At 45.0% G+C, this 123404-nt stretch overlaps 1 protein-coding gene and 2 pseudogenes across 3 annotated transcripts; all 3 read left to right on the top strand.

The window, feature by feature from the left end:
* Nucleotides 1–7880: 7880 nt before the first annotated feature.
* On the top strand, nucleotides 7881–72136 carry LOC111152410 (annotated as a pseudogene).
* A 10317-nt stretch (nucleotides 72137–82453) lies between these two features.
* LOC111152501 (saoe class I histocompatibility antigen, A alpha chain-like) lies at nucleotides 82454–89895 on the top strand. 3 transcript variants are annotated; one of them, XM_022510973.1, is made up of 7 exons: nucleotides 82457–82560; nucleotides 82833–83102; nucleotides 83346–83621; nucleotides 84257–84532; nucleotides 84649–84744; nucleotides 87745–88008; nucleotides 88261–88389. In XM_022510973.1, exons 1-7 carry the CDS (start codon nucleotides 82497–82499, stop codon nucleotides 88323–88325), a joined length of 1311 nt encoding a protein of 436 aa, XP_022366681.1. In that variant the 5' UTR covers nucleotides 82457–82496; the 3' UTR covers nucleotides 88326–88389. The 3 variants fall into 3 exon arrangements, with proteins under 3 accessions (XP_022366682.1, XP_022366683.1, XP_022366681.1); XM_022510974.1 differs by lacking the exons at nucleotides 87745–88008; nucleotides 88261–88389 and adding an exon at nucleotides 89592–89895 and having other exon boundaries at nucleotides 82454–82560; XM_022510975.1 differs by lacking the exons at nucleotides 87745–88008; nucleotides 88261–88389 and adding an exon at nucleotides 84970–85321 and having other exon boundaries at nucleotides 82456–82560.
* Nucleotides 89896–102796: 12901 nt separating this feature from the next.
* LOC111152513 lies at nucleotides 102797–105578 on the top strand (annotated as a pseudogene).
* Nucleotides 105579–123404: the final 17826 nt, after the last annotated feature.

Below are 123404 nucleotides of genomic sequence, written 5' to 3'. Positions count from 1 at the left end.
TTAACCCACTGAGCCACCCAGGCGCCCTGAAAACTCATCTTTCAATTCCACAGAGACCTCTGTGTATAGGGGTTCACTGGGCCTTGTGGGGACAATCCAAGCCAAAGGACCCCTGGGGTACATGAGACTCATACAGCAAAAGAAGAACTGGCCCAAGTCTCCAAAGAAAACAGAAAAAAAAAGAAGAAGAAAAAAAGACATGCAAAACATGGGTGCCAGCTCTGAGCCTCGGCTGTCCTGGTCACAGGAAGCTCTTGCTACACAAGGTCCTGGAGACAGGAGATATCCGAGTCCCTGTGACCCCAGGGCCTAGTGGAAGAAGGTTCCACTGAAGGGACAAGGACAAGGGAGGAGTGATGACAACCCAGCAGAGGTGTGACCATGTCAAAGCCCAGGATGCACTGAGCACAGGCTGGGCACAGTCCTCTCCACGCTGGCTCTTCAGTCTCTCCTGTCCCCACCCCCAGAGAAAGCTCAGCAAACATGAAGATCTGGGAAGGTTCTCTGTTGATTTCCATTTCCACTCTCACACGTTAGGGATCCCCCCCCCTTTTTTTAAAGATTTTATTTATTTATTTGACAGACAGAGATCACAAGTAGGCAGTGAGGCAGGCAGAGAGAGGGGGAAGCAGGCTCCCTGCTGAGCAGAGAGCCCGATGCGGGGCTCGATTCCAGGACCCTGAGATCAGGACCTGAGCCCAAGGCAGAGGCTTAACCCACTGAGCCACCCAGGCGCCCCCCCCCCTTTTTTTTTTAAGTAGCCCATCAAGCCCTCCTGGCAAAAGCTGAAGAAAACAAATTCACATCGAAAGCTTTAATTTCAATGATAGAGTAAGAGCAGCAGCTCCTTGGGACACGAAGCCCCCACAGGGATGGACAGGGCCCACGCCCCCTCTGCTGGTACTGGAGAGCAGATGAGGGAGGAGAATGCAAGAGGGGGGAGGGAAAGAGATGGGGGAGAGAGGAAGGGAGGTGGAGGGAGGGGAATGAGAGGGAAAGGGGAAGAGGGGGAGGGGAAGAAGAAGGGGGAGGGGAAGAGGAAGGGAGGGAAGGCAATGGTGACGACGGAGTGGGGCTCCCTACAGCCAGGCCAGGGCATGCAGATGGAGAAATACCTCAGGGTGTAAGACCCTGCCGGAGCGGAGGGGCTGAGACCTCCCCTGACCCGGGGCCGGGCCAGTGGCCCAGGTGGAGGCGGCCGGAAGGACAGGGCACCGAGTTGGGGAGAACAGGGCGCAGGCAGGGAGGGACGCGGGAGCACAGACGGGGGCGGGGGCGGGGCCGGGGGCAGCTGGGAGTCTGGGGCTAGGGCAGCGGAAAGGCGCCTTCCCCGGGGGTCCCGACTCCCCGCCCCGCGGTCCCGTCGCTCTGGCCCGGCAGAGGGGCCCTTTCCTCCCGCCCGGCACTCACCAGCCCAGGTCTACGTCACGGCCAAGGCCCCCAGATAGGCAACAGGGCCCCTGAATTCAGACCCTCAGCGTCTGAGATGTAGCTGAGTCCCTGTGGGTCTGCTAAAGACTTTAGAACCCTGAACCTCTGTGCTGCTGATTGGCTTCGTCAGAAACCAGACACCCAATGGGAGTGCGAAATGGGGCTGCGTCATGAGTATCCAGGCAGAAGGACCCGACACAGGCTGTGAGAGGGAGAAGTGAAACCAGAGGAGAATGGGGCTCCCCAGAACTAGAGCTTCGCTATACCACCCCTGCTCTCGCTCCTAGGACCCTGATGACCAGTCCCTTTGGGGGTCTGTGAGACTTTTCCCTGACCGCTCTCCTCCTGCAAGGTAATCAGGTGATAACTTTGCAATCCTGTCTTCCTGAGTCCTGGCGTAGGGGCTCTGAGGAAACCTGGCAGAGACCCTCCGGTTGGACTCAGCCCCTTTTCTCCGCTCTCCTCTGTCCTTTCCGGAATATTTACTGAACTGTACTTTTACCTCCCACCCCTTCCCTCTCTCCCCCTGGACTCTTCTAGAAGAAAACTCGCCCCAGGGCACCTCTGCTACCAGAGACTGAGCTGCCCTGGGAACAGAGATGGAGGGACAGGGCTTTCTCTTTACAGCTAGCGAAGCTGTGTCTGGTGCACCAGCTGGAGATTCCCACTGAACCCAGTTTCCTTTTTGTGGATCCACGGTAATAGTAGCACAGTCTTGCTAACCCCTGAACATCAGCAGTCTAGTCTGTGAAAGTGATTTTGGCCCCTTCCCACAGAAATGGGACCATACAGCACAGCAGTCAGATTCACAAATCTCTTCAGTTTCCCCAAACAATAGATCAGTGACTGCTGTGTTCTGAAATTATCTTTATTCCCTGGCCCCGAGATTGTCTGTGCGAGTCCTGGACATACCCTCAGTGCAGGGACACAGAATTGTTATTGTGTATTTCAGCTGGAAGACTGTCTAGGCTTGGATAACCTGGAAGTGGCAAGTGTTCAGTGCAGTAGAAATGCCCTTCCCCAGTGTCCATGCATTGCCTGTGTGCGAGTACAGACCTAAGGCAGGGGCATGGTTATTGGGGCTCTAGGTATTATCGGATTATCATAAGGAAGCAACTGGTTTTCAGGCAGCCTCACAGAGAGTAGTTAATACCAAATGCACAGAATATCTTGCTAAGCCCTTTAAAATAATAGGTATTGGGGCGCCTGGGTGGCTCAGTGGGTTAAGCCGCTGCCTTCGGCTCAGGTCATGATCTCAGGGTCCTGGGATCGAGTCCCGCGTCAGGCTCTCTGCTCAGCAGGGAGCCTGCTTCCCTCTCTCTCTCTTTCTCTCTGCCTGCCTCTCCATCTACTTGTGATCTCTCTCTGTCAAATAAATAAATAAAATCTTTAAAAAAAAATAAAATAAAATAATAGGTATTAAAAATCTATATAACAATGTATTTAAATCTGAGAATTCCACTGTTTTAGAATTTGTTCCCTCTGCTTCTCTCCCTCATCCTGTATCTCCAGCCCTTTCTGTGTCTCTCTCATCCTTCAGGCCCTCTCCTCCTCTTAGTGTCCACCATCTCTCACTCCTGAACTGGGGCCCTGGTGCCTCCCCATCACTTGCCACCCAGGGCCCTTGTCCTCACAGGGGTCAGCGATCCTACTGATGTGAGTCAGCTCAGGTCATGTCTTCACTGAAAATGCTCCAGTGGCTCCGTCTCATTCTTGGGAAGCCTCTAGAATATAAGACACACGAGCCCAAGACTTTGGGCTGTTTCGGTGAAATCTATATCCTCAACATAGAAAGACATTCCTGATCCGTAGTAGGCACTAAATTAATTGTTGTTGAATGAATGAATGAAATATGACTGTATTTGAACTTAATTCATCACATAAAAATCACAAAGGCTGAGTTCCCCATTTCTTTGCCAGCTGGAATGGTCCCCATGCCCCGTGCCCACAAAAATGGCATTTTTGCCAGTCTGTCCTCCATTTTCAAAGCCAACAATTCAAATTGAACCCCTATCACACTTTGAATCTTTTTCCTTAGGAAGAACCCAGTCCTTTTAAAAACTCACTTGAGAGAGGAAGGCAAGATGGCAGAGGAGCAGGGGACCCTATTTAAACTGGTTCCCTGAATTTAGCTGGATATCTATCAAGCCATTTTGAACACCATGAAATCAACCTGAGATGTAAGAATATATATCTGGATTTCTATAAGCAAAAAGCATCTGCATTTGGCAAGGTAGGAAGGGCAGAATCATGAATCTGTGGGGTGATATAGGAAGATAAACAGAAGTGGGAGGAGCCACCATAAGCTGGTGCCTGGAAAGTGATATAACACCTGAGGGCAAAATCAGAGTCCTTGGAAATCTGCTCTAGTAAGAGACACCCCTCCCTGAGGGAGGCTTTGGAAATGAAAAGGCAGAATTCCAGGTAGAGCATCGTGGTCTCAGGATACAGGGTCCACAGAGCAAAAGGGAATTCCTGAGATGGTGGAGGGCCTGAGCACTGGAGCCAAGAAGTGGCCAATGAGAGCAGGAAGGGACTTGCAACTAGGATCCCCAGAAACCCACGAAACTAGAACCTAACCAGGAGGGTCGATAGCCTCTCTTGCCTTAAATAGCATGAAAAATTCTGGAAACAGTGCCCACGAAAGAGCAAAAACTTGCAGAGCAGTAGGACAGAACCAGACCGGACTCTGCAGCCAACCGCCCCCCCCCGCAACCCTTTGTGAGCACAAGGCCAGAGTTGTTTGTGGTTTGAAAGCTCAAAAAGCATAGATACACCCGGGCCCTGAAAACACTTCTGAAAGAGTGGGTGTGGGTGCTCACTGTGGGAAGCTACGGTTTTCACTGGCACAAGCAAAAGTGGAGACTGTTTGCCCTTGAGAGTTTACTAAAGAGGGCCGACTGCAATTTTTCTGTTCTGTGCTAGAGGTTTGGCTGCAGCCATTTTTGCTCTGATCCCCTGAAGAAGTGCAGAAAGCCCCCAGGGAACAAAAGAGGCCCAGAAGACTGGTTTCCACTAAGCCAATCCCCAGACTGGGGTAGGGGGGCAACTCCGCCCAGGTTGGGTTACCTGAGAAACTGCACTGGCAGGCCCCTCCCCCCGAAGACAAGCTGGAAGAACAGGTGGATGACAATCCTATGGATACTATAAGACTGTAAAATCCCCCCCAATAAAAGGGAAAATTATACATTGAGCTCCAGGTGTGGCCTCACGAGCTCCAGGTGTGGCCTCACGATTTGTTTGCTTTTCAGATACAATTTTCCCTTTCTTTTCTTTCTTCCCGCCCCCACTTTCTCATGCCGTTTTCCCCTGCTGTATTTTTCCTTATAACTTCGCATTTCAACTAGGTGTCTATTAAACCAACTCATCTTTTCATAGATGCTTCTTAACTTGTATTTCTACACACCTATTTTTTTTATAGAAATATGCTTTATTTTAGCCCATTTTTCACTCTACTCAGTTTTATCTTTTTATATATACAAGTTTTACATTCCTAGTGATTTGGGGACATAGTGTCCTCTAACACACAGACCAATATACACCCAGGAACAACTGAAACTCCCGGTTTTGTCCACACTGAGAGATAATAACTCCCCTCCCCTACTTTTTCCTTTATTTACTAGTTTATATATGTATATATATATATATATATATATATATATATATGTATATTTTCAGTGGTGAAACCTGACCACCTTGGGTTTTGCTAGGATGCATCTGCCTTGGATCGTGGTTGGTATTTGGGGCTCTGTCCATTTATTCAACCATCCATCAACAGAATGACTAGGAGGAGGAACTCCCAATAAAGAAAAGAACCAGAGGCAAGGTCCTCTGCCACAGAACTAATAGATGTAGATATAAGCAAGATATCAGAGACAGACTTCAAGATAGGAATCTTGAAGTCAATAGTTAGGCTTCAAAAGCATTAGTGACAATATAGAATCTCTAAGGACAGAAATGAGATCTAATCACACTGAACTAAAAAATGTTATGAATGAATGCAGTCTAAACTAAATATTCTAACAGCCAGGGTAAATGAAACAGAAGAATGAATTCATGAGCTAGAAGATGAGCTGATAAAAAGGAAGGAAAGTGAAGAAGAAAGGGATAGGCAGCTAGTGGCACATGAAATTAGACTTAGATCAATGACGCCATGAAATGTCAGAATTATTGGGATCCCTGAAGAGGTGGAGGGAGAGAGAGGACTAGAAGGTATATTTGAGCAAATTGTAGCTGAGAACTTCCCTAATCTGGGAAGAGAAACAAGCATTCGAGTCCAAGAAGCAGAGAGGATCCCTCCCAAAATCAATAAAAATTGATCAACTCCCCAACATGTAATAGTGAAGCTTGCAAATCTTAGAGCCCAGAAAGCTATCCTTAGAGCACTCCTTATGTACAGACTCCTTATGTACAGTGAGAGGAACATCAGAATAAGATCAGACCTGTCCACAGAGACCTGGCAAACCAGAAAGGGCTGATAGGACATATTCAGGGTATTAAATGAAAAGAACATGCAGAAACTGAAAGAATAGTGACCACCAAGCCAGCCTACAAGAAATATTAAAGGGGATTTTGTAAACCAAGAGAAACCCCAAGAGTCACAAAGACCAGAAAGAAAAAGAAAACCTACAGAAACATATAGGCAATACAATGGCACTAAATTCATATCTTTCAATAGTTACTCCTAATGTGAGTGGACAAAATGCTCACATCAAGGGACACCAAATGTCAGGTTGGATAAAAAACCAGGACCCATCCATATGCTGTCTACAAGAGATTCATTTTGAACCTAAAGACACATCCATATTGAAAATAAGGGGATGGAGAACAATGTACCATGCCAATGGACCTCAAAACAAAACTGGGGTAGCAACTGTCATATCAGAAAAATTAGAGTTTAAACCAAAGACTGTAGTAAGAGGTGTAGAGGGACATTATATCATACTTAAAGAGTCTATCCAGCAAGAGCAGCTAACAATTGTAAATATCTATGCCCCCAACATGAGATCAGCCAATTATATAATCTAATTAATAAATAAAATAAAGATGTATAGATGGCAATACATTATTAGTAGGAGACCTCAACACTCCACTCACAGCAATGGACAGATCATCTAAGCAGAAGTTCAACAAAGAAAGGAGAGCTTTGAATGATGTATTGGACCAGATGGCCTTTGTAGATATACACATAACATTCCATCCTAAAACAAAATAATATTCATTCTTCTCGAATGCACATGGAAATTTCTTCAGAATAGACCACATACTGGGTCACAAATCAGGTCTCAATGGATACCAAAAGATTGATATTATCTCCTACATATTTTCACACCACAATGCTGTGAAACTGGAACTCAACCACAAGAAGAATTTTGGAAGGAACTCAAACACTTGGAAGTTAAGGAGCATCATGCTAAAGAATGATTAGGTCAAACAGGAAATTAAAGAAGAACTTAGACAATTCATGGAAACTAATGAAAATGAAAACACATCGGTCCAAAACCTATGAGATATTGCAAAGGCCGTCCTAAGAGGGAAATACATGGCCATCAAAGCCTCTCTCAAAAAATTAGAAAAATACCCAATGAACACCTAAAGGATCTGGGGAAAGAACAGCAAATAAAGGCTAAACCAAGCAGGAGAAGAGAAATAATGAATATTAGACAGGAATCTATGAAATAGAAACCAGAAAAACAGTAGAAACTAGAAGCTGGTTCTTTGAAAGAATTAATAAGATCAATAAACCACTGGCCCGACTTACTGAAAAGAAAAGGGAAAGGACCCAAATTAATAAAATCATGAATGAGAGGGTAGAGATCATGACTAACACCAAAGAAATGGAAGCAATTATTTTTTAATAGAAACAATTATTAGAAATTGTTACCAGCAACTATATGCCAACAAATTAAGCAACTTAGAAGAAATGGACACATTCCTGGAAACGTATAAACTACCAGGACTGAAACAGGAAGAAATAGAGAATCTGAACAGACCGATGACCAGCAAGGAAATTGAAGCAGTTATCAAAAAAGTCCTAATAAACAAGAGTCCAGGGCCAGATGGCTTCCCAGGGGAATTCTACCTAACACTTGAAGAAGAAGAAATAATACCTATTCTCCTGAAGTTGTTTCAAAAAGTAGAAATAAGAAAAGAAAAGAAAAAAAAACTTCCAAGCTCATTCCATGAGGCCAGCATTACCTTGATCCCTAAGACAAAGATGTCATCAAAAAGGAGAACTACAGGGGCACCTGGGTGGCTCAGTGGGTTAAAGCCTCTGCTCCTGAGAGGTCATGATCCCAGGGTCCTGGGATCAAGCCCTGCATCGGCTCTCTGCTCGGCAGGGAGACTGCTTCCCTCTCTCTCTGCCTGCCTCTCTGCCTACTTGTGATCTCTGTCTGTCAAATAAATAAAATCTTAAAAAAAAAGAGAACTACAGACCAATATCCCTGATGAACCTGGATGCCAAAATGCTCAACAAGATCCTAGCCAATAGGATCCAACAGTACCTTAGAAGGATTATACACTATGACCAGGTGAGATTTATTCCCGGGCTGCAAGTGTGGTTCAACATTCAGAAATCAATCAACCTGACAGATAACATTAATAAAAGAAAGATAAGAACCAATCGATGCAGAGAAAGCATTTGACAAAATATAGCATCCTTTCTGATTAAAATTCTTGAAAGTAGAGAAATAGAGGGACCATCTCTAATATCATAAAAGCCATCTATGAAACACCCACAGTGAATATCATTCTTAATGGGGAAAAACTGAGAGCTTTCCCCTTAAGGTCAGGAACATGTCAGGGTTGCACACTCTCACCATTATTGTTCAGCATAGTACTAGAAATCCTAGCCTCAGCAATTAGATGACAAATAGATATAAAAGGCATTCAAATTGGCAAAGAAGTCAAACTCTCTCTTCACAGATGACATGACACTTTATGTGGAAAACCCAAAAGACCCCATCCCCAAATTACTAGAATTCATACAGCAATTCAGCAATGTGGCAGGATACAAAATCAATGCACTGAAATCAGTTGTATTTCTGTACACTAACAATGTGACTAAAGAAAGAGAAATTAAGGAATGGATTCCATTTACAATAGCACCAAAAACCCTAAGATACCTAGGAATAAACCTAACCGAAGAGGTAAAGGATCTATACTCTAGAAACTACAGAACACTTACGAAAGAAACTGAGAAAGACACAAGGAAATGGAAAAACATTCCATGCTCATGAATTGGAAGAATAAACATTGTGAATATGTCTATGCTGCCCAGAGCAATCTACGCTTAAAGCCATCCTTATCAAAGTGCCATCAGCAGGGGCACCTTGGTGGCTCAGTGGGTTAAGGCTTCTGCCTTCAGCTCAGGTCATGATCCTAGGGTCCTGGGATTGAGCCCCGAATTGGGCTCTCTGCTCAGCGGGGAGCCTGCTTCCCTGCCTCTCTCTCTGCCTGCCTCTCTGCCTACTTGTGATCTCTGTCTGTCAAATAAATAAATAAAATCTAAAAGAAAAAAAATTTTTTTTAAATGCCATCGACATTCTTCATAGAGTTAGAACAAATAATTTTAAAATTTCTATGGAACCAGAAAAGACCGCAAATCACCAGGGGCATGTTGATAAAGAAAACCAAAGCTTGGGCCATCACAATACTTGAGTTCAAGCTATATTACAAAGCTATGATCATCAAGACAGCATTGTTCTGGCACAAAAGCAGACATATATATCAATGGAACAGAATATAGAGTCCAAAAATCAATCCTCTCAACTCTATGGCCAACTAACAATCTTCAACAAATCAGGAAAGAATATCCAAGGGGAAAAAGACAGTCTCTTCAACAAATGGTGCTGGGGAAATTGGACAGCCACATTCAGAAGAATGAAACTAAACCATTCTCTTACACCAAACACAAAAATAAACTGGTTGGAAGACCTAGATGTAGGACAGGAGTCCATCAAAATCCTAAAGGAGAACATAGGCAGTAATCTCTTCGACAGTGGCCACAGCAACTTCTTTCAAGACACATCTCTGAAAGCAAGGGAAACAAAAGCAAAAATGAACTTTTGGGACTTCATCAAGATAAATGGCTTTTGCACAACAAAGAAAACAGTCAACAAAACTAAGAGGCAATCCATGGAATAGAAGATATTTGCAAATAACATTTCAGATAAAGGGCTGATATCAAAGATCTATAAAGAACTTCTCAAACTCAACACCCAAAACAAAAACCAAATAATCCAGTCACGAAATGGGCAGAAAACATGAACAGACCCTTCTCCAAAGAAGACATTCAAATGGCTAACAGACACATGAAAAAATGTTCAACATCTCTAACTAACAGGGAAATACAGATCAAAATCATGAGACACTACCTTACACCAGCTAGAATGGACAAAATTAACAAGACAGGAAAAAGTGTTGGCAAGGTTGTGGAGAAAGGGCACCCTCTTACACTGTTGGTGGGAATGCAACCTGGTACAGCCACTCTGGAAAACAGTATCAATGTTCCTCAAAATGTTAAGAAATATAGCTACCCTATGATCCAGTGATTGCACTACTAGGTATTTACCCCAAATATACAGATGTAGTGAAAAGAAGGGCCACACGCACCCCAATGTTCATAACAGCAATGTCCACCATAGCCAAACTGCAGAAGGAACAAAGATGCCTTTCAACAGAGGAATGGATAAAAAAGATGTGATACATAAATAGAATGGAGTGTTAGTCATCAGAGACGATGAATACCCATCATTTGCTTCAACATGGATGGAACTGGAGGGGATTATTCTAAGTGAAATAAGCCAAGCAGAGAAAGATAATTATCATATGGTTTCCCTCATATGTGTAACATAAGGAATAGCGTGGAGGAAAGGAAGAGAAAACTGGGGAAGGGAGAGAAAACTGAATGGGAAGAGATCAGAGAGAGAGACAAACCATGAGAGATTCTGGACTCCAGGAAACAAACTGAGGGTTTCAGAAGGGAGGAGGGTGAGGGGATGGAATGACCAGGTGATGGGTATTAAGGAGGGCACATGCTGGAATGAGCACTAGGTGTTATATGCAACTAACAAATCATTGAACACTACAAAAAAAAAAGTATGATGTACCATATGCTGGCTAATGAACATAATTTTAAAAATTAAAGGCAAATAAATAAATAAATAAATAAATAAAGACACACCTGATCAGGAGAGTCTAAGACAGGGGAATCTCTCTGTCTTAAAGTCAGCTGATTTGAAGACTTATATCTGCAAGGTTCCTGCCCAGCTGCACCTACATCAGTGTTTGATTGAATAACTAGGGGAAGAGGTACTTATTGGAGGCCCTTCATCCAAACTGCCTGTCATGGAACTCCCACCATGCGGTGTCTGTCTCTTCATTGATATTAATGTTATTCCCATTGACATTAATAAGCCAACTCTAGGACATCTGTCCCTGCCATGATCTCTGCCCTGTAGAGGAAAATACCCTCAAATTTCTTAGTGATGTCCTGTTCCCTATTGCCAGCACCTTACTGATGACTTTCAGGAAAGATGAGTCTTCTGGATCCTCCTGTGGAACATAATCCTTTGGGGGTCTTCTGGCCTCACATAATACCTGCATTCTCCATGTCCACTTCCTCCAGCTTCTTTATTCCATGTTTTACTGTCTCTTTACTAGGGCAACTAAATCATGTCTACCTTGTGGAGAGTTGGAAACCACTTTCCCAGTCCATGTAGAGCTAACCCAATGGTGAGATTGCCCCATGTCCTAGGCTCCTGGATAAACCCACACCCTGAAAAGTGGCCCCAGTAAATGCATTTTTCCCTCTCCAGCCTAACATTCTGGTCCCCTGATCAAGCACCCTCAGAATCCAATCCCAGAGAGGCTGCTCATGCTCCTACACATGCATGCTGGGTAGCTCTTGCAAAGCTGCTGAGTGGATACCATTTGCAACTAGGGATGAAACTTCTGCACCATCTTCCAGCACAGGAAGTGTTAATAGAGAAGGGCAAGCCTCCTCAGTGTGTCTAGAGGATCCTGAAGGACATCTACTGGGAGAACCTTGATCTAGTTTGCATGCTTTTGGATTTTCCCCACAGGGGCACTGACTGTCACATCACAGGTATGCCATGGATGACTGTCCAAACCTCTCAAGAGTTCTTCCACTCTTCCAATTATATCTTCAGCTGCCATTCAACTCTGTGTGCCCTTCCTCTGCAGGACATGGCTACTTCCATGAGATGTTGCAGAGGCTTTCTCGTCTAGCCACTCATTGCTTGTTAACAGCCCTCAGATCTTTGTTAACAGCTTCATGATCCTTCTATGAGGCATCAGTACTCTCAGCAGTAAGCTGCCACCTCCACTGATTCTGAGGGCACCACCCTCCCCAATATTTTCCACAGGCTTCTGTCATCCCACCTGCCATAGCTTTCCCCCAGACCAGGACAGTTTTTCAGCTCACCTCCAGCAACACTTGCAGCAGTTCAGCCACACTTTGTGTCCCACCTTCCAGACTGGTTGATGGCCTCCTGGTTTGCCAGGCAGTGGGTGAGCTTGTCCCCAATCCCCATCTTTCTGTCTGCATTCTTGGGCCATTCCTGATGCCACTTGTGTTTCTGTGGCCTGTGAAGAGCAGACCCCAGTGCAGCCTGATAATGCCAGGAATTTGTTAGGAGAAAGCCTTCTGAGAAGACATGGAGAAGGTGCCAGAAAGGCTGGGAGAACATCAAATCTTGATGCAATTCTGAATCCAAGGGAAGTAGACAGAGAGGGAAGGTTGGCTGGAAGCATCCTAGACCCAGTGCAGAGTCAGGAAATTTCATCAAGGAGTCCTGGAGCCTCTGTCAGCCTGCTGAAGAGGAAGAGTTCTGCCTCAGTTTCCTTGCTGTTCTCAAGCACTGGCTGGAGGAATTCTACAGGAAGTGTCCTCTAAGAGCACACATGGCATCAGATTTGAGAGCACACTGCTGGAACTGAGGATCAGTTACATACCCTCAAGCCAAGTGTCAGGGATGTGTCTTCTCATGGCCACCCCCATAATGTAATTGAGAACAAATATTGATGAAGAAAAAGAGAACAGGGGTAGAATTGCTGGACAAGTACCTGTAAGCAGACAAGAAGGGATGAGGTCTAGGGCAGCAGCAGAGGGACGGCTCTGGCTGGCAGCAGCATGGATGGGTCACCTGTGCTAAAGGACTATCACGTGGGGACAGATGCTAGGACATGAGTAGATGGTGGGAGAAATCCGTATAATTGTCCTCTAATGTGTTCAGTGCACTCAGTGACATAGGAAACAAGATAATTAGCAGAAAGAAGAATGCGGAAGTAGGGTTGGGGGTCCTGAGGGCCCACCCACCCAGGGCAATCAGGTCCGTGGGAGAGGAGACACTCCATGGGAGAGGACTGCACAGGGAGCTGGGTCCTCAGGGGGACCTGATTTCTGTCAGAGCTGTGAGGTAAAGGGACTGTCCCGAGAGGACTCTGAACATTTGCTGATTATGGGCTGAACATTCCAGGAGGCACAGTGGAAGGCTCAGAAGGAAGGAGGGGCCGTGAAAGGAGGCAGGATTGGGGTGTGCAGAGCCTTGTAAGTGAGAGTGCAGGATATCTGGAGGACAAGGAATAACCAACACAAGCGAGGAAAAGGACATAATAACATTAGTCCTGGTGGACTCCGGGCACATGGTGGTGGGAAGTGTGTTAGAGATGATGGGGAGGAGCAGGGGTTTGGGGCTCTCACTTGGGCTCTTTTCACTGGGACAAGGAGGTTTAGGGTGGGTCTTAGTTCAAGTGTGTGGACCCTTTCTCAATCCCTGGATTATGGGGGGCAGTCATTGGGGTGAAGAGATATTAAACGAAGTTCATAGGTTCACTCTTTTTTTTTTAATTTAATTTTATTTTTTCAGTGTTCCAAGATTCATTGTTTATGCACCACACCCAGTGCTCCAAAATACGTGCCCTCCTTAACACTCACCACCAGGCCCTCCCAACCCCCCACATCCCCCTCCAAAACCCTCAGTTTGTTTGTCAAAATATACAGTCTCTCATGGTTCATCTCCCCCTCTGATTTCCCCCAACTCACTTCTCCTCTCCTTCACCCAGTGTGCTCTGTGTTAATCCTTACGCTCCACAAGTAAGTGAAACCATATGATAATCGACTCTCTCTGGTTGACTTAATTCACTCAGCATAATCTTCTCTAGTCCCGTCCATGTTGATATAAAAGTTGGGTATTCATCCTTTCTGATGGAGGCATAATACTCCATTGAATATATGGACCACATCTTCTTTATCCATTTGTCTGTTGAAGGGCATCTTGGCTCTTTCCACAGTTTGGTGACTGTAGCCATTGCCGCTGTGAACATTGGGGGTACAGATGGCCCTTCTTTTCACTACATCTGAATCTTTGGGGTAAATACCTAGTAGTACAGTTGCAGGGTCATAGGGAAGCTCTATTTTTAATTTCTTAAGGAATGTCCACACTGTTTTCCAAAAAGGCTGCACCAACTTGCATTCCACGGGTTCACTCCTAAGTTTTGTGGGATGGGAGTACACTCACACCAATGTCAGCTCTGTCTGACACCTCATTGGGAGAGAGACTTCTGGGGCATCAGGTGAAACCCCAGCACAGAGACCCCTCTTATGCCTTTCCCAGGAGACAGGAGGCCTAGGGGAGCTGGGACCTTAGTCTTATAACCCCAATGCTCATATCCACACCATGGAGTAAGATGTATTGAGATGCTGTTTCCAAATAAGAAATTTTTTGTTTAACTGCATTTTGAAAAATTGAGAAAGAAGGAGTCCAAAGAAGAGTTTCTACTTGTGGTTTTTCCCTCATACTACCGTCAAGGAGCTGGAGAGAGTAGCTGCAAAGGGATACAGAATCCTCTGAAAAGCACCAGGATTCCTGAGCTTTCCTTTCCTGAAACCCTTGAGCTTTCCTGTCCTGAGCCTGACCCTTGTGGAGTCCAGGTCTGTCCAGAAGTTTCTTCAACGTCCTGCTGATGCCTAGGCCTCTGCTCAGACATCTCTACCTGATATTCAGTGCAGACCCCATTCAGGCTTCTCCATCAGAACCCATCTGAGAGCACAACTGTGGTGGGGCCTCTCTTACCCTCCTCCCTGTGTGGGGCCTCAGGACCAAGGAGAGAACACCCAGCAGTCCTCTCTCCTCTTCAGCCAGGCCCCTCCACAGGGTCTTCCTCAACTCCCAGACAGCAGGGGATGTCCTCAACCCAGATGATGTTCAGAGTGTGACCTTTTTTTTCAAAAGTGACGCTGATATAACCTGTGCATATCTGGAGACACATGGACAAGGAGGATGTGGCAAATATACACACACACAAATATACACACAATAAAATATTATGCATCCATAAATAAGGATGAGATCTTGCCATTTGTGACAACGTGGATGGACCTACAGGGTAGTATGTATGCTAAGTGACTCTTGATCTCAGGGTCATGAGTTTGAGACCGATGTTGGGTGTAGAGATAACTTGAATAAATAAAACTTGAAAGAAGAAAAAAGAATTTGTTAAGCAGAACATGGAGGACATTTGCAATAGAGAAAAAAAATCCTATACTATCCTATATTAGCTTAAAACTAATAACTGCTGTTCATCAAAAGACATCATTAAGAAAGTGAAAAGACAGGGCATCTGGGTGGCTCAATGGGTTAAGCCTCTGCCTTCAGCTCAGGTCATGATTTCAGGGTCCTGGGATAGATCCCTGCATCAGGCTCTCTGCTCAGCAGGAAGCCTGCTTCCCACCCACGCCCTGCCTGCCTCTCTGCCAACTTGTGATCTCTGCCTGTCAAATAAATAAATAAAATCTTTTTTAAAAAAAGAAAGTGAAAAGACAAACCACATATTAGAAGAAATTCTTTATGACACATGTTAACAAGCAAAGACCAGTCCACAGGATATGTAAACACTGCTCAGGTCAGTAAGCATCAGACAGACTACCTATAGAATAAATGCCCTAAAGCTTCCCATTTGAAAACTCACGTGGCAGCCAGAAAACACAGGAGCATTTGGGGACACAAGAGTCCAGTCCATTTGTGGTTGATGGACGATGGTCTCCCAGGGAACAGAGCATGGTGAGCACTGGGAAGGGAGATAAATAAGAAAGGGACAAAAAAGAAATCTAAATAATAAACACGCACATGGAAATGTGCTTTCTCTCCTTCACTGAGGGAAATGCAAATTAACATCCCAATGACAGCATGAATGCACCTGACCAACGTGCTATGGGAAAGAGCTCGTCACAAAAGACCGTGTGTTGTACAATTCCAATTTTAACAAATGTTTATAGAAGGCAAATCTACAGAGACAGGAAGTAGATGAGTGGTTGCCTAGGGCTGGGGAGAGGTGATGGGAGAAGCGGGGAGTGACTGCCAATGAGCACAAAATTTCTTCTAGGGCTGATGAAAATGTTCTGAAATTGGTTGTAGTGATAGTTGCACAACTCTGTGAATATACTGAAAACAACTGAACTGTACCCTTAAATCAATGAATTGTAAGTGAATAAGATCTCAGTAAAGCTGTAGTAAAAAACCTGTAATGAAATAGTGTGCTGAATCCACTGGAATCTCTAAGTCACGCTGACTGACCAAGAACAGCTGTCAGGGCAGATGGAGGAGCAGGAAGCATCTGTGATCCGTCTCCTCCTGGATAGCAGGTGCACTGGATCTGTCTGATGGGACTGTCATGGAAACCTGAGTCTATCGAAAGCTTGCAGCTTTCAGGGGAATCTGCCATTCATTTCAGTTATTTTCAGCCTGGCCCCAGAGAGGAGGCTACCATCACCCAGCCCCCACCCTGTTGCAGACAGCCACTAGGAGTCCCTACAGCAGTTTGAACACAGCTTGTGGAATCTAAGGTGAGCAATTAGGATGCTGTCTTCTAAACATCAGGAATGAGTGTTCTGATTGCCGCTTGCGGCTTTTGGTCAAGAGGATGCAGCAAAGATGCAGGCAAACATATTTGCAAGCCGACTACCAATTGGATAAGCCTTTTCTCCTCTGGTTAAAGCAACTTCAAGAGTATTTAAAGCACCAGGGGGCTTCTCCCACCCTTCATTTCCCCCTTTTTTCCATTTTGGGAGGCAAACATATAAGCAGTGGAACGTGGAAAAGCAATTGCAGATATAGGGACATTTACAAGGTTACCCGTGCCCAGGGAAGGCTCATAAATGATCTGACAGGTTCTTAAGTTGACACCTTAGGTGGATTCCTGGGCCAGAGATACTCTACACAACAGAATGACCAAAAAACAAGAGCAAAAAATAGCAACCAACAAAGTTCTGCAAACTCTGGGAAAGGGAAGAGTCTGATTTCCAGAGTTACCACCTAAGGTTCAAATATCCAGTTTTCAAAAATTCACCAGCCTACAAAGAATCAGGAAAGCATGACCACTGAAAGGGAAAAAAATCAATCAATAGAAATGTCTGTGAGAACAAGCAGATGGAAAACCTGCTAGACAAGAATGTTAAGGCAACAATCTTACTGATGTCCCAGTTGAAGTCAGGTGATGGTTGACTAGGAGCTCCCAATGCTGGTCTCTCTAGAAAAACAACAAACCCAAAAAACTGAAAGATAAAAATTATCAATCAATCAATCAGGTACAACCCTTGCTTCTATAAAAGCATCAATAAAAACAATAAACAATACAAATTGATGACAATGGCTCTGGGAAAGCTCTGGACTACCCTGAGGAAACAGCAGAACCCTCTAGACACAAAAACCAAGGATGGCTGCACAGAAAAGCACGGGAAGCATTTTACCTATGTCATCCATCCTTCAGTCTGGAGCAGCTCAGCACAAGGAAGATGCCCTCAGAGGGATGATTTCACCTGCAGGGAAAAGAGAACAGGAGGACTCCAGCCATCCTGCTCACCTGTGCAATCTGCATGCTTTGCCACCAAGGACCCCTACAGACAGTCTCCACTAATACTGAACTCCCTGATGGAGCTGTCCAGAGTCCTGCAGCTTCATCTCCTTCCCACCGCTGGAGCTCTCACTTTGGTGAGACCTACCCCCAGGGGTCCAAGTCCCTGCTGTGCTCCACTCTCCAGGATTAGGATCCCACAGAACCTCATCATCTACAAGGGCTGGAGATGCAGCTGCACTGTGTTCCACCCTTTGTTCCACATTTGGAGGTTTGGCCAAACAATACCAGGGCCATGCAACTACTGTTCTACACCCCTTTCTTTGAGTCCTGATGGGGGCTTTGACCCACCATCATACAGGCAGTCCTGTCACTCTGTGCACTACCTCAGGCATCCTAAATTGAGGCTTTGACCCACCACCCCTGGGGCCATGTTTCTAAGTTTGTGTAGAGAACTTAATGGACTGTGGAATGAGGGGTTACTACGTAACTTCCTTATTTTTGTATATCTTTGAGAATCTATTGAAGTCTCTTGTATGTGCTTGAATGTTTTCAAAAAATAAACTACTTTAAAATAACAAATACCTGACAGATCATTCTCAGACCATGAATGATCAGGTTCTGATCTTCTCCTTTAGGACCAATCATCTTTTCACTGAACTATTTTGCCTTCAAATTTCCATTTCTGAAGCAGGCAGGCTGGACTGTATAGACAAGTTCTCCCACTGAAATAGCTTGAAATGTCGTATTACTTGGAAAAACCATCATTTACAAAGCATTAAAGCTCATAAGACAGTAATAAGTGAATTAATGAGCACACCCCAGAAAGAAGGGAAAGACGCTGCTTGGCCGCCCACAGAGCAGGGTCCTGAGACATGAAGCAAAGGCTCTGTGAGTCCCCTGCCCAGAGCACAGACAGGCAGGCCCAGCCCGTCCTGCTGTGACCCCTGAGCTGCTGACTTTCCTACCATCTCCTTCCCTTTTAAAGTGTAAATAAAGCCTTTACATTTTGGTTTTTATGTGTATGTATGATGTACAATATATATGATGTCATCTATATTCACTGAAGAAAAATTATAAAATGGGAAAGGTGATAAAAGACAAAATAAACAGGATGTGATTCTCACTTCTATCTCTTATCTATCCTCCTGCTGCTAGAAGCTTCTCTCTCTCTCTCTCTAAGGTGATGAGCACAGAGCTCAGGGGCTCCAGCCCTGCTATCTCCAGATGTCATTTCTCCAGTCAGCTCCCTGTCACCCTCCTGAGAGGGCTGCCTCTCACTTCCTCCTCCACTCCCTCCCTGCTCCCCTCTCTGAGGTGATGACCTCATTTGTTCCTCACTCAGAAAAGAAGGACTCAGGTGAGAACTGCACACTCCCTCCACCCCCCACCACACCTCTGTACCTGTGTCCTCACCTTCTAAGCAGTGATGGAGGGGGGGAATGGACCCCTTCTGGCTCAGGCTGCCCCTCCACAAGGGCACACATGGCCCCTCACTCACCTGCATCATGCACTTCCCCCTCTCTCCTGGCTTAGCCATTCCTCCTACAAACATGCGGGGATGACTCTCATTTGACAACATGAAACAAAACTAAATAAATCAAAACAAAATCATCCCATAAAAGCCCAACACTTGATACCATGATTCCTCCAACTCCTGCCCCATCTCTATGGCCTCCGTGCAGAACTCGTCCTGACGCATCATCTCACCCACCACGCTGTCTTTTTAGCAAATACATAGAGGCACAGAGTTTTAAAAAGTCAAATCCTTTTGCAATCCTTGATGTCAAGATCCTGGGATTGAGCCCCACATCGGGCTCCCTGCTCAGTGGGGAGCATGCTTCTCCCTCTCCCTCTCCCACTCCCAATGCTTATATTCCCTCTCTTGCTGTCTCTCTCTCTCTCTCTCTGTCAAATAAATAAATAAAATCTAAAAAAAAAAAAAAGATTAGAATGGTTTTGAGTTTTCTCTGAGATGTGGAATTTGAAGAATGAACAGATCAACATGACTGATGTTTCTTCAGCAGCATCTGTTTGCTGCTGTGCAGAATCGAGAGGCACAGGGTGAGGGACCAGTAGGGAAACTGTAGGAAACCAGTGCAGTGTCCAAGGAGGGGGATGTGGACTGTACGTCGGAGTGTGAGGAGGGAAGAAAATAGGAAGATTGGCGCTGGAGATATTCACAGATGGACTTTGCAGCATTTCCTAATGGATTCATTAGGGTGGTGAGAAGGAGGTGGTGAGAAGGAGGAATCAAGGAGGACATCCTGTGTTTTAGACTGCGATTTAAAAAGTGGGGTGCCTCTGCTGGGTATTTACCCTAAAGATACAAACGTAGTGATCTGAAGGGGCACGTGCACCTGAATGTTCATAGCAGCAATGTCTACAAGAGCCTAACTATGGAAAGAACCTAGATGTCCATCAACAGATGAATGGATAAAGAAGATGTGGTATATATACACAATGGAATACTATGCAGCCATCAAAAGAAATGAAATCTTGCCATTTGCAACGACGTGGATGGAACTAGAGGGTATCATGCTTAGTGAAATAAGTCAATTGGAGAAAGACAACTATCATATGATCTCCCTGATATGAGGGAGAGGAGATGCAACATGGGGGGTTAAGGGGGTAGGAGAAGAGTAAATGAAACAAGATGGGATTGGGAGGGAGACAAACCATAAGTGACTCTTAATCTCACAAAACAAACTGAGGGTTGATGGGGGGAGGGGGGTTTGGAGGGGGGGTGGGATTATGGACATTGGGGAGGGTATGTGCTATGGTGAGTGCTGTGAAGTGTGTAAACCTGGCGATTCACAGACCTGTGCCCCTGGGGATAAAAATACATTATATGTTTATAAAAAAATTTTAAAAATTAAAAAAAAATTTTTTTAAAGTGGGGTGCCTTCTGTGGAAATGGGGAAGACTCCATATTTGGGAAGGCAGCATCACAGACATCCACATTAAGAATGTGAAACCTTCGATATCTATTAGAAATGTAAGTGAAGTTGATGGAAGGGAGGAGACAAGATGGCAGAAGAGTAGGGGAACTCATTTCATCTGATCCCTTGAATTTAGCTGGATATCTATCAAACCATTCTGAACACCCACGAATTCAGCCTGAGACGTTAAAAAATATACCTGGAACTTGACAAGCAGAAAACATGACTGTTTTTTGCAAGGCAGGAAGTGCACAGTCATGAATCTGCAGGGAAATATTGGAAGATAAGCAGAGGGGGGAGGGAGCCTCCATAAGCTGGCCACTGGAAGGTGATATAACACCAGAGTGCAAAATCAGAACCCTTAGAAATCTGCTCCAGTGAGAGACATCCCTTTCTGAAAGGGGCTCAGGGGACGAAAAGGGCAGAATTCTAGGTGGTTCACTGTGGTCTCAGGTTCCCAGGAGTCACAGAAAGAATGCCTGAACAGGTTGAGTGCCCGAGCAGTAGAGTAGGGAAACTGGTTATGATCGGCAAGCCCAGGAGGGACTCTTAGCTCCAGTCACCATAAAATGTGAGCCAGGCCAGTAGGGAGACCCGCCCTTTGCCGGAGCACCCTGTAAAGGACTGGAACATGTGAGCCATTTACTATCCCCTGGGAGGGGGGAAAATGGCTGCACCCACAACTGGGCAACAGCTCTCAGGGCAGTGGTGGCCCTGGAAAGGACAGTAGGGGGTCACCCAGTCATGACCTGGGAGCAGCAGAGCAGCTTGTGTTCGAGACCCCACTACTGCTAGTAGTCCCAAAGACACAAAGGGCAGTGGCGCTGGCAGGCCCCTGGGACTCCCCCCGGGAGGATTGCGGTGGGCACCTATTATGGGATACTGTGGAGTCTGGCTCACACAGAAGTGGAGATTGTTTGTCCTGGAGGGGGTTATTGAGGACGGGGGATCATGATCATTTGGCTCTGGGCATCATGATCATTTGGCTCTGGGCATGGTCATTTTTGCTCTGACCCTCTGAAAAGGGGCAGAAAGTCCCGGGGGGGGGGGGGCGCCTGGGTGGCTCAGTGGGTTAAAGCCTCTGCCTTCGGCTCAGGTCATGATCCCAGGGTCCTGGGATCGAGCCCCGCATCGGGCTCTCTGCTCAGCAGAGAGTCTGCTTCCTCCTATCTCTCTCTGCCTGCTTCTCTGCCTACTTGTGATCTCTGTCAAATAAATAAATAAAATCTTTAAAGAAAGAAAGAAAGTCTCCAGGGAACAAAAGTCACACAGAGAACCAGCTTACATTGATCGCACTCCCCTGAAAAGGTGTGGAGCCCCTCTGTTTCCAGGCAAAGACACCTGAGAAGCAGCACATCAGGCCCCTTCCCCAGAAGACAGATTGGAAGAATAGGTGCAGTACAACTATATGGATCCCACAAGACTGTAAACTTCCAGAGCCAGAAAAAAAACAGTATATTGAGCTCCAGCTGTTTCATCATGACTTGTTTATCCTTCAGTCTAAAATTTTCCATTTTTTTAAAACCTTTTTCCCCTTTCAACTAGATTCTTATTTTACCAACTTAACTTTTTAGGTCACTTTTTTTTTTAAGATTTTATTTATTTATCTGACAGACAGAGATCACAAATAGGCAGAGAGGCAGGCAGAGAGGGAGAGAGGAGGAAACAGGTTCGCCACTGAGCAGAGAGCCCAATGCGGGGCTCAATCCCAGGACCCTGAGATCATGACCCAAGCCAAAGGCAGAGGCTTTAACCCACTGAGCCACCCAGGCACCCCTTTAGGTTGCTTTTAACTTTTATTTACTTATAAGTATATACTTCATTCTAGTCCTTTTTTCACTCTATTCAAATACATATATGTGTGTGTCTATTATTATTTTATTATATGTTTTGTTTTCTTTGCAATTTTGGGATGTATTGTCTTCTAACACACAGACCAAAATTCAGTCAGGAACAAGTGAATCACCATGCTTTGTCCACCCTGCAAGATTATAGTCTTTCTCCCCACCTTCTTATATTGTTTGTTTCATTTTCATTTTGCTTGCTTTTACTGTTGTGGCATCTGACTTCAGATTTGTCTAAGGTATATTTGGCTTGGGTCGTAGTTGATATTTTGGACTCTGCTCATTTGCTCACCCATCCTTCTCTGAGCAAAATGACTAGAAGGAGGAATTCACAACAAAAGAAAAAAACAGAGGCAATGGTCTCTGCCACTGAGCTAATCAATATGGATATAATTAAGATGTCAGGGGTGGAATCGAGAATAGCAATTATAAAGTGAGTAGCTAAGCTTGGAGAAAGCATGATTGACAGTATAGAATCTCTAAGGGCAGAAATGAGATCTAGTCAGGCCAAACTTAAAAATCTATCAATGAGATGCAGTCTAAATTGGATGCTCTAACAGTTAAGGTAAATGAGGCAGAAGAGACAATAAGTGATGTAGAGGACAAGCAATGGAAAGGAAGGAAGTTGAGGAAAAGAGGGAAAGACAACTAATAGGCCATGAAAAAAAGGCTTTGATAACTTAATGACGCTTTGAAATGAAACAATATCAGACTTATTGGGATGTCTGAGGGGGTAAAGAGAGACAGAGGGCTAGAATGTATATTCGAGCAAATCATAGTTGAGAAATTCCCTAATCTTGGGAAGGAAACAAGCATTTATGTCCAGGAGGCAGAGAGGACCACTCCCAAAATTAATAAAAATAGATCAGCACCCCAACATATACTAGTGAGGCTTACAAATCTTAGAGAAAAAGAAGCTATCCTGAGAACATCTAGGGAGAGCAGTTTCCTTATGTACAGAGGGAGGAACAGCAGAATAACATCAGACTTATTCCCAGAAAATTGGCAAGCCAGAAAAGGCTGGCAAGATATATTCAGGGTACTAAATGAGAAGAACATGGAACCAAGAATACTTTATCCAGCAAGGCTGTCATTTAGAATTGAAGGAGAACTAAAGAACTTCCAAGGCAGATAGAATATGTGACAACCAAGCCAGCCCTACAAGAAATACTAAGGGGGACTATAAGCAAAGAGAGACCCCCAGAGCAACATAGACCAGAAAGTACCAGAGACAATCTACAGAAACAGGGACTTTATAGGCAATACAGTGGCACTGAATTTGCATCTTTCAATATTTACCCTGAATGTGGGCACCTGGGGGGCTCAGTTGTTAAACATCTGCCTTTAGCTCAGGTCATGATCCCAAGGTCCTGGGATTGAGCCCCACATCAGGTTCCCTGCTCAGCAGGAAGTCTGCTTCTCCCTTGCCCACTCCCCCTGCTTGTGTTCCTCTCTCTCTGTCATATAAATAAGTAAAAATATTTTTAAAAATAAAACGTAAAAAAAAAATACTTACCCTGAATGTAAATGGTCTGAATATTCTAACCAAAAGACACAGGGTATCAGATTGAATAAATCAATAATAACCATCCTGTCTAAAAGAAATTCATTTTAAACCTAAGGACACTCCAGACTGAAAGTGAGGGGATGGAGAACAATTTATCAAACTAATGGAGTTCAAAAGAAAGCTGGGATAGCAATCCTCATATCATACAAATTAGATTTTAAACCAAATGCTGGCAGTAAGAGACATAGAGGGACACTGTATCATACTCAAAGGGTCTATCCAACTAGAAGATCTAAAAATTGTAGATATCTATGCCCCCAACAGGAGAGCAGCCAACTATATAAACGAATTAATAACCAAAGTAAAGAAACATATTGATAATAATACATTAATAATAGGGGACTTCAACATCCCACTCACAGCAATGGATAGATCATCTAAGCAGAAGATCAACAAAGAAACAAGGGCTGTGAATGACACACTGGATCAGATAGACTTCACAGATATATACGTTCCATCCTAAAGTAACAGAATACTCATTATTCTTGAATGCACATGGAACTTTCTCCAGAATTGATCACATACTAGGTCACAAATCAGGTATCACTGATACCAAAAGATTTAGATTATTCCCTGCATATTTTCAGACCACAATGTTTGAAACTGGAACTCAACCACAAGAGGAAACTCAGACATATGGAGGTTAAAGAGCATCCTGCTAAGGAATGAATGGGTCAACCAAAATTAAAGAAGAGCTTAAATAATTCAAGGAAAACAATGAGAGCATACACATCAGTCCAAAACCTATGGGATACAGCAAAGGCCATCCTAAGGGGGAAATACATAGTCATCCAAGCCTCTCTCAAATAAAGTAGAAAAATCCTGAATGCACAAGCTAGCTTTACACCTAAAAGAATGACAAATAAAACCTAAACTGAGCAGGAGAAAAGAAATAATAAAGATTAGAGCTGAAACCAATGAAATAGAAACCAGGAGAACAGTAGAGCAGATAAACAAAACTAGAAGCTGGTCCATTGAATTAATAAGATTGATAAACCTTTGACCAGACTTATCCAAAAGAAAAGAGAAATGATCCAAATTAATAAAATCATGAATGAGGGGCGCCTGGGTGGCTCAGTGGGTTAAGCCTCTGCCTTCGGCTCGGGTCATGATCTCAGGGTCCTGGGATCGAGTCCCGCATTGGGCTCTCTGCTCAGCGGGGAGCCTGCTTCCCTCTCTCTCTCTCTCTGCCTGCCTCTCTGTCTACTTGTGATCTCTCTCTGTCAAATAAATAAATAAATAAATAATCATGAATGAAAGGGGAGAGATCACAACCAACACTAAGGAAATACAAATAATTTTAAGAACATATTAGGAGCAACTACATGCCAAAAAACTAGGCAATCTGGAAGAAATAGATGCATTTCTGGAAACTTATAAACTACCAAGACTGAAGCAGGAACAGGTAGAAAATCTGAACAGACCCATAACCAGCAAAAAAATTGAAGCAGTAATGAAAAACCTCCCAAAAAAAAACAAAAAACAAAAAACAGTTCCAGGGCTAGATGGCTTCCCAGGGGAATTCTACTAAACATTTAAAAAAGAGATCATACCCATTCTACTGAAGCTGTTCTGAAAAATAGAGATGGAAGGAAACCTTCCAAACTCATTCTATGAGGCCAAAATTACCTCGATCCCAAAACCAAAGATTCCAATAAAAAGGAGAGTTACAGACCAATATCCCTGATGAACATAGACGCCAAAATATTCACCAGGATCCTAGCCAATAGGACCCAACAGTGCATTAAAAGGATTATCCACCACATTTTTGGTGGGATTTATTTCTGGAATGTGAGAATGGTTCAGCATTCATAAAACAATCAACTTGATAGAGGATTTTAACAAAGAAAGAGACAAGAACTGTATGATCTTCCCGATTGATGCAGAAAAAATATTTGACAAAATACAGCATCCTTTCTTGATTAAAACTCCTCAAAGTATCGCTTCTCAGCCTTTTGGCTAAGATCAAGTGTAAAACTCCTCAAAGCATAAGGATAGAAGGAACACACCATAGTATCATAAAAGCCATCTATGAAAGGCCCACATCAAATATCATTCTTAATGGGGAAGAACTAAGAGCTTTTCGCTTAAGGTCAGGAACACGACAGAGATGCCCCTCTTGCCACTATTGTTCAACATAGTACTAGAAGTCCTAGCCTCAGCAATCAGACAACAAAAAGAAATAAAAGACATTCAAATTGGCAAAGAATAAGTTAAACTCTCTCTCTCTTTGCTGATGACATGATACTTTATGTGAAAAACCCAAAAGACTCCATCTGCAAATTACTAGAACTCATACAGAAATTCATCAATGTGGCAGGATACAAAAATCAATGCACAGAAATCAGCTGCAAATCTATACACTAACAATGTGTCTGAAGAGAGAGAAATTAAGGAATCTATCACATTTACACTTGCACCCAAAACCATAAGATACCTAGGAATAAACCTAACCAAAGAGGTAAAGGATCTGTTCTCTAGAAACCTCTCTCAAATAAAGTAGAGAACATAAGTACAGAACACTTATAGAAGAATTGGAGGAAGACACAAAGAGATGGAAAAACATTCCGTGCTCATGAATTGGAAAAATAAACATTGTGAATATGTCTATGCTGCCCAGAGCAATCTACATTTTCAATGCAATTCCTATCAAAATGCTATCAGCATTTTTCACAGAGATGGAAAAACAATCCTAAAATTTGTATGGAATGAGAAAAGACCCTAAATTGCCAGAAGATTGTTGAAAAAGAAAACCAAAATTGGGGCATTGCAATGCCTGACTTCAAACTATATTACAAAGCTGTGATCAAGATAGCATGGTACTGGCACAAAGACAGACACATAGGTCAATGGAACAGAATAGAGAGCCCATATAAGTATGGTCAACTATTCTTTGTCAAAACAGGAAAGAATAGTCAATGAAAAAATACAGTCTCTTCAATAAATGGTGCTGGGAAACATGCAGAAGAAAGAGACTGGATCATTCTCTTACACCATATTCAAAGATAAAATCAAAATGGATGAAAGACCTCAGTGTGAGACAGGAATCCACCAAAATCCTAGAGAACACTGGCAGTAACCTCTTTGACCTCTGCCACAGCAACTTCTTGCAAGACATATGTCTGGATGCAAAGGAAACAAACCAAAAAAAAAAAAAAAAAAAAGACTTTATCAAGATAAAAGGCTTCTGCACAGCAAAGGAAACAGTCAACAAAACTCAAAAGCAACCTACAGAATGGGAGAAGATATTTGCAAATGACATGTCAGATAAAGGGCTAGAATCCAAAATCTGTAAAGAACTTATCAAACTCAACACCCAAAGAACAAATAACCCAATCAAGAAATGGACAGAAAACATGAACAGACATTTCTGCAAAGAAGACATTCAAATGACCAACAGATAAATGAAAAAGTGCTCCACATCCCTTGTCATCAGGGAAATACAAATGAAAACCACAATGAGATACAACCACACACCTGCCAGAATGGCTAAAATTAGTAAGTCAGGAAATGACAGGTGTTGACAAGGATGCAGAGAAAGGGGAACCCTCCTACACTCTTGGTGGGAATGCAAATTGGTGCAGCCACTCTGGAAAACAGTATGGAGATTCCTCAAAAAGTTGAAAATAGAGCTACCCTACCACCCAGCAAATGCACGACTGGGTATTTACCCCAAAGATACAAATATAGTGATCCAAAGGGGCTGAATGTTTATAGCAGCAATGTCCACAATAGCAAAACTATGGAAAGAGCATGGATGTCCATCAACAAGTGAATGGATAAAGATGTGGTATAGATATACAAAGGAATACTATGCAGCCATTAAAAATGAAATCTTGCCATTTGCAATGATATGAATGGAACTAGAGGGTATTATGCTTATCCTGAACAAAATAAGTCAATCAGATAAAGACAATTATCATAAGATCTCACTGATATGTGGAATTTGAGAAACAAGACAGAGGATTGTAGGGGAAGGGAGGGGAAAAATGAAACAAGATATAACCAGAGAGGGAGACAAACCATAAGAGACTCTTGATCTCAGGAAACAAACTGAGGGTTGCTGGAGTGGAGGGGAGAGATGGGGAGAGATGGGGGTGGCTGCATGATAGGCATTGGGGAGGGTATGTGTTATGGAGAGTGCTGTGAATTGTGTAAAACTGATGAATCACAGACCTGTACCCCTGAAACAAATAATATATTATATGTTAATTAAAGAAAAAAGGGGGCACCTGGGTGGCTCAGTGGGTTGGGCCTCTGCCTTCAGCTGGGGTCATGATCTCAGGGTCCTGGGATTGAGGCCCTCACTGGGCTCTCTGCTCAGCGGGGAGCCTGCTTCCCCCTCTCTCTCTGCCTGCCTCTCCACCTGCTTGTGATCTCTCTCTGTCAAATAAATAAATAGAATCTTAAAAAAAAAAGAAAGAAAGAAAGAAAAAAGGGCTGGTATCCAAGATCTATTAAGAATTTCTCATACTCGGGGCGCCTGGGTGGCTCAGTGGGTTGGGCCGCTGCCTTCGGCTCAGGTCATGATCTCAGGGTCCTGGGATTGAGTCCCGCATCGGGCTCTCTGCTCAGCAGGGAGCCTGCTTCCCTCCCTCTCTCTCTGCCTGCCTCTCTGTCTACTTGTGATCTCTCTCTGTCAAAGAAATAAAAATCTTTAAAAAAAAAAAAAAAAAGAATTTCTCATACTCAACACCCAAAAACCAAATAATCCAGTAAAGAAATGGGCAGAAGACATGAACAGACACTTCTCCAAAGAAGACATACAAATGGCCACAGGCACATGAAAAAATGCTCCACATCACTTGTCATCTGGTAAATACAATTCAAAACCACAATGAGATACACCTTAGTCCAGGTAGAATGGCTAAAATTAACAAGACAGAAACAACAAATGTTGGAGAATGTGGAGAAAGGGAAACCCTCCTCCACTGCTGGTGGGAATGGAAACTGGTACAGCCACTCTGAAAAACAGTATGGAGTTTCCTCAACACATTAAAAATGGAGCTACCCTACAACCCAGCAACTGCACTACTGGGTATTTACTCCAAAAATACAGATGTAGTGAAAAGAAGGGGCACATGCACCCCAATGTTCATAGCAGCAATGTCTACAATAGCTTAACTGTGGAAGGTACCAAGATGTCCTTCCATAGATGAATGGATAAAGAAGATGTGGTTCATATATACAATGGAGTATTACTCAGCCATCAGAAAGGATGAACACCTACCATTTGCATCAACATGGACAGAACTGGAAGATGTTATGATAAGTGAAATAAGTAAATCAGAAAAAGACAATTATCATATAGTTTTACTTATATGTAGAACATGGGGAATAACACAGAGGATCATAGGGGAAGGGAGAGAAAACTGAATGGTAAGAAATCAAGAGAGGGAGACAAACCTTAAGAGACACTTGATTCCGGGAATCAAACTGAGGGTTGTGGAAGGGAGCTAGGTGAGAGGATGGGGTAACTGGGTGATGGGCATTGCAGAGGGCATGTGATATGATGAGCACTGGGTATTGTATGCAACTAATGAACCACTGAACACTGTATCAAAAACTAATAATGTACTATATGTTGGCTTAATGGTATTTTTTTATTTTTTATTTATTTTTAAGATTTTATTTATTTATTTGACAGATGGAGATCACAAGTAGGCAGACAAGCAGGCAGAGAGAGTGAAGGAAGCAAGCTCCCTCCCCAGCAGAGATCCCGATGTGGGGCTCTATCCCAGGACCCTGAGACCATGACCTGAGCTGAAGGCAGAGGCTTTAACCCACTGAGCCACCCAGGCGTCCCAGTATTTTTTTTTTTTAAATAAACATAATGTCATTGGCAGCTGGATACAGAGTACAGGGTAGGAGAAATATCTTGTTTTGAGAAACAAATTTGAGAGGTGACACCATATAAATGATGTTTAGAGCCTTCAGCAGAAATGAGGTCACCAAGGGTTGAGGGCCATAGAAGAGAAAGGAACAGGGCCAAACCCTGGACTCCTTGGGACTAAGCAGGCTGATCAGAGCGCACACCCAGAATGCACTGCACAGTCTGGTTCTGCGTCTAGAAAGCACAAAGACCAGGGAGGCCCAGCCTTCAGTGTGCACAGGAATTTCCTGGATTATGAAGATCTAGACAGTCTGGGGTAGAGCATGAGATGCTGGGTTGGTAACAAGGTTGGTGCTGCTGCTGCCGGTCTTCAGATCACACACTGAGTAATGAGCACATGAAGCAGGATCCCCCATGGCCATGCATCAGCCCCTCCAGTAGGGCTTATCACATGGGTGATTCCTGGGCCCACGCCCAACATTCAGGTCTAGGGAGAGACCTGAGTATTTGGTAGCAGAGCCACAAGCAATCCTGGGGCTGCAGATAAGGAAGCACTGAAGTCCTTGATGAGAGCCTTCACTGTGGGAAGTGTCTCATATACACATTTAAATGGTTTTTGTAGGAAGAAAAATGCAAGATATGCTGAGAGATACATATTTTCTCTCCCATGGGGCAGAGCCAGGTGGCAAACTGAGGAAATTGCTATCAGGTCAACATAAAATCTCTGTGTTACTCAAAGTGTAGCTCTTAAATGTCCGCATCGCACAAAAGGAAATGGTAACTGTGTGATATGATGGAGGTGTTAGCTAATGCTATGATGAAATCCTTTGCAGTTGAAATGTGTCAAATCAACAGGTTGTACCCCTAAACTTACACAATGGTGAATGTCAATTATGTGTCAATAAAGCTGGAAAAAAAACTTCTGAAATCTTTCTCTCTGGAACTCTTCCGTATATGGATTCATGACTCTTCGTGACATGCATACGCAGTTACAGAGAGACTTGGAGAAGAGAGAGACTATATGGGACCTTGTTTTATTTCCAGAAAAACCACAATACAGGCTTGAGGCTACACAGCCAGGAGCAGAATCCACACTGGACCCTGGATGGAGGCCCACAGACAGCCAGCACGTGCTACTGGGTATCGATGCCACTGACTCCCCTGAGGGAGGCCACTGGACCCTGCAGCTGGGACTGCTATTGCTGCTGCCCCTGACAGCTGCATGACACGACTGTGACACTTCTCAGATCCCCTCTGCCCAATGCATGGATGCTGTCCCAGTGTGTCTGTCATGTGTTCTGAGTGTGACTGTTGAAGCTTCATGTAATGTCCACCTGCAGGACTGGCAAAGTGGGTTCTCCTCTCTGTGGATGGGGGCATCTCTGCCCCCAACAAGATTGTTGACATGAGGCATTCCGGTACATGGAAGAGAGGTACTTGTTCTGGGAATGGACATTGGGGTTCAGGAATGAAAAAGAATGACAAATTTCCACATTTGGAGCTGTGATCTGAAACTAGAACTTGATCTGGGCACTGTAGGCACTTGTCTGCTTGGATGAGGCATGACTCATAAATAAACTCATCTTTCAACTTACTCCCTTGATGGTTGTTATGGCCCAGGTTTGTCCACTCCAGTCCCTAATCACAGATAAGTGGAGTAGCATTGTTGGGTCATGAAGTGATTGCTCAACACGTCTTCTCCCAGCCTTTGTCTCTTCCTGGTATTAAAAACCCAGATCTGTGTCACTTCAGATGATCCTCAGATACACACTGACATTTTACGTTTCTTTCTATATGTACATATTTCTGGAGAGAGTACCCATAATTTCATCAGGTTTTATGTGGCCTCCACAAAAGTCTGAAAACCCATTCCAGTGTAGATACTGGCTATTTCATCTCTGGTCCATGAACAGCTAATGATCACAGTGTTTTAGCAGATCCAATGACATGATATTCATGCTCAGTTTTGCTTGGCAATGACCAGTCTCAGACAGGAGAAGGTAGCGCTTACTGGCTCACACTCACTTCCAGTTTCTGTATGTCTCTTTCTGTGGGCTGAGGAACAGTTCCCAGACCAGGGCTGGCTCACGGAAGACACAGATCAGCATTGGTTTAGGTGACTTACAATCTAACACCTACACTGGTGCCTAGTAAATAATAGAAATGAAAAATACTTACTGAGGATTCCATTTCCAGTAACTCAGTAGACTAAGGTTTAAGGCTGCCTCTTCTCCTAAAACAACTAAAAATGATAGAAAAAAAACACAAATCATCCAAAAAGTGCAGTAGAACAATCAAGGCCAAAATTTATAAATGGGCCGTAAGCCAGAGAGAACAGTTATGATCCTTGGGGAATTTTTCAAATCTAGAAAATCTTGGCTCAGTTTCTCAGGCTCCTGAACTTCACAGAGAGGAGATAATGCCCAGAGCTGCTTCATGTGAGCAGCAGGAGAAACATCCCCTCCCTGAAAATCTGGGAACCTAAGATTCACATCCTCAGAACAGGGTGACACAAATCAAATCTGTTCTATCTTCAAGTGCAAGAGCATTCTAAGGAAATTTGCCGTTGAACTGGCAAAAAGTGAACAAACAACTATTTCAAAAATTTGCAGACACTAACTAGGCCATCTGTGATTTGTAGTCCAAATTTGCTTTCCCATTGGTTATTGGGTCAAAATAACTTCATGTCATTAGTTTAGTTTATAATTGTCCTGGATTGGTGGTGACCCAAAAATTGTAAGGAAGAAAGAAATTTCTCTAAGGAAATCTCTATTTAGCCTAAACATGTCAAAAAAATTTACACGGATAATTACACGGAAAAAAAAAAAAGCAACTCGTAGCAAGAAATGTAAAATTCAATGGAGAAAATGATTGTGATTGGGTAACTTTAGCAAGAATCAGTAGTAAAAAGTTCATGAAACTTCAATATTAGAATCATAAGACACACAATATAACATGACTAGGATATGCTATAAATATATAAACAAGTTATTTGAATATATATTACAGATATAACATTAAAAAAATCACAAAATTGAATATGTAGAAAAATGGCAAAAGCAAAAGCACCTCTTAAGAAAATAACTACAAAATAGAATGATTAGTAATTAAATAATGAAAATATTACAGTTTATTCACTGAATAATAAGTTATCAGTAAAAGAGGAATGAGTGGAGGGGCGCCTGGGTGGCTCAGCTGCTTAAGCACCTGCTTCTGCTCAGGTCATGACCCCAGGGTCCTGGGATCATGTTCCATATTGAGCTCCCTCCTCAGTGGGGAGCCTTCTTCTCCCTCTCACTCTGCCACTCCCTCTGCTTCTGTGTGCTCTCTCTCTCTCTGATAAGTAAATAAAATCCTTTAGAGAGAGAGAGAGAGAAATGAGTGGAGGCATAAAAACAAAAAGTAAAATGGTGCCATAAATCCAACAGTACCAATATTAAGATTACATGTAAGTGGTAAATAACTCAAAGTGCAGATTGTTGGGACGCCTGGGTGGCTCAGTGGGTTAAGCCTCTGCCTTCGGCTCAGGTCATGATCTCAGGGTCCTGGGATCCAGCCCCACATGGGGCTATCTGCTCAGCAGGGAGCCTGCTTCCCCTCTCTCTCTCTGGCTGCCTCTCTGCCTACTTGTGATCTCTCTCTCTGTCAAATAAGTAAATAAAATCTTTTTTAAAAAATAAACACATAAGAATTCCTGACAATATTACATAGAGAAAATCTAAATGCAGTTGTTACGGTGAGGGAAGATCTAGGACCATGAACAACATAGTTGACATTCTATATGTTGTTACATAAAAGACAATTTAATCGGGAGCCCACTGAACACTTTTTATGGGACTCCCTTGTGAAACCAGGACTCACAGGGGCCTATCACTTTACTAATCACAACTCTGTAAAAGGTCACTCCAGGGCACCTGGGTGGCTCAGTGGGTTAAGCTTCTGCCTTCGGCTCAGGTCATGATCTCAGGGTCCTGGGATGGTCATGATCTCAGGGTCCTGGGATGGAGCACCCCATCAGGCTCTCTGCACCCCCTCCCTCCCCCCGCCACCCCCCACGCGCATGCCTCTGCCTGCCTCTGCCTACTTGTGATCTCTGTCAAATAAATAAATAAAATCTTAAAAGAAAAAAAAAATCACTCCAAAATAGTTTGGAATCTCAACAACTGAGACATTTTTATAATGCTTTAAGAAATAAAATATACTACAACTTCTATCATCCAGAAGCAGTTTTATAACACACAGTTTAGTTAGAACCTACAAAGGCTGTAACTCAAATCTTTTCCTATACATGGTATTATTGTACTGATGGTCATGTTTTTAATAACACCCTTGTCTGACGTGGAGCTCGCCTGCAAGAATCATTGGCTGACGGGATGTCTGACATGACAGGTACATGGAGAGGACCTTGGGGACACCCCGGATGGTTCACAGTCAAGAGTTCAGGGAGCTTCAGAGTGTGCAGGGCTGACGGTGTGTCAGCGGAGACGTCTAGAACCAGAGCGAACACTCAGGCACAGGAACACAATCGCAGCCCTGCTGGGGCTTCTCCCGCCCCTCCCCCCGCGTGGGAACCTGCGGACTCAGGCACCGGGGCATCTCCACGTGACCACCGGAGACAGAGCGCCACAGAGCTGGGCTTCTCTGTCTGTTCATTAGTGAATTAGTGGCCTCGGTGGGCACCACTCTCTCTGCCGCACGGCTGTGGCCCTGTGGACAGAGGTAATGAACACCTCAGTCCCCAGCAGCTCCCAGTGGAGGGAAGGGCGGGTGGGCGTTTCCTGAGTGACCGCCTGCTCAGGGCCTGACTCGGGAGGATGACCAGGACTGGCTGGCACTAGTTAGGAAGGGAATCACTTCCTGAGTGTCTGTGGGGAAAGAAACGTTCATCTTCGTGGAAGGGTCTGGATGGGCTCCACCCTGGGAAAGGAAAGTGAAGGCAGAGCGCTCCGGAAGAGGGGCAGACAGGGGCACCCTCCATTCCCCCAGCCCAGATCCCACAGTCCTTGCAGGAGCCCCCTACCCTCCCTCCTCCCACATTGGCTCCTCCCCCTGTGGGCCCCACCCTGCTGGGAAGAGGTGAGGAGCGGGGCGGGGGCAGGAATACAGTGTGTCTTGGCTAAGCTGCTCCAAGGGTTCAGCATGAACACAGGACGACGCCTGTCACTGCGCTGAAGCTCTGTGCAACTCTCTGGGAAGGGAGGGGAGAGGGAGCAGCGTCTACTTCTGTTCCCGGAGGTTACTTTAAGGTGAGGCGGGAAGAGGCATGTGTGCTTTCCCTGTTAGGGCTTCTCCCATCTCTCCCAGGCTAAGGGCTCCTGCTGCAGCAGGGGAAGGGTCACAGCCAAAACCCAGGCTTGTCCTCCCGACTCCTCCCTTCCATCCCCACCCTGTGCCTGTTCAGGATGAATTCTCCTGGTATCCAAGTTTGCAGGGAGAAGTGCAGACAGGACTGGCCTGGAACCCAGCACATACCACCACGTAGCAGCAGAGCAGACAGGAGCAGAGCGGAGGGGAGGCAACAATTGCTACTACTCAGTGGGCTTGAGAAAGGAGAAGAAACCTGTGTATTCATCGTCTCTCACCCCAGTACACCTGCACTTCGGGTTCCCTTGCAGCCCTCCAGAGCACCAGCACTTTAATGTTCTAGCACATGGAGCTGGGGCAGGGAGGGGGCTCAGGGGCAGGGGGACCTTTGGGCACTGTTTTGTTTTGTTTTGTTTTGTTTTTTTTGCTTTTTTCTTTTTAAGATTTTACTTATTTGACAGGGAGACAGAGAGAGCACAAGCAGGGGGAGCAGGAGATGGAGAAGCAGACTCCCCACCGATCGAGCCCAATGTGGGGCTCCATCCCAGGACTTCAGGATCATGACCTGAGCCAAAGGCAGACACTTAACTGACTGAGCCCCTCGGGTGGCCCTCTGCACTGTTCCCTCGATGGTCCCAGTTAGAGCCAGAGCCAGCCTTCCAGCCCCACTCACACCTGAATGCAGCAGAGAAAGTGCTACTATCCTGGTAGGTAGACAGATTGCATGGAAGGATTTGGTATCTTTTCCCATTTCAAGTTATTTCCTCTGTTGCTACACAGTGTAGCAATCAGAAATGGGAAATGATAGAAAGAAAGAGTTGACCTGGAATCTTATAAGGCAAAAAGACATACAAACAAAATAAGAAACAAACAAATAAGAATTCACATGTGTGGAGTTTCTTTTTTTATTTATTTATTTTTTATTTTTTTCATTATGTTATGTTAGTCACCACACAATACATTATTAGTTTTTAGTGTAGTGTTCCATGATTCATTATAACACCTTATAACACCGAGTGCTCCACGAAATACGTGCCCTCCTTAATACCTTAATACCCATCGCCAGGGTAACCCATCCCCTCCTTGTCCCACCCCACCAAAAACTCTCAGTTTGATTTCTGGAGTCCATAGTCTTTCATGGTTCCTCTCCCCTTTTGATTCCCCCCACTTCAGTTTTCCCTTCTTTCCCCTAATGTCCTCCATGCTATTCCTTATGTTCCACAAGTAAGTGAAACCTGAGAAAGTGCTACTAAAGTGAAACCATATGATAATTGACTTTCTCTGCTTGACTTATTTCACTCCGCATAATCTCCTCTAGTCCCATCCATGTTGACGCAAAAGCTGGATATTCATCTTTTCTGATGACTAAGTAATATTCCATTGTATATATATGGACCACATCTTCTTTATCCATTTGTCTGTTGAGAGGCGTCGTGGCTCTTTCCACAGTTTGGCTGTTGTGGACATTGCTACTATGAACATTGGGGTGCATATGGCCCTTCTTTCCACTACATTGTATCTTTAGGGTAATTACATCCAGTAGTGCAATTGCTGGGTCATAGGGTAGCTCTGTTTTTAATTTTTTGAGGAATCTCCACACTGTTTTCCAAAGTGGCTGCACCCCCCCCCCAAAAGTGTAAGAGGTTTCCCCTTTCTCCACAGCTTCTCCAATGTTTATTGTTTCTTACCATCAGCATTTTTCAAAGTGCTGGAACAAACAATCTTAAAATGTGTGTGACAGGGTTTAAATCATGTTTAACTCTATGATGAGTCAAATGCTTGTGATGATTTAAACCACTTTTCTTTTCACAACATAACTATCCCATGTGAGGAATCAACCAGAAGTGCCTGATGACAGAGCTCATGGAGCCCAAGCCTGTGACCCCCACCCCACGGCCCCATCTTCTGTGGCAACTCCAAGGAGGAAGGGGGGTTGGAGGATACACGGTGAGTCCCTCATGACACCACAGTTCCCTGTGCAGCACCAACCCCACAGAGTGGAATCCTCTCAGTGATGGAGGACTCACCACCTGTGAAGGAAGGTTATTGCTGTGTTAAGTCTAATTTGCAAACAAAAAGAAAAAAAAAAACAACAAACAAACATTACAGATTCTTCACTCTAGGAAACAAACTGAGGGTTGCTGGAGGGGAGGTGGGTGGGGGGATGGGGTAACCGGGGGATGGGCATTCAGGGGGGCATGTGATGGAATGAGTGTAAGGGCCTACTTAGCCAGAGTGAGCCATTTTGTTGTTTATGCAGTAAACTTAGATTGAACCTGCCCCTTCCCCCAAGAGGAAAGCGCTTAGAAACAGAACCGGTGAAATACGGCCAAATAGCCCCAATAATGGAGCGCAGATACCAGGACATGTCAGGCTGAGCAGAGATAACAGAGCCCAGATACAAGGACGTGTTCAGCCAGGTGGAGACGTCCAATCTAGTAAAAGCGCACGTATTACCCACCAAGGAGTGTGAGCCCCGCCTTTTAGGTGCCAGACAAAGGCGCCAATTCTAGTCAAGGTCATAGGCTGAATCAAATAACTACTATAAGGTGAATTGTAATTCAATTGGCCACCTGTGTGTCCAGGCTCAACCACATGGCCTTTACTCTATAAAAGTTAGTCTGTGAGGCTGGGAGGGGTCGCCTCTTTGCAAGAGACAGCCCTGGCCGGTCAGTTTGATTCTCTATGCTTGGCATGAAATAAAGCTTTGCTTGACCTTCGCTTTGTATCAGTCTTGTCCTTTTGTCCACGGACCCTTTCAGTGGGGGCTCGTCCGGGATAAAATGGCGAGGACTGAGCCAGCATCAGAAAGCCTCCGGAGGTAAGATCTCAAGACCCCTTGGGATCATATCTATCTGTCTGTCTGTCCATCTGTGGAGCTCCAGGGTAAAGCCCATCAGGGAGAAGCTGGACGCAGCATAGCTCCCCAGGGCTGGAGTGGATGCGGGGATGCCTCATCCCTCCGGGGGGGGGATTGCCAGGGGGTACGAGCCCTCCCAGGCAATCAGGGGGCTGGGTAACCCCCATCAGCGGCAGCCTCTGGGTGAGGGCCACTGGGTCTGGTTCTGGTCTGTGGCTTGTCTTGGTGAGCATCTGTGGCTCATCCCGGCAAGCATCTGTAGGGGGCCAGGAAACCCCTGTAGGGGCCAGAAAAACCCCCACCTGCGGCAGGCTCTGGATGAGGGCTGCTGGGTTTGCAGTTGTCTTTGTCTTGTCTTTTTGTTGTCTGTTGTTTGTTGTGTTTGAAGGAATGGGGCAAGCAGAGTAAGGGGACTCTGATTTTCATCTCTCCATTCCTCCTCATAGATGTGGGGCTTCTCCCTCACTCATTTCGTGTGTTAAGGGCTATAACTGGAGCCAACTGGGGTTGGTATAACTCGAGACAGAGACTTTAAGGAATATTCCCAAGCAGCTGCCGAAACATCCTTTGTTTCGGGGAAGTTCCTTGCCCTCTCTGGCCCGATGTGGACTGCCTAGCCCCCTCCCCCTTGCTAGGGGGAAAGCATGATGTCTGCTCCTCTGTTGGAGTTGATAAGCTCTAAAACTGGGAATCCTTTCTCTGCCTCCTAGCAGCACTTCATTTCTTCTGTCTCCCCCTTCTCCTGTTTCTGCACCAATGTGCGTGGAGCCTGCATGACCAGCCTCTAGATCATGCACCATGGCTCCTTCTCTCCCCACTGTCAAGGAGCAAGAAGAGCAGCCCCTGGACCTAACACCCCCCACTCCAGATCCTCCCACCCGTGTCTCAGGTAAACATTCAAAGTGGAGTGGACCCAGGTGGAACGTAAATCAGTATTGGAACTAAGTTAAGTTTGTTGGTTTAATTAAGATATACATGTCTTTTTAAGTTATCAGCAGTAAATGTGAAACTTCAGAGTTTACTTAAGATCAAATAAGCTCTTGTTATTTCTGTTAAAATCTGTTGAAATCTATTAGCAAAAAGATAACTAAACTGATGGTTAATTGTCTGTCTCAAAGTTTAATGGGTAATTGCTGAAGTAGCTTTCAAAGTCTTTGGTAACCTGAAAGTTTAAAGTTTTGCTTGGATGACAAATGGAATTAAATTATAGACATCTAGGTCTTAACCAAACAGGATAAAATGCTAGAGCGCTGGTTGCTGGAACTAGGTTTGTGCTTTTGAAATCTGTTGGTAAACATGTTTTGTGCTTAACTGATTCATAAATTTGGCATCTGAAGAATTCTGTTGTAACAGTTCACAATTGGTTAATAACTAAAGGTGTTTCTAAGAATACAAAATTCTGCTTAATGTAACTAAGACTGATGGAAATAAAGGAAGCAACTCTGTGAAAAAGTAGATGATATGTAAGAAAGATTTAAGAAATAGAAATGCTTTTTATTAAAGATAAAAGGTAATTTTGTCCTAAATGAGATGGTGGTTTGAAAGGAAATGGCTTGGGACAAAACCTGAATACAAAGGAAAGTTGTAGAATGTTTGTGAAGGGAAATCTTCAGAAAAGGAATTTTAGGTATGGTCAGGACAGACTAAAAAAAAAGGGGGGGGGGTGAGAAAAAAGACCAGATGCCTGATCTTGTTTAAATAAGAAAGAAAGAAAAACAGCTTCCAAGGTGACTTAGCACTCTCCTGACCTGCCTCCACATAGATTATACTTCCAAGTGAAAAGGCCATTTGGCCTTAAGAGATTAAGAAAGCAGCCCAACCTTGAGGGACCACAAAAACACCCTGTTACCATCCCCCATTGCCTGTAACCATAGAAACTCACTCTTATTTGTAAAGAGTGAAAGGGGAGATTGATCACCTCCCATTAGCCAGGGATACCCAAAAGGGGAGGGTGTCCAACCTGTTTGAATCTGAAGAGGGCCTGACTGTGTGAATGTGTCTGTATGGCTCCACCGCTTCGGCTATGGAGTCTGAGTGGGCTGCACCCTGAGTCTTGTGGGGTGTCATATGGCATAATGGTCATCTACTCCACGGAGTAGCCTGGTCCAGGGTTCATACGGACAGACCCTAGCTAAGACGCTCCTAAGTTCCCGTGAGGGACGAGAGCAGGACAACATCTGAAAGATCCCCGTCCCTTTGTCTGCGACATCATTCACGATGGGAGGGAAACCCAGAAAACTTAAGACTACACACTTAAAAAAAGGAAAAGACACTGGTATAGAAAAGCTGGTTTTCTCTCTGTTTAAAAGGGCAAAGTTTTCTTCAGTTAATTGAAATGTAAAGGGTTTTCTCTTTGCCTGCCCAGAAAACCCAGTTTCTATGTTTTGTTTTATCAGGTGTTTAACATCCCTAATTATATTTAGGCATGTGTTTTAAAACTTTCTAAGGTTTTAGCAATTGTTGACAAGATTTTAACCAATAATAAACCTTGGGTTACATTTGGGTAAATGCTGTAACTATTCTAGAGATTCTATGCATTTCCTGAAGTTTTAATATGTTGATAGATCATCACTTGATATTGTGATTATGGAAATGTTACGTGTCACAGAAGTAACCTGATTTTCTTCCCAGTTAAATTGTAAATTCTCATATCATCAGCTCTTTACCATATCTATTCTGAGTTTTTGTCATTTGTAATTGTTTTAATTCCCTTGTAAGATGAATTCTGCCTTAAAAGAAATTCATATGGGAAGAATTTCAGGACAAAACAGGTCTTTGATATGTTAAAATCCTGGGAACTAAAATGGGTAAGAATTTCCAGAAGTAAAAGCTGCATTCGGACTAAACCAGAATTAGCAACATGGAAAGTAACATGGGACTAAATGAACTAAAAGATTTTAGTGTTGTGTCTCTTAATGTGTTGTCTTATTTTAAACATTGCTGGTTCTCTGATGTTTGCTCTTCCAGACTAGGGATACTTTTTCTTAAGCTATCTGTAACTTACAGAGAGGTAAAAAATATTGATTTGTAAACAAATCAAGGCATTCAACTTTTCTCTCTATCTGAACCCTCTGAAAATCAGAAGGTCTCAGTAAGTATTCTTTCTTCCATGGCAATCAGTCATTTGCATAATTTCAATAAGAATCTGTTTTCCTTGTAACAGGACACTATTGGAAACAGGTTATTGTACCAAGGCTTTGACTGGAATGTCATATTTAAAAAGACTCAGATATGACCAGACTGCTTAAAGGAACTAAGGTTGACTTTATGAAACCTGGAGCCGTAAAGCCCTTTGGAACTGTTGGCCTGATACCTTGCTTACAGAGTTCCCAGCAGCCTCACCGGGTGAGTAAAGAATGTCACTCCTTGGTAGGTACAGAGCCTCAGGAAGAGGAATTCGCCCAAGTCGACAGGTATTACAGGCATGTCTGATGGCAAGTACGTGGCTTGGCTTCTGGCCCGGAGAGGCTACTAAAGTTCAACCTAGAGATTCCTTATAAAAAGTTCCAGCAAAGCAGATTCTAAAAGGTCTATATGATCACACTCAGTGTTCTTGCTGAGCTTATGTAAATAATTAGGCCAAGTTTGTTAAAACTGGACTTGTTTTTCAAATAAATTAGTCCTGATTTGGCTATCTCTGGAAATGAGGGTTATTTTATTTTTTTTTAATATTTTATTTATTTATTTGACAGACAGAGATCACAAGTAGGCAGAGTGGCAGGCAGGGAGAGAGGAGGAAGCAGACTCTCTGTGGAGCAGAGAGCCAGACGTGGGGCTCGATCCTAGGACCCTGGGATCATGACCTGAGCCGAAGGCAGAGGCTTTAACCCACTGAGCCACCCAGGCGCCCCCGAGTGTTATTTTAGAGAGAAAAATTATGTTTTAATAACACGCCTTTATGGGTGTTAAATTCTAAATTAGAATTGTCTTTAAATGTTTGTTTACCTAAGCTAGACAGCTTAAGGTGAACTTCAGAGAAGTTGCACGATAACACATGTAAATGATCTTGCTTTTGCCAGTCAGTCAGCCCCAGATAATAAGGAAGAAACTTCAGAAAATTGAAGGATTTGAAAGGAAGAATCTGACGGAGTTAGTGGGAATAGTAGAAATAAACGCTAGAGGACTATGGGTCATGCTTGTGGGGGACAAGAGCTCTCTTACAGACTCTGCAGCGAAAAGGGTATCAGGTGTCGGCATTGAAAACACAGCTCTGTCAGAGCCATGCCACTTATTTAGGCTTTGATCTCCATGAGGGAGTTTCTTGGGACGGTGGGCTACTGCAGGCTGTGGATACCACGGCTCGTGGAGATGGCGCGACCTCTCTATGAACAGGCTAAGGGAGAACTCACTATGGTAGAGTGGACAGCTGAGGCAAAAGGAGTATTTTGGGAATTACAAACAGGCTTACTGAGTGCTTCAGCACTGGCCATCCCAGATGTTACCAAGCCCTTCCACTTGTATGTGAATGGAAAGACAGGGGTGACTGAAGGAGTTTTGACTCAGACTCTGGGGCCTCAGCAAAAGCCAACAGCTTATCTTAGCAAGAAGCCAGATCCAGCAGTGGCTGGGTTCCCCCTTGCCACCGCATAATTGCTGCCACGGCCTTCCTGGTCAAGGATGCAGGTATATTTACAGAAATGGACTAAATTAGACTATAAAGGGGATTGGGCTAAGACTAGAACAAGAAAGTTAATTCTTCCTTGAAGACTAGGAAGAAAATTAGTAAGCCAAATACATCAGGACACTCATTTGGAGACACGCAAGCTTAAGGAGCTTATGGGCAAGCAGTTCCAGGTTTCTAAATTATGGCGTATGATTCAGGATATGGTTGATAGATGTGCTCAATGTCAGGCGGTAAATGTGGGAAGAACTAAAATAAAAAGAGGAAAAAGAAATAAAGGTTTAGGTTACCTCTTGCGATAGGGTCAATGACCCTGCATTTGTGAGTTCAGTCTCACAGGCATTGACCAAGGCCGTGGGCACTAATTGAAAACTACATTGTGCCTACTGGCCCCAGAGTTCCGGGCAAGTAAAGAGAATGAACTGGACTCTTAAAGAGATCTTGACAAAGCTAATTCTGGAGGCTGATGGTGAGTGGATGACTCTCCTTCCTTTCACCCTTCTCATGGCGTGATGTACACCCTATTTAAACAAGATGACCCCATTTGAAATAATGTTTGGGAAACACCCTCACCCGCTCTGCCCTCGGCTACAGGAGGTTGCCCTAGCAAAAATGACTGATCAGTCTGTACTCCAGTCACTGCAGGCATTGCAGTCTGTCTTAAAAGGAGCCCATGCAGGGATCCGAATGGCTCCCTGAGACAGAGATGGAGCTGGAACCACATCCTTACCAACCCGGGGACTTGGTTTGGGTATGTCACCACCAAGTGGGAAACTTGGAGCCTCGCTGGAAGGGACCTTTACTGTCATCCTGACCACCCCCACGGCAGTGAAAGTAGAAGGCATCTGGGCCTGGATTCATGCGGGTCACATCAAATGAGCCGAGGACGAGGACGCCCCCCAGAGATGGAAGCTGCTGCCGATGGACCCCACTGACCATGGACTAAAGCTAAGACTCAAAAGACTATGAGTTCATTGTTGCTCCTATTGTTACCTGTTTTTGTAAGAGCTTCTAAGTCACCTCATAAAACAGAAAAGTATAGGTGGGAAATTAAACAAAATTAGGATAAATGGAAAAGGTTATACAAAGCGGTGAATGGCTAACTCATCAGCCGACTGTGCGATTTAATGTAACCTTATGCCAATTGGCACCCATTAACCCCTGTTTAGATACCTTACAGTTTTACATGTGCCCTAACACTTGGCCTCCCCAATGCGATGGGGGGAAAAGGCCTGGGGGCCCACCAGAGTACTATTGTGCACAATAGGGATGCTATAAAAGTTTGTTCAACTGGTCTCTGTGGACAACTTCCCTAAAATCAGCAATTGCAGGCCCCCTGGTTTTATAATTACTAATGTTACTTTTTGGCCCCTGCATTATAAACGCCCTAATGTCCTTTGTACAAAAGAAAATTAGAGCGATAAACATGTTAATCGTACATGCTCAATATAACCCCTTACAACAGAAGAACATAGAACTGGCTAAAAAGTCAAGGATTTGACTAATCTCCAAAGAAAAGGGGGGAATATAAGGGCCTACTTAGCCAGAGCGAGCCATATTGTTGTTTATGCAGTAAACTTAGATTGAACCTGCCCCTTCCCCCAAGAGGAAAGCGCTTAGAAACAGAACCGGTGAAATACGGCCAAATAGCCCCAATAACGGAGCGCAGATACCGGGACATGTCAGGCTGAGCAGAGATAACGGAGCCCAGATACAAGGACGTGTTCAGCCAGGTGGAGACGTCCAATCTAGTAAAAGCGCACGTATTACCCTCCAAGGAGTGTGAGCCCCGCCTTTTAGGCGCCAGACAAAGGCGCCAATTCTAGTCAAGGTCATAGGCTGAATCAAATAACTACTATAAGGTAAATTGTAATTCATTTGGCCACCTGTGTGTCCAGGCTCAACCACATGGCCTTTACTCTATAAAAATTAGTCTGTGAGGCTGGGAGGGGTCGCCTCTTTGCAAGAGACAGCCCTGGCCAGTCAGTTTGATTCTCGATGCTTGGCTTGATATAAAGCTTTGCTTGATCTTCGCTTTGTATCAGTCTCATCCTTTTGTCCACGGACCCTTTCAATGAGCACTGGGTGTTACAACTGATAAATCACTAAATTCTACCCCTGAAACTAATAATACACTATATGTTATTTAAGTTGATTTTTAAATACAAATTTTTTTTAAAAAAACCTTATGATGATGCCCCATTCTCTCCCTGAAGTTTCTAGGGTAATGATCCGTTTCTGACCCCTGGAGTCAAACAGAATAAGTCCAAGTCTTCACACAGCGCCTTTCAAATATCTGAACTCTTGTCATGAGCAAGGTGTATCCCATCAGCACAAAAACAAACACAAAATGACTGTTTTCAGTAGGAAGGCTGATGTGATTCCTCCAGCCCACTATCTAGCCTGAAATGTGAGGTTCTCCCAGAGTCCTTTCTGATGAGACTAATTAATTTGTGGACCTGATGATCTGTATCTGGGTCCTGATAACCCCCAGGCAGGGGGATGCAGCTGCGAGCAGGTGAAACAGGCTCAGTGTGTTTGTATATTCAATATGCAGCCTGAGGAGACAGGCAGCTGGAACCTAGAACAAGGACCCCATCCTGGGAGCAGCTCAGGACCTCCTCCCTGAGAGGGGACATGTGACCTGAGCCCCCAGATGGACAGGAGCTGACAGAGGAGGGATGGTGGATCAAGGTCAGCAGCTGGGGAGAAGTCCTGGCTACTGGATAGCAGGGCCTGTTCTCAGGACGGACCGAGCACAGGGAAGTGGTCGGCAGTGGCAGCATGGAGCTAAAGCGGGCAGCTCTGGACCTGGACCACTTGAATTCCAGAATGTTCCCCACTGCCTGCTGAGCTGCGGGGCCCGAATACGTCTGTTACCCATGGACGCCTCAGCCTCCTCCCTGTCCTGTGGCTGATGCTATAAGGATCAGCTGTGATGTGCTCAGAATCGTGCCTGGCATGTGGCTGCGGCCAGACCACTGTCTGCTCTCGTAGCTAGAGGGAGACCAGGTGGGCGGGAGGGGAGCAGAGGCCAGAGGCCAGCCGGAGAAGCCCTCTTGTCCTGGCATGGGAAACAGAGAGTGAGTGGGGAGTCTATGTGGAGGAGGCTGTGTGGAGAAGAGATGAGGCAGGAGGAGAGTATATGCGGGGACATGTCAGGAGGCCACGGCTGGGGCCCTGCACTTGTGACCTATGTCCACCCTTTTCCTTCTGAATAACCCCTCTGCTGTCTCTAGTTCTTTTCACACTCCTCACCACATCGTCCTCCCATTACAGGTCCATGTGAGGTGAGAAGAATTACTGAGCACACCTTGGGCAGCAGTGATGGTGCCTGGGCCAGCTAGATGGAACCTTCTAGAAGATGTGACCTGCTGTGTCTGCCTGGAGCACAGGAAGGACCCTGGGAGCATCTTCTGTGGCCACAGCATCTCATGTAGCCACAGGCCTACATGACCAAGGACTGTGTCACTCCCAGAGCCACCGAGGGACCCATGGGCTGTCCATCCTGAACGAAGCCATTTTACAACAGGACATCAGGCCCAATGGGACTCTGGCCAGTGTGGTGTCCAGTCTCCTACCATGGGAGCCCAGGAGGGAGAGTCCAGCACTGGACATAGACAACTTTAGAAGGGGCAAAATAGCCCCTGTCACGAGGTTTTCTTTGAACAAGGGTAAGGTGCTCTGGGCATGCTCTGAGAGCAGGTATAAACCAGATGGGATCCTGGGATCCTTATCCCCATGAGGAATGCAAGACCTGCTAGTTCATAGGCTGGAACCTATCAGTGGACCTTGAGCCCAGGCTTTTGCAGGGACAGCTGGTGGATGTGTGAGTGGAGTCTGCAAAGAAACACTTGTTCCCTGAGGAGAAACAGTTCTCTGAAAACCCAGCTTCACATTGTCTCCTAGTTTCCACCTCAGGATCGCTCTGGGGCATGTTTCAGTGCGCTTCTCTGAGAAGCACAAGGAAAGGGCCTTTTGCTATTGTTGGGAGGACCCGCATTCCTGTGTGTGGTCTGCAGTATCTCATAGAGCGAAATGCCACTCGGTGCTACAAAGGGAGGAAGACGCCGGGTCTTAGGAGGCGGGAACCCTATGCTGTCTTGTCTAAATTTGGACAGATCTTTGGTGGTTTGCACTCTTATTGACTTTAGAACTTATAAAGAAAATTTTCAACTTTTAATAGTCATGGACCCAGCTTGGGGGCTCCGAGGGAAGTTATCCTTTAACGTTTACCAAGGTCAGAATGACTTAACCAAACTTCAAAGCAAGGGCTCTATTTCTGCCTGAGCCTGCATTGTGCCTCTGATGCATTAGCAAATAACCTAAAAGAAACATATCAAACTACAGATAAGAGTAAAATCTCTATAAGTTTGATTCCCGTACCTCTGAAGTCCACAACTGGCACATAGTAAAAGTATAGTCGAAGTTTATAACTTTCTGGAATGTCTCCCATCCTGAAGGTTTGTAATTCCTTATGTACAGAGATCTATAACCCTGCCCCAAATGTTCCTTCCCCCCATGGCACCCTCTTCTTTGTGAGGATTGTGTGTCTCCTGGGCAGCTGCCTTCACATGGACTCCAGGGAAATATTCTACTTTTATTTTAGAAATTCAGTAAGATTTGTTCATTTTGGGTGGGCAGAACCATTACAGAAAAGTAGTCTGCTGTATTCTACACATAACAATGGAACAAAAAGCTTCCCTTTCAATCCTGGGTTCTACTGTTAAAAATCACTTGTGAATACATAGTACTTCACTTCTAGAATTCTCAAGCACCAAAAGGCATTGCAATGTGTCTGTCTTCTTGTCAAATAAGAAAACTTTGGTGTTGCTCTAAGATTTCACACACCCTCCACATCTTGAGATTTCCGAGTGTGAAGGAAGCTTCACTGGACACCAAATTGTAAAGAAAAAAAGCTCTAGATAAATAGGGCTTTTATTTGAGATGGGCTGTACTGTTTGGATAAATGAAAACCTGTGCTATTTCTAGAGAAGCAAAATTTTTATATGTTCAATAAGTATGTTTTGGCTGAAAGTGGCAGAAATATCAGAATGGAGGTTTGGTGTCTTAGTGAACAAATAAAACTAGCAAAGATAAGGGGTGCCTGGGTGGCTCAGTGGGTTAAAGCCTCCGCCTTGGGCTCAGGTCATGATCTCAGGGTCCTGGGATCAAGCCCCACATCGGGCTCTCTGCTCAGCGGGGAGCCTGCTTCCCCCTCTCTCTCTGCCTGCCTCTCTGCCTACTTGTGATCTCTGTCTGTCAAATAAATAAATAAAATCTTTAAAAAACAAAACAAAAATCTAGCAAGGATGTTACTGTCCTCAGTGTGATGGAACCAGGGTCTGGAGTGCACCTAGAAGCTCCCCATCTCTTATTCTTCTTTTCTCTGTACGGGATCATTTTTTCAGACCAATCACCTGTACAGACTATTCTTAGCCCTTTCAAGGTTTGTCCCTCTCAGTCTGCCAACAAAGAACAACAGAGTTCCTCTCTGCTTCTCAAGAGGAAGTTCCAGAACAGAATTTTGAATCAGTCGCCTGGCTTTTCTTTGTGTCATATATACTATTAGGCAAATAAAAGCACTATGTTGTTTCTAGAAAAAGTGTAACCTTCATATATTCACCTGATATTTTTTGGCTGAACATAACAAAATGTTACTCGAGCTCTTTGTCTTAGCAGACAGCTGAGGGAAAGCAGGGAAGCAGTGAGGCTCCCACACAGGCTCTGGCCTCGGGGCCTCCCCGCTGGAAGAGGAGCAGCAGCCTGTCTGGGAAGGGCTGTCCTGGGCCTGCGCTGTCACCATGGGGTGGGGGGTGACTTAGTCTGGGTTTCTGTGTGAAGGAGCCATGTGGCTTTCACACTAAGCTACGCCCTTCAGCTTCCATGCTACCAGGGCTAAAAGGGTCACTGGACCTTCTGGCTACTTTGTTCTGGTTTCTCTACTTGTCAGCAAAGAGAGAGGCCTTTTATCTAAGGCCCCTCACAGACAACAACACTGCTGGTCTCTCAGGCTGGTGCATCCTCTCACTCTGAGAAAGGTCTGGGGGTCATGGGACCACTGTCCTGTCCTTCCCTCAGGTGGAAATGGACACAGCCCCAACAGCTGGGTCCTTAGCCCTTGAAAAGGGACTTTCTGAAATCATGGATATGCTCCCCAGAGTCTGAAGCAGGTCAGAGCTCAGAAGGGTATTTGATGTAGACGCTTGTTCTCCCTTCTACCTGATGAGAGTGCGGAGTTTATAATGAAGTGTGAGATGCTGGGTTATTGCCCTTTAGGGGAAGGAAAACAGCATGTTCTGTACTGGGGATCAAACTCACAGATAAGTCATTTACGGTGAATAAATCAGTGGGGAAATTACAAGAAATTTATGGAGCAACTTTTCTACTCACATCACTCACGATCCTCTTTTACTCATGATAAACTGAGCCTAGAGAAATTCTAGAATCCCTTCAAGGCTGCACAATTCAGAGGAAGAATCAGGATTCAACCCCAGTGTGCCTTCACTTGAAAGGTGCTCTTTGCAGCCGCACACTCGACAACTGTTCACAGTGACCCCACAGACATCACATACATCAGTCAGCTCCATGAGCCTCGGAGGAAGGAGGGGCCTGAAGGAGTTCAGCTCCTGGTGGGGCAGCTCAAGGCAACATTTTCTGAACCATCTCCCTCTTCTCACTGAACTCTGGCTCCACGGTGATCAGTCCTTCATTTCTTCTTCCAGGGCCCATGAGAGTTGACTTGGAGCAATACCTGGAAAATCTGGGAACCATCAGAGCACCAGGAAGAAGCTTCCAGAACAGCCCAAGGTGAAACCCGTTGTGGCACCAAGGAGAGTGAGTTTGCACCTGGTATCATGAATGAGGAGGTGCTTTTTCCTTCTCACTCCGTGTAGAGAGACTGGGTGGCTCTTCACCTCCTCCTCTTCCTGCTTCGCAGAAGTTTCTTGGCACTTGCACTGTCCACAGTCCTGGGAGAGAGGAGCTTCTGTGAGGTCCTAAGGATTTCTGAGAATCAGGGTCTAGTGAGAAGGACTCATAGCTCTTGTACCAAAAGGCATCTTCTTTACTTCTATGGATTTTGATTTACTGGTTTTCTGAAACGTTTCTGAGAGATTAGAGAATTGTAAGTCTGTCATATCACTGAGACTCTGTCTGCACATGACACCTTCTCCAAGATTTTCCAACCACAAGATCAGGGACTCCAACCTGAAAGACTAACAAAGAAACACCTGGGACAATCAGATCCAGGGAGATTTCCAAGTCTAATAACATGGCCAAGGTCAAATTAGAAGGAGAATCAATGAAAGAAGAACTGAACAGAGAGAATGTAGTGGTTTGGGGAAAATCATAGCTCCTGAACTACAGTGGTCCCTTTCTTCTGCAGGAAATAGATTCCAAGACTCCCTGGGGCTGCTTGGAATGGTGGAGAGGACAGGACACTAAATGTACTATGAGGTTTTCTCTACATACACACCCGTCATCAAGTTTAATTTATAGATTATGTACAGTAATAAATCCTAGCAATAAATAGTAATAAAATAGAACAAATAAAACAATAAATAGTGCAATAAAATATTTGCATTGCCTTCTCAACTACTCTGACTGCTCTGCACTCATCCTTCTTCTTGTGCGGATGTGAGATGATAAAAGGCATACAGGAGGAGAGGAGGGAGGGGAGTGAAGTTGGCCTTGGGGTGTAGCTTTAGGCTACTATTGACCTTTGGACCCTATGTCAGAAGGAGAATCATGTGCTTCCAGAGCCCAGCTGACCATGGGAAACAGAAAGCATGGGCAGCCACACCAGAGACAGGGAAGGACAGCTAGAGTGACTCTCCATGTGGCCACATGAGAGTAACGAGAATGTGCTGGGCTGCTTCTGAGACCAGGCCCTTCTATGCTTTTGGAGTCTTGCTCCAGGTGCTTGGATACCAGAGCCAAAGGAACATCTCCCTGAAGTGTGCTTTTGAAGTTCTAGCATATAAACAAATTAAGTGAAAATCTGGCTTAAAATGCAGCTCCCGGGGCACCTGGGTGGCTCAGTGGGTTAAAGCCTCTGCCTTCGGCTCAGGCCATGATCCCAGGGTCCTGGGATCGAGCCCCACATCAGGCTCTCTGCTTGGCTGGGAGCCTGCTTCCCCCACTCTCTCTCTGCCTGCCTCTCTGCCTACTTGTGATCTCTGTCACATAAATAAATAAAATCTTTTTTTTTTTAAATGCAGCTCCTGATCCTGTGAATGTTTTGCTGTTCCTGAAGTACATTCTCCAGGACATAAAGATGAAACTTTAGTCTCATTTTCCCAATGTTCTCTATAAGGGGTTTCACCAGGTGACGTGCCCTTTAGAATGCAGTATCCAAGCCAAATGGCCTGTCAGGCAGTTCCATTCATGAAAGCCCAGGAACCTCTGTGCTTCAGTCCCTGTTGCTCTGTGTGTCCTCTGGATATTGGTGTCACCGTAGCTGCACAGAGTGTCCCCTACTATGGGCTGTGAGCAGGTTCCCACCCACGGTGCAGGGCTATGGGGCTTCCTTGCATTTCCCCCGCAGGAACACGGAGCTGCTCCAGCAGTGAACCACACCTTGTTATCAGCTGGCACATCGGTGGCCCAGTCCCTCCATGACCAGTGGTTTGGGGAGAGCAGCCGACGAGCACCCCCTCCGCCCACCCATGGTCTGTGTAGTTTGCTAAGGCCTCCGGATACGGGCTGGGCCCTCAAGAAGATGCGTCATTTCCACTTCCCACGGAGGACATTCTGCACCTTCATCCCTCTGAGAATGTGAGAAGACCCCGATGAGATGAGAAATCCCAAGCTGTTCTCTGGCAGAACAAGTGGGACTCAGGAGGGTCTGGTCACTCAGATGCACGTACATCTCCAAGGGCTCGAGCTGTCAGACTCAGAGAGAAGCCTTCAGTTCCAATGCCCAGAGAACATGGAGTAATAGGGCGTCTCACTGAGGAAGGCTATAGCAGCTGTCACACTGGGGACAGTCACAGTCAGTTCCTGATTCTGAGGAAGATGGAGGACAAGGCAGAGCTTGTTTCAGATTTAACTCAATAGTCCGCAGGCCTCCCTTCAAATGTTGCTGCTTCTCTGAGGACTTGGTGCAGATAATGTACGAAAATTCTCATGTAGGGTATGTATTGTTTCCACAGGAAAGAAGCAATCAGATGGGAGGTGGGGCCGGCACGTCCTTCTTTGTCCTTGCGGGTTCTGTCTGGTCAGCTGTGAGCCCAGATCCCAGGCCACCATGTATTTCAGTTGGAGAAACCTGAATACAGAATCCCAAGTGCCTGAACCCTCACTGGTCTACAAGAGCATATCATGGGCTGTGACCTCTTCGCCCCAAATCCTCTCTCAGGTGAGACTTCTGGTAATGGCAGGAGGAAGGGCTTGACTCAGTTCTTCCCCAGAAGACAATTATGAAAACTGGAGAAAAACATTAAAAAATAAATATTTTAGGGGCGTCTGGGTGGCTCAGAGGGTTAAAGCCTCTGCCTTCAGCTCAGATCATGATCCCAGGGTCCTGGGATCAAGCCCCGCATGAGGCTCTCTGCTCAGCGGGGAGCCTGCTTCCCTCTCTCTATGCCTGCCTCTCTGCCTGCCTCTCTGCCTATCTCTGTCTGTGAAATAAATAAATAAAATCTTTAAAAATAAATAAATAAATAAATAAATATTTGAGGAATGCCTGGGTGGCTCAATCAGTTAAATGTCAGACTCCTGACCTCAGTCCTTTTCTTGATCTCAGGGTCATGAGTTCAAGGCCCACACTGGGTTCCTCACTGGGCATGATGCCTACTTAAAAAACTAAGTAAGTAAATAAATAAATAAATATTTGAAGTCACTGAAAAGTAAATGAAGGCAGGCAGAAACATGAAGGAACTTTAATCTTGAATAACTACCACTAGGATGGACATGAGCTGCAAGTTTGTAGCCTTCCTCCCTGTGCGTGTTCCCCCCTCCCTCAGCATAATTGCAGCCCCCGTGGCTGAAGGGGGCAGATGACAGCAGTCACAGTGCCAAGGAGCTAGATTCTTAAAGGCTTAAATTTGAAAGTGAGGCAGCAGCAGAGGGTTGAGATGTGAAATCTGAACACAAGCTGAGTCAAAATCCCCGCATGATCACTACACTCTGCAGGGCTGGGGGACAATCAGGAGACACTGCTGAAAAAAAAAAAACAAAAAAACAAAAAAACAAAAGAACCAGAGTGAGGTCTAGCTTTAAAGACACAATTGTCCTGGCCGAGAGGCACCTCGCTCCATTGGCAGAACATGATACTCTTGTTCTGGGGTCATCAGTTCGAGCCTCATGATCGTGTAGAGCTTACTCAAAAAAATAAAATCATACTGGATGAACATATCAAAGGTCAGACATTGTGGCAGACAGGGTATTTGGAAATTTAGGGGAAATCCCAGGAACAAAACAAGCACAGAGAAGATGAGCGCCAAAGTCTGAGTACAAACCACACAAAACCTGGATTGACCACTAAGTTGCCCAGATGGAGGGCAGCTCACTCAAGCAGCTGAGATGGGCACAGAAAAGAGCTGTCAGCTCTGCAGAGGGTCACGTCATAGTGGGGTACACACTTCTAGGAAACAAGCAAAAAAAAAAAAAAAGATTCCAGATTCACTAAAACACAAAACTCAAGTCCACTTTTAAAGTACATATTGTCAGACATATAAAGAAACAGAAATGTGTGACTCTAATGAGAGACAACAGAAACGTATTCCCAGCGCACCCAAATGTGGAATCAGCACCAAAGGTTCCCGTGCAGCTTCAGGAAATATGCTCAAAGGACTGAATAAATATGGACTGAAAGAATGGGAGAAAATCTTGTCATTAAATGGTGAACAGAAAGGAAATCATAATGAAGAAGTGGAATGTACAAAGAAAACCGAATTGATATTCTAGAACTGAAAAGAAATTAAGTGTAATAAAAGTTCAGTGCACAAACTCCACTGAAGGCTAGGAAAGCAGAATAAAGAATCAATGAGGTTGAATATAAATCCATAGAAATTACCCAATCCAAAAATCACAGAAAAAAAAAAAGATTGGAAACAACTAAAACCTCAGAAATCCACAGGAGAATAAAAAAGGCAAATAGAGTCCAAAAATGAGAAGGAGAAAAAAAGAGCAGATAAAATTTGAAGAAATCTTGTGTCAAAATTCCTCCAATTTGGTGCAAAACCCTTGAGCATACAGATCCAAGTCACTCACCCCAGAAGAGCAGCAAGAGCACAGCAGAGTAAGGCTCATCTGTGTCCCCACGAGGAGAATGAAGAAGACAATCTTCCAGGAGAGTTCACTACACCTTCCGCACAGGACGTGGTAGTTTGAAAATGTTCACAGATTCACTGACTCTCCTCCCATGAAGCAGTAGAACCAATTCTCCTCCTCTTGTGTGTGGACTGGGCTCAGTGACTCCCTTCTCAGGGACAGAATAAGGGGAACATGAGGCTGTGTGACATCAGAGATTAGGTCGCAAAGGGATGGTGGTGCTCTGCTCTCCTCTTCTCTCTCCCTCCCTCAGATCATGGGTTTGGGAGAAGCCAGGGGCCATGTGAGAAAGACCCTCACCGTGGACAGCCCCACGCAGGGAGGAACTGAGGCTTACCCCCTGAGAGCCAGCCAGGGACTGTCACTCCTGCCATAGCCACACGTGGGAGCGGGAGCGCAGACCCTCCAGCCCGTGTCATATCTCCGCGTCACCAGGAGTCTAGTCCCATCCTGACGGCAACCTAATGAGCAGCCTCGGCTGAAGCCACCCAGCAACCCTGTCCTCACACGTTGGAGCCTCAGGAATTTATTGCCATGATGATGTCACTTGGAGCTGCTGAATCGTGTTACACTTGGTTACTCCGCAACAGAAACTCTCACAGACGCTGGAGCCCGGACACGGGGTGCTGGCAGCACACGCACTGTGCACGAGGCAGGTGCTCTGGAGCGGGACCAGAGGTGCAGTCGGGAGGACTTCGAGGTCAGAGTTTAGGAGAAACAGATCAGCAGGACTGCTGGACGTTTTCTAGGAAAGGAGCAGATACAGTAGGAAAGGAAAAGAGGCCTCGAGAGCCCTACAGTTCTCCTGAGGAGAAGTAGCTGAGACGAGAGGTCACTGCAAACACAGCTCTGTGTCCAGAAAGATGCGTCAGCACCTGCACAGAGAGGCTAAGAAATACGCCGACCAGGGGCTCTGTACACCACGTGCGCTTTCATTATGGAGACACAGGTGGACCGTGACCTGACGGAACAGCGGTGCCAGGCAAACTGACACGTGAGGAGGCTGAGCGGCTCTGTTAACATCAGGAGGAAAAGAGATTTGAGCATAGGATGCATTGGTGGAGATGAAGAGATCCCCTTTGTGATCAATCTAACAGAATGAGCATGTCACAAGTACAGACGAGAAGGAGACCAGCGGTGGCCTAAGGCTGGGGACGGGGGAGAGGACCCAATGCAAAGGGTCAGCAGGACCAGGGACCTGTTCTGCATACTCGTCATCGGACTAGTTCCATGAGTCTTAACAATGATTGACGTTCATCGAACTGTACAATTAGGGTTGAGAAACTTTTCTCATATGAAAACCATAGAAATAAGACAAAAGTAGGGAGGAAAATGACAAAATAAAGATAAATATAAACTAGGTAAATATAAATGAGGAGAAAAATTTTAAGTAAATATAATATAGATAAATATAAACTAGGAGAATTCATTGTGAGCTCTCCTGAACTAATTTTAAAGGAAGTCCTGCAAACAAAGGGAAGTGACACTGGATGGTCTCATGTACAGAATAATGAACAGCAGAAATGGTACCCTGCTGTTTTTGTACATTTTCTTCTTTTTTTTTTTAAAGATTTTATTTATTTATTTGACAGAGAGAGAGATCACAAGTAGACGGAGAGGCAGGCAGAGAGAGAGAGAGAGAGGGAAGCAGGCTCCCTGCTGAGCAGAGAGTCCGATGCGGGACTCGATCCCAGGACCCTGAGATCATGACCTGAGCCGAAGGCAGCGGCTTAACCCACTGAGCCACCCAGGCGCCCCTGTACATTTTCTTCTTAATTTCTTTAAAAGACATATGACTTCAAAACAGTAAGTAGTTCATGATATTCTCTGACTTACACTGTGTGTTGGTGACATGCATGCCCATAGCAGCCTAGGGAGGCTAAATGGAACTCTGTTGCTACACGTTTCCTCTCTTTACTGGATGGAGTTCCGTGTTTCCTTAAGTAGACTGTGAAAAATTAAAGATGCAGGTTTCTTTTTCTTCTTCTTTTCTTCTTCTTCTTCCGAGAGAGACAGAGAGAGGGAGAGAGAGCGCATGTGCACATGATTTGAGGGGAAATGCAGAGGGAGACAGAGAATCTTAGGCAGGCTCCTTGCTCAGCATGGAGCCCAAAGAAGGGATCGATCTCAGGACTCAGAGACCATGACCTGAGCCCAAAATCAAGATTTTGACACTTAACCAACTGAGCCACCCAGGCACCCCCAGAGATGCAAGTTTCAATTCCTACACATCAGTAAAAAATAATGGAAATAAATACAGCTAAAAAGCCACTAGAAGAATCAAATCAGGGGAAAAAAAAATTTGCTTGAAACCTAGAAGATATGAAAGAAGGCAAAAGAATGGAAAAGAGAAGGAACAATTCAAAAACAAATAGCAAAATGACAGAACCAAATCCCGCCATATCAGGAATCATAAAAAATATAAACCAACTAAGATTCCAAACAAAAGGTAAAGATTGCCAGACTGCATAAATATCAAGATATAACATATGCTATGTGGAGTAGAAAAACTTGAAATATAAAACCAAAAATAGGTTAAAGAGTTAAATAATATCCCATGGGAATAAAAAGCATAAGAAATCAGGAATGTTGCATTTTTATGAAGCGAAATAGGCTCTCACATCAGGAGCATCACTAGAGACAAAGAGGACTTTCTGTGAGGACAACAGATCAGCATCACAGTAAGACAAAATTAATGAATGAGAAAAACCTAATTACAGAGTCGTAACATAAATGACACATAAAGGGGCAGAACTGTAAAGAAATAGACAAATTAACTATTACACTTAGAGATCAACACTCCTCTCGCATTAATAGAACAAATAAGGATTAGAGGACCTCAACCATACCGTGAGCCAAAACAGACCACAGACTGACCCTAAAATAAGTCTCACAAATGTAAAAACAGTAAGGTTATAGACTATATTCTGTGACTGCAAATAAAAACCCATAACATGAAGATCTCTGGAAAATACCAAATATTCGGAAATTGGTAACACACTTCAAAAGCACGTATCATCATGGCTTAGAGAAGCTATCATGAAGGACATCAGAATTCTCTTCACCTGAATGACCACGTACAGAAATGAGAATGTGGGATCTGCAGATGCAACAAGAGCAGAAATTGTCATTTCCCAGTTTGCAGGGCCAGGAAGCCAGGCCTGAAGGATCCAGACAGCAGGTCCCTGGTTTTCAGGGGCACCAAGGGGTAGAAGAGGCAACACACCAGGGTCCTGGGTCTTCCAGGCTGGGGGGAAGAGGGCCACCCTCCAGGTTCCAAAAGGTGGGGTCTGACCCTGAACAGGAGCCTCCCCACTTGGCCATCTTGGGCATGGTGTTCAGACGCCTGGGTCCTGCAGGCCTAGGGAGAGAGGAGGGGACACATCTGGGTCCTGGGGAAAATGTGAGGCAGGAGCCCGGGCCCTGAGTCCTGGCTGATCTCCTTGTGCCACGGCTGTGTCCAGCCTCCATCCTATGTGCTGCCCCCAAGCTCCAGGATCGCATCTCCATGGCTCCAGCTGCTGGACACCTCCCAGTCTGAGGCCCTGGGGCTCCTCTTCCTGGAGCAGGGCTTCCAGTGTCCTCACAAGCAGAGAATGTTTGCAGGTAGCAGAGGCTGTGAAACAAGGGTGGATGGCAGGCAACGGTGAAACCACAGCCCAGGGAGTGGGAATCTGGAAACTCCAGAATCAGAAACCAGGGCTGGCCCTTCAGGGCACAAGGGCCTCACTCTGCCCTGTTTCAGTTCCTTGATGCCCCCAGAGTCCCAGCCAGAAGCCCCTGTGCCTCTTCCAGACAGAACCCATCCTCCCCCAACAAAGGTCCCCTAAGATGACCCCTTCCCCTGACCCTCTCATCCCTGGTTCTACCACCTTCCCTCTTGTTGGCCCCCACCCTCTAATGTCACTACTTCCGCCCTCTGCTCACTCCTCCAGGAGCATCCCAAGGTCCCAGACCATCACTCAGGGGAGCTGATCTCCCTCCTTCTCCCTCCCTTCCACCTGACCTTAGAAACTGAGACTCCAGACTTTGTTCCCTGGAGGAGGACCTGTTAGCCCTGAAGCAACAGCAGGAACAAGTTACAGGGACTCCAAGGTCAAGTTCCCAGCAGGAGACTGAGGGCACTCTATGTGTGTGCTGTCCACTGGGGACCTGGGAACCAGCTGTTATGGCCTGAAGACTGGTTCCTCCCTGAGACCAGAGTCCATGGTCATTCAATGGGGAGAAAGCACCCGTGTCAGTGTGTATTTGGAGAAACAATTCAGACTGGACACCTGACACTAGATGGGAACTTCTCCTGTGTGCACAGCCCTGTGCCCCTGCTGGGAGCCCAAGGAGACTATGGGGAGGTCCCTAGGGAGAAGCCCAAAGACCCCTCAGGTCCCCTGCCCTCAGCCTGTGGCCACAGGGGAGCACTGCTACGCTCCAGTCCTGCACTGCCAGGGGGTGCACTGAGCTGAGTTGAGTCAGGTCCAGATGGCTGACCTGCCCGCTGGGCGTCATGTGGGGACGGAGGAGGGAGCTTTCCGAGCAGCCCTGGGGCAGGTGCAGCGATGGAGCTGGGATCAGAGGAGGGGAGCACTCTGGAGCCCTGCCCCGTGTCTGAGTTGCTATCTGTCCTCTGCACAACCCCTCTCTCCAGCCCCTGGATCACAAGTCCAGGAAAACTGAAAAGTAGATCCTTGTTCTTCCAGGAACTATTTCCTCTCTGAGGGCTAGTTTACAAAAAAAAAACCTCTTTTTATCTTAAAACAGTTGGAGAGGACAGAGAAGTGACAAGGTTAGTGCAGAGTCCCTGAGCACTGCACACTCAGTTGCCCTGTCGTTAACCCCAATCTCACCGTCATGCATTTGTCACAGCTAATGACACAATATTCACACATTTCTACTGATCTCCACGCCAGATTTGCTGTCATGGTTTTGTTTTCTCTGCCAAGATCCCATCCAAGTTGCCTCATTGAGTGCCATCATGGCTCCTTCGGACTCCTCTGGCTGTGACCGTGTCTCAGACTGTCCTTGTTTTTCATGACCCTGAAATGTTGGAGAAGATGGTACAGGTACTTTGTAGACTGTCTCACATTGTGAATCAAGCTGACAGATGCTGTGAGGTTTAGGAACATACACCTGGGCAGGCTGTTCACCACACAACATAGCAAGAACATACAGTGATTACTCCCTCATCATGGATGAAGTTTACCTTCACCCACTGGCTAAGCTCGTCTAACTCAGATGCTCCCTGTGAAGTTCCTTCTTTGGCTTTGTCCCCTTCCATAAAGTAGTCTTTGGAAGGAAGTCAGGATGTGCAGCCCACAGGTGGGGGCTGTTCCACTGGGACAATTTGCATGCAGGTTGTTGTGCAGACATGAGCTCTCAAATGACTTGGGTAAGTACCTTACAGGGGGATCAGCAGCTTGGATGCTTAGTCTGTGTCTGACTTTATAAGAACCTGCTGACCGTCTCCCAGAGCGGCTGTGCTGTTTTGTCTTCTCACCGTTAGTGACTGAGGCTTTCTGTGGCTCCCTGTCCTGGTCAGCAGGTGACACTATCAGTGTTTGGATTCCCACCATCTAACAGGTGTATGATGGCAGATCACTGTTGATGTCACTTGCATTTCCCCAATGACACCTGCTGCTGAACATCTTTTTAGTGCTTATTACCCATGAGTACATCTTCTTGGTGAGGTGTCTGCTTAGAGTTTTGCTCATTTTTTTAATGAGTTGTTTTCTCATTGTTCTTATTTAAGGATTTTATGAATATTCTAAAAGAACTTTTTGTCTTTTATCAGTTATGTGATTTGCAAATATTTTCTGTCAGTCTGTAGCCAGAGCTTGTTTCCTGATATGACAGTAGACATTAGGGCACAGGTGTATTTTCCAAGACATGGTAAATGGCTGACTATGACAGATTTTGAGTAGAGAACTTGGGTGACTAGGGGATGAGGGGTTACCATGTGACTATTTTTGTACATTTTTTAGTATCTATTGAATTATTTTATATGTGCATGAATAAGGTTTTCAAAAATAAATTACTTTAATATCCCTACACCTGACAGATCAACCTCAGACCCTGAATGAAGACTCAGGTTCTGATCTTCCACTTTATGACCAATCATCTTTTCACCAAACTATTTGCCTTTATATTTCAATTTCTGAAGAAGGTAGTCTAGATTGTATGGAGGAATTCTCACACTAAAATACCTTCAAACGCCAGTAACATAGAAAACCCATGTCTTAAAACCATTAAAATTGACAAGATAATAATAAATGAAACTATGAGCACACTCTAAAAAGAAGGGAAGGACTCTGCTTGGCCCCCCAGAGAATAGGGTCCTGAGACATGGAGCAAAGGCTCTGCATCCCCTGTCCAGAGCACAGACAGGCAGGCCCAGCCTTTCCAGCTCTGTGCCCTGAGCTGCTGACTTTCCTACCTTCTCCTTCCCTTTTAAAGTGTAAATAAAGCCTTAACATTCTGATTCTGTTGTTTATGTATGACCTACAATATATATTATGTCATGTCTATTCACTGAAGAAAAATTATAAATGGTAAAAGTTATATAAGTATAAAGATGTAATTCTCACCCCTGAGGTGTTTTGTTGCACTTGCTTCTAGTCTGTTATCTATCCTCTGCTGCTGGAAGTCTCTCTAAGGTGATGAGCACAGAGCTCAAGAGCCCTAGCCCCACCCTCTCCAGATGCCATTTCCCCAGTAGGCTTCCTGTCACCCTCCTAAGAGGGCTGCCTCTCACTTCCTCCTCCCTGCTCAGCCTCCTTCATACCCTCCCAGTTCCCCTCTCCAAGGTGATGAGCTCATTTGCTCCTCACTCAGAAAAGAAGGACTTGGGAGAACTGCACACCCTCACCATTGTCCCCCCACATCTGCACCTGTGTCCTCAACTTCTAAGCAATGACGAGGGAGGGACCCCTCCTGCCTGGGGCTGCCCCTCCAACAGGGCACACATGGCCCCTCACTCGCCTGCATCATGCACTTCCCCCTCCTTCCTGGCTCTGCTGTTCCTCCTACAAACATGCAGGGATGACTCTCATTCAATAACATGAAACAAAACTAAATAAATCAAAACAAAATCATCGCATAAAAACCCAACAGTTGATACCATGATTCCTCCAGCTCCTGCCCCATCTCTATGGCCTCCGTGCAGAACTCATCCTGACCCATCATCTCACACCCCCCCATGTTGTCTTTGTAGCAAATGGATAGAGTGACAGCGTCCTAAAAAGTCAAATATGTCTGCAGTACTTGATATTAAGACGGATATCCTCAGGGGCACATGGCTGGCTCAGTCAGTGCAGCATGTGACTCTCAATCTCGGGTTTATAAATTCCAATCCCTTGCTGCATGTAGAGATTACTTAAAATTGAAATATTTAAAAGAAAAAAAAAAAAGACAGACATCCCCAAGCTTCCATCCCCCCACTTCCTGAATCTCAGAGACCACCTGCTTTAGTTCTTCTGGCTGATTCTCTGATTATTGCTCCTGTGCCTCTAAGTAGCCTGCTTCTCAGACTCCTTCTCTGGTCTTCAGGTTTATGCATCATCTTGAGTGAATTGGCTCCTCTTTCACACTCTCCCATCTGCCCCATATAATTATTTGATAATTTCGATGAGCTCAATGTGCAGTCTTTGCATGATTATGACCATGAAATGCTAATAGCAACCAAGCATTTAGTAGACTATGATTATGACTGCTTCCCTGAATTTACTTTTTATTTTCACTAGAGTATATAAATATCTTATCCCCTCATTTCCTTAGTTTCTGTTGTGCTCTTTTAAATCCTTCCCCACTCCCTTACCCCATGAAGGGTAAACCTTCATGAACATACTCAAGCCCATCCACTCCTCTCCCATCTTCATGTCTGTGCAGCCGCCTGGCCCGCAGCCCTCAGTCCTGCCCCATGGGGATGGGATGTCTGAACCCCTGGGGCAGGGCTGACACCTGGACCCCCTGCAGCTCCTCCTGGGGGACCTTGGCCTCTCTCCTGCTGGATCCCTGTGGCCAGGATCCCATGTGCTCCCCTTGTTTGGTTTTCTCCATCATTTGTCCCACTTCACTTACTAGTGCCCTGTGGAAGGGGGTGCAGAAAGTAGAACAGAAACTCTCATATCTGAGGAGACTTTAGGCCACCCTCGTCCTGAGTCACATGGTGATGTGACAGAGACTCTGTACTGGACAGAGTTGTCCTCAGGATTTGAAGGCCTTGCGTCATATTTTCTAGCCCCCAGGCCTGTGTTGTTGCCTCTTGGGAGTTTTCAGGGTGTCTGCCCTTCCACCCTCTTTCTGGGGCACCTGGGTGGCTCAGTTAGTTAGGCAGTCTTTGGTTCAGATCATGATCTCAGGGTCCTGGGATTGAGCCCTGTGTAGGACTCCCTGCTCAGTGGGGAGCCTGCTTCTCCTGCTCCCTCTGCCGCTCCCCCTGCTTGTGCTCTCTTTCTCTCAAATAAATAAATTAAATCTAAAAAAGAAAAGAAAAGGTCTTCTCTCTTACTGCCATCACCCTCCTTTCTCCCTATTATACAACTTTGGGGAAGGACAACTATAATCATCCAATGTATCCCTTCAATTATTCATTTCTATGGTCATATTGTTATTTCCCCACAGCTCTTACCTATTCTATGATCGTACAGCACTGTGTGGAGTTGTGTTTTTGTTTCACATCCATATGCCTGTTGCATCCTGTAGATGTGACTGTGGTAGGGGCCCTGCTAGGTCTCCTGATTTCTGCTTTTGTGATATCATGACTTTTTCCACACAGCACTCATTTCAGCAGTGACTTACTTTACCCTCTGTCATTTCTGCTCCATGCTCATCTCCCACATGACCCTGCCAGTGCCCTGTCACCAGGGTGTCACCCTTGCTCTGTGCTATAGCTCCAGAGGCCAGCTGATCCTGAGTCCCTGGAGGGCTCAATATGTCCACTAGATGATGAACTTTAGTGTGATTTGAGCAGCTGAGTCACATTGATCCTTAATGTCCTCCTAGGCTCTGAGCTCAGCAGCCTCCCCTCACAGAACATTCTGGAACATTGCAACAGCTCGCTTGCATGGAGTGCCCAGTCATACACACCTCCTGATGGACAGGGAACAATAATACATAAGACAACAAGTCCTCTGAGAACAAACCTTCTCCCATACCCTGTTTGCACAAAGGGATCCTCTATGGGGTGCCTCCTGGGTTTGCTTTCATGAAGAACTGTGGCCCTCTCTTTAAATCACTTGGTGATTATCCCAGAGACATGTTACTGTTCTACTATTTGCTCTTACTATCATACTGTTTATAGAGCTTACATAATTTCCATTCTTTTCTCTATAAACCATAAGTCAAGAAACATCTTTGAAAATATAGTTTTGAGAATATATTTGATTATCTCCTCAGGAAAATCCTCAGAGAAAATATCTGTGTCACAGTATAAGCACATTTCATTTGTAGAGACAATTCAAAGCCCCCTTTCAAAATTGTATCCCAGTGTTCACTCCCATCAACCTTCATGACAGTGTTTTCCCAACCTTCTGATGGACACTCTCATCCCTTATGTTCCTGTTTGCAAAGTTCATAGATCCTAAGTTTTATTCCCATTACTTATTCTATATTCTCATATCTGCTTATGTTTACTTACTACAAATACAATTTGTTTTTGTAAATTTGTTTACAAACTTGTTTGTACAAATTTGTTTGACATTTCATTTCCTCCTCTCCAAAATGTTTTCTAATATTTTTTATTCTTTTTTTCTTTTTTTATTATTTGAGTGCATTTGACACACAATGTTACCCCCCGTAAGGTGTACAACATAGTGAGTCCCCATATAATCCAACAATTCCACTCTTGGGTATTTCCCAAAGAAAATGGAAACACCAATTCTATGATTATATTTTGAATGGGGTGCAGTTACTTTAAAATACAAAGTTTAAACTGAGGGTTTTGAGGGGAGGGAGATGGGAGGTTGGATGAGCTTGGTGGTGGGTATTATGGAGGGCACGTATTGCATGGAGCACTGGGTATGGTGCATAAACAATGAATCTTGGGACACTGAAAATTTTTAAATTAAAATTTTTCTAAAGATTTTATTTATTTACTTGACAGACAGAGATCACAAGTAGGCAGAGAGGCAGGCAGAGAGAGAAGGAGGAAGCAGGCTCTCCGCAGAGCAGAGAGCCCAATGTGGGGCTCGATCCCAGGACCCTGGGATCATGACCTGAGCCGAAGGCAGAGGCTTTAACCCACTGAGCCACCCAGGTGCCCCTGAAATTAAATTAAATTTTAAAAAAAGAAAAAATATACAAAGTTTAACAGGGAAGAAACAGCAGCCCCCCCCCCCAATATCGGGAGCTGGTCCAAAACTGACAGCTGGACTCAGTGTGGTCAGAAGCTGCCAAATGTCCACCACTTGGCCATATTCCTCTCCTGTGGGACATGAGCCTCACAGAACATCAGCATCAAACAAGGACACTCTGAAACCACGACATCACCCTGTGTCATTACAGACAAAACAAGGCACTGTAAAACCCACAGAATAACACACATCTCCCTGTGTCAGCCAATGTGAGCAATTGCTGCTTCTTCACCATGACTGCTCTCGCCTCACTCTGGTCTGGCCTGCTGGAGAGCAGACTCACTGAGATGCTCAGCCATAGGATTGCCCACACGTCCTAACAACACATAGTCAGGAGTGAGCCCCACTTCCACGGATCCTCTCCAAAACACCCATCCAAAGACCATGTCCCATAGGTTCCAACACCTTCATATTAAGATGCCCCGTGGCGAGTTGAGGGAAATTGGAAAGGGAGGTGAACCATGAGAGACTATGGACTCTGAAAAACAATCTGAGGGTTTTGAAGGGGCGGGGGGTGGGAGGTTGGGGGAACCACGTGGTGGGTATTAGAGAGGGCACGGATTGCATGGAGCACTGGGTTTGGTGCAAAAACAATGAATACTGTTACGCTGAAAAGAAATTTTTAAAAAAATGCCCCATGGCCCCCAGAGGGGTGCGTTCTCTCTCACTGCAACAGGTAATAGATCCAACTTGAATGCCAACAAGTGCTCCTGGTGGTCTTGGCAGAAGAACATTGAAGCATTTTACCTTTCTATCTGTGAAAATTATTTTTGTGTCTTTTAGTTTGATTGTAACATGTATTTGTATCTTGTGAGTGTGTGGTTGAAATGACAAATTTTTGTGTTTTTCTTTATGGGTTTTCAACATTGGGCCGTGCTTAGAGAACTCTTCATCCTACAGTTGTAAACATTTCATGTATACTTTCACCTTTGTAAAAATGAAGAACAGAGAGTTTCAAGGGTGAAGGGAAACGGAGAATATTTGAATTTGGGCAAAAGTATGGGGAGGAGCAAGAGGTAAAAGATAATAAAGTAATGGAATCTAAGATGTCCATCTTCTGCTTTATGATGTTTGCAAGTCATACAAAGCCTACAAGGTACATGTTGTAGCCAATATACCCTCTCACCTGGGCTCAGTGAAGATTTATGAGCCTCCTTATGTTCACCAGGTGAACTCAACCAACACCAAGACATCCAAAGCAATAGAGACAACAGTGTGCTCCAGGGATGGGCATCTTGAACACTTATGACCTAGATGTGGTACATCATATTTTGGTTCATGTCTGTACACTTCAGCTGTCTCAGTGCATGGTAATTACACTTTCATGCTGTATTTTAAGCATATGTTTCAGATCCACATAGACAAATCTACAACTTCCATTTAAAGGTAAATTTAATACACATACACCCATGAGTCACACAGTCTCTTCTTTGAGGAGGATCCTGACAACTAAGAGCGTTCTAGATATGTACTGTCTGAATAGTAGTAATCCACTTACAGCTACTTAAATTCCATTCATTTAAAACAATTAAAAATGCAACTGCTCAGCACATTTCAAGTGCCACCTGCATCTCAAGAGCCACATGCATCTCGTGGCCACCATACTGGACAGCGCAGATACAGAACAATTCCTTCCACACAGATGGTTGCATTGGAAGGTGCTGTGCTTCATGCTTTGTGGGTCTTGAGTCAGATGCATGAGACACATGTAAAGTGAAAAGACAAATATGATTTCTCTTACAGACGACATCAGATTTCTGTTTGGGATGTGAATACACACGAAGCTGGTGGGTCACAAAATCAAAGTTGGTTATGCCTGGGTCTGGTGTCTTTAGGTACAAACTGTCCCCAGTTACAAAAGGGAAATCCCTGTCCCTCCACCTCCCTTCCCAGATTGGGGACCCTCTCTGCCAGCACATTTCCAGGAGGTGAGGTCTCCTCTAGATGCACTCAGGGGCTAGAGTCAGAGCTGAGTTTTCAGAGGCAGGAAGTGCAGCTCAGGGAAAGGGATTCTGCTGAGTGAGGAGGAGGCCAGGGCAGGACCAGCAAGAGACTCTCCCAGGGTTATTCAGAGCAACTGTTCTCAAAGTGTGGTCTGGGGAGCAGCTGACGTCACTGGCCCTTTCACAGAATCCATGAGGTTAAAACTATTTTCACAACATCACTTAGACACCATTTGCCTTTTCACCACGTTGACATTAGCACTGAGGTAAAACTTAGCAAGAATGGAGGAGATGGGTGTGAATAGTAATATTGATATTGATATCATATTGAATAATATTGATATTGATATCATATTGAAGAATATTGATATTCTTCACCACTACCTACATGCACAAAAAACAAAAACACTCTTTTGGCCATCTTTCTGATCCACCTTAACAGTCACATGAATATCTTTGCAGATGCTCTCAAGATCATTAACAGTGCCTAGAAGAGAGGCAAAGGCGGGTCTTACTAGGCCTTACTCCAAAGTCAACATCCTATTTCTTTCTCTTTTTTTTAATTTATTTATTTGACAGAGATCAAGTAGGCAGAGAGGTAGGCAGAGAGAGAGAGGGGGAAGCAGGCTCTCCACCGAGCAGAGAGCCCGATGCAGGGCTCGATCTCAGAATGCTGGGATCATGACCCAAGCGGAAGGCAGAGGCTTAACTCACTGAGCCACCCAAGCGCCCAGTCAACATCCCATTTCTAACCGTGATAACGAAGCAGAAATTTGAAATCACTGCTGATCACCAAGCTGAGAACATTGTTGTGAATCTCACGGGCAGGTTAAACCTGTGTGGAGTGATCAACCCCAGATTTAGTGTACAACTCAAAGATCTAGAAAAATGGCAGAATAACCTGCTCCTGTCCTTCCAGTTTGGTTTCATTGTCCTGACAACCTCAGCTGGCTTCATGAACCGTGAAGAAGCAAGATGAAAACACTCAGGAGGGAAAATCCTGAGATCCCTTTTCTAGGGACGTAATACCTACGTGCAAATAAAATGCCTCAAAAACAAAAACACAGCCAAACAAAACTAGTATCACACTAAAATATCCTGGTTAAAGCATTAAAAATTATTATCTTCATTAATTATTCTCAAATCCCCATTTTTAAACTTGTCATACATGGGATATATAGCACTTCCGTTGCATGCATAAGCCCCAAGGAAAATAATTTGTATGAACTTAACTGGTCTCCTTTTTCTTCTTTTTGCAGAATGCCATTTTTACCTGAAAGAATGAATGACACAGAATCTTGGATTATTCACACTAGGTTACTTGGCTGACAGTTTCTGAAAAATAAACACAAACCCATCCTTTCATGAAAATCAACTCACATATGACAGCTGACAGTACTTGTTGCCTTGATAAAACATAAACTCTCAAGAGAAATTCAGAATTTTGGAAAACTTGTGATCCACCAATAAATTTTACAGCTTCTCAGTACTGACAAACTTTTCTGTTGGGATCTGTGCTAATATTAAAACAAATATGACTTTTTGATAATTCACTTCCAGTCTAATCAACACTGGAAAACCTATACAACTTAGTGAACCAACACATTTCTTTTTAAAAATAAAGCATTAGAACAAGATCCATTCAGTGTGCAAGATGAGCCTGTGGATTTTAATGCAACAGAGAAGGCCAGAGTCGATTATGCTGTTTCAGGTGCCACTTTGCCAATAACCTTAGAGAAAGTACACCTTGTGTCGTTTTAATATAGTATCTAAGACACATATACATAATTATTTGAAGAGGTCATGAAGCATACTCTTCTCCCATTAATAGCCAAGGTTGTAAATTTTTTCATAGACTTCAACCAAAACCACAAATTACATGCAGAAGCAAATCTGAACATCCACGGGTCCTCTAAGGAGACAGACAAGAAATGTGAAATGCAGTATCGCCCTTCTCACTATGCTGTTTATTTGCATAGTTATTTTTCATAAAAACAATATTTCTATTTTCATGCCATGGATTATTAATATGATGCTAAATGAATTAATGAATTTTTAAACCTGTTTTATTCCTACTACGGTAAATACTGATAGAGATAACCCACAGACACAAAATGATCCTTGGGATCCTCAGTCGTCTGTGAGACTGTGCAGATACCCTGTGAACAGAATGTTTGAGAATCACTGACTCGGGTCCTGGGCCACTGCTCTGGGGGACGGTGTGACAAAGAGCACTTTGTGCAGTAGGTGAGGGGTCGCGGCAAAGTCAGCTTCTCAGGCCCCAGGGCCCTGTCTGGAGTGGCAGTGCCCCCTTCCCCTGCCCTCCCCGCCGCCTTCATCTGGGCGCGGCGCCGGGAGGAGGGTCGGGCGGGGTCTCAGCCCCTCCGCGCTCTCAGGCTCCCACTCCCTGAGGTATTTCTACACCCGCCTGTCCCGGTCGGCCGCTGGAAGCCCCGCTTCATAGCCTTCGGCTATGTGGACGACACGCAGTTCCTGCGGTTCGACAGCGAGTCTGCCAGTCTGAGGATGGAGCCGCGGGCGCCGTGGGTGGAGCAGGAGGGGCCGGAGTTTTGGGACCAGGAGACCGGGAACCTCAAGGACCCTGCACAGACTTTCCGAGTGAACCTGAACACCCTGCGGGGCTACTACAACCAGAGAGAGGCCGGTGAGCGACAGAGCCCGGGTCCAGGTCACAACCCTGATCCCCACAGGGTAGCCCGAGTGTCCGGGTCTGAACGTCACCCCGAGTATGAGGGACCCTTCCCGCATCCCCACCCCTGTCCCCTCATCCTTAAGCCCGAAGAACCAGCGGGAACTTTTAGGCGGTTTTACTTTCTGTGTGGACTTAATCTCCTGCCTGTCGGGCGGGACCAGGGTCTCACACCATCCAGAGCATGTACAGTTGTGAATTAGGGCCCGACGGGCATCTCCTCCGCGGGTACAGTCAGGACTCCTACGACGGCGCGGATTACATCGCCCTGAACGAGGACCTGCGCTCCTGGACCGGGGCGGACAGGGCGGCACAGGTCACCCGCCGCAAGTGGGAGCGGGCCTGTGAGGCAGATCATGAAAGGAACTACCTGGAGGGCAGGTGCGTGGAGTGGCTCCGCAGGTACCTGGAGACGAGAAAGGAGACGCTGCTGAGCGCAAGTACCAAGGCCAACAGGGCCTCCCTGATCTCCCCTCCCCGGGACTGGCTTCCCACCAGGAAGGGAAAATGGGCTCAGTGGCAGAACACCGCTCTTCAACGGGTGGGGAGATCAGTGGGCTCTCCCGTGGGAGATCCAAGGGTGGGGAGACCGAGCCCTCCGCCTGGGTGTTCAGGTTCCTACTAAAGAGTGACTCACCCAAAGGCCAATTTTCTCTAAAGGACAATTGAGGAATCCAGTCTCTCCCAGGAGGCAGGTGGAGACCATTCCTGTAATAATCCATCAGCGGTTCCCTTTGACCCTGACAGCCACCTTGGAAACCCTGACTATTCCCTCTTAAGGCCTTTTTCTCCAGTGAGAACATCTTTGAGTTCTGACTCGAGGTTTTCTGACTCATTCACTCTCCATTGCAGTCAGGATCATTAGTGTGCTCTCTCACTTAGACCTTCAGATTCCTCCTACCCTGGGCTCTGTCCCTGCTTCTAGGACCTCTGAATTAGGAGATCACCAAGGCTAGGCTGGTCAAGCCACACTGGAAAACAGTATGGAAAGTCCTCAAAAAGTTGAAAATAGGGGCGCCTGGGTGGCTCAGTGGGTTGAAGCCTCTGCCTTCCGCTCAGGTCATGGTCTCAGGGTCCTGGGATCCAGCCCCCGGTCAAGCTCTCTGCTCGGCGGGGAGCCTGCGTCCCTTCCTCTCTCTCTGCCTGCCTCTCTTCCTGCTTGTGCTCTCTGTCTGTCAAATGAATAAATAAATTCTTTAAAGAAAAAAAGTTGAAAATAGAGCTACCCTATGACCCAGCAATCCCACTACTGGGTATTTACCCTAAAGATACAAATGTAGTGATCTGAAGGGGCACACGTGCACCCAAATGTTTATAGCAGCAATGTCCACAATAGCCAAACTATGGAAAGAACTTAGATGTCCATCAACAGATGGATGGATAAAGAAGATGTGGTATATATATACAATGGAATACTATGCAGCCATCAAAAAAGAAATTTTGCCATTTGCAAGGACATGGATGGAACTAGAGGGTATTAGGCTGAGCAAAATGAGTCAATCAGAGAAAGACAATTATATGATCTCTCTGATATGGAGAATTTGAGAGGCAGGGCTGGGGGTTGTGGGGGGTTGGAAGGGAAAAATGAAACAAGATGGGATAAGGAGGGAGACAAACCATGAGAGACTCTCGATCTCACGAAACAAACTGAGGGTTGCTGGGGGGTAGGGGGATGGCTAGGTTATGGACAATGGGGAGGGTATGTGCTATGGTGAGTGCTGTGAAATGTGTAAGCCTGATGATTCACAGACCTGTTCCCTGGGGCAAATAATACATTATATGTTAATTTAAAAAATAAATAAAACTGGGGCGCCTGGGTGGCTCAGTGGGTTGGGCCTCTGCCTTTGGCTTGGGTCATGATCCCAGGCTGTTGGGATCGAGCCCCACATCGGGCTCTCTGCTTGGCGGGGAGCCTGCTTCTCCCCTCTCTCTGCCTGCCTCTCTGCCTACTTGTGACTTCTGTCTCTCAAATAAATAAAATATTTTTTTAAAATAAGTAAATAAATAAACTAAAAAGAAAACAAATAAATAAATAAATAAAAGGCTAGGTTGGTGACTGGGCTTTGAAGCTTTACACATCTTCCATCCAGAGAAATTGCTGGGTCCACCTCAGGAATGTCACATAAATGCCATTTCAATAGGCCATAAAGGTAAAGCAAAGTGTGGATTTTCTGATTTTTCTTCCCCAGAACCCCCCAACACACACGTGACCTGCCATCCCATCTCTGACCATTATGTCACCTTGAGGTGCTGGGCTCTAGGCTTCTACCCTGCAGAGATCACCCTGACCTGGCAGCGTGAGGGGGAGGACCTGACCCAGGACACAGAACTTGTGGAGACCAGGCCTGCAGGAGATGGAGCCTTCCAGAAGTGGGCAGCTGTGGTGGTGCCTTCTGGAGCAGAGCAGAGATACACATGCCATGTGCAGTATGAGGGGCTGCCCGAACCCAACATCTTGAGATGGGGTAAGGAGGGTTTGGGGTAGAGCCTCTTCTCAGGGAAAGCAGAAGGTCTTCTGGAGAATTTCAGCAGGGTCAGGACTCAAACCAGAGGTCTGGGGCTCTCACCGTCCCTTCCCTTTCCAGAGCCACCTCCTCCCACCATCCCCTTCACATGGATCATTGCTGGTCTGGCTCTCCTCTTGGTCACTGTAACGTTTGGAGCTATGATCTGGAGGAAGAAGCTCTCAGGTAAGGAATGGAGTGGGGGGATCTGAGATTTCTTGTCCCACTGGGAGTTTCCTAGGTAGCAGACTGTCCTGCCTTGTAACTGAGAAGAACCATCCTCGCTCATGTACTTGGGCATTGTGGAACTGATCACTAACACTCCCTCTGTAGCAAACAATTGTGAAAATGAAAGACACATTTTCTTCTTGTTAATTCTGGTGATGGGGACCTGATGCCCAGTGGGCACAGGACAGAGAGGAAAGATCCTGCTGAGGACAGACCTCCTGCAAGTCAGGTGGCCCAGTGACCCCACAGCTCATTCTTCATGTTTCCTGATCCTGTTCTGGGTCTTCAGTCACAATTCTCAAAGTTCGTTTTGAATCAAGACTAAGAGCTTCCATTAGTATCTCATGGCCCAGTCCTGTCATAGCTTCTAACATGATATTTTCTTCCTACAGGAGGAAAAGGACCAGGCTAGTCTCAAGCATGATGTAAGTATGGAGGGGTGATCCCTGAGACACTAGTATAGTATAGACAGGACCCCATGGGGAGCTCACCCACCCATAGCTCCTCCTTTAGTCTCCTCTCCTGTGGGCTCTGACCACATCCAGTTTGTTCTCCCCTAGGTGATGACAATGCCCAGGGCTCTGATGTGTCTCTCATGCCTCCTAAAGGTAAGACCTTGGAGACCCAGCAGTGCATAGGAGTCAGGGCACTAGGGACACTTTGAGCATGTGGAAAGCTGTTGGTCACTTATGTGATTGACCTAAATTTGTACATGATTTTTTTTCAGAGTGTGAGGCCAGCTGCCTTGTGGGGGATGAGCAATGCAAGATGTGTTCACACTCCCACTTGGTGACATCAGCAACCCCTGAATTCTCTTTGTGCAGAGATGTCAGATGTATCTGTGTTCCTGTGAGCAAAACATGAGGAGGTGGGGAGACTGGCCCACCCTGCCCACCAGACCCCTCCCGATACTGATCTGCATTCTCTTCTTTTTTTTTTTTTAAAAGATTTTTATTTATTTATTTGACAGAGAGATCACAAGCAGGCAGAGAGGCAGGCAGAGAGAGAGGAGGAAGCAGGCTCCCTGCTGAGCAGAGAGCCCGATGTGGGGCTCGATCCCAGGACTCTGAGATCATGACCTGAGCCGAAGGCAGCGGCTTAACCCACTGAGCCACCCAGGCGCCCCTGCATTCTCTTCTTTGATGTGCTTTCCTGTTCCATCAGAGGCAGGGCTGGACCATCTCCATCCCTGTCTTTATTTCATGTTGGGCTGAATGCTAATGACTTCCTTCCCTATTGAAAATGAGAATCCAGATATGAGTTGTGTTTCCTAATTCTTGCCATGTGGGGTTGATGAAGTAATAAAAGAGGAGATTTCTAAACTTGAGACAGCAAATAAATGGAAACACTGAGAACCTTCTAGAATCCATGTGTTTGCTGTGCTGAGTCTGTTGCAGGTGGGACAGGAGTAGGCTGTGAGGAGCCAAGTGGTGACAGGGTCTGTTCCCAGTCTGTGCTCAGTGCATCATGGATGTTAAGTGCTCCCCCCTCAGCTGGGTCATCTCTCTGCTCCGTGTCCTTGCCCTTTGTGTGGAAGCTTATCTACCAGGACCTGTGATCACAGGGACTTAGATGTCACCTATCACCAGGAACTTGTGCAGCAAAACTTCCTGTGGACTGGGTCAGCCTCACCTCAGGCCTGGGTCACACCAGAGCCCCCATTTTGTTTTTTGTTTTTTGTTTTTTAATTGTTTCTCTAGAGCATCAGGCCTCTTCTTGCTCTTGTGTATGAGTTCTTGTCCATTCTCCCAGGGATGACCTTGTCAGTTACAGCAGCAGGTGGCCTTTAGGCTATTGTTCCCACAGGTCCAGGTCATCCCCTGAGCCCAGGAGTCTCTGTGGTATGAAGATATGAACTTTCAGATTCATCCATCTCTTCCCCTCACTCTGGACCTGTTTTCTGGAATATTCTTTAGGTTCTGGAGGTAGGGAGAGGAGGAATGTGAGAGGTTCTCATTCTTATTAAACTTCAGTTAGTTTCCGCCTTCCCTGCTGCTTGGCCCTTAGTTCTAGTGATCCTAGTGCTGGCTTGGATCCAAGGTCATGGATTTATAAAGTAGAGTCTAGGTAGATTTCTTTGTGGTTGGAGAAAAAGATCCATATAGCCTGAGTATAGTGTTTCTGGAGAGAGAACTCTGTGTGCTGTGCTGGGCAGGAGAGATGGTGTGGGGGTAGGGGCTGAGCAGAGAGAGGGAGGGGAGGGCAGCGCTGTGAGGGGAGAGAGACAGCACGGATGGTGAGGTGGGTGCACGTGGGGCGGGAGCTGCCACAGAACAGCTGTGCCTGAGACTCATCTAGAAGACGGAGTCCTCTAGCTGCTCATTCATTCAACCAATAACTGTCATGTGCCACATACAAGACACGCTGTGTTTACATCTGGGATACCTCAGTGAGACTAAGAAAAGGGAAAATGTGCTGGTCTTGTGGAGAATATTTCTAGTGGTAAGGGGTAGACTCCACTTGACCCTGGAACAAGGTGGAAATTGGGATAGTGACCCCCTCGTGCAGTCAGAAATCCAAGTATGGCTTTTGTCTCCCCCCAAACATAAGAGCTAATAGCCTACTGTTGCTGGAAGCCTCACTGATAGCATGAAGAGTCACTTAACACATGTTTATGTTACATGTAGAAAACAGTCTTCTAACAATGAATGAAGTTGCAAAAATTACTCAAAAATCACAAAGAAGAGAAAATGCATGGACAGTACTTACTGTAAAAAAGTCCACACACAGGTGAACATGCACCATGCAAGCCAGTGTCATGGAAGGTGACCCAGAGAGCACCTGTGCTGGGACGGGGATGATGGCTCCTTTACTCCAGGGATCAGGGGAGCCTCACTAAGAGGTTGACCTCTGAGAGATTTGAAGGACATGAAAGAATTGTGTAAGAGGAGGTCTGGGGGGAGTTCTTTGCAGGCAGGGAGCCTCCAGTGCACACACATTAGGGCAGGAGTGTGTCTGTGTTCAAGGAAGAGTGAGGAGGCCACTGTGGCTGGAGCAGAAAACAGGTGAGATGAGGTCAGAGGTCAGTCTCATCATGGAGGTCTGAAGATATTAGAAGGTTTTGAGTTTTCTCTGAGTGAGGTGTGGAGTTACAAGAATGAACAGATCAATGGGATTGACTTTCTTTAGCAGCACCTGTTTTTCTGCTGTGCAAAATTGAGAGGTGCAGTGTGAGCTACCAGTAGGGAAACTGTAGGAAACCAGTACAGTGTCCCAGGAGAGAAGATACTGGGAATTGACTGCGTGCTGGAGATATTTACAGATGGACTTTGCAGCATTTCCTAATGGCTTCATTCTGGGTGGTGAGGAGGAATCAAAGAGAAGAGCCAGGATTTCAGACTGCAAGTAGAAATGTGGAGTGCCTTCCTTGGATATGGGGAAGACTCTGAAAGAAGCACATTTAGGGAAGCAGCATCACAGTCATCCACTTCAGAAATGGTGAATCTAATATGTCTATTAGAAATGCAAGCTAAGGGGTGCCTGGGTGGCTCAGTGGGTTAAAGCCTCTGCCTTCAGCTCAGGTCATGATCCCAGGGTCCTGGGATCGAGCCCCGCATCGGGCTCTCTGCTTAGTGGGGAGCCTGCTTCCCCCTCCCTCTCTGCCTGCCTCTCTGCCTACATGTGATCTCTGTCTGTCAAATAAATAAATAAGTAAAAATATTTTTTAAAAAAAAGAAAGAAAGAAAGAAAAGCAAGCTAAGTTGACAGTTGGATACAGAGTGCAGGGTTGGAGACATATCTAAATTGCAGAAATAGATTTGGGAGATGACAGCATATAAATGATGTTTAGAGCCTACAGCAGAGATGAGGTCACCAGGGGGGCGAAGGCCATAGAAGAGAAAGGAACACATTTGGAGCCGTGATCTGAGACTAGAACTTGATCTGGACACTGCAGGCACTCAAGTCGGCTTGGAGGACGAGTGACTCATAAATGGCATCTTTCAGGGCACCTGGGTGGCTCAGTGGGTTAAAGCCTCTGCCTTCGGCTCAGGTCATGATCCCAGGGTCCTGGGATCGAGCCCCACATCGGGATCTCTGCTTAGCGGGGAGCCTGCTTCCCCCTCTCTCTCTGCCTGCCTCTCTGCCTACTTGTGATCTGTCTGTCAAATAAATAAAATCTTAAAAAAAAAAAATGGCATCTTACAATTTATTCCTTTGATGGTTGTTATGGCCCAGGTTTGTCCACTCCAGTCCCTATTCACAGATAAGTACAGTAGCATTGTTGGGTCATGAAGTGATTGCTCAACATGTCTTCTTCATCCTTTGTCTCTTCCTGGGATTAAAACCCAGATCTGTTTCACTTCAGATGATCTACATATATTCACTGACATTTTATGTTTCTTTATACATGCACTTCTTTCTGGGGAGAGTATCCATAATTTTATTAGGGTTTATATGGCCTTCATAAAAGTCTGAAAAACCCTTTCCAGTGTAGACACTGCCCTACTTCATCTCTGGTCTATAAACAGCTATAATCACAGTGTTTTAGGAGCTCCTTCTCCCTCTGCCCCTCCCCCTCCATTGGTGCTCTGTCTCTCGTTGTCTCTCTTTTAAATAAATTTTTTAAAAGTCTCTTAAATAATCTTTGAAAAGAAAAAAATCACAAAATTATAAATGTAGAAAAAAAATGGCAAAAGCAAAAAATCTGTCACTAAAATAGCTACAAAATAGTGACTAATAATTAAATAATGAAAATATTATAGTTTACTCACTGAATAAGGAGTTACCAGTGAAAGAGGAATGAGTGGAGGCATGAAAAACAAAACGCAAAAAGTAAAATGCCATCATAAATCCAACAGTACATTACATTACAGTACACTGACATTATATCTAAGTGGCTTAAAGCAGTCAATCAAAGCGCAGATTGTTAGACTGAATGCAAAATGAGAACCAAGTATTCTGTCTACAGTAGACATACTTGATCCCAGTTACAAATAGATTAAAATTAAAGGGATGGAAGAGTTATCTCAGGCAAACAACCATAAGAAAGCTGGAGAGAGAACTCTGTGTGCTGTGCCAAAAAAAGCCAAAGGGGACTTTAAAAATGCGAGGAAGATAAACAGGATCATTTTATAATGATAAAATGGTCAAATCATCAGAGAGATGAAACAATTCTAAACATATATTCACATAATAACTCAACACCCAAATCCATGTAAGTAAAACTGACAAATCGAGAGAGAAATAGACAATATGACAATAGTTTAGCTGACTCAAGGAGAAGTAGACCATCTAATACACCTAAAATGAGGTAGAAGATATAGTTAACTGTCAAAAACTATTCCACAAAAAAAGCCCAGTTTCAAAGGCTTCATTTGTGAATGATACCAAGTGCTGAAAGAATTAATAACAATTCTTTACAAACCCTTCCAAAAAGGAGAGGAGGGAACCCAACTCATTCTGTGAGCTAGTACTATGCAGATACAAAGATATTGCAAGACAAGAAAACTACAGACAGGGGTGCCCTGGGGTCGGGCTCCCTGCTCCCCTGGAAGCCTGCTTCTCCCTCTCCCACTCCCCCTGCTTGTGTTCCCTCTCTCAATGTATCTCTCTCTGTGTGTCAAATAAATAAAATCGTAAAAAAGAGAGAGAGAGAGAGTCCAAAGGCAGCAGCCTTGATGTGCTAGACTAGACCAGCATACTGAACTCAACTGTTCTCTCTTCTTAAAAAAAAAAAAAAAGAAAGAAAGAAAGAAAACTACAGACCAATGTCTCTTGTGAATATAGACACACACACAATTCAACAAAATGTACCAAATCAAAACCAACAATATATAAAAAGAGTTGTATACCATGACTAAGTGAAATTCAATCCAGGAATACAAGACTGGTTTAATATCTGTATCAATGTATGGAATACACCATATTAATATAATAAAAAAAAAAAAAAGCCACACAGTTGTCTCAACGGATGGACAAGAAGCATTTGACAAAAATTGGACACCCTCTTGTAATAAAAATTCAACAAATTATTAACAGAAAGAAATTTCTTTAAACTGATTAAAAGAATTTATGGGGGCACCTGGGTGGCTCAGTGAGTTAAGCCTCTGCCTTCGGCTCAGGTCACGATCTCAGGGTCCTATGATCAAGCCCCAATCCAGCTCTCTGCCAGCAGGGAGTCCACTTCCTCCTCTCTCTCTTCCTGCCTCTCTGCCTACTTGTGATTTCTCTCTGTGTCAAACAAATAAAATCTTTAAAAAAATAAAAAATAAAATAATTTATGAAAACCCTTAAGCTAACAATTTCTTAATGGAAAAATACTGGCTGTTTCTTGCTAAGATCAGGAACACCAAAAGGATGACCAATCTCACCACTTCTATTAAACTTTGTGCTGGACATTCTAGAGCAAAAAAGTAAGATAAAGTGCATCCTGACTGGGAAGAAAAAAAAGTAAATTTATTTCTGTTTGCAGATGACATGATCTCGTACATAGGAAGTCCTAGAGAATCAACTAAAAAGCTACCAGAACTAATAATTTCAGCAAGGGGGCAAGATATGAGGTCAACACACAAAAATCAGTTACATTTCCATAAACTTTTTTAAAAAGATTTTACCTATTTATTTATTTATTTACTTGAGAGAGAGCACAAGTTGGGGAGAGGAGGAGAGGGAGATAGAGAAGCAGACTCTGCACTGAGCAGGGAGCAAGACATGGGACTCAATCCCAGGACCCCAGGATCATGACCTGAGGCAAAGGCATGACCTGGGTGGCTCCAACAAACTGAGCCACCCAGGCGCCCCTCCATACACTTTCAATAAACAGTCCAATAATGACAGTAAGAAAATAGCTTCATTATTCCAGAGAGAAGTTAACGTGGTAAAGGAGTAGGGGACCCTAAGTTTGGTCCCTGGAATTCAGCTGGATCATTACCAACTCATTTTGAACACCTATGAAATCAATCAGAGATTTGAGAAAAGAATTGCTGCAATTCAGCAAATAGAAAAGCAACCACATTTTGCAGGGTATGAGGTGTGGAGACATGAATTGGGACCATATATCAAAGGACATGGCAGAGGGGAGAAAGCTTCCTTAAGGAGCCTACTGCAAAGTATTATAAGCAGCAGAACACAGAAGCAGAACTTCCAGAAGTCTGCTGCAATGAAAGACGTCCCTCGCTTAAAGGTGCTCACGTGGCAAGGCAGGGCAGAATCCTAGGTGGAACCATGTGGTCTCAGGATCCCTGGGGTCACAAGAAGAACAGGGTGCCTGAGTGTGGCAGAGTTCCCAGGCATCAGAACAGGGAAGCTGATTGAAAACAGCGAGCTTAGGTGTCAACTTTCTGTCCAGTGTTGCCATAAACTGTGAACCACTATGTTGTTCCTAGACTGCTCTCAAAAGCTCAGCAAAAGGAAGAAACAAGGCAAGACCCCTCTCCCTCCCCCAGGAGGAACAGTGCAAGTCCACGCTTCAGGAGTATGTAAAATTTGAAGACTTGAAAGTCAGTCACAAGGCTGAGATAAAAAAGCTCGGTCATGGGGCTCTTGGGTGGCTCAGATGGTTAAGCAGCAAATCTGTCCACAGAGAACTGGCAAGCCAGAAAGGATAGGCAGGGTATATACAATGTGCTAAATGGGACAAGTATGCAGCCAAGAATACTTTATCTAGCAAGGCTGTCATCCAGAACAGGAGAGCTCAAGACTGTCCAGGAAAAAAAAAACAGATAACAACAACAACAAACTAAAGGAATTTGTGAGCAATAAACCAACCCTGCAAGAAATATTAAAGGGGATCCTTTGAGTGGAGAGAGCCCAAAAGTAAACAAGGACCAGAAAGGAATACAGACAATATACAGAAAAACCAAATTTCCAGGTAATACAATGGCACTAGCTTCATAACTCTCAATAATTTCTGTGAATGGAAAAGGACTAACTGCTCCGATCAAAAGACAGAGGGTATCAGAATGGATTTTTGTGTGTGTGTGTTATGTTAGTCACCATAAAATACATCATTAGTTTCTGATGCAGTGTTCCAAGATTCATTGTTCATGTACCACACCCAGCACTCCATGCAATACGTGCCCTCCTTAATATCCACCACCAGGCTCACCCTCCACCCACACCCCTCCTCTCTAAAACCCTCAGTTTGTTCCTCAGAGTCCACAGTCTCCCATGGTTTGTCTCCCCCTCTAATTTGCGCCAATCCACTTTTCCTTTCCTTCTCCTAATGTCTTCCATGTTATTCCCTATGTTCCACAAGTAAGTGAAACCATATGATAATTGATTTTCTCTGCTTGACTTATTTCACTCAGCATAAAAGACCCATCGTATGATGTTTACCAGAGGACTCAAAGACACCTCCAGATTCAAAGCAAGGTGGTAGAGAACAACTTACCATGCTAATGGACATCAAAACAAAACTGGAGAAACAATTCTTATATCAGACAAACTATATTTTATTTTTTTAAGATTTTATTTATTTGATATATAGAGAGAGAGACAGCGAGAGAGGGAGTATAAACAGGGGGAGTGGGAGAGGGAGAAGCAGGCTCCCTATTGAACAAGGAGCCTGATGCAGGGTTCAATCCCAGAACCCTGGAATTATGACCGAGCCAAAGGCAGACGCTTAACAAATGAACCACCCAGGCACCCCAAGCATCCCCAGATTTGATATACGACTCAAAGACCTAGAAAAATGGCATAATAATCTGCTCTCATCCCTCCAATTTGGCTTCAATGTACTGTCAATCTCAGCTGGCATCATGGACCATGAAAAAGCAAGATGAAAACACACAAGAACAAAAATACCCTGGCTGGAGTATTAAAAATTATTATTTTGGGGGTGCCTGGGTGGCTCAGTGGGTTAAGCCTCTGCCTTCAGCTCAGGAAGCCTGTCTACTTTGGATCTCTCTCTGTCAAATAAATAAATAAAATCTTTTTAAAAATATATAAATAAATAACCTGGCGATTCACAGACCTGTACCCCTGGGGATAAAAAGATATTATATGTTTATGAAAAATAAAATTTAAAAAATATATATATATATAAATAAAATAAAAATTATTATTTTTACTAAATTATTCTCAAATCCCCATATGTAACATCTTATTTGTAACATGGGATGTATAGCACTTCTGCTGCATCCCTAAGCCCCAAGGGAAATAATTGGTGTGAACATAACTGGCCTCTTTTTTTTATCGAATGCCATTTTTGCTTGAAGGAATGAATGACAGAGAAACTTGGATTATTTAGACTAGGATATTTCACAGGCAGTTTCTTGAAAATGAACACAAACCTATCACTTCATGAAAATCAGCTCACACATGATAGCTGACAGTACTTTCTGCCTTGATAAAATGTAAGCGCCCAACAGAAAATCAGAATTTTGGAAAACTTATGATCCACTAATAAGCTTGACAGCTTCTCAGTACCCACAAACTTTCTCCTTGGGATTGGTGGTAATATTGAAACAAACATGAATTTTTGATAATTCAATTCACTCTCATCAATACTGGAACACATATATAACTTAGTGAAACAACATATTTCTTTTTTTTTTAAATATTTATCTTTTATGGTGGGTTTCTTTTTTTTTTTTAAGATTTTATTTATTTGACAGAGAGAGATCACAAGTAGGCAGAGAGGCAAGCAGAGAGAGAGAGAGAGGAGGAAGCAGGCTCCCTGCCGAGCAGAGAGCCTGATGCAGGACTCGATCCCAGAACCCTGTGATCATGACCTGAGTGGAAGGCAGAGGCTTAACCCACTGAGCCACCCAGGCGCCCCCATATTTCTTAAAAAAAAAAAAAAAAAAACAGGGGCTCCTGGGTGGCTCAGTCATTAGGCATCTGAGGCATCTGCCTTAGGCTCAGATCATGATCCTGGGGTTCTGGGATCATGCCCCACAGCAGTCTTAGAGTCCAGCCCCGCATCAGGCTCCCTGCTCTATAAGAATCCTGCTTCTCCCTCTCCCAATCCCCTTGCTTGTGTTCCCCCTCTCGCTGTCTCTCTCTGTCTCTCTCTGTCAAATAAATAAATAAAATCTTTAAAAAAATGAAATTTAAATTTTAGATTTTTTTTTTAATTTATTTGACAGACAGAGATCACATGTAGGCAGAGAGGCAGGCAGAGAGAGAGGAGGAAGCAGGCTCCCAGCGGAGCAGAGAGCCCGATGTGGGGCTCGATCCCAGGACCCTGGGATCCTGACCTGAGCTGAAGGCAGAAGCTTTAACCCACTGAGCCACCCAGGCGCCCCTGAAATTTAAATTTTAAATTAAAAAAAATTTTTTTTAAATCATGCATTAGTACAAGATCCATCTGGTGTGCAAGTTGGGCCTGTGGATTTTAATGTAACAGACAAGGACATAGTCAATGATACTGTTTCAGGTTCCACTTCACAAGTAACCTTAGAGAATGAATACCTTGTGTAGTTTGAATATAGTATCAAAGATGATTAGCAATAATTCTCTGAAAAGGTTATAAAACATAATATTCTCAATATTTGTGCAAGGCTGTAAATTTGTTCATATACTCCAACCAAAACAACTCCATAAATGCGGAAGCAAATCTGAACATCCAAAGGTATTCTAAGGAGACAGACAAAGAAAGATAGAGACTTGCAAAAATGGAATATGTAAGAAAATCCACTCTTCTAGCTATCCTATTTATTTGGGGAACTGGTTATTTTTCATAAAAACAGTATTTCTGTTTTCATGTCAGCTGCTTTTTATATAATTCTAAATGAATTAATAAATTTATTAATAATAAATGTTTAACCCTGTTTTATTCCTACTATGGTAAATATCACACACAAACACAAAATCCACATACACAAAAATATTCTTGGGATCCTCAGTAATTTGTAAGACCATATAGATACCCTGTGAACAAAATGTTTTAAAATCACTTATTCACACAGCTCCTGCGCCATAACTCAGGGAAACAGAGTCACGAGGAGCGCGCCGTGCAGTATGTGAGGGGTCGGGTCAAAGACCCAGGTCCCCGGACCTGCCTCACAGGGTCTCAGATCCCAGGGCGGTGTCTGGGGCGAGGAAGCAGAGTGCCAGGGAGTCCCCATCTCCTCAGGTTTCACGTCTCCCTCTCACAACCTGCATCATGTCCTCCTACCTGGATACTCGTGACGCGAACCCAGTGCACACTCCCATTGGACATCGGGTTTCTGGAGAAGCCAATCAGCGGCACCGCGGATCCAGCTTCTGAAGTCTTTACCAGACCATTGGGACTCAGTTCTCCTCCTCAGACCCTAAGGGTCTGGGGCATGGGCCCCCGAACCCTCGCATTGTTGCTGTCGGGGGCCCTGGCAGTGGCCGAGATCTGGGCGGGTGAGTGCGGGGGCGGGAGGAAAGGGCCTCTGCGGGGCGGGAGCGGGGGGACCGCCGAGCGGGGACGCGGGACCCCCGGGGAAGGCGCCTCTCCGCCTCTCCCACCCCTGCCCCGGCCTGTGCTCCTCGGTCCCTCCCCGCCTCCGCCCTGCTCTCCCCAACTCTGTGCTTCCCCTCCCCCGGCTCTCCCCCCCGCCCCGCCCTCCTCCTGGGCCCCAGGCCCAGCGCCGGGAGGAGTGTCGGGCGGGGTCTCAGCCCCTCCGGGTCCTCAGGCTCCCACTACCTGAGGTATTTCTCCACCGCGGTGTCCCGGCCCGGCCGCGGGGAGCCCCGGTACTGGGAAGTCGGCTACGTGGACGACTCGCAGTTCGCGCGGTTCGACAGCGACTCTGCCAGTCGGAGGATGGAGCCGCGGGCGCCGTGGGTGGAGCAGGAGGGGCCGGAGTATTGGGACCAGGAGACGCGGAGGGTCAAGCACAACGCGCAGGCTTTCCAAGTGAGCCTGAACACCCTGCGGGGCTACTACAACCAGAGCGAGGCCGGTGAGCGACAGGGCCTGGGTCCAGGTCACGACCCCCATCCCCACCGACGGGCGGGTGTCGCCCCCGAGTGTCCGGGTATGAGCGCCACCGTGAGGCTGCGGGACCCACTTGTGCCCAGACCCGGGAAGAGCGCGCGGGAACCTCTATGGGGTTTACTTTGTGTTTGGACTTAGTCGCTCGCGGGTAGGGGCGGGGAGGGTTTTAGGGGCTGACCGCTGCTGCCGGGCTGGGGGGCGGGGCCAGGGTCTCACACCTTCCAGTGGACTTATGCCTGCGACGTGGGGGCCCACGGGCGTCTCCTCCGCGGGTACCAGCAGTGGGCGTACGACGGCGCGGATTACATCGCCCTGAACGAGGACCTGCGTTCCTGGACCGCGGCAGACACCGCGGCGCAGATCACCCTCCGCAAGTGGGAGGTGGCCGGTGAGGCAGAGCGCTACAGGAACTACCTGGAGGTCACGTGCGTGGAGTGGCTTCGGAGGCACCTGGAGAACGGGAAGGAGACGCTGCTGCGCTCAAGTACCAGGGCCAACAGGGCCTCCTTGATCTCCCCTCCCCTGGGGCTGGCTTCCCACCAGAAAGGGAAAATGGACTCAGTGGCAGAACACCGCCTTCCCACGGGTGGGGAAATCGGTGGGATCTCCCATGGGAGATCCACGGGTGGGGAGACCGAGCCCTCCGCCTGGGTGTTCAGGTTCCTGTAAAGAGTGACTCACCCAGAGGGCCGCTTTTCTCTAAAGGGCAATTGAGGAATCCAGTCTCTCCCAGGAGGCAGTTGGAGACCATTCCTGAAATAATCCATCAGCGGTTCCCTTTGACCTTGGCAACCGTGACTTTCCCTCTCAAGGCCTTTTTCTCTATCTGAGAACATCTTTGGAGGTCTGACTCCAGGTTTTCTGACTCATTCACCTTCCCACCCAGTCAGCACACATTGGTGTGCTCTCTCAGACCTACAGCCTCCTACCCTGGACTCTCTCCCTGATTCTAGAACTTTCCAGGATTAGGAGATCCTTTAGACTACATTGGTTTCTGGGTTTTGTGCTTCTTCCATTCAAACCAATGGCCCTGTCCACCTCAGGATGGTCACATGAATGCCCTTTCGGTGGCCCTTAAGGGTAAACCAAAGGGTGGAATTTCTGATTCTTTTTCTTCAGAACCCCCCAACACACACGTGACCCACCACCCCATCTCTGACCGTGATGTCATCCTGAGGTGCTGGGCCCTGGGCTTCTACCCTGTGGAGATCACTCTGACCTGGCAGCGTGAGGGAGAGGACCTGACCCAGGACACAGAGCTTGTGGAGACCAGGCCTGCAGGAGATGGGACCTTCCAGAAGTGGGCTGCTGTGGTGGTGCCTTCTAGAGAGGAGCAGAGATACACATGCCATGTGCAGCATGAGGGACTGTCTGAGCCCATTACCTTGAGATGGGGTAAGGAGGGTTTTGGGGTCGAGCCTCTTCTCAGGGAAAGCAGAAGGCCTTCTGGAGAATTTCAACAGGGTCAAGATTCAAACCAGAGGTCTGAACCCCTCACCCTCCCTTTCTAGAGCCTCCTCTTCCCATCGTCCTCATCACATGGATCATTGCTGGTCTTGTGGTCGCTGTGGTGATTGGAGCTGTGATCTGGAGGAAGAAGTGCTCAGGTAGGGAATGGAGTGGGAGGATCTGAGGTTTCTTGTCCCTTTGAGGGTTTCCTAGGTAGCAGACTGTCCTGCCTTGTAACTGGAAAGTACCATCCTTGCACATGTACTTGCCCACTCTGGAGCTGATCACTAACACGCAGTGTGTAGCAAACATTTGTGACAATGAAGGACACATTTTCATCTTGTTAATCCTGGTGATGGGGACCTGATTCCCAGCAGTCACAGGACAGAGAGGAAGGATACTTCTGAGAACAGACCTCCAGCATGTCAGGTGACCCAGTGACCCCACACTCGTTCTTCGTGTTTCCTGATCCTGTCCTGGGTCTTCAGGCACAATTCTGGAAACTTCATTTTCAACCAGGACTAGGAATTTCCTCTATGATCTCATGGCCTCACCCTGTCCCCGGCCTCTAACATGATATTTTCTTCCCCTGGGATGAAAAGGACCGGGTGAAAGGTGATATCTCATTGTGGTTTTGATTTGTATTTCCCTGATGATGAGTGATGTTGAGCATCTTTTCCTATGTCTGTTGGACACTTAGATGTCTTCTTGGAAACATGTCTGTTCATGTCTTCTGTTCATTTTTTAATTGGAATATTTGTTTTTTCTTTGTTTAATTGTGTAAGTTCTTTGTCATTTTAGATACTAACCCTTTATCAGATATGTTATCTGCAAATATTTTCTCCCATTCTGTCGGCTCCTCCTTCACTGCACTGAAGCTTTTTATTTTGATCCAAATAGTTTATTTTTGTTTTTGTTTTCCTTGCCTCAGGAGTCATACCTAGATAAATGTTGTTGTGCTTGATGTCCGAGAAATTACTGCCTGAGCTCTATTCTAGGATTTATATGGTTTCCTCACATTTAACTCTTCAATCTGTTTTGAATTCACTTTTGTGTATGGTTTAAGGAGATGGTCCAGTTTCATTCTTTTGCATGTTGCTGTCCAGTTTTCTCAACATCATTTTTGGATAGACAGTCTTTTTTCCATTGCATATTCTTTCCTGTTTTCTCAAAGACATATTGATCATATAACTGTGAGTTTACTTCTGGATTTTCTACTCTGTCTCATTGATCTATACATGTATTTTTTTTCTAGATTTTATTTATTTATTTATTTGTCAGAGAGGAAGAGAGAGAGAGACAGCACACAAGCAGGGAGAGAGGCAGGCAGAGGCAGAGAGAGAGAAGCAGGCTCCCTGCTGAGCAAGGAGCCCGATGCGGGACTCGATCCCAGGACCCTGGGGTCATGACCTGAGCCGAAGGCAGCGGCTTAACCCACTGAGCCACCCAGGCGTCCCTATACATGTATTTTTGTGCCAGTAACATGCTGTTGATTACTGCAGCTTTGTGAGGTTTTTTGTGCGTTTTTTTTTTTTTTTAAGATTTTATTTATTTATTTGACAGAGAGACACACAGCAAGAGGGGGAGCACAAGCAGGGGAAGTGGGAGAGGGAAAAGGAGAAGCAAGCTTCCCTCAGAGCAGGAAGCCTGATGCGGGACTTGATTCAAGGATCCTGGGATCATGACCTGAGCCAAAGACAGAAGATTAATGACTGAGCCATGAAGGCACCCCTTAGTACAGCTTTGTAGTATAACTTGAAGTCTGGAACGTGATACCTCCAGATTTGCTTTCCTTTTTTTAAGGTTGCTTGGGCTATTCAGGCTCTTTTGTGGTTCCATACAAATTTTAGGATTATTTGTTCTAGTTCTGTGAGAAGTGCTGTTGGTATTTTGATAGGTATTACATCAAATATGTAGATTTTGGGTAGTATAGACATCTTAACAATATTGTTCTTCCAATTCATGAGCATGGATTGTCTTCCCATTTGTTTGTGCCATCTTCAGTTTCTTTCATCAGTGTTTTCTAGTTTTCAGTGTATAGATTTTTTAATTCTTTGGTTATGTTTATTCCTAGGTACTTGCCATCCCCTCTCCCCCAAAGACCAAAAAATTGCTCCAGGTCCAACTGCCCAGATCCTTGGCCCTCATCCCTCCTTTGGTTCCTTGACCCCAGTGGGCCTCACTCCTGACACCTAGTCCCCAAACTGGCTGTTTCCGCCACGTGGTCAGCTCCAGCCTTTCCCTACAGCCAGCATTCTCCCAGCCTGCCTGTCCTGTGCTGGATGTCCCCCCTAAACCTCTCTGGGGGTCTGACCTGTCCCCCTTCCCAATATCACCCCCACCATGCAGGTCCTTCTCCAGGGAGTTCACCATGGTGTTTTGATTCTATTTTCTCTTTCATTCCCCTCCTTTCTCATATAAACTACCCTTTGGGCTCCCTGCTCTGCCTCTGTGAAACCCCTGCCTACTGCCTCTCCCCAGGGGACCCTGGCAGGTCCAGCCCATCCCCACCTGGGGACTCACCCTGCCACTATTCCACTTGGACCTAACCCTTGCCCTCCTCCAGGGGCACTGGCCCACATTAAGCTCCCTTGTGCCCACAACCCCCCCCCCCCCCCCCACAACAGGCCTTCTGCCTCAGAGTCCCTCCCTCCCTTCGCCCTATCTCCTCCCTGATGAGCCTTCACCACAGGCAGCAGCCCCTGGCTCTCCACTCCACCATAAGCCCCCTGGGCTCCATGGCAGCTCTGGCCATGGATTAATCAACCTTTGGCTCCCTACTGCCCCTCCCTCCCAGCTGGCAAGAATACCACTCCTTCACCATGGCTTTCTTGTCCCTCCCTTGGTCCCTGCAGGCCAGCCTTTCCCCTTGACCTCCTATCTTCACCTACTCACAGAGGCCTGTGACTCCCTCTCCTGGCTCCTGTCCTGCATGTCTACCCATTTCCAGCCCCCTCTGCCATTCCTTCTCCCCTCTCCTTCCTGCCCCCTTTCCTCTCTTCCTGCATTAGAAAGCCTCCCTCCTGTGCCTTGTACAAATGCATTTTCTGCATGCTCAATACTTCAAGCAGCTCAGGACAGCTGAGCTTTTCTGAGAAACATAAGACATGCAGTTACTTCCAGAAGGCAGTTTCATCCATGTTCTGCTCCCTGCCCAGGATCCCACGGTCTTTGTTATAACCTCACAGTGGTGTCCCAGGATGAATCTGTGCATCGGAGAATTTTTGCTGAAAGACACTTGGATGGTCAGGCCTTCCTGCACCATGACAACAAGAAAGATGTGGCAGAGTCACAGAGATTAGGGGCCGAAGCAATCCGGGGACCTGAGACATGGGCAACAGAGACCAAGGGCTTGAGAGACACCGGGAAGGAATTCAGAATGAGTCTGGAAGACCTCCTGGCCCTGCAGGCACCAAGAAGAGGTGAGAGTGGGGTCAGAGCAAGAAGGATGGGAAACCTTTCCCAGGGAAGTGGATTGGCTGAGGGTGGGGGTGAGGACTGAGGGTCTGTGGACTTCAGCCTACAGGGACCATTACTGAGCCAACACAGGAAAGATGTGGAGAAGAGCAGACAGGGGCTCCTCTGGCTGGAGTTTGTCACTGGGGCGGGGAGGGCAGAGGGACACAGGTTGGGAAATTCACTGCTGGATGGTGGCCGGCTTGCATTTCCTCCAGGAGATCTGGGACTGGGAGATCCAAGAAGACAACTGCACCAGGGTCTTCAGGCATTTCCACTGTGATGGGGAGCCCTTCCTCTCCTATGACTTGAATACCCATGGATGGACAGTTCCCTGCTCTTCCACACTGACCTTGATTATGGAAATCAAGAAACCTGGGATGTAGATGGCTCTCAAAGCCAGGATTCCTTAGCCATGTGCAGGGAGAGCTTTGTGGAAGCATCAGAAATATCTGGAGTCCTGGATGGGCTTCTTGGGCAAAAAAGGTTCAGCCCTGGGGCAGAGGCCTTCCTCTCCCCTAGACCCATTGAACCTCCTCCTGCAAAACACTGTCCAAGGAAACCCTCCCTGTCCTATGGAATGCACATATGTTCTCTTGGCGCATTGTATTGTGATCGGCCTAAACTCTTAAAGCCTCTGGATAAAGGATAGAGATACCAATCATGTGGGACCAGAAGTGAATTCTCTCAGGAGCACCTGGGTGGCCCAGCTGGTTGATGTCGAATTCTTGATTTTTAACTCAGGTCATGATCTCAGCACAGAGTCTGCTTGGGATTCTCTCTGTCCCCCTCCCAATGACCCTCCCTGCTCATGCACTCTATAAATAGATTAAATAGATGATAGATAAAATCTTAAAAAAAAAAATCTGAATCCTGTCAGTGTTAATAGTCCAGGGAGACAGTGGACTCTGCTACAGAAAACTGAACCAGGAAGGTGGGTGTCAGGCAGAAGAGGAAGCCTAGCCTCCATGTCACAAAGAGTTCCATTATATTCCCCTCAGCCCAAGAACCCACCCATCATGCCCTCTCCTCAGCATCAACATGTGGATCCAAGAAAGTGAGGCCTGGATCCCAGGGACATCCTCCAGTCCAAAGGAACTGGACCCCAGGGTGCAGAACAAACTTGGAGAAGGTCTGGGGTCAATGAAGGCCTCAGCAAGAGGTGAAAAGGTGGGAGAAGCAGCCCTCTTCTCTCTGTTTCCCTTAGAGGGGAGCAGGGCTCAGCCATGTGCCTCATTGGCTCTGTGCTTTCTCCCCAGTGCCCCAAACAGAGGACGTGTTCTGCAGCCAGCCCTTGGAGGGCTTGGTCAGCCTAATATGCTGGGCTTTCCATTTCTCTCCTGGGAATATCTCCCTGACCTGACTTCAGGATCAGGAACCCCTGAGCCAGGATGCCTAGCAGGTTAGGGGAGTCCTGCCTAGTGGAAATGGGACCTACTGGACATGGGGGACCATAAGGGTTCCTCAGGGAAAGGAGCAGAGTTTCACTTGCTGCATGGAAGCCACAGGGAACCACACTGCACACCCTGTGCACTCTGGTGGGCCTCAGGTGATCGTGGAGGGGGCTCTGACTCTGGTCGGGTCAGGAGCCAGGGTGAAGAGAAGAGAGCAGACCTTTGGTCCTGGGGAGCCCCAGTTGATATATGGCCCTTTTCCTGGAAAGGCCCCAATGCACAGGTACGGACAGACAGTTGGCTGGCTGCTGCTGCTGCTGCTGCTGCTGCTGCTGCTGCTGCTGCTTTTATCACCATTATTGTGTGTGTTCTTTCTCCAAGAACAAGAAATCAGTAGCAGTTATGGGAGCCCAAGTGAGAAATCTGGGGAGTGGGTGGGGTGGGAGGGCCTCTCATGGATGTGGGGCCCCTCATGTCTCCCTCTGCATAGACTGTAGGGAACGACAACTTCTGTAACAGGAGCTGGAAGTCAGATTTCTGAGAGGGGTTGGGAGCCATGTCTGCATCCCCACCCTTAGCCCTGCTCACAGCCAGGGACACCAGGGCCCTTGAGTGGTGAGCATGGCCTCTCCTTGCTCTGAGTGAGAGTTGGGCAGTGGGGCTGGGACTCCCTGCTCTGAGCTTGTCCTTCCCTGTCTCTATTCTCAGGCTAAGCAGGGCTCTTCCAGGGGTGTTTCCGTGTGGTAGGTGGTGGAGAGGTGGTGGCAAGGGCAGCTTCGGGATGCAGAGGGTGGACAGACAGCCTCAGGCTGGGGTCTCAAGAATTCCCTACGCCTCATTTACAAGAAGGTTGCAACAAGCACTGCCTGAATTACCTGGGGGAGTCCCTACTAGGAAAGGGGCAGGAAGGCCCTGGCAGCCTCAGCCAAGCAGCATTTGGGGAGGACCTGTGATTCCAGGTGCAAATGGGCCAAGAAGGAGCAGGGAAGGCCAAATGCAGCTTGGGAGCCTGGGCCAGGGGTGAGGGTGGAGGACAAGGCCAGGCCTCTGAGAGCATGTAGTACTCTGAGTCAGGTCAAGTACAGACCACTGGAACCCACTTTTTCTACATTGGGCCTGTTGGTCTCCTGAGCTTTCTGATGTCCCTTCTGGTTGGGAGCTGCTGGCTCAGGGCCAGGGGAGCGATGAAGCTGAGCTGCAGGTGGGGTCTGTGCCTGTGGTTGAGCGTGATCAACAAGCAGACAACAGCCTGATGGTACACAGGTGCTTATGCAGGTGGGGATCCAGACAGCTAGGGAGAGAAGATGCTATGTTTGTGACCACTGCCTGGCCTGGAGGAAGAAGTAACAGATACCTGTCTTTCAGGCATGCCCTGTGCTCTGTAGGTGCATGGGTCAGGGCTTGAGAAGGGGGAAAGCATTGAGTTTATGCTCCAGGGTGTTGTCCTTGGCCATGGGGCACTTTCTTGTTCCTGTCTGGTAGTTGATGGAAGCAGGCCCAGTTGACGATGCTGAGGGATCATGGTGGGGGGCGGGGGGGGGGGCAGGGACCAGCAAAGGCTGAGGAAAGGGGTGTGAGAGAGAAAACAGTGAGGGTGTTATGCTCCTTCAGAGAAAGGCAAGGCTGAATTTGGACAACTGAAGGAGAAGTCACACAAAGCACACAAAGCAATATTTGGCACCAGATAGGCTTCTATTGGTTTCTCTTTTCTCCCTGAGCTTGTTAGCCTTCAAGACCTGGGTTAACACCAGATGGCACCAACAGGCCATAATGGCAGCAAGCAGCATTTGACAACTTCAGGGCATCCCCACTGAGAGGCAACATATTCTGGAATATTCTAGACCATTCAGATCTCAAAGATGACTCTAGCCCCAGCCCATGTCACACAGAGCAGAAGAGCTGCTGTTGGGCCTAGCTGATTCACACAATGAGAGAGAATAAAATGTGGTTGTACCATTTGGAGATTTTTTTGTTATTTAGCAATAGGTAACAGCAATGTCTAATGTACTACTATTATTACATTTTATTTATTGTCTGTCTTTCCTGTCAGATGGAAAGCATTAAGACAATATGTATTTTGTCTGTTTCATTAAATGATTACCAGGCCTAACACAAACACTGGCCCAGAGGCATTCATGGAGTATACTTAGAGGAAGGAAGGGAGGGAGGGAGGGAGGAAGGATGGATTGTTGTAGGCAGAATTCCTTAAAGTTGGCTTTGGGGCTGTAAAGAGGAAAGTTTGTGGGCATTTGGCATGGGGAGTTTTTTATGATTTGTGTATGCAAGTGTGCATGCACCTGCATGAGTTCCTGTGTGAGTTTAGTATGTACATATTGGTCTTGGTTGCCTGAACAAGGAACCAGGAATATGAAGAGTAGCTCCTGCACTCATATTTCAAATACACGGGCAGTATAGACAGGTAGCACTGCTGATAATTGAAATTATCAAGTCTGAGGAGAGAATTAAAAAAGAACTGAAGAAAAGGGAAGAGACCCTAAAGGAGTACTAAGACATCATAAAGGGAACCAACATATGCATTTTGGGAGTCTCAGACAGAAAAGAAAGAAAAAACTAAGGTTTATTTGAAGCAGATGCCTCTGAGATGTCTTGGGCTCAGGAAAGGGCTTTAGTTATGTTGTAGTTCATTGACTCAGCTGCAGGATTTGAGACCCTTGGGAGCTCCATCTGGCCACCCTCAAATCCCTGGGTCAGCCTTCAGGGTAGAAATGAGATTTGAGTTTGGGCAATAGAGCTCCTGTCTTGTGTTAAAAGTAGCAGACAGGGGGCACCTGGGTAGCTCAGTGGGTTAAGCCTCTACCTTCGGCTCAGGTCATGATCTCAGGGTCCTGGGATGGAGCCCCGCATCGGGCTCTCTGCTCAGCAGGGAGCCTGCTTCCTCTCTCTCCCTGCCTGCCTCTCTGCCTACTTGTGATCTCTGTCTGTCAAATAAATAAATAAAATCTTAAGGAAAAAAAAAAAAGTAGCAGACAGTAGGACCTGAGGTGGTCAGGATGAAAGATTCTGGCACTGACATCACTGAGGGAAAGAGCCAGTAACCCAGCCTCCAGAATCAGAGGCAGCAGTAGGAACAAATGACAGGGACTCACAGGTCCAAGGTCCTCTCCACAGAAAGTGGCAGTGTGTTTATTGGAGCATCCAGGATCTTTGTGGGGCTGGCTAAAGATCTGGGAACCAGTGGTTATGGCCTTAAGGTAGCTCTATTCCCTAAGTCCAGATTCCTTGGTTACTCAGTGGGGAGGAAACATCAATGTCAGTGTACATTTTGGGAAACACTGACCTAGACATTGTGCCTCCTTTATGTAGAGCCCTGTGCTAGTTTCATAGGCCAAAGAGACCCTGGGTGGGTCCCAGGTGAGCAGGCAAAAAAGAAGCTAAGGGCTTCTATTCTCAGCTCTGTGATCACACAGAGGCATTGCCACTCTGCTCCCAGATTCTCACTGAACAACATTGGGACGGGGGAGGGAATGGGGATGTAGAAAGCACACACATGCTCAGGGAAAAGTGTAGGCTCAAAAACGACATGAGAAGAGCTGAAGTGTACACCTAAAGCTGATTTCTGGTGCACAGCCTACAACAATAAAAAATCAAAACAAACAACAAACCTGTTGGTGGGGAGAATGATTTTCAGAGTTACCACAAGAGTGAGATGACCAGTTTTCAACAACAATAAAACACAAAGTATATAAAGAAAGAGGACAATATGACCCATTCAAAGTAAAATAATAATAACAGAAAATGTCCCTGATAGATCAGATGGTGGACTTACTAGACAAGAACTTTAAATCAACTGTCTGTAAGATGGTCAAGGAATTAAAGGAAGACAGAGAAGTCAAGAAAATGAGATATGGATAAAATAAAGTACCTACAAAGAGATGCAAAATATAAACTAAAAGTCCAGTGCTGATATATACAATAACTGAAAGAAAAATTTACTAGAGTATTCAAGAGCAAAATCCAGCAAACAGAATAAGCACTGAACTTGGAGATAGGACAATTGAAATTATCAAGTCTGAGAAGAGAATGAAAAAACAAAAACAAAAACAAAAACAAAAAAAACCCGAAGAAAAGGGAAGAGACCCTAAGGGAGCACTATGACCCCATAGAAGAAACCAACATATGCATTTTGGGAGTCCCAGACAGAAAAGAAAAAAAAAAAAAAAAAAAAAAAAGTAAGAGAGGTTTATTTGAAGAAAAAATGGCTGAAAACTTACGTAAATTCATGAAAGAAATGAACATACACATAACTCCAATCAAAGCATGAGGTTGACAGAATGGTTAAGGAAAGATGAACTAACTATATGTTGTTTAAGAGATTCACTTTAGGGGCGCCTGGGTGTCTCAGTGGGTTAGAGCCCCTGCCTTTGGCTCAGGTCATGATCCCAGGGTCCTGGGATTGAGCCCCACATCTGGCTCTCTGCTCAGTGGGGAGCCTGCTTCCTCCTCTCTCTCTGCCTGCTTGTGCCTGGGTGGCTCAGTGGGTTAAGCCTCTGCCTTTGGCTCAGGTCATGATCTCAGGGGTCCTGGGATTGAGCCCCACATCGGGCTCTCTGCTCAGCAGGGAGCCTGCTTCCACCTCTCTCTCTCTGCCTGCCTCTCTACCTACCTGTGATCTCTCTGTCAAATAAATTAATAAAATCTTTTTAAAAAGAGAGAGATTCACTTTACCAAAAAACACAAATAGTTTGACAGTGAAAGGATGGAAAGAGGCATCCCATGCACATAGTAAACAAAAGAGAACTGGAGTACTTCTAATATCCTCAGTTAAAATAGACTATAAAATCAAAAGAATTTAGAAGAGATAAAAAGAACAGTGGATATTAATAAAAGTTTCACTAGAGCAAGAAGGTACAACAATTATAAACTTCTAACAGTTCATAGCAAATCAATAAACTCTATGAAGCAAAACGTCATACACTGGAAGGCAGAAGTAGAGAGACCCACAATGATAGTTGGAGAATTCAATATCCCATTCTCAAACTTGGATAGAGGAACCAGCAGAAGAAAAGTAAGGAAATAGAGGGCTTGACCAACATAATAAATGAACTACATCTGACACCCATATAGAGAACACTCTACCCACAAATAACAGAATACACATTCTTCTCCAGTGCACATGGGACCATTTCCAGGATGCACCATATGTTAGACCACAAATTAAGACTCAACAGAATTGAGATGAAAAAATGTATGCCAGGGCAAAATGGCTGAAGAGTAGGGGACCGCATTTCATCTGGTCCCTTGAATTCAGCTGGAAAACTATCAAACCATTCTGAACTCCCATGAATTCAGCCTAGGATGTAAGGGGAAAAAAAAAATCTGGAACTCTACAAGTAGAAAAGCAATTGCTTTTTGCAAGGTAAGAGGTGTGGAGATATGAATCTGAGAAGGGATATCTGAAGATAAACAGAGAGGGGAGGGAGCCTCCATCAGCCAGCCCCGGAAAGTGATATACCCCAGAGGGCAAAATGGGAAACCTTAGAAATCTGCTCCAATGAAAGAAATCTCTGTCTGGAAGGGGCTCAAGGGATGAAAAGGGCATAATTCTAGGTGGCTGTGTGGTCTCAAGTTCCCAGGAGTCACAGAACTAACAGGGGTCCCTAAGCCATTAGAGTGCCCAAACAGTGAAGCAGTGAAATGTTTATGGTCAGTGAGCCAGGAGGGGACTCTCAGCTTGGGTCACCATAAATCGGAGCCAGTCCTGATCGGGTGACCGCTCTCCACCTGCACACCCAGAAAAGGACTGAAACATGTGGACCATCTGCCATCCCTCAAGAGGGGTGGAAAAGGGGCCCCTATAACTGTGCAACAGCTCACAGGGTGGCAACCCCATAAAGGACAGCAGGGCAAACCCAGCTGTCCCTGGAGAGCATCGGAGCAAGTAAGCCCTCAAGCCCACAGTTGCTCTCAGCCCCAGGGCACTACAAAAGGCAGTAACATGGGATCCTCAGACTCCCCTGGGGAGGACTGCTGTGGGCATGCACCACAGGAGTCTGCAGATTTTGGCCCACACAAAGGTGAAGACTATTTGTCCCAGAAAGTTTACTGAAGAGATGGGACAGCGATCTTTCTGTTCTAGGGCTGGAGACTGGGACACAGCCATTTTCATTCTGATCCTCTAAAGAGGCATGGAGAGCCTTCAGGGAACAAAAGCCACACATAGGACCAGCTTACACTGAGGCCCAGGGCCCTGGCAAGGAGTGGTGCAACACCGCCCAGGTAAAGACACCTGAGAAGCAGCACATCAGGCCCCTTCCCTAGAAGACCAACTAGAAGAACAGGTGCATAGATGGTTTACAGATCTACAGGACTGTAAAACTGCAGCACTAGGGGCAAATAATATACAGAACTCAAGGTTTTTTTCTTACAATTCCTTTATCTTTCAGTCTAAAATTTTCCATTTATTTTTTTCTTTTTTCCCATTTGAACTAGTTTCTTATTTTAACTACTCTTTGTTTTTAAGTCACATTTTAGCTTTTATTTTTTACATTTACACTTTATAGATATAAGCTTCATTTTTGGTCTTTTTTTACTCAATTCAATTTTATTTTTGTATATATAGGTTTTGTTTTCTTTGTAATTTTGGGACTTAGTGTCTTCTAACATACAGACCAAAATTCACTCAGGAACAAGTGGATCACCTTGCTTTGTCCACCTTATGAGATTATATTCTCTTCCCCCACTCTTTTTTGTTTTGGTTTGGTTTTGTTTGCTTTTCTATTCTTGTTTCTGACCTCTTTGGATTTGTCTAGTGTGCATGGTGCTTGGGTTGTGGTTGATATTTTTGCTTCTGCTCACTCACTCACCCATTCTTCTCTGGGCAAAATGACTAGGAGGAACTCACAATGAAAGAAAAAGCAAGAGTAATGTTTTCTGCCACAGATCTAATTGAGATGGGTATAAGTAAAATATCAGAGATGGAATTCAGGATAGCAATTATAAAGTTAATAGCTGGGCTTGAAGAAAGAATAAAAGACAGTAGAGGATCTCATAGGGCAGAAATGAGAACTAATCAGGCCAACTTAAGAATGCTGTAACTGAGGGGTGCCTGGGTGGCTCAGTGGGTTAAGCCTCTGCCTTCGGCTCAAGTCATGATCTCAGGGTCCTGGGATCAAGCCCCACATCCAGCTCTCTGCTAAACAGAGAGCCTGCTTCCCCCTCCCTCTCTCTGCCTACCTGTGATCTCTGTCTGTCAAATAAATAAATAAAATATATATTTTTAAATGCTGTAACTGAAATGCAGTCTAAATTGGATGCTCTAAGGGTGCCAAGGTGGCTCATTGGTTAAATGTCTGCCTTCAGCTCAGGTCATGATCTCAGGGTCCTGGGATCAAGCCCTGCATCAGGCTCCCTGCTCAGAGGAGAGCCTGCTTCTCCCTCTTCCTCTGCTCCTCCCTCTGCTCCTGCTCATTCTCTCTCAAACAAATAAATAATTTTTTTAAAAAATTGGAAGCTCTAACAGCTATGGTGAATGAGACAGAAGAGAGAGTAAGTGATCTAAAAGAGAGGCTGATGGAAAGGAAGAAAGTTGGGAAAAAAGAGAAAAACATCTAATAACCCATAAAGGGTTTCATGGCATCGAGAAACTGATGCCATGAAACATGCCAATGTCAGAGTTACTGGGGTACTAGAAAATGAAGAGAGAAAGAGAGGGCCAGAAGGTATATTTGAACAAATCATAAATGAGAACTTCTCTAATCTGGGAAAGGAAACAAGCATTTATGTCCAAGAAGCAGAGAGGACCCCTCCCAAAATCAATAAAAATATATCAACATCCCAACATATAATAGTGAAGCTTGCAAATTTCAGAGACAAAGAGAAAATCCTGAGAGCAGCTCAACAAGAGTCTCCTTACCTACAGAGGCAGGAACATACACTAACATCAGACCTATCCACAGAAACGTGGCAGCCCAGAAAGGGCTGGCATGATATATTCAGGGTACATGAGAAGAACATTTAGCCAAGAGTTCTTTACCAAGCAAGGCTGTCATTGAGAATGGAAGGAGAGATAAAAAGGTTCCAGGAGAGACAGAAACTGAAAGAATATGTGACCTCCAAGCCAGCCCTGCAAAAATATTAACGGGATCCTTGTAAGTGAAGAGAAAGCCCACGAGTAACATAGACTGAAAAGAAACAGAAACAATCTATAGGAACAGGGACTTTTCAGATAATATGACATTAAATTCATATATTTCAATAGTTACTCTGAATGTAAATGGACTAAATGCTCCAATCAAAGGACACAGGTTATCAGATTGGTTAAAAAAACAAGATCCAGGGGCGCCTGGGTGGCTCAGTGGGTTAAAGCCTCTGCCTTTGGCTCAGGTCATGATCCCAGGATCCTGGGATCGAGCCCCACATCGGGCTCTCTGCTCCGCGGGGAGCCTGCTTCCTCCTCTCTCTGCCTGCCTCTCTGCCTACTTGTGATCTCTCTCTCTGTCAAATAAATAAATAAAAATCTTTAAAAAAAACAAAAAAAACAAAAACAAGATCCATCCATATGCTGTCTACAAGAGGCTCATTTAGAACTAAAGACACCTCCAAACTGAAACTGAGGGGTGGAGAACAGTTTACCACATTAATGGAACTCAAAAGAAAGCCAGGGTAGCAATCCTTGTATCAGACAAATTGCATTTTAAACCAAAGACTATAGTAAAAAAGGAAGAGCAGCATTATATCACATTTAAAGGGTCTATCCAACAAGAAGATCTAAAAATTGTAAATATTTATGCCCCCAACATGGGAGCAGCCAGTTATATAAACCAATTAATAACCAAAGTAAACACATTGATAAGAATACAATAATAGTAGGGGACTTCAACACACCCACTTACAGCAAAGGACAGATCATCTAAGCAGAAGATGAACAAAGAAACAAGGGCTTTGAATGACACAATGGACTAGATGGACCTCATGGATATATACAGAACATTCCATCCTAAAACAACAAAATACTGATTCTTCTCAAGTGCACATGGAAATTTTCCAGAAGAGATCACATACTGGTTCACAAACTGGGTCTCAGTCAATACCAAAAGATTGGGATTATTCTCTGCATGTCTTCAGACCACAATGCTTTGAAACTGGAACTCAATCACAAGAAAAAATTTGGAAGGAACGCAAACACATGGAGGTTAAAGTGCTCCCTACTGAAGAATGAATGGGTCAACCAAGAAATTAAAGAGGAGTTTTAAAAACTCATTGAAACTAATGAGAATGAAAGCACACTGGATCATAACCTTTGGGATACAGCAAAGGCCATCCTAAGAGGGAAGTACATTGCAATACAAGCCTTCCTCAAAAAATTAGAAAACTCTCAAATTCATAAGCTAACCTTAATCCTAAAGAAGCTGGAGAAATAACAGCAAATAAAGCCTAAACCAAGCAGGAGAAGAGAAATAATAAAGACTAGAGCAAAAATCAATGAAATAGAACCCAGGAGAACAGTAGAACAAATCAATGAAACTAGGAGCTTGTTCTTTGAAAGAATTAATAAGATTAATAAACCCCTGGCCAGATTATCAAAAAGAAAAGAGAAAAGAAAAAAGAAAAGAAAATCATTAAGGAAAGAGGAGAGATCACAACCAACACCAAAAAAATACAAACAATTATAAGAACAAATTATAAGCAACTATATGCCAGCAAGTCTGACAATCTGGAAGAAATGGATGCATTCCTAGAGAAGTACACTACCAAAACTGAACCAGGAAGAAAGAGAAAACTTCAATAGATCATAACCAGTAAGGAAATTGAAGCAGTAATCACATATCTCCCAACAAACAAGAGCCCAGGGCCAGATGGCTTCCCAGGGGAATTCTACCAAACATTTAAAGAATTAATACTTATTCTCCTGAAACTGTTCCAAAAAATAGAAATGGAAGGGAAACTTCCAAACTCATTCTATGAGGCCGGAATTACCTTGACTCCACAATGAGACAAAGACCCCATCAAAAAGGAGAATTACAGATCAATATCCCTGATAAACATGGATGCCAAAATATTCACCAAGATACTAGCCAATAGAATCCAACAGAACATTAGAAGGATTATCCACCAGGACCAAGTGGAATTTATTCCTGGGCTGCAAGGGTGGTTCAACATCTGTAAATCAATCAGTATGATAGGTCACATTAATAAAAGAAAAGACAAGCACCATATGATCCTCTCAATGATACAGAAAAAGCATTTGACAAAATACAGCATCCTTTCTTAATTTAAAACTCTTCAAAGTGTAGGGGTAGAGGGAATGTACCTCAATGTCATAAAAACCATCTATGAAAACCTTACAGCGAATATCATTTTCAGTGGGGATAAGTGCTTTTCCTCAAGGTTAGGAAAATTACAGGGATGCCCACTCTCACCACTATTGTTCAACATCGTACTAGAAGTCCCAGCCTCAGCAACCCAACAACAAGAAATAAAGGCATTCGAATTGGCAAAGAAGAAGTCAAACTCTCACTCTTCACACATGACAGGATACTTATGTGGAAAACCCAAAACCCACCCCAAAATTGCTAAAACTCATACAGCAATTTAGCAACATGGCAGGATACAAAATCAATGCACAGAAATCAGTTGCAGGGGCACCTGGGTGGCTCAGTGGGTTAAAGCCTCTGTGTTCGGCTCAGGTCAGGGTCCTGGGATCAAGCCCCATATCAGGCTCTCTGCTCAGCAGGAAGCCTGCTTCTCTTCCTCTCTCTCTGCCTACCTCTGTGCCTGCTTGTGATCTCTGTCTGTCAAATAAATAAATAAAATCTTAAAAAAAAAAGAAAAGAAATCAGTTGCATTTCTACACACTAACAATGTGACTGAAGAAAGAAATTAAGGAATTGATCCCATTTACAATTGCACCAAAAACCATACGATACCTAGGAATAAACCTAACCAAAAAAGTAAAAGACTTGTACTCCAGAAACTATAGAATAAATATAAAATTGAGGAAGACACAAAGAGATGGAAAAAACTTCCATGCTTATGAATTGGAAGAATAAACATTGTGAAAATGTCTGTGCTGTCCAGAACAATCTACAGATTCAATGCAATCCCTATCAAAATGCCATCAACATTTTTCACACAGCTGGAAAAAACAATCTTAAAATTTGTACAGAATCAGGAAAAAAAACCCTGAATAACCAAAAGAATGTTGAAAAAGAAAACCAAAGCTGGGGACATCACAATGCCTGACTTCAAGCTATATTAGAAAGCTGTGATCATCAAGATAACATGGTATTGGCACAAAAACAGACATATAGATCAATGAAACAGAATAGAGACCCCAGAAATGAACCCTCAAGTCTATGGTCAACTAATCTCCAACAAAGCAGAAAAGACTATCCAATGGAAAAAGGACAGTCTCTTCAACAAATGTTGTTGGAAAAATTGGACACCCAAATGCAAAAGAATGAAAATGGACCATTCTCTTACACCATACACAAAGATAAACTCAAAATGGATGACAGTCCTAAATGTGAGACAGGAGTCCATCAAAATCCTAGAGGAGAACACAGACAGTAACCTCTTTGACCTTGGCCACAGCAAGTTCTTCCAAGACATGTCCCTAAAGGCAAGGGAAACAAAAGCAAAAATTAACTTTTGGGACTTCATGAAGATTAAAAGCTTCCGCACAGCAAAGGAAGCATCAACAAAACTAAAAGGCAGCCTATGGAATGGGAGAAGATATTTGCTGTCGATGTCAGATAAAGGGCTAGAATCTAAGATCTATAAAGAACTTATCAAACTCAACACTCAAAATAAATAAATAAATAATAACAATCCAATCAAGAAATGGGCAGAATACATGAACAGACATTTCTCCAAAGAAGACATCCAAATGGCCAACAGATAGATGAAAAAATGCTTCACATCCCTTGTCATTGGGGAAATACAATGAAAACCACAATGAGATACTACCTCACATCTGTCAGAATGGCTGAAATTAACAAGCCAGGAAACAACAAATGTTGGAGAGGATGTGGAGAAAGGGGAACCCTCTTACACTGTTGATGGGAATGCAAGCTGGTACAGGCCACTCTGGAAAACAGTATGGATGTTCCTCAAGAAGTTAAAAATACAGGGGCGCCTAGGTGGTTCAGTGGGTTGAGCCTCTGCCTTCGATCGGGTCATGATCTCAGGGTCCTGGGATCAGGCCCCGCATTGGGCTCTCTGCTAGGCAGGGAGCCTGCTTCCCCCTCTCTCTGCCTGCCTCTCTGCCTACTTGTGATCTCTCTCTCTCTGTCAAATAAATAAATAAAATCTTTAAAAAAAAAAAATAGAGCTACCCTATGACCCAGCAATTGCATTACCGGGTATATACCCCCCAAAATTCAGATGTAGTGAAAAGAAGGGGCACCTGAACCCCAATATTCATAACAACAATGTCCACAATAGCCAAACTGTGGAAGGAACTGAGATGCCCTTCAACAGATGAATGGATAAAGAAGATGTGGTACATACATACAATGGAATATTACTCAGCCATCAGAAAGGATGAATACCTACCATTACAGGACATGGATGGAACTGGAGGGGATCATACTAAGTGAAATAAGTCCGTCAGAGAAAGATAATTATCTTATGGTTTCACTCATATATGGAACATAAGGAATAGCAGGGAAGACCACAGGGGAAGGGAGGGAAAACTGGGAAGAAGTCAGAGAGGAGACAAACCATGAAAGACTCCGGACTCGGGGAAACAAACTGACGGTTACAGAAGGCAGAGTGTTGGGGGAATGGGTTAGTTAAGTGATGGATATTAAGGAGGGGACATGTTGTGATGAGCACTGGGTGTTATACGAAACTAATGAATCACTGAACACTACATCAAAAACTAATGATGGTGGCTAACTGAACATAATAAAAAAAAATGTATTTCCTTTATATGCCATGGTTAATACGATTCTAAACGAATTAATGAATTTATAAAGCTGTTTTATTATTACTATGGCAAATATTGATAGATAAAACCCCCAGACACACGATTATCCTTAGGATCGTCAATAATCTGTGAGACTGTATATGTAGATATCCTGTGAACAGAATGTTTGAGAATCACTGACTCACACAGTTCAGGGAGACAGTGTGACAGAGAGTGCTCTGTGCCATAGGTGTGGGGTCCGCACAAGTCCCAGGTCCCTTGGCCTGCCTTTCAGGGTAGGAGGCAGTGGGGCTGAGTCTGGGGCCAAGAAGCCCAGCAACGCGGAGCCCTCATCTCCCAGAGTTTCACTTCCCCTCAAAGCCTGTCTTGGGTCCTTCTTCCTGGATACCTGTGACACACCCCCAGTTCGCATTCCCATTGGGTGTCAGGTTTCTGGGGTGGCCAATCACCGGCACTGCAGTTCCGGGTTCTAAAGTCTCCTCCGAGCCCAGCTGTGACTGAACAGTTTATCCAAACCGGGAAGATGCAGGTCGCGATGCCCCGAACCATCCTCCTGCTGCTGTGGGGGGCGCTGGCGGTGACCGAGACCTGAGCGGGTGAGTGCCAGGCGGGAGGAAAGGCCCTCTGCGGGGCGGGAGAGAGGGGACCCCAGGGAGGGGACGCGGGACCCCGGGGAAGGCGCCTCTCCCGCCCCAGCCCCCAGCCGCCCCCACCCCGGCCCCGCCCCGGCCTGTGCTCCCAGTCCCTCCCCGCCTCAGCCTGCTCTCCCAACTCGGTGCCCCCTCCCCCTGCCCTCCCGGCCGCCTCCACCTGGGTCCCGGGCCCCGCTCCGGGAGGAGGGTCGGGCGGGGTCTCAGCCCCTCCGCGCCCGCAGGCTCCCACTCTATGAGGTATTTCTGCACCGTGGTGTCCGGGCCCCGCCGCTGGGAGCCCCGCTTCATCGTCGTCTGCTACGTGGACGACACGCAGTTCGTGCGGTTTGACAGCGACTCTGCCAGTCTGAGGGCTGAGCCCCGGGTGTCTTGGATGGGCCATATGGGGCCGGAGTTTTGGGACCGGGAGACCCGGAAAATCAAGGACACCGCACGGACTTTCCGAGTGAACCTGAACACACTGCGGGGCTACTACAACCAGAGCGAGGCCGGTGAGCGACAGGACCGGGTGCAGGTCACGACCGCCATTCCCCACCCACGTTCACGGGTCTAAGCGTCACCGGGAATTGAGAGAACCCTACCGGGAACTCTGGCCCTCCCCGAGCCAGCGGTAACGTTTAGGCGGTTTTACTTGTATTTGGACTTAAACCCTGCCTGTTGGGGCGGGGAGGGTCTCACACCTACCAGGCATGTATGGCTGTGACGTGGAGCCGGAGGGGCGCCTCCTCCGCGGGTACAATCAGGACTCCTACCAACGCGCGGATTACATCGCCCCGAGCCAGGACCTGCCCTCCTGGACCGCGGCGGACACTACGTCGCAGATCACCCGCAGCAAGTGGGAGGCCGCTGGTGATGCGGAGCTCTTATAGGAACTACATGGAGGGCAGGTGCTTGGAGTGGCTCCCCAGGTACCTGGAGAACCCAAAGGAGACCCTGCAGCGAGCAGGTACGAGGGGCCACGGGGGCCTCCCTGCTCTCCCCTCCCCTGGGGCTGGCTTCCCACCAGGGAGAGGAAATGGACTCAATGTCAGAACGCCGCCCTCCCACTGGTGGGGAGAGGGAGGTCCGCCTGCGTGTTCAGGTTCCTACTGGACAGTGACTCACCCAAAGGACAGCTTTTCTCTAAAGGACAATTGAGGAATCCAGTCTCTCCCAGGAGGCAGGTGGAGACCATTCCTGAAATAACCCATCAGCCTTTCCCTTTAACCCTGGCAGCTACCTTGGAAACCATGACTTTCCCCTCTCAAGGCCTTTTTCTCCAATGATAGCATCTTTGGGGTTCCGACTCTGGGTTTCCTGACTCATTCACCCTGCACCGCAGTCAGGACCACTAGTGCAGTCTCCCTCTTAGACCTCCTACCCTGGGTTCTCTCCCTGATTCTAGAATTCCTAGATTAGGAGATCCCAAAAGTTAGGTTGATAACTGGGCTTTGTGCTTCTTCAATCCAAAACAGTGGCCCAGCGTTGGTGGTATAGTGGTGAGCATAGCTGCCTTCCAAAACAGTGGCCCTGGTCACATGAATGCCCTTTCAGTGGTCCATAAAGGTAAGCCCGAGTGTGGTAGATTTTCTGATTCTCTTCCTCAGAAACCCCCAACACACATGTGACACACCACCCCATCTCTGACCATGATGTCACCCTGAGGTGCTGGGCCTTGGGCTTCTACCCTGCGGAGATCACCCTGATCTGACAGCAGTGAGGGAGAGGACCTGACCCAGGAAACAGAGCTTGTGGAGACCAGGTCAGCAGGAGATGGAACTTTCCAGGAAGTGGGCGGTTGAGGTGGTGCCTTATGGAGCAAAACAGAGATACACATGCCATGTGCAGCATGAGGGGCTACCCGATCCCATCACCTGGAGATGGGGTAAGGAGGGTTTGGGGTCGAGCCTCTTCTCAGGGAAAGCAGAAGGCCTTCTGGAGAATTTCAGCAGGGTCAGGATTCAAACCAGAGGTCTGGGGCCCCCACTGTCCCTTCCCTTTCCAGAGCTGCCTCCTCCCACCATCCCCATCATGTGGATCATTGCTGGCCTGGCTCTCCTTGTGGTTACTGTGGCATTTGGAGCTGTGATCTGGAGGAAGAAGTGCTCAGGTAGGGAATCGAGTGGGGGGATCTGAGTTTCTTATCCCACTGGGGGTTTCCTAGGTAGCAGACCGTCCTGCCTTGTAACTGGAAAGTACCATCCTTGCACATGTACTTGCCCACTCTGGAGCCGATCACTAACACTGACTCTGTAGCAAACACTTGTGACAATGAAGGATACATTTTCATCTTGGCAGTTCTGGTGATGGGAACCTGACTCCCAGCAGTCACAGGACAGAGAGGAAGGATCCTGCTGAGAACAGACCTCCAGCAAGTCAGATAACCCAGTGACCCCACACCTCATTCTTCGTGTTTCCTGATCCTGTCCTGGGTCTTCAGGCACAATTCTGGAAACTTCATTTTCAACCAGGACTAGGAGTTTCTTCTAGGATCTCATGGCCTTACCCTGTCCTCGGCCTCTAACATGATATTTTCTTCCCACTGGAGGAAAAGTACCAGCCCCATACCAGGTTCCTTGCTCAGCAGGGAGTCTGCCTCTCTTTCTCTCTCTGCCCCTCCCCCTATTCGTGCTCTCTCTCTCACTCTCTCAAATAAATAAATAAAATCTTTAAAAAAAAAAACAAATAAATAGGGCACCTGGGTGGCTCAGTGGGTTAACCCTCTGCCTTCAGCTCAGATCATGATCTCTGGGTCCTGGGATCAAGTCCTGCATCAGGCTCTCTGCTTGGCAGGGAGCCTGCTTCCTCCTCTCTCTCTCTCTGCCTTCCTCTCTGCCTACTTGTGAACTCTCTCTATCAAATAAATAAATAAAATCTTTTTTAAAAATAAATAAATAAATAATAAAATTCATTCCAGTTTAGACCCTGTGCAACTCCATCTCTGGTCCATGAACAGCTGATAATCAGACTGTTTTTAGCAGATCCAATGATGTGATATTCATGCTCAGTTTTGCTTGGCAATGACCAGTCTCAAACAGGAGAAGGTAGAGCTTTCTGGCTTACACTCACTTTCAACTTCTGTGTGTACTTTCTGTGGGCTGAGTAACAGTTCACAGAGCAGGGCTGGCTCACTATAGACACAGATCACCATTGGTTTAGGTGACTTACACTCTAGCACCTACTCTGGTGCCAGATAAACAGCAGAAATGAAAACATAGTTAATTGGGATGCCGTCTCCAATAACATGGTAGACTTAAGTTTTAAGGCTGACTTTCCCCCTAAAAACAAGTAAAATGATAGATAAAATAGGACAAATATCCAAGAATGTAGTAGAACAAGCAGGAGAATAATCATTTAGACCAAAATATGAATATAGGCAATAAATCAGGGAGAAATATTGTTCTGATCCTTCAGGCATTTTTTCAAATCTAGAAAACCTTAGCTTGGCTTCTCAAGTTCATGAGCTTAGTAGACAGGAAATGATGCCCAGAGCTTGTTCATGTGAGGAGCATGAAAGACATCTCCTCCCTGAAAATCTGGGAAACAGGTTCATATCCTCAGAAAAGGGCAAAACATCAAAATCTTCTGTGTCTTCAAGTACAAGAGTACTCTAAGGAGATTTGCCTTTGAGTCAGCAAAAAGAGCAAACAACAATTTCAAAGAATTTGTAATCATGGACTACTCCTTCTGTGATTTGTAGTCCAAATTTGCTTTATCATTGGCCATTGGGCCAAAATCATGTCATTAGTTTAGTTGATAATTGTCGTGGATTGGTGATTCCCCAGAAATTGCAAGAAAAAAACAAACTGGGTCGCCTGGGTGGCTCAGTCAGGCATCTGCCTTCAGCTCAGGTCGTGATCCTGAGGTCCTGGGATCGGGCCCTGCATGAGCTCCTTGCTCAGCAGGGAGACTGCTTCCCCCGTGCCTGCTGCTCCCCCCTGCTTGTGCTGTCTCTCTCTCTCTGACAAATAAATAAATAAAATCTTTTTTTTTTTAATTTTGAAGAAAAGAAACAAACTTAACTTCAGGGCAAACAAGTGGCTCAGATGGCAGAGCAGGCAACTATGGATCTTGGAGTCATGAGTTTAAGCACCCCGTTGGACATAGAGCTTACTTTAAAAAATGAAATAAAATATTAAATTTAAAAAACTATTTTTTTAAAAATGACAAATTTCTGTAGAAAATCTATATCTAACTTATGTATCAAAAAATTTACATTAACAGGGTACCTGGGTGTCTCAGTGGGTTAAGCCTCTGCCTTCAGTTCAGGTCATGATCTCAGGGTCCTGGGATCAAATCCCACATCAGGCTCTCTGCTCAGCAGGGAGCCTGCTTCCTCCTCTCTCTCTGCCTGCCTCTCTGCCTACTTGTGATCTCTGTCTGTCAAGTAAATAAATAAAAATCTTTTTAAAAAAATACTAGTAAGATGGACAGTGTCATTTTATAATGATAAAAGGGTCAAATCATCAAAAAGGTGAAAAATTATAAACTTATATTCACCTAATGATTCAGCACTACATACATGAAAGCAAAATTGACAAAAATTGAGAGAGAAATAGATAATACAACAATAAGTCAGGAACTGCAATGTATCACTTTCACTAATGAATAGAATAACTATGCAGAGATCAATAAACATAAAGAAGACTTGAACCATACTATAAACCCAAAGCAGAAATCAGACACTTATAGAACGCTCCGCCCATCAACAGTATATACATTCTTTTCAAATGCACGTGGAGCTTTCTTGAGGATAAACCAAATGCTAGGCCATAAAGCAAACCTCCATGAATTTTGAAGAGTAAAAATAATAGAAAAAAAATGTTCTCTTATCATAGTGGCGTGATACTGGAAATCAATAAATGGAAGAAATTTGGAAAACTCACAAATATACAGAATTTAACAGCACACTTCTACATAATCAAAGGGTCAAAGAAATATCAAAATGAAAATCAGAAAGTACTTTGAGATTAACAAAAATGAAGGCAGAACATACCAAAACCTAGATGATGGTACTAAAGCAGTGCTGAGAGGCAAATATATAGCTGTAAATGCTTATATTAGAAAAGAAACATCTCGGGACGCCTGGATGGCTCAGTTGGTTAAGCAGCTGCCTTCAGTTCAGGTCATGGTCCCAGCGTCTGGGGATAGAGTCCCACATCGGGCTCCTTGCTCGGCAGGGAGCCTGCTTCTCCCTCTGACTCTCCCTGCCTCTCTGTCTGCCTGTGCTCGCTCGCTTGCTCTCTCTGACAAAAAAAAAAAAAAAGAAAGGAAAAGAAACATCTCAGAGGTGCCTGGGTGGCTTAGTGGGTTAAGTGTCTGACTCTTGATTTGGGTTCAGGTCATGATCTCAGGGTTGCAAGATTGAGTCCTGCATTGGGCTCAGTGATGAGTGTGGAGCCTGCTTGAGATTCTCCCTCTCCCTCTGCCCCTCCTCCCCTTGCTTGCGTGCATCCACATGCACGTGTGTGTGTGTGCGTGTGTGTGTGTACTCTCCCTCTCTCTCTTAAAATAAGAAAAAGGAAAGGATTATCTCAAATCAATTACCTCACTAACTATACTAAGTCAAAGAAAAAAGAAGCAAACTAAACCAAATGGAAGGAAAAAGTAAAGAATAGAGTGGAAATTAATGAAATAGAGAAAATAATAAAATAACTATATAAAACTAAATCACATGTGATCCTTTGAAAGATCAACAAAACTGACAAATCTTCAACTAAACTCAAAAAATAAAAAAGAGAGAACTCTCACATTACTAGGGTCAGCAGTGAAAGAGGAGATATTATGACTGACTATACAGAAATAAAGAGAAATTATGCGATTATGATGAATTATATGCCAAAATATCAACTTACTTAGATAAAATAGACAAATTCATAGAAAGACACAAACTACTGAGGATGAATCAGAGGAAACAGACAATTTGAATATATCTATAACAAGGTAGAAGATTGAGTCAACTGTCAAAAACTATTCAGCAGGGGCACCTGGGTGGCTCAGTGGGTTAAAGCCTCTGCCTTCGGCTCAGGTCACAACCCCAGGGTCCTGGGATCAAGCCCCGCATCGGGCTCTCTGCGCAGCGGGGAGCCTGCTTCCCTTTCTCTGCCTGCCTCTCTGCCTACTTGTGATCTCTCTCTGTCAAATAAATAAAATCTTTTAAAAAGAAATGCATGAGGGTTCGCTTCTCTCCACATCATCCCCAACACTTGTTATTTCTTATCCTTTTTTTTCTTTTTTTGAAGCAAACTCTATACCCAACATGGGGCTCAAACTTACAACCCCAAGATCAAGAGTGGCATGCTCTACCGACTGAGCCAGTCAGGCACCCTCTTGTCTTTTTGGTACTGGCTATTCTGACTAGTGTGACGTAACATCTCAAAGTGGTTTTGATTTACATTTCGATGGGTAAGGAAATACAAATGGTAAGTGCAACATGCATGCATGCTTGATGGACAGATACGTAGACCACCAGCTCTGACCAAGAGTCCCGAAACCTCAGAAAAAAGAGATAATATGTGAGCTGCTTTTGAGGCATGAGTAGAAACCCAAAGGACACCCAGCACAAGTGAATGCGGCTCAGAATCCAGGACGTGAGTGTCTTTGCCTGGACCAGGACTGGATTCAGATGAAGCCGACTGAGGTGCCAGGTGCTTCCGGGTTAAGAGAGTGTCCTGAATTCTGACTATTCAGTAGTGACAGCTACTACATGTTGAAACGTGAAAGAGTCTGATTTTTTCTGAAAAGAAAAATCCTGCTAAAAGGCATGTTAAAAAGCAGAGTGCTGGGCACTGACCCCTGGACTTTCTCATTCTGTAGGGCCTGAAATCTGCATTTCTCACAAGTTCCCAGTTTGGGAGCTTCCCAGCTTGCCCCAAGTCCACACTTTGAGAACCGTAGTCCTAAGCCTGTCTGGTTTGGTTTCTAGTATCAGAAGAGGTCTGGAAAAGGACTGAGGCAGAGGTGTAGGATAAACTAAACCATACCTGCCCCCACCCCAGAACCATACTCCCACCACAGATCTCCAGTGTGGATTGCTTTGGGTTCCAGGAAGGGCAGGCACCCAGGTCATACCCAGATGCGGAGGTCTAAGAGGGTCATCCAGAAGCAATGCTTTACACAGAGCACCTGGGGCTTCCTGGGACTCTACAGACGGGCTCCTGCCCCTCAGACCCTTCCCAGCCCTCACAACATTGACCTCCAGGCCTTGCTCTATCATACCTCAGCTGATGCGACCTATGATGTGACTGGAGGAACACTGAGCATACTTTCTGATCCAAATACAGGGTAAAGTAGCCTGATAATTTTTTTTTCTTTTTCATAGCCTGACAATTATAAGCCAGCTAACAAAGATAAAAGAATGGGCTAACAATGATGGTCTTGATATTTTGGCAAAGGGCTTCAGTAAGATGTCCTAGACTAAAACCACCAAAGTGATTTATTTTTGAATCACTGGGACTTTGAACCCACATGGACACTAGAGGGCGTCCTGAGATTTATAAAGCTACAAGGGTTGTGTCTAACTACCAAAAAAGTCTTGGAGATTGGGCTTTCCTGCTTAAACCAAGATTTGGTCGACTTCCTTGACCAAACAAATTGCATTTATTGAGTAAGCATGCCCTTATTTTACCCTTTTATGAATGAAAGACAAATTTTTTTTAGATAATGTCTAAAGTTTAATTTAATTTTTTTATTATTAATATGTAATGTATTATTTGTTTCAGGGGCACAGATCTGTGATTCATCAGTATTACAAAATATGCAGCACTCCCCACCATAAATGCTGCCCTCCCCCATGCCCATCACCCAGCCACCCCATTCCTCCCACCCCCTCCACTCCAGCAACCCTTGGTTTGTTTCCTGATTTTAAGAGTCTCTTGGGGTTTGTCTCCCTCTCTGGCTTCACCTTGTTTCATTTTTTTTCCTCTTTTCCCCTATAATCCTCTGCCTTGTTTTTCAAATACCACATATCAGTGAGATCATGTGATAATTGTCTTTCTCTGATTGACTTATTTCACTTAGCATAATATCCTCTAGTTCCATCCCCATCATTGCAAATGGCAAGGTTTCAATTTTTAGTGGCTGCATAATAGTCCATTGTGTATATATGCCACTTTTTCTTTATCCACTCATCTGTTGATGGACATCTGGGCTCTTTCCATAGTTTGGCTATTGTGGACATTGCTGCTATAAACATTGGGGTGCATGTGCCCCTTTGCATCACTACATTTGCATTTTTGGGGTAGATACCCAGCCGTGCAATTGCTGTGGTGGTAGGATAGCTCTATATCCAACCTTTTTGAGGAACCTCCATACTGTTTTCCAGAGTGGCTACACCAGCTTGCATTCCCACCAACAGTATAGGAGGTTTCCCTTTCTTTCTTTTTTTTTTTTTTTTAAAGATTTTATTTATTTGACAAAGAGAGATCACAAGTAGGCAGAGAGGCAGGCAGAGGGAGAGGGAGAGAGAGGAGGAAGAAGGCTCCCTGCCTAGCAGATAGCCCAATGCGGGACTCGGTCCCAGGACCCTGAGATCATGAGCTGAAAGCAGAGGCTTAACCCACTGAGCCACCCAGGCACCCTGGAGGTTTCCCTTTCTCTGCATCTTTGCCAACATCTGTCGCTTCTTGACTTGTTAATTTTAGCCATTCTTGCTGGTGTGAGGTGTTATCTCATTGTGGTTTTGATTTGTATTTCCCTGATGCCAAGTTATGGCCCTTTTTCACGTGTTTGTTGGCCATTTGTATGTCTTCTTTGCAGCAATGTCTGTTCATGTCTTCCACCCATTTCTTGATTAGATTGTTTGTTCCCTGAATGTTGAATTTCGTTAATTCTTTTTTTTTTTAAGATTTTTATTTATTTATTTGACAGAGAGAGAGCACAAGTAGGCAGAGAGGCAGGCAGAAAGAGAGAGGAGGAAGCAGGCTCCCCGCCAAGCAGAGAGCCTGATGCAGGACTCAGTCCCAGGACCCTGAGATCATGACCTGAGCCAAAAGCAGAGGCTTAACCCACTGAGCCACCCAGGGACCCGAATTTCATAAATTCTTGATGGATTTTGGATGCTAGCCCTTTATCTGACACGTCATATGCAAGTATCCTCTCCCATTCTGTCAGACTTTGAACCCATTTGGACACTAGGGGACATCCTGAGATTTATAAAGCAACAAGGGATTGTGTCTAACCACCAAAAAAGTCTTGGAGATTGGGCTTTCCTGGTTAAACCAAGATTTGGTCAACTTCTTTGACCAAATTACATTTATTGAGTAATTATGTCCTTATTTTACCTTATTTTAAAGAATGAAAGACAAATATATAAAGAAAGATAAAGCGTCTAAAAAGAAAATAACAAGGGGGTGCCTGGGTGGCTCAGTGTGTTAAAGCCTCTGCCTTTGGCTCAAGTCATGATCCCATGGTCCTGGGATTGAGTCCCGCATCGGGCTCTCTGCTCAGCAGGTAACCTGCTTCTCTGTCTACCTCTCTCCCTACTTGTGATATCTCTCTGTCAAATAAATAAATAAAACTTAAAAAAAAAGAAAGAAAAGAAAAGAACATGCTGAGTTAAAATGGTAGTAAACACCCTTATTCAAGGACTGATATAATTTTCAATTGTTTATCTTAACAAAGGTGAAGGAATTATTCCTGTCATATATTTTTCAGTTTTTTATTTTGAGTTTTCCAATTTCATTTGTTTTGTCTCATTTGGAATTGTTATTTGTTTTATGTGTTTTTTTTGTTCTTATTTTTGTTTTATGTTTTGATTTAGTTCAAAATTCAAGAGCTTCAAAAAGGTAAGAAGTCTCTCTCTCACCCTTCTCCCATCCCTGACAGGCAAACACTGATATTAGTTCCTTGCTTATTTTTCCAAAGACATGTTATGCTTATGCAAGCAAACATTAATTAATATAATAATGTCTAATATATACATTTTCCCTTTTACACAAATTTTGACATATGCTTCCCCACACCTTGCTTTTTTACACTTAACCATGTACCATGGATACCCTCCCATAAGGACATCTTAAGAGCTTTCTGTGTCTTTTCTATTTTTATTTTAAAGATTTATTTATTTATTTGAGAGAGAGAAAGCAGAGGGGAGGGTGGAGGGAGAGGGAGAAAAAAACTCGAGCAGACTTCCCCCTGAGTGTGCAGCCCTACCAGATCTCAGGACCATCAGACCTGAGCCCAAAGCAAGAACTGGATGCCAGACTGAATCAGCCACCCAGGAGCCTCGTGTCTTTTTATTTTTTAATGGTACTCCATTGTATAGATAGACAATGCTTCTTTTTTTTTTTTTTTTTTAAGATTTTGTTTATTTATTTGACTGAAAGAGAGAGAGAGAGAGAGCATGCACAAGCAGGCTCCCCACTGAGCAGGAAGCCCAATGTGGGCTCCATTCCAGGACCCTGGGATAATGACCTGAGCTGAAAGCAGACACTTAACCACTTAACTGACTGAGCCACCCATGTGCCCCAACACACAGTGCTTCTTAACCAGTTCCCTACTGATAAATTATTTGTGTTTTTCTGTTTTTAAAATAGATGCTGCACTACATAATTTTGAATATAGCAATCTTAGAGGTATGCAAGTTATTTTTGGACACCTTCCTAGAAGTGGGACTGCTGGGTGTATGTGTGTGTGTGTGTGTGTGTGTGTATATATATATATTTTTTTTTTAGATTTATTTATTTAAGAGAGAGAGCACTCATGTAAGTGCATGGGGGTGGGACAGACAGAGAGAATCTTCAAGCAGACTGCCATCTGTGGGTGGGATCCCTTGCCCCATGAGATTACCACCTGAGTGAGACCAGGAGTCCAAAAGAGCCACTCAGGCACCTCTATTTATTTATTATTATTTTTAACAATTTTATTTGTTTATTTGAGAGACAGCATGCGAACTTAAACCCTGAGATCAAGAGGTGCCTGATCCACCAACCAAGCCAACCAGGTACCCCTGGATGTACACATTTTTTAATTGGACAGAAATTGCCATATTGCCCTTCAGAAAAACATGACGAGTTTTGCAATTCCATCTGCAATGTATCTGAGTACCTGTCTGGGTATGCTATTTTTTAAATGATGAAAATATGTAGATGCATGTTTGGGGTTATTTGTGTACTGATGATATTTGAAATCCTGGGATGAAATGAAACTAGAATGATTAAGGCGGCAGTAAAAACAGAGCAAGCAGGGGCGCCTGGGTGGCTCAGTGGATTAGGCCTCTGCCTTTGGCTCAGGTCGTGATCTCAGGGTCCTGGGATTGAACCCTGCATTGGGCTCTCTGCTCAGCAGGGAGCCTGCTTCCTCCTCTCTCTCTGCCTGAGTCTCTGCCTACTTGTGATCTCTGTCAAATAAATAAATAAAATCTTAAAAAAAAACAAAAACAGAAAAACAGAGCAAGCAGCCCAGATACAGTTCTTAAACATGCCAGTATTCAGAGGAAAGTGAGTCAGCAAAGGGAGTCAAAGAAAACTAGAGCTGTATAAGGCACACGGTCTTGGGCTGGGGGGTAGGGGGCAGAACTCTACAATAATAGGACCACTTCAGAGAACAATTTAGCATCATGAGGTAGCAATGTGTAGTAATTCCACTCCTATAAATATATCCTAGGGGAACTCCCACAAGGCACCAGAGAAGCCCCAGAACATTCATTATAGAAAAAACTAAAGGTCAGTGGAGAGGATAAACTGTAGCATATGCATAGCATGTATCCCTTCTCACAATGAAAATACATGAACTATTTGTGCAAACATGGATTCATCTCATATATAATGTTAACTGAAAAAGCAAGCTATAGAATGATACATTCAGAGAGAAAAAATTTACACAAAGTCTTAAAACATGCTAAATAAAGGAATTCTTTAACAAGTCTTGGTAAGGGGTGCCTTGGTGGCTCAGTTGGTTAAGCAACTGCCTTTTGCTCAGGTCATGATCCTGGAGTCCTGGGATCGAGTCCCACATCTGGCTCCCAGCTCCATGGGGAGTCTGCTTCTCCCTCTGACCTTCTGCTCTCTCATGCTCTCTCTCACGGTCTCTCTCTCAAATAAATAAATAAAATCTTAAAAAAAAAAAAAAAAAAAAAGTCTTGGTAAGGAGGGGCACCTGGGAGGCTAGTTGGTTAAGCCACTGCCTTTGGTTCCCAAAGTCCCTCCATCTAGTCCCACATGGGGCTCCCAGCTCCACCAGGATTTGCTTCTCCTTCTGACCTTCTCCCCTCTCATGCTCTCTCTCACTTGCTCTCAAACAAACAAATAAATAAATAAATATCTTTAAAAAAAAAAAAAGTCTTGGGGCGCCTGGGTGGCTCAGGGGGTTAAGCCTCTGCCTTCGGCTCAGGTCATGATCCCAGGATCCTGGAATCGAGGCCCACATCGGGCTCTCTGCTCAGCAGGGAGCCTGCTTCCTCCTCTCTCTCTGCCTGCCTCTCTGCCTACTTGTGATCTCTGTCAAATAAATAAATAAAATCTTAAAAAAAAAAAAAAGTCTTGGTAAGGGTGTCTGGGTGGCTCAGTTGTTAAGCATCTGCCTTCGGCTCAGGTCATGATCCCAGGGTCCGGGGATTGAGCCCCCCCACATTGGGCTCCCTGCTCAGCAGGAAGCCTGCTTCTCCATCTCCCACTCCCCTTGCTTCTCTTCCCTCTCTCTCTCTCTCTCTCCCTCTCTCTGTCAATTAAATAAATAAATAATCTTTTAAAAAAATTTTTTAAAAGGCTTGGTAAATGGGTGTCTGGCTGGCTCCGTGGGTAGAGCATGCCAGCTCTTGACTTCAGAGTCATAAGTTTGAGCGCCACAATGGGCATAGAGTTTATTTTCTTTTAATTTTTTAAAGATTTTGTTTATGGGGCACCTGGGTGCCTCAGTCGGTAAAGTGTCTGCCTTCAGCTCAGGTCACAATCCTAGAGACCTGAAATCCAGTCCCACATCGGGCTCCTTGCTTCGGGGGGGGGGGGTTCCTGCTTCTCCTTCTGCATGCCACTCTCATTCACACTCTCTCTCTGACAAATATAAACAAATTAAGTTGTCTAAAAATAATAATAAATAAATAAAATCTTTTAAAAATAAAAAATAAAAATTTTATTTAATTAAGAGCGAGAGCTTGAGCACAAGGGGTGGGGGCGCAGAGGGAGAGGAGAAGCAGACTCCCCGCTGAGCAGGAAGCCCCATGTGGGGTTTATCTGAGCCAAAGATAGTCGCTTAACTGACTGAGCCAAACACGTGTCCCTAGAGTTTACTTTTAAGGAATAAAATAGAATGAAAGTCTTCATAAAAACATAGATAGAGGGGTGCCTGGGTGGCTCAGTGGGTTAAGCCTCTGTCTTTGGCTCAGGTCATGATCTCAGGGTTCAGGGATCGAGCGCCGCATCAGGCTCTCTGCTCAGCAGGGGGCCTGCTTCCCCCTCTCTCTTTGCCTGCCTCTCTGCCTACTTGTGATCTCTCTCTCTCTGTCAAATAAATAAATAAAATCTTAAAAAAAAAAACACACATAGATATATACCAAATTCAACACACACACACACACACACACACACACACACACACACACACACACACCGGGCAGTCCTTGCCTATGCAGGGTTAACAAAGCACATGCATATCACAACCATGTAAAATGAGGACTGTCCACATATATCTCTATTATTCACTATGTATATTACATAGAGGACATAACATAAAAATGTTAAAAATTGACAAACCTGATTGGTGACTCCATAAAGCTTTCTTAGAATTCTTTACTATTTTCTTACAGCTAGAACAACTTTGTAATAAAACTTTTGAAGTAAATCCAAAGGAATTGAGCAAAATAAGTAAAATGAAAGAGTTGTGAGTGTGGTGAAAGCCACTGAAAGGTAAAGATGAAGAGGACGCCATTAGAAGTGACAATACTGGGTATGTATGTTCGTGATCCTGACCAGAGCAGAGTTCCTGAAGAAATCTAAGCAGAAGCCAGAATGAAGAGGACACGACCAAGAAAAATGAAGAAGTGTAGACTACAGGGGCCTCACACTCTGGGGTTGTGGTAAGGTGTGGAGGACTGGGAGACAGAGCTGGGATTCTGAGCTTTCTTCTTTGGGTCCAAAACTTGGAAGAAAAGGAATTAACATTTACTTAGTTCTTTCCAGAACATTCAAAGAGATCTTCTGAAATAGTTTTTACAAACTGAAAGTTTACAAACTGTTTCTCTAATAGTTCCTGGGTCCCTGAAAGAAATTAGATACTTCGGGGGCGCCTGGGTGGCTCAATAGGTTAAAGCCTCTACCTTCAGCTCAGGTCGTGATCCTGGGGTCTGGGGATTGAGCCCTGCGGCTCTCTGCTAGGCGGCGGGCATGCTTCCCCCCGCCCCCCCCCCCCCCGCCTGCCTCTCTACCTACTTGTGACCTCTGTCTGTCAAATAAATGAATAAATAAATAAATCTTAAAAAAAGAAAAGAAAAGAAATTAAGTACTTTGTCCTTGCTTTATGAATACAAGGACAATGATGTGAAGTTCTTGGAGCTAGACCTCACAATTTGGGCAATGATTTTTTTTTTTAAAGATTTTATTTATTTATTTGAGAGAGAGAGCATAAGCAGGGGGGAGAGGGAGAGGAACAAATGGACTCCCAGCTGAGCAGGGAGCCCGATGCGGGGCTCCATCTCAGGACCTTGGGAACACGACCCAAGCTGAAGGCAGATACTTAATGCACAAGCCATCGGGTGCCCTGGGCCATGATTTTTAGTAATGTGTGGAAAAATCAGTATATTTTGTCTTCTCGAATAATTTTTTTTATTTTATTATTTTTTTGTTTGTTTGACAGAGATCACAAGTAGGCAGAGAGAGAGGGGAAGCAGGCTCCCTGCTGAGCAGAGAGCCCGTTGCAGCGCTCGATCCCAGAATCCTGGGATCATGACCCGAGCCGAAGGCAGAGGCTTTAACCCACTGAGCCACCTAGGTGCCCCTCGAATAATTTTTTTTAAGTTCTTTATTAGAATGTTTGCAATATGTCTGTGACAAAGGATTTAGATGTGGAGTATACAAACAACTTCTATAATTTGACAATGAATAAAACAAAGGCAACAACAACAAACATGAGTAAAAGACTTAGACACTTTACAAAGGAAGATACGTGCATTGTCAATGGTCAATACATATATGAAAAATGTTTCAACATCAGTAGTCATTAGGGGAAAATGCAGAGTAAAACCACAATGAGAAACCAGTGTACATCCATTAGAGTGTGTAAAAGTAAAAAGATTAATAAACTATAAATGTTTGTAAGGATGTGGAACCACGTGAACTCTCATCCATTGCCTATACATAAGAATATAAAACAGCTGGGGCATGCGGCTGGCTCACTTAGTAGGACATGCTACGCTTGATCTCTGGATCATGAGTTCAAGCCCCACTTTGAGTATGGAGATTACTTAAAAAAAAAAAAAAAGGAATATAAAACAATCACTTTGGAAATCAATTTTCTATGTTTTTTTTTTTTTTTAAAGATTTTATTTATTTAGTGAGAGAGTGCCCGTGAGCTGCAGGAGGAACAGAGAGAGAGGAAGAGAGAGAACCTCAAGCAGAGACCCCGCTGAGTGTTATGGCCCTCTTGGGGCTTGAATCCATGACCCTGAGATCCTGACAAGAGACAGAATCAAGAGTCAGACACTTAGCTGACTGAGATACCCAGGTGTCCCAGTCTTGTATCTTTTAATAAAGTTAAACAAAAGGACTCTGTGACTAGCTTTTATGTTCCTAAGTATTTACTCAAGACAAATGAAGATACATACCCATAAAAATGCTGTACAAGAATGTTCATAGTTGCTTTATTTCTAATAGCTCCAATCTGGGAAAACCCCAAAGGTCCAAAATTTGTGTACAATCTGCAATGGAACCCTACCCAGCAAAAAAAAAAAAAAAAAAGAACTACTGATCCGTGCAAGAACATGGATGGATTACATAGATATTATGGGAAATGCAAAAAGCCAGGCACAAAGTAGGCTATACTCAATGAGTGCATTTGTATGATGTTTTTGTTTATTTTTATTTATTTTTTTAAGATTTTATTTATTTTTTAAAGATAAAAATAATAAAATAAAGATAAAAATAAAATAAATTTATTTTTTTTAAAGATATTATTTATTTATTTATTTATTTATTTGACAGACAGAGATCACAAGTAGGCAAGAGGAAAGCAGAGAGAGAGAGGAGGAAGCAGGCTCCCCCGCCCCGAGCAGAGAGCCAGATGTGGGGCTTGATCCCAGGACCCCGAGATCATGACCCAAGCCGAAGGCAGAGGCTTTAACCCACTGAGCCACCCAGGTGCCCCTGTATGATGTTTTTAAAAAGGCAAAAATACTCTATGCTGATAGTCCTTAGATCAGTGGGTGTTTGGTGGGGGGAAAGGGAGGCTGAATGAAAGGGGGCAAAGGGAACTTCTTAGGGTGAAGGAAACATTTTTTCTTTTAAGATTTTATTTATTTATTTGACAGAGAGAGATCACAAGTAGGCAGAGAGGCAGGCAGAGAGAAAGAGAGGGAAGCAGGCTCACCACCGAGCAGAGAGCCCAATATGGGACTCGATCCCAGGACCCCAAGATCATGACCCGAGCCGAAGGCAGCGGCTTAACCCACTGAGCCACCCAGGCACCCCAACATTTTATATTTTGATACAGGTGTGGGTGACATGACAGTATATATTTGTTAAACTTCATTGATAGGGACACCTGGATGGCTCAGTGGGTTAGGTGTCTACCTTCAGCTAGGGTCATGAGCCCAGGGTTCCAGGATCAAACCCCACATTGGGCTCTCTGCTCAGCGGGGAACCTGCTTCTCCCTTTGCCTGCTGTTCCCCTTGTGATCCCCTGCTTGTGTTCGAGCTCTCTCTGTCAAATAAATAAATAAAATCTTAATAAAAACATAAATAAGATCCTGAGATCGAGCCCTGAATTGGGCTCTCTGCTCAGCAAGGAGCCTGCTTCCCCCTCTCTCTCTGTATGCCTCTGACTACTTGTGATCTCTCTCTCTCTCTGTCGAATAAATAAAATCTTTTTAAAAAATAAATAAATAAATAAACTTCATTGATAGATTCACTAAAAATCTATTCATTTCACGATATGCATATCATACCTGAATTTTAAAATGTTTATAATAAAGTTTTTAAAATTTTAATAATAAAAATGAGCTAATTACAGGTAAGATCTATTGTAAAGGCATTGTAAAGGCAAAAACTGAAAAAAAAAAAATCCATCATTGAAGAGCCAGTTGAGTAATTAAGAATGTGATGGGATTCTCAATTTTTGTGGCTTCTTTATCTTTTTTTAGAATGTAAACTTGAATTGTAGTGTACCTTTTATTTATTTAGTCATTTATTTTAGATTATTTATTTATTTATTAGGGAAAGAGAAAATGAGAAAGGCGAGGGTTAGAGGGAGAAGCAGACTCCCTGCTGAGCAGGGAGTCCAATGCGGACTCAATCCAGGGACTCCAGGATCACAACCTGAGCAGAAGGCAGTCGCCCAACCAACTGAGCCACACAGGCGCTCCTGTTGTGTACCTTTTTTATTTTTTTTTTTAAGATTTTATGTATTTATTTGTCATAGAGAGAACACAAGCAGGCAGAGTGGCACGCAGAGGCAGAGAGAGAAGCAGGCTCCCGGCTGGACAAGGACCCCGATGCAGCACTTGATCTCAGGACCCTGGGATCATGACCCGAGCCAAAGGCAGAGGCTTAACCCACTGAGCCACCCAGGCGCCCCTGTTGTGTACCTTTTAAAATATTTATCTATCTCCTCTCAACTGCAGTTTCTTTGAAGGTAGGGGCCACCCCCATTTTTGCTAGTATGAAAGTCAAATATTCTGCATTGTTATGCCTATAAACACATGAATCATTTCTTTTTTCGTTTCGGGACTCTCTTTGGACCCCACTCCACTCTCTTTCGATCTATCACATACCATCTGTATGGGGCTAAAGTCCCACAGAGAGTGAGGAGGCTGCACAAACAGCTTTTCCATGGCGCATTCACAACTGGTAACAATGCCCGATCTCTGGTACCTCCACATTTTAAGAGAAAAGAGAAAATGTACCAAACAACCACAGGATGACAATAAAAGATCATATATGTCTGCAAGCCAACATTTTGTAATTTGTATGATTTGGGGAAAGAGATGAATGCGGCCAGAAGAGCCATGGTGGGGGGGCAGAGGGAGGAACTGATGTAGCTTGATTCTTTGTAGCATACACTCTTAGCCAGGAACTTTATATTAACATCTCTTTTAATCTTCACAAGGTTCATGCGAAGAGGAACCTCCCATTTTAGAGATCTATAACTGAGAGTCAAGGGTTTAAATAAACATTCTACAAAATCACCAGGAGCAAATCTGGATTGATACCCCGGACTCCTGCCTCCAAACCTGCCTTGTTCCATTATCCCACCTCAGTACTCCTAAAAAGGGGAAGATTTTGAATGGATCATGAGACTGGGGCTAAAACACAAGCTGATCTCCACAAAAACCATAGAGAAGTCCCCTCTTCACACATCCCCAAGCCCTCCTCAAAGAATTGGAATTATGTCCTCTGACCCACCCAGTACCCCTTCCTCTCCCTCTCCTTTCGGAATGGCTGGAGGAATAGGGGAGGAAGGAAGAAGGAATCGCATTCGCCTTTCTTGGGCCCTGCTCCTCCTGAGATCTCAAGCTTTCTACCATCTACCTTTCCCCACACAAGCCAATTCACTCCACAATCAAGTGCCTATTGTGTGCCAAGAATAACTGTACTTGCCTCCAGGGATAAGAAAATGAATAAGACAGCACCTGTTCTTAAGGAGTTTAGGGTCTGAGGCAGGAACAAAGACACTAGACTAGATTGTAATAACCTATATAACCCCCATCACTGGAAGGACGACAGAGGAAATGCAGGGAAGGGGACCTGAAGAGAGCTGACAAAGCGGGTATAATAGGTCTGGAACTCTCTTTACTGGAGTTCAAGTCTGGACACAGGCAAATAATGCCCTTCTGACTAATTCCTTTCCTCCTCCTCCTCCTCCTCCTCCTCCTCCCTCCCTCCCTCCCTCCCCCTTCTCCTCCTCCTCCTTCTTCTCTTTTTTATTTTTTAAAAATTTTTTTCTTGGGGCGCCTGGGTGGCTCAGTGGGTTAAGCCTCTGCCTTCAGCTCGGGTCATGATCCCAGGGTCCTGGGATCGAGCCCCGCATCGGGCTCTCTGCTCCACAGGGAGCCTGCCTCCACCTCTCTCTCTGCCTGCCTCTCTGCCTGCCTCTCTGCCTACTTGTGATCTCTGTCTGTCAAATAAATAAATAAAATCTTAAAAAAAAAATAAAAATAAATAAAAATATTTTTTCTTCTCTTTTTAAAATTTATTTATTTGACACAGAGAGAGAGAGCACAAGCAGGTGGAGCAGCAGGCAGAGGGAGAAGCAGGATCCCCCTGAGCAAGGAGCAATGCAGGACTCTATCCCAGGACCCTGGGATCATGACCTGAGCCAAAGGCAGATGCTCAACCAACTGAGCCACTCAGGTGACCCTGAAGATTTTATTTTATTTATTTTTTTAAAAGATTTTATTTATTCATTTGACACAGAGAGATCACAAGTAGGCAGAGAGGCAGGCAGAGAGAGGAGGAAGCAGGCTCCACGCCAAGCAGAGAGCCCGATGCGGGGCTCGATCCCAGGACCCTGAGACCATGACCTGAGCCGAAGGCAGAGGCTTTAAACCACTGAGCCACCCAGGCGCCCCTGAAGATTTTATTTTTAAGTAATCTCTTCACCCACTGTGGGCCTCGCACTCACAACCCTGAGATCAAGAGTTGCATGCTCTACCAACTGAGCCAGCCAGGCGCCCCTGTAAGGATGTTTATTGTAACTTTATTTGTAGTGTTGAAATGGGAACAAACCAAAAGTCCCTCAAGAGTGAAAACACCGGATAAATGGCGTTATGTCCATACTATGGACTATTGTGCTATTAGTAAAAAGGTGATTAACCTATGTGTACAAAGAGATGTCTGTAAGTTTATGAGTATTACGGGTAGTATTATCCTGTCTTTGTAAGAGCACAAAGTAAGAGCCTCAAATATGTGGATATTGGCTTGTATGGTTATCAGAGAAACATGCAGAAGGAAGGGGACATAGCTGTTAATGTGATTACCTCTTGGTAGTGGAAAACAGTTCATTTGTTCATTTTTCTTTCATTAACTTTTGGCTTGTTTACCTGTAATGACAAGCATGTACTGCTTTTTAAAATTTTACCCTATACATTAAAAGCTTCTTGGTGGGGCGTCTGGGTGGCTCAGTGGGTTAAAGCCTCTGCCTTCGGCTCAGGTCATGATCCCAGGGTCCTGGGATCGAGCCCCGCATCGGGCTCTCTGCTCAGCGGGGAGCCTACTTCCTCCTCTCTCTCTGCCTGCCTGTCTGCCTACTTGTGATCTGTCTGTCAAATAAATAAATAAAATATTTAAAAAAAAAAAAAG

Source organism: Enhydra lutris, unplaced genomic scaffold (assembly GCF_002288905.1).
Source record: "Enhydra lutris kenyoni isolate GAN:26980312 unplaced genomic scaffold, ASM228890v2 scaffoldscaffold28, whole genome shotgun sequence".
Taxonomy (NCBI): Eukaryota; Metazoa; Chordata; class Mammalia; order Carnivora; family Mustelidae; genus Enhydra; species Enhydra lutris.
This window is presented reverse-complemented; position numbering and strand designations above follow the sequence as displayed.

What these genes read in the sequence shown, in the direction of transcription:
- LOC111152501 (XM_022510973.1), top strand. Translation starts at nt 82,497, where the DNA reads ATGGGCCCCCGAACCCTCGCATTGTTGCTGTCGGGGGCCCTGGCAGTG. An exon ending in CTACAACCAGAGCGAGGCCG is followed by an intron (nt 83,103 to 83,345) that starts GTGAGCGACAGG and finishes GGGCGGGGCCAG; the next exon opens with GGTCTCACACCTTCCAGTGG. An exon ending in CCTGCAGGCACCAAGAAGAG is followed by an intron (nt 88,009 to 88,260) that starts GTGAGAGTGGGG and finishes CATTTCCTCCAG; the next exon opens with GAGATCTGGGACTGGGAGAT.